The sequence below is a fragment of the Lactuca virosa genome, chromosome 5, assembly GCF_052849685.1.
Source record: "Lactuca virosa cultivar CGN04683 chromosome 5, Lactuca_virosa_CGN04683_v6, whole genome shotgun sequence".
Taxonomy (NCBI): Eukaryota; Viridiplantae; Streptophyta; class Magnoliopsida; order Asterales; family Asteraceae; genus Lactuca; species Lactuca virosa.
This window is the reverse complement of record NC_136430.1, coordinates 426,652,151-426,796,329: the sequence shown is the minus strand read 5'-3', so window position 1 is coordinate 426,796,329 and position 144,179 is coordinate 426,652,151. Positions and strand designations below refer to the sequence as shown.

At 39.5% G+C, this 144,179-nt stretch overlaps 3 protein-coding genes, 1 non-coding gene and 1 pseudogene across 4 annotated transcripts; 1 reads left to right on the top strand and 4 right to left on the bottom strand.

The window, feature by feature from the left end:
- Positions 1-9,292: 9,292 nt before the first annotated feature.
- Positions 9,293-10,357, bottom strand: LOC145114117 (uncharacterized). Its single transcript, XM_079050123.1, has one exon. It carries the CDS (start codon positions 10,355-10,357, stop codon positions 9,293-9,295), a length of 1,065 nt encoding a protein of 354 aa, XP_078906249.1.
- Positions 10,358-10,441: 84 nt separating this feature from the next.
- LOC145114116 (uncharacterized) lies at positions 10,442-10,888 on the bottom strand. The gene has a single exon (XM_079050122.1). The coding sequence runs from the start codon at positions 10,886-10,888 to the stop codon at positions 10,442-10,444; it is 447 nt and encodes a 148-aa protein (XP_078906248.1).
- Positions 10,889-20,318: 9,430 nt separating this feature from the next.
- LOC145112893 (uncharacterized) lies at positions 20,319-21,005 on the bottom strand. The gene has a single exon (XM_079049007.1). The coding sequence runs from the start codon at positions 20,918-20,920 to the stop codon at positions 20,363-20,365; it is 558 nt and encodes a 185-aa protein (XP_078905133.1). The 5' UTR covers positions 20,921-21,005; the 3' UTR covers positions 20,319-20,362.
- Positions 21,006-21,131: 126 nt separating this feature from the next.
- Positions 21,132-21,203, bottom strand: TRNAD-GUC (transfer RNA aspartic acid (anticodon GUC)). The gene has a single exon. It is a non-coding gene; the product is annotated as a tRNA-Asp (tRNA).
- Positions 21,204-61,847: 40,644 nt separating this feature from the next.
- LOC145114115 (uncharacterized) lies at positions 61,848-99,465 on the top strand (annotated as a pseudogene).
- The last annotated feature ends 44,714 nt before the right edge of the window (positions 99,466-144,179 follow it).

Genomic DNA, 144,179 nt, shown 5'->3' with positions numbered 1-144,179 from the left:
GAAAATCCATCCAAGCAGTAGTAGTGGGATTTTCCAGCAAGCCTCTCTAGCATCTGATCTATAAATGGGAGAGGAAAATGATCTTTCCGGGTGGCTGCGTTTAATTTTCTGTAGTCAATACAAACGCACCATCCGTTCTGAACCCGAGTTGGAACCAGCTCTCCTTCTTTGTTCTCTACCACTGTCACTCCAGCCTTCTTGGGAACAACTTGAACTGGGCTTACCCACTTGCTGTCAAAAATTGGGTATATCATCCCATCATCCAGTAACTTCATAACTTCTTTTTTAACCACCTCCATCATTGGTGGGTTTAATCTGCGTTGGGCTTCTCATGATGGCTTATAATCTTCTTCCATCAAAATTTTGTGCATGCAAAGAGATGGGCTGAGTCCTTTAATGTCTGCAATAGTCCACCCAATTGCGCTTTTATACTCCTTCAAAATTCTGATCAACTCCAACTCTTCTTTTTCTGACAGCTTGTTGGATATGATAACTGGTAATGTTTCTTTTTCTCCAAGATATGCATATTTCAGGTGTTCTGGAAGTGTCTTCAGCTCCATGATGGGGGCTTGCACTACAGAAGGAAAAAGCTTGGAGTTAGAAATTGGTAATTTAAGAGTTTGGGTACCATACCTCAACTTTCTATGCTGGTCCATATGAGCTACCATCTCTTGAACTTCTCTATCAACCCATAATTTTCTGATATAACCTGAGCTGCATTAATAGACAAATTTCTGTGGAGCACTAATGCTAGTGACTCACGGTTAGCAATCTCAAAATATTCTGCAGTTAGTGGTTCAATTACATCAATAAAATTAAGGGCTGAAACTGTTGGATATAGTGTCTAAGTCCATAACTTTATTTGGTATGTACTTGACCCGACCCGGCATGGTCCATTTGGGTTGCATGACATTGCAATACTTGGATAGACTAAATGAGAGAATTAGGCACTTATGATTGTTAATATATTATAAGTTCTAATATATTAATAATAGTATTATTTAATTAGTATTGATCAAGTATTAATCTAGTATTAATTTGGTGATCAAAGTGAGACTAATTAAATATATAGGGTTGATTATGACAATCATCAATTCTTTTATGGTGGATTAATGATCCATGGTTTATGGGTTTGGTTATAACCATATGGAGCTCCATGGATAGTCCATGGGAGTTACAAACCCATGGGTCATGGGAAATCAAGAGTCATGACAATTAAGGGCATTCATGTGTAAACCCTAATTGTGACAACACTATAAAAGGAACCCTATGGCTAGCAAAATGGGGACCTAGTTGACCTAGTGTTACTAGAGAGGGCATAACCGATTTTGAGGCTAAGTGACATTCTCTCAAGTTATTCCAAGTCTTGTGGTGTTGTGTGAAGCATTTGAGGCACAACATTTGGGGTGCTAGGCTCACAAAGTCTTGAAGGAATCCAAGCAACAACAAGGTATGTATTTCTACTAGTTTTTATGTTTTATGTAATCCCCATGCCATGCTAGTTAGGAAATAACCTTGAAAAAGAAATTTGCATGTATATAGAGAAAACATAGATCCAAGGTTATTAGGGTTGCATGTACACTTAGGAAGTGTTAGAATGCTCAAAACCCATCAGTGGTATCAGAGCCTAGGATTGTTTTCTGTATACTTGATGCAAAACTGCTTAAAAATCGAAAATTCTGCATTCTGACGACTGAACTCGCCGAGTCCATGGGGAGGACTTGCCGAGTCCATGAACAAATTCATTCTACTCGCCGAGTAGAATAGTGCACTCGGCGAGTAGGAGCGTGCTGGGCAGTTTTTTCGAGTTTTGTTGCTGGAAATGGATTAAGATCATTATCCCAATCTGTTTTGGACTTGTAAAATATGTTTTTCAAAATGATAATGATTATGTTAACCCATTTTTGCATGACTTTTATCAATTTTCAAGTATTGTATATAGTTATATGATTTTCTTGAAATTGCTTGACATGAATTTGTGTTCTTATGAGTTTTTAGAAGATCATAGGAATTATATGTAACCTCCATGTATGTTTAATTCATGATCTTAATGGCTATGATGGTGTCCATAACTTGTCATCAAGTTATGGATAACCAAAAGTCACTTCTTTTAATTATGATTAAAGAACTAAAGAGGTTTCATAAAATGAAGAGTCTTCATTTTTATGAACCATTAAAACTCATAAGTTACAAATTGAAGAGATTGAAGAGACTTGGAATAGTTTCAAATCTTGCCCTCAAGTTTTGGAATTTGAAAAGTCTTACACTTTAATACTTTAATTCCAAATTAAACCTTAGATTTTTAATAAGTTTAAAAATCAACACTTATACTATTATTATAATTTTATTATATAGATATGTATAAGAATATGTCATTCTTACCGTTAGTAGGCCTCATTCACGAAGCCGGTCTATAAGGGGGGGTATAAGGTTGTTGCCTATAAAATGGTGACTTAATGGGTGTCCACTCTCACCCACCGCTTCCTTGATCGGTGGAGGGTCGTTAGCCGAACGGGTAGGATACGACTTTAAATACTCGTTAAAAGTATAATGAATTATAAAGTAACTATACATGATAAATTCCCAATCTTAGTTACTTTAGGAAAATGTGAAATTGGTGCTAGCCCATAAAATTACACTTTGTACCTTACCAAGTCGTTAGTGGAGCGTGTGTGGTTAACCGGCACACTAACATGGACTAGTAAGAGTGGCAAAGGGTAACTTGACTTTATTATAGATCGGTGGAGCGTGTGTGGTTAACCGGCACATCGATTAGGTAATATTGTTGAGGGTACCAAGTCAATTTGTATGGTTATTCACACCTTGTTTGTGATCCTCGGCATCCCAGTCACAAACTTGAGAGGGCACAATCGAGATTCAAACATGCCATTGAAAAGTTCAATGTATCTCAAAAGATCTAGGAGTTTCAAAACCAATAAAACCTAATAATAAAATATTTCGTTCTTATGGTGGAAATTGGTAAATCGTCATTTACCTACCTTCAAATATTTTATAGTATGGATTATGGCATCCCTCTTCCAACTATAAATAGTTTGTTGGATCCTAGCCTTAATATTTCATTTGGGTGAATTATTAAGGATTCCTAATCTAATGAAACTTGTCTTTCTTTCCTTTCAGATGTCTTCCAACAATGCTTCTGGCTCAAACCCAACAGGCTCCTTTTCCCTTATGAACTTGTGTGGTAAGGTCATCTTTGATGGATCCAATTTCAATGAGTGGATCAGAAACATCAGAATGATTACCCGCTATGAGGACAAAGAATATGTCCTCGATAGGGAGCTTAAGGTTGTGAGTGAAGCCACTGCTACTCCTGAAGAGTTTGCGGAGTTTGTTGCACATGAAAAGGATGCTACTAAAGTAGCATGCATCATGATGGCCACCATGACTCCTGAACTTCAAAAATCCTATGAAGATTTCTACCCCTATGAGATGCACCTGGATCTGATGGAAAGGTACCATCAGAGCGCGCGTCAGGAGAGGTATGAAATCATCTCCTCCATGATAACCGCAAGGATGAAGGATGGTGAACCCATCACCGGTCACTTGCAGAAGATGCAAAGGTTCGTTGACCGGTTGCTGAAGCTAAATGTTGACTTTCCTGAGGAAATGGCGATTGACATCATTCTCCATTCCTTACCTCCAAGTTATGATCAGTTTCGTATGACTTATCATATGAACAAGGAGGAAGTCACACTTAGCAAACTTCAAGGACTCTTAAGGACAACTGAAAATGGCCTTAAGGGTAAAGCGGTTGCTACTTTTACTCCTTTAACAGCCCCTGTTCTGGCTATTGGGCAGGGAAAGGGTAAGAAGAGGAAAAACCCTTCGAAGGGTACCAAGGGTAAGACTCTTGATGGTTCCTCTTCAAGTGGGACGAAGAAAGGTCCCATTACTCCTTCTTCAAACCCAAAGGAAGCACAGTGCTTCTATTGCCAGGATAAGGGACACTTCAAGCGAAGCTGCCCTAAATATCTGCAAGATGTAAAGGATGGGAAGGTTAAACCCACCCATGCAGGTATTTACACAATATTGTCTAATAACTCATCTAATGCTAATTCTTGGGTGCTTGATACAGGTTGTGGTATTCACATCTGTACTGATTTGCAGGCACTAAGAAGAAGTGAGCAAGTGGAGCACGGGAAGATGAACTTAGTCATGGGCAACAGGAAAGTATCACCTGTTACCAAGATAGGAGTTTATTCTTTATTGCTTAATAATGGGTTAATGTTAGATTTGAATAAGTGTTGTTACTCGCCCGAAATGGCGAGAAATATTATTTCTTTTCATGGCTTGTACAAACAAGGTTTTTCATTTTCATTTGATAATAAAAATGGTGCTATTAATGTTTATTACAATGATGTATTTTACTTTAAAGCATTACCTTGTGATGGTGTATATGAAGCCGTGAATGTTGTAGACAATCTAGGAAATAATGTGTTGTATATTGATTCTTCAGATAGCTTGGATAAAGCATCCTTGTGGCATTGTCGTCTCGGACATGTTAACAAGAAGCGCATAGGCCAACTCCAAAAGGCTGGAGTCTTGGAATCATTTGACCTCAAGTCAGATGATAGTTGCGAGTCTTGTTTACTTGGAAAAATGACAAAGTCACCCTTCACAGGTACTTGTGATAGGGGTGAAGGTTTGTTGGACCTTGTACACACGGATGTGTGTGGGCCCTTCAGAGTTGCTACAAGGGATGCTAATCACTATTATGTGACTTTTACTGATGATTACAGTAGATATGGATATATTTACTTAATCAAGCATAAGTCAGAAACCTTTGAAAAGTTCAAAGAGTTTAAGCAGGAAGTTGAGAATCAATTGGGCAGGAACATCAAGATGCTCCGATCCGATCGAGGAGAAGAGTATCTTAGCATTGAGTTCCTTGACTATCTTAAGGAATGTGGGATTGTCTCACAATTGACACCTCCCAGAACACCACAGTTGAATGGTGTAGCTGAGAGGCGCAATCGAACCTTGTTGGATATGGTTCGTTCCATGATGAGTCGAGCTTCGTTACCAATCTCTTTCTGGGGGTATGCCTTAGAGACTGCCGCCCATATCCTTAATCTAGTCCCTACTAAAAAGGTTGCCAAAACACCTCACGAGATGTGGACTGGGAAAGTTCCCAATTTGGACCACATCAAGATTTGGGGTTGTGAAGCTTTCGTGAGGCGTGAGACTCATGATAAGCTTGAACCTCGAAGTGAGAGGTGTATTTTCATCGGCTACCCACAGAGATCCTTTGGTTACCTCTTCTACAGACCCAGTGATAATGTGGTTTTTGTAGCAAGAAGAGGAGTCTTTCGTGAGAGAGAATTCATAAGCCAAGGGGATAGTGGGAGGCAAATTGAGCTTGAAGAGCTTCAAGAGTCAAGTGGTGAAGGAACCTCAAATGCTATCGACCAACCTGAGGAGGAAACTCCTGTTGATACGATAGATGAGTCTGTACCTCCAAGACGTTCCACTAGGGTGAGGAACACACCTGATTTTTATTATGGTTATCACATCACCACTGAAGGTGATACATTTATTAGTGATAGTACACTAATAGATTTGGATGAACCTAATAACTACAGGGAAGCCATGGCAGGCCCTGAGTCTGCTAAATGGAAGGAGGCTATGGACAGCGAGATTCAGTCCATGTATGACAATCAAGTTTGGAACTTGGTTGACAATGTACCAGGTCGTAAGACAGTTGGGTGCAAATGGATCTTCAAGAAGAAGACCGACATGGATGGGAAGGTACACACTTATAAAGCGCGACTGGTTGCAAAGGTCTTTACTCAAACTCCGGGAGTTAACTATGATGATACCTTCTCACCAGTAGCTAAGATTAAGTCTATTAGAGTATTGTTAGCCATAGCTGCATTTCATGATTATGAAATATGGCAAATGGATGTCAAAACCGCTTTCCTTAATGGAAAGTTGGCTGAGGATGTTTACATGGCTCAACCAGAGGGTTTTGTCGATGCAAGATACCCTAATAGAGTGTGTAAGCTTGATAAATCCATTTATGGATTGAAACAAGCATCTCGCAGATGGAATCTTTGCTTTGATGAGAAAGTCAAAGAGTTTGGCTTTTCTAGGAGTGAGGATGAGTCTTGTGTGTATGTCAGGGCTAGTGGGAGCATAGTTAGCTTCTTGGTGTTGTATGTGGATGACATACTTCTCATAGGAAACGACGTCCCAACCTTGCAGGAGGTTAAGTCCTGGCTTGGGAAGTGTTTCGCTATGAAGGACCTTGGGGAAGCTGCCTATATCCTAGGGATAAGGATATTGAGAGATAGGAGTAAGAGACTAATTGGACTTAGTCAAAGTACTTACTTGGATAAGGTGTTGAAGAGGTTCAGCATGCAAGAATCCAAGAAAGGAGAATTACCAATCCAGAGTAATGCCAAGCTGAGTAAAACTCAGAGTCCGAGTACAGAGGCTGAGATAGCTGAAATGAGTCATATACCATATGCTTCCGCTGTGGGCTCGATCATGTATGCTATGACTTGTACTCGCCCTGATGTGGCCTTTGCTTTGAGCATGGTCAGCAGATATCAAGGGAACCCTGGCAAGGCACACTGGACAGCGGTAAAGAACATTCTCAAGTATCTGCGGAGGACTAAGGATTGGGTCCTTACCCTCGGAGGCAGTGATGACTTGAGAGTGGAAGGATATAGCGATGCTAGCTTCCAGACTGATAGGGATAATTTCCGCTCTCAGTCAGGCTGGGTCTTTATCCTAAATGGAGGGGCAATTACTTGGAAAAGTTCCAAGCAGGAGACAGTAGCTGATTCTACTTGTGAATCAGAGTACATAGCAGCAAGTGAAGCAGCTAAGGAGGCGATATGGCTAAAGAACTTCATCGGAGACCTTGGAGTTGTACCAGCTATAAAGGAGCCAATGGAAATTTTCTGTGACAGCGAAAGTGCGGTTGCTTTGGCTAAGGAACCAAGAGATCACGGGAGATCTAGGCACATTGACAGAAAATACCATTTCATCAGACATCGAATAGAAGAAGGACTCCTCGTGGCTAAGAGGGTATCATCAGATGAGAACCCGGCAGATCCCCTCACGAAGGGACTGAGCAGGGTTAAGCATTTACAGCATGCGAGGTGCATTGGGCTGAAGGATGATATTAGTTTCAATAATTAGATTCCTGAAACTTGTAAAATGTAATTGACATTTGATGATAAATAAAAGTTGTTATTTATTTATGAGTAAGGTGTTACTATCTTGTGTTGATTGTTTACTATGTTTCAATTTTGCATGTTTTTACTTCCAGAATAATTATGTTATTATTCAAACCATCCACAGTCAGTCAAACTTTGGAAGTAAGTATTGATTTAAGACTGTCATGAATTTGGCTTGTATGATTTGTCTAAAAGTGCTTTGGACAATGCAATGGTTGCTACAACATTCATGAGTACTCATAAGGGCTGAGTATTGGATCCAACCCACGCTCACTTGCATCACTTCATGGAATTTATCTCGAGTGATCGTGAGACGGTAATATCATATAAATCTTCAAACCTAGAGATATGAGTTGTTGACTATGAGTTGGTTATTCATTGATTGTACGAAAACGCATTGGTAACTCGATGTTATAAAACGTGCCTTTGTGAATAATTCAACAAGTAGTTAGTACAAGCATATCAGTCGAAGTTTATCTGTTCCTTCTAGAAATAGAAGCGATATCTGGGCCCCTCGATGATTTGGTTTTGACCTATGTACCGGGCCCGGTCAGAACCTAATTGATGTGTTCAATTTAGTTCTATGTCGAAACAAATCAGAGATCGAGAAACAAATGCTGGACAATAAGTAAGACCATGTTCCATGTGTTTGTCCGGCTGATATCATGAGAACAGAGGATTATATGATCACTTATCTTAAATGGCGTATCATCATCATCTCAGTTCCGAGAGACTTTGAAAGAGCTACGATTGCTAGTCGGATTTTGAAGTCATATTTGAAAATATAGTTATTAGACTTATCCAAGTGGGAGACTGTTGGATATAGTGTCTAAGTCCATAACTTTATTTGGTATGTACTTGACCCGACCCGGCATGGTCCATTTGGGTTGCATGGCATTGCAATACTTGGATAGACTAAATGAGAGAATTAGGCACTTATGATTGTTAATATATTATAAGTTCTAATATATTAATAATAGTATTATTTAATTAGTATTGATCAAGTATTAATCTAGTATTAATTTGGTGATCAAAGTGAGACTAATTAAATATATAGGGTTGATTATGACAATCATCAATTCTTTTATGGTGGATTAATGATCCATGGTTTATGGGTTTGGTTATAACCATATGGAGCTCCATGGATAGTCCATGGGAGTTACAAACCCATGGGTCATGGGAAATCAAGAGTCATGACAATTAAGGGCATTCATGTGTAAACCCTAATTGTGACAACACTATAAAAGGAACCCTATGGCTAGCAAAATGGGGACCTAGTTGACCTAGTGTTACTAGAGAGGGCATAACCGATTTTGAGGCTAAGTGACATTCTCTCAAGTTATTCCAAGTCTTGTGGTGTTGTGTGAAGCATTTGAGGCACAACATTTGGGGTGCTAGGCTCACAAAGTCTTGAAGGAATCCAAGCAACAACAAGGTATGTATTTCTACTAGTTTTTATGTTTTATGTAATCCCCATGCCATGCTAGTTAGGAAATAACCTTGAAAAAGAAATTTGCATGTATATAGAGAAAACATAGATCCAAGGTTATTAGGGTTGCATGTACACTTAGGAAGTGTTAGAATGCTCAAAACCCATCAGAAACGTCATCAGGATAACGCATGGCATCATAAATATTGAAGTTGATAACTTCACCATCAAATTCCATTGAAAGGGTACCATCATAAACATCTATTTTGGTTCTGGCAGTTTTTAAAAATGGTCTCCCCAAAAGAATGGAACCTGAGTTTGGTGAGTCGTCATCTCCCATATCCGAAACATAGAAATCAGCTGGGAATATGAGTTCATTCACTTAAACCAAAATGTCTTCCAGCACACCTTTTGGGTGCACCAGAGAACGATCAGCTAACTAAATGATGACTCCTGTTCTTTTTAAAGGCCCTACCCCGATAGTTTTAAAAAGTGAGTATGGCAAAACATTTATAGAAGCTCCTAAGTCCAACATAGCTCGCGGAACTGAAAGGTTACCCAACTTGCAAGGAACAGTAAATACTCCTGGATCCTTGCAGTTTGGGGGTAGCCTTTTCTGTAAAACAGCTGAAACATTCTCGCTTACTTTAATTGTTTAGTTTCCTTTTAATTTTCTTTTTGAAGTACATAACTCTTTTAAAAATTTAGCATATCGGGGTAGTTGTTTAATTGCATCTAGAAGGGGAATATTTACCTCAACCTTTCTGAAGAAATCCATAATCTCTTTATCTTCCTTTTCTTCTTTCGTGTTTTTCAGTCTTGAGGGAAAAGGAGGAGGGGTAATTTTCACTTCAGCTTCAACAGGTCTATCTTTTTTCTGCACCTCTTCAGTTGCCTTAGATTCTTGCTCAACCACGATCTCTTCTTCCTCGTCTTCTTGCTGATCTGGTCCTTTGTAGTTTTTACCACTTCTGAGGGTGACAGCACAAGCATTGTGCTTCAGGTTCTTCTCAGTCTGAGATGGGAATTTTCCTTGGGTTTGTGCTTCTAGTTTGCTCATGGAGTTCGCGAGTTGTGATACCTGCTGCTCCAGATTTTTGATGCTGGACTTTGTTTCATTCTGGAAAGCTTGGGTACTGGTAGCAAGACTTTTAACTATGTCTTCCAAAGACATGCTGGAACTACTAGCTTGTGACTGAACAGGTGGTTGCTGAAAATTGCTTTGGTGCTGATTCTGCTGAAAAGATTGCTGAAACCCAGGTGGAGCTTGGTATTGGTTTCTTTGCTGAAAGTTTTGTTGAGGTCTTGGCTGGAAATTTTTATTTTGAGGCCCTCCCCAATCTTGGTTGTTGCGATGTTGATCAAATGGCCTTTGCTGAAATCCTCCCATAGCTTGCACAACTTCAGTATCTTCTTGAAGTAGTGGGCACATATCAGTTGGGTGCCCGATTTTGCAGCAGATCCCACAAGGTTTGACCTTTGGTTCAATACCTTTTTCTTTTGTCAACAAAAGGACAACTTTAGTCAATTCTGAAATCTGGGATTCCAGGTGGGCGTTGCTCATCTCCTTAACTCCTCTTGTATGGTCTGGGTACCACTCTTCCTCAGTTGCTGAATGTTTTGATTCATTGGCCAATTTCTCTATTAATTCTCTGATCTCTGTTGGTGTCATGTCTGAAAGTGATCCTCCACTTGATGCATTTATAAGTCGCCTCTCCATAGGTATCAATCCTTCACAGAAACACTGATACAATTGATAATCACTAATGCCATGTTGTGGGCATCAGACTAACAGCTTCTTGAATCACTCCCAATAAGTATGGTAAACCTCTCTTTTGCCTTGCTTTATACTTAGAATCTCTCTGCGTAGATTTGACACCTTCTCCTCAGGAAAATATTTTTTTAGAAAAAGTTTGGCGAGTTCGTTCCAGCTTGTTATTGAACCAGACGGGAGGTCATATAGCCATTCTTTTGCTGCATCTTGAACTGAGACGGGGAATGCTCTTAATTTGATCTGATCTTCAGTAACCGTATGTGGCTTCATTCCAGAACAGACGACATGGAATTCCTTGAGAAATTTGTGAGGATCTTCATTCTCAAGGCCTCGGAATGGGGGCAGCAAATGGATTAAACCGGATTTGAGCTCAAAGTTTTGAGCCTCTGGAAAGGTGATACACAAAGGTTGCTGGGTAACCTCTTGTGTTGCCCATTCTCGTAGAGTCTTTTTAGCATCGTCTCCGTTGTCACTCATGGTGAATTCTGTTTCAGTTTCAGAAGAGTCTGTGAGTTCGGGTTTGTCTGAAGATGATGAGGAGTAGGTTTTGAACGGGCTGTTAAATGGTGAGGTAGGTGGTGCTTTTGGAAAATGTTGAAATGAGGTTTCAGATTCGTTCCACAAGGGAGTGCCTTGTGGTGTGGGTGTTTTGGAATGTGAGGGGGGGGGGGGGAGGCTGAGGTTCCTGCTTGTTGCTTCCGGAGTTTTGCCTCCTTCTTTAGCTTCCTAGCAGTCTTCTCAATGTCTGGATCAAAAATCAGATCACTTGTACGTGAAGATCTTGGCATAAAACTATTAGTGTTTTACCGTGTCCCCGGCAACGGCGCCAATTTGTTAAGACCGCTGTCGTACACGATTTAAACAAATAAAAATATAGAAAAACTGCTTTATTGCACTAACAGGTAGTACAGGTAAGCAGGGTCGGATCCTCAGGGACACTTCCTAATGTTTACACCTCTTTGCGTAAGGTGTGATCTAATTCTTGATGAATGCAATAAACATAAAAGGGGGGGGGGGGAGTTTATTTCTGAAAATTAAACTAATAGAAATCGAAAATGACAAAAGAATAACTAAATTTAAAGTGATGAAAATTCAAATAAGAGAAAGCAATTCCAGTTTCGGGGTGACTCCCCTAATCATATAATTAACCTCCAACACAATATTTGACTATGAACTTGTTTAAACTGGTACTAAAGTTCATTAACAAGCTCTAATGACCTTTATTACAAAAATCATTTAATCAAAATAAGTTCTTTGAATTAAACCTAACTTTTTACTAAATTAATCAAACAAACTCTTGATTAACAAAGAAAAGTTGCATTAGACACAGTGTAATTCCCAGTAAAGTTCAATACCTCTCATAAGCTCGGAGGCGTTAAAACTTGTTTGATCATTTCATATAGAGTTAACCCTAAACTCAGAATTAATCTAATACTCTACTAATTAATCTAGACAATTACGGATTTAAACAACCAGATGACTAGAATGATTCACAAACAATTTAAGTTGCCAACAGAAACTGAAATCAAAATCAAACACTCAATTTAACACAGAATTGATCAAACTAAACAGTAATCATAGTGAAACATAGTACCTAATGATTAATCATATGAAAAGGTTACGTCTTGCGAAACTGAAATCTGAGTTTTTAGCCTGACATGGCTAAAAACGGATTACAAACAGTGGAAATAGAATCTAAACGATAAATCTTACTAAACTACGAATAGAAATTGAATCGTCTCCTTTAGATCTGCGTTCTTCACTTGAAAACCTCTAAAAATCGCCTCTGAATCGCCAGGAATCGCCAATTAGGGTTACTGGAAGAGTATCAGGCTGTATTTATACGTCTAGCTGTCAAAACGCCGTACCTGCGATTGCAAAGGGCATACCTGCGATCACATGTATCACCCAAAACGTGTCACGAGATTTTTTTAATGAAGTACGTTGCCATTTCGATGCAAATTGACCAACCTGCGATCGCAAAGGCACAACCTGCGATCGCATGTTTCTTTTTTACTCAGCTGATGAATTTTTTGGCTCGACAAAACCTCGAAGACAACCTGCGACCCAACCAGCGATCGCAAAGGCAAACCTGCGATCGCAAGGAGACAAGGTGCGATCGCATGTTACTTTTTTTAGCTCTTTTGGTCGTCGTTCCTCCTTCCAAGCAGTTCTTGATCATTTCCCGGCATCCCTCCTTGGTTTAGACTCCAATTAAGCTCCAAAGCATCCACAAACGCATCCCGAACTTGCGTAATCATCCATGTGCTCCAAATGGACCTGAAAAGTCATAACAAATGTGAGCAGTACGAGCATTCTTCAAAATAATCATGAAACACAATATACATAATAATAATCGGGAATTAGTTAGCTTTTTATAATGAAATACGTAGGAAATTGTGCTAAAAGATGCATATAAAATGCATCTAACAAAGGCCTAGTGTCCAAGTCTGGCAGCGACAGGATAGGTGGCGGCACCCACTCCTTCTAAATTGAGGATTACAGATGACCGTCAGGGCTGGGCGGAGGCTCCCACAGCGAGGAGCAGGGCTTTTCAGCTTACAGCTGAGGAGGAACGTACGGCTCCCGATGTTGTGACTGGTATGTATTCTCTCCTTATCTCTTTATTTATATTGATTGTCGCTCATGTTTATGTGTTTTATTATAGGATCGTTCCTAGTGAACGGTATATCTGCTTTGGTACTGTTTGATTCGGGGGCTACCCGATCTTTTGTGTCGCTCGCTCTTAGAAAGCGATTCGTTTGAGCTCCGGGGGAGATAGAGTGTCCATTGGACGTCGAGATAGCAGATGATAGGATGGTATGGGTCGCAAGGGTTTACCACGGATGTACGCTACAATTGTTTGATGAGCAGTTTTTAGTGGACCTGGTTCCTATTCCCCAGAGAGGGAATAAGGTTATAGTTGTTATGGACTGGTTGAGCCCCAATGGGGCAGTGATTGACTGCGAGCAGCAGCTAGTAGGGGAGGGTTAGTGATTCAGGGCGAGAGGCCGCAACATGGGTTGACTCTATGCTCAACAACGAGAGTTAGGCGTTACTTTTAGCAGGGGTGTGCAGGTTATATCGCTTATGATATGGATACCCGGGATAAGGGTAAGGTGACAGTGGATGATGTACCAGTAGTGCGAGAGTACCCAGACGTATTCCCGGAGGATCTGCCTGGGGTACCTCCGGAGAGGCATATCGAGTTCAGGATTGACCTAGTCCCAGGTGCGGCTCCGATAGCCAAGGCACCGTATCGGTTGGCTCCTCTTGAGATGCAGGAGTTGTCTACGCAGCTACAGGAGCTGCTAGACAAGTGATTCATCAGACCGAGCAGTTCGTCATGGGGAGCCCCGATCCTATTTGTGAAGAAGAAGGACGGGTCACATCACATGTGTATTGACTACCGGGAGCTGAACAAGGTAACAGTGAAGAACCGTTACCCACTCCCTAGGATAGATGATTTGTTTGATCAGCTACAGGGAGCATCTTGGTTCTCCAAGATTGATCTACGGTCAGGTTATCACCAGATGCGAGTCAGGGACGAGGATGTCCAGAAGACGGCTTTTAGGACTCGCTATGGTCATTATGAGTTTGTGGTGATGCCTTTTGGGCTCACTAATGCTCCAGCCGCGTTCATGGATCTTATAAACCGAGTGTGAAGACCGATGCCGGATCGGTCTGTGATAGTTTTCATCGATGATATCTTGGTCTATTCCAAGACTCAGGAGCAGCATGAGGAGCACCTGAGGGAGGTGCTGGAGACACTGAGGAGGGAGAGACTTTTCGCAAAGTTATCCAAATGTGAGTTTTGGTTGCGCGAGGTGCAGTTTCTATGGCATCTCATCAACCAGAAGGGTATTTTGGTCGATCCGGCCAAGATAGAGGCCGTGATGCAGTGGGAGGTTTCGAGGTCTCCAACTGAGATTCGGAGTTTTCTTGGTCTAGCTGGTTATTACAGGAGATTCATCCAGGATTTCTCCAAGATCTCCGTTCCCTTGACCCGAATGACCAAGAAGTCGGTGACATTCCGCTGGGGGCCGGAGCAGCAGGCGACCTTCGAGACTCTCAGACAACTGTTGTGTGAGGCACCGATTTTGACTCTGTCATAGGGAGTAGATGACTTCATGGTGTACTGTGACGCGTCGATCACGAGCATGGGTGCAGTTCTGATGCAGAGGGGTCATGTGATAGCCTACGCGTCGAGGCAGCTGAAGCCTCACGAGGCTAACTATCCGACGCATAATTTGGAGCTGGGGGCAGTGGTTTTCGCCCTCATGATTTGGCGGCATTACCTCTACGGGGTCCGTTGTACCATTTACACGGACCACAAGAGTTTGAGGTACCTCATGGATCAGCCGAATCTGAACATGAGGCAGCGTCAGTGGTTAGATGTGGTAAAGGATTATGATTGTGAGATCCTTTATCACCCGGGCAAGGCCAATGTAGTGGCCGACGCCCTGAGCCGCAAGGTAGTAGCGGCTCCGATTAGAGACATATGTATGAGGATGACAGTGATTACTCCAATGTTGGATCAGATTAGAGAGGCGCATGTTGAGGGCCTGAAGGAAGAGCACCATAAGTGTGAGAGAATTGTAGGCCTGGTGGCCTCATTCGATTATGATAGCCGATGATTGCTGACCCTGCATGGGAGGATCTGGGTTCTGTACTAGGGCGGAGTATGGCAGGTTCTGATGGATGAGGCCCAGAAGTCGAGGTTCTCCATCCATCCTGGGGCGACGAAGATGTATCGAGATCTTCGCCTTGATTATTGGTGGCCCTGCATGAAGTGGGACGTAGCATGGTAGCATGGTATGTGGAGAGGTTCTTGACCTGTAGAAAGGTCAAGGCCGAGCACCAGAGACCACATGGCAAGATGCAGCCGTTAGACATTCCCGTGTGGAAATGGGAGGATATCACCATGGATTTCATTACCAAGCTTCCCAGGACCGCACATGGAGTAGATTCAATATGGGTAATTGTGGATCGGTTGACCAAGAGCGCTCATTTTATTCCGATCCAGGAGAGCATATCGGCCGAGAAATTGGCCGAAATATATGTGCGTGAGATAGTGGCACGACATGGGGTGCCTGTCTCGGTGGTTTCAGACCGAGATGTCCGTTTCACTTCCATATTTTGGAAGCGGTTTCACGAGGAGATGGGTACTCGTTTTCACTTCAGTACCGCTTTCCACCCTCATACAGACGGATAAAGCGAGAGGACGATACAGACTCTCGAGGACATGCTACGCGCATGTGTGTTAGATTTCGGTAGTAGTTGGGATACACATATTCTGTTAGCGGAATTTTCATATAACAACAGTTACCATGCCAGCATAGACCAACCTCCCTTCGAGATGCTTTATGGGAGAAAGTGTAGGACCCCAATCTGTTGGGGTGAGGTCGGTCAGAGAGTTATGGGGAGTACTGAAGTAGTATTCAAGATTACTGAGAGGATCCAGCAGGTCCGGAGCAGGCTCCAGACTGCTCAGAGTCGGCAGAAGAGCTACGCCGACAAGAGGCGTTCAGACTTAGAGTTCCAGGTGGGCGACATGGTCCTCCTGATGGTGTCATCCTGGAAGGGTGTCATTCGTTTCCGGAAACGGGGCAAGTTGGGCCCCAGGTACGTCGGTCCGTTTAGGGTTTTGGCCCGGGTAGGTCGGGTTGGTTACCGGTTAGACCTTCCAGCAGAGCTCAGCCAGATCCACAGCACCTTCCATGTTTCTCAGTTGCGGAAGTGCTTAATGGATGATTCAGCAGTGGTAACCTTTGAGGATATTCAGGTTGATGATAGCCTGAACTACATCGAGCGAACTGTAGCTATCCTTGACAGGAAGTCGAAGGAATTGAGGAACAAGAGGGTGGAGTTGGTAAAGGTGCAATGGCAGCACCGCAAGGGTTCAAAGTGGACTTGGGAGCCCGAGGAGGAGATGAGGGAGCACTACTCCGAGTTGTTTTCAGAGGTAGCAGACTTCGAGGACGAAGTCTAAGACAAGTGGGGGAGAATTGTAACGTTTGGTTCCTGGTACGCATTTTAACCTTATTATTTATTTATTTTGGAAGGGCTACTCGACGAGTTGGTCACCCTAACTCGTCGAGTAGAAGGCAGAAAAGGCGCGAGTTTTAAGTGAGCTACTCGACGAGTCGAAGTCCTGACTCGACGAGTAGGACAGGCTGGATGAAACCCTAATATTTAGGGTTTACACCCTATTTAAGCATCATATCTGGCCTCCATCCCAGCCTCCATCACCTCCAAACCCTAATCTTGAAACCCTAATCAACCTTGAGTGATCTTGAGCTATTCTTGCCATTTTTGTGATTAAAGCTAGAATAAGGAAGCAAAAGGATTGGAGTTGCAGAAGGAAGGTCAAAGATCCAGAGCTAAGGACTCATTTCTGTCTTCATAGAGGTATAAAGCTTATATCTTGGCTGTTATTCACTTAGATCTCCTTCTTAGCTTGTATGTTGTCATTTTTGGGTCATTTCCAAGGTCATTCCGAGTTTTGGACCTTTGGGGATGTAAGGACTTCAGATCTGGGCACTCTTAAGCTTTGGAAGCTCAAAGTTGACACCTTTATTCAGCCATGGCTCCATTCTATGACTTAGACCTTCATTTTGGTATGGATTGGGTGTTTTAGCTTCATAACACCATGCATGCATTTAAAGTTAGCAACTTTACGTGTAATGCTAGTCTAAGGAGTCCAAATCTATGAGTTAGAAGCACTGGAATGGATTAGAATCGGCTGAATGGATATGTCACATGGAGGACTCGACGAGTTGTTCTTGGACTCGGCGAGTCGGGTCGTGAACCCTAACTCCTTTTCTGGTTGTGAGTGAAACCATTGAGTTTTGGGAGATGACTCAGTGAGTTGGACAAGATTAGGACTCGGAAGCTGAAGAACTCGACGAGTCCAAGGAGGGACTCGACGAGTTGAAGTCGATATGTCCCAATGTTATGACAGGAAGAACTCAACGAGTCTGGGAAGGGACTCGACGAGTTGACTTAGTTGATCACGGGTCTGAATTGTTCATGAACTCGCCGAGTTGGGAGATGACTCGACGAGTTGGGGTTGACTAGGAGTTGACCTTGACTTTGACTTTGACCAGGATGTTGACTTTGACCAGGGGTAAAATGGTCATTTTACCCTGAGATGGATTATCAGGTTTTGACTAAGTATTATTGTGATATTGATAGCCGGGGAGTCGTTGGAGCAGCCATAAGATATTCCTCACCGTGATTTTTTGCGGACAGCTTTGCGAGGTGAGTTTTCTCCAGTAGGAACGGGTCTAAGGCACCGAGGCCGGCCCGTTTAGATAGGAGTAGTTCCGGACCACGGTCCGATGCCGAGCGGGGCCCGAAGTAGGTTTATGTGTTTTCCGGATTCCGATCCGATGCCGGGGTGGTCCTGAGGAATGCTTGTATGCTTGTATGCTTGATGTCTTTGTGATACTTGCATGTGTTCCGGGCTTAGGTCCGATGCCGGGGCGGTTCCCGAGGAATGTTAGTATGTTTCCGGATCTCGGTCCGATGTCGGGCGGGGCCCGAGGAATGATTTCATGCTAGGGTATATGCTTATGTTATATGTTGTTGATATGTATATGTATGCCGAGATCTGCTCGATGCCGGGCGGGGCCCGATGCTGAATACGGTTCGATGTCGGGCGGGGCCCGATGCCGGGAAAGCCATGCCGAGCTTGACTCGATGTAGCAGGGGCGGGGCCCAAGATATGTTATGTGATATGTGTATGATATGTGGTAGTTGGGGAGACTCACTAAGCTTCGTGCTTAGTTTTCAGTTTTGGTTTCAGGTAGTTCCACTAGTAAGGGGAAGGGCTCAGGATGATCGCAAGGCACACACCACAGTTTCAGCCTGGGATGTTTAGACTATGATATTTTTCTCATATGATTTTGATACGGTATTTGGCACAATGTTCTGAGATACATGATTCATGGCTTTCTTTATGATGATGGATGACTTATGGTTTTATTATAAATGATTTTGAAAAGAAATTTTTGGTCTGTATTTTTGGGATGTTTCAATGTATGAGTAGGGTATTGGTGGAAAACCGGATTACTGATGGATCGTGTAAGTTCACTTTCCGAACTGATAATTCCACTATATGCTTGGGTATTTCTTGGTTACAAGAAATCCAGTCTAGGATAATGCAAATGGACGCTTGTGTATCTAGGCATAGAAACACAAGCCAAATCGCCAGAGAATTCTTAGTTTGTTCAAGAAGAATGAGAGTTAAAAATGGTTCCCTTACGACTCAAAAGAAGAGCCGTATATATGCATGACAAATTAGGGTTTAATCTTCTAAATTAGTTACACAAATCTCGGAATTAATGGCATAATCAATGGTTTCCAAAACTGACAAGATTTGTCAATCTTACCATAATCACCCACTAGAATTCAAATTTTTCATAATGAAACTAATTCAAATTTTTGAAGACCTTTTGGGGCGCTGCCCACACCACCGCCAGGGGCTCTGCCCTTTGGACCCCGCTAGGGGCGTTGCCCCTAGGACCACTTGACCCCCACATTTTTGTCGTACCGACTTATAATTCAATCTTATATATACATGCACTCCGCATTCACCAAACATATAATATAAAGTGCAAACGATAAAACCTTTAGCTCACATGTCAGTTTCAATTACACAGAATGTCAAGTGACACTAAAATTATCAACAAGGGTGTGCAACATACTTTTGTGTTTTAGCATATCGTCTAAAAGACGAGCCCAATCTATCCCCTATCCTTGCAAAAAGAGGGAGCCACAGTAGACGACTGGGAACCCATTTATACATATTAAAATTATAAAAAGGTTTTAGTAGATGAAAAATAATTCTTGGTCGCTACTTTCTGTCTATGGTTCCTCTATCAACATAATATTAGTTTGAAGTTTTTTCATTATGATCTTTTTTTTAACAACTAAATTTTATAAAAAAAACTACACTAGCAAGAAGTTAGCGAGAAAAAACAATAACAAAGAGTCTTACATAAAAGGTTTTTTAATCCACTGGAACCAATAAATTTTACATTTACTACTCCTATCAGAGAACCAATTAAAAGCATGAGTAATAATACTTTCAAAATATGACTCTTACGGATCTTGAACGTTTGAAACACGACACTGTTCCAATATTACCACAACACCCAAATAACCGTGATACAAATAACCTGTACCATCATCAAGTGTTTAATGTTCCATTTTCTTGAAGTTGTACTTAAAAAAAATTTTAGATGCTTAATTGACCTTAAAAAGTTACATTAGATGCATAATTGTACAATTTCTAGTCTCCATCATCAATGGTTTAATGTTCCATTTTCTTGAAAGATTATTCTTTTATTTTTCAGTGGTTTCAAGAATGCAAAAACGTTATCTGCAATGGCCGCTTGACCGAAACTTAAAGGAACAAGGGGGATAAAATGTAATTTGTCAACATATAACTCACTAACATCTACCCTAATAAATGAGAATGATTTTGCCACATGTTCTTCTCTCATGCACTTGGCCACATGTCATTTTGTCATAAATTTGAGATATATTTATTTTCCACTTGTCATTTATTTCAATTTTTATTTCCAATATATCATTAATTTAGTTTCCATAAATTAACCCTACCATAATGACTATTAATTTCAAATTTTAAATTTTAAATTTCAAATTCAACTTCAAATAAATTTACAATTTAAACCTTTGTGTTTACCATTTTTCTATAATTAACCAGTTTAGTAGTCTGATAACTAAACTCATAATTTTAATTTATTTATTTTTTGCATGTTTTTTTCTCATAATTTAAACGTTCGTACTTAGCATTTTGTTTTAATCAACCCGTATAATATACGGGTCTCACAACTAGTTCTAACAATAAAATAAAAAAATTTAACAATGCGTTTTCTTGATTTGACTTATAAATATTTGTAGAATACAATTATGAAGCTACTAAGTAGCGAATGCATGCAACACAATGCATATATAAAAAACAAGAGCCAAAGGCACCAACACTACCAACGGCACAACCGCAGCCACACCATACCAATCGGAACAACCCAATTTCCCGAGCTTAATCTCAACCAAATCAACCAGCGCAGCAGTCAAAAACAAACATCCAGACACCGATCCAGCAGCCGACGCCAAAATCCCAGCTCGTAGGACCCTCAAATTAACATGTGCGATGGTGTCATCACTCACCTGAATCCGCGTATCCCCATCTTTGGCTGTTCTAATGGCTTGTTTGAGCCCGAAAGCAATAAGGCTCGAGAACAGGAAGGAACTGAAAGAGTAGACATGGAAGGCGACCAGGTTCTCTGCGGTGGAAGAGGACATGAGGCATGTGGTGGCGGAGGAGGAGTCCACGAGGGTGTAATTTGGGTCGGCGGGGTTAACGGCAAGACCAAGGAAGAGACCGAGTGTGAAAAGGGAATTGACGTTCACGATTCCGTCTAATGCCATGACGTGGATGGTGGTGCTCTTTAGGTTACGGTGGTCGGCGGTGGTCATTTGGTTGATTAGTGGTGGCGGATTGTGGATATTGGATCGAGAATGAGGTGGTGGTGTTGGTGGGTTGAAGCTGAAATTTGGAATGTTTGCGTCTCTTTATCGGCAAGAAACTGAGGAGTGGAAGGCAGGGCAAGATTCAATTACAGAAAATATCCGTAGAGGAAAACGACGTCTTTGGAAAATACAACGTTGGAAGAAAAAAGGTCAAAAACGCCGTTGCCGGGGATCGAACCCGGGTCACCCGCGTGACAGGCGGGAATACTTACCACTATACTACAACGACCAGATGTTTACTTTCATAAACTGATTTAATTAATATTTTTGTTTTAGGATTCCTTTTTGAATCTCGTTTATTGATTTTCGATTTGATGTAAATGTTGAAATTTAGTATACTATATTTATTCTATTAAAATATCTTAACGTGGCATGAATGTTTTTGTAGTGTTTGTATGAAGTTGTTTTCCTTCAATAGCAAGTAAACTTTGTTCATTTTGATTTTAGACCAACCAACCAAATTTGAAATCCGGTTTATTTATGTTAAAACCTAAAAGTTGATTCGTAAATTCTGTATGTTTCAAGTACGAACTGAATAAGAAAACTCAAAATAAAATAAACCAGGTTAGGCCACAAAAATGATTTTCCTAAAATTTAGCGATAATTTGAGTTAATTGTATCAGATAATGTTCATGTTTGGTACAAGTGTTCAATAGATATTATAATAAGCAAATAACGACATTACAATGAAACCGATGGAACATGTGTCACATGCCCATTTATATTTATTAGAAAATGATAAATAGCAACTATAGGTTTTGGTCACCAATTTCAAATACCTAAGTTATTTATGCCTACGTTATTGATATTATCAATAAATAAATTAGTTTGTAGAAGCTGTTATATGTAAAAGGATGAGATGAATACTAAGTAAAAGATTAAATTGACACATGGATTAAATTATGAATTTGAATTAAATGATTGATGGGTATAATCAAATACATGGAGAAATTTCTAAAACGTAATCAAACTACAAAACAAATGTGAAGATATTAACTTCACAAAGGCATAAATGATAAAACTTAAAGCTCTCTATGTTGATATTCATACACACAAAATTCAGCTATGCACTGTTATATCATTATATGTGTACTTTAGGATATAAAGAAGTTAATCCTCACACTAAAGATCATGGAAAGTGTTGAGAGAGTTACTTATGTTTGACGGTCATCAAATTGATAAATATCAATCGATGTTTATATACAAGAGTTTCTTTTTTTAAACAACCAGAGAGAACCATGAACTGATAATACCCGGTTTAATGGTTAAAAAATTTTAAATGACACCCCTAAAGCAAAATCAAATTACAAAATATATGTGAAGAGTTAATTTCACAAATTCATAAAACTTAAAGCTCTTTAGTTTGAATTTCATACACATAAAATCCAGTTACACTCGATTGTTATGATCTATGTGTACTTTTGGATATAAGGTAGTTAATCCTTACTGTGAAGATCATGGGAAGAGTTGATGGAGTAACTTATGTTCGACAACTATCAAATTAATAACTATCAGTCCATGTTTATATGATTTCCTCTTTTGTTAACCACTAAGAGAACCATAAACTGATAAGTGCTCCGGTTTGACAGTTACAACTTCCTCTTATTTTTAATAACTGAGAGAACAGTGAACCGATAATGCCTCCAATTTGATATTTAATAAATTTGAACCGACAAGTCCTTAGAATATTAACTTTGATTTTCTTTGGCTAACGTAGTCTTCAAACATTTTTACGAATTTGTTTTCTTAAATTGAGATTGGCTAGTTACTAAAACTTAATCCATCATTTAATCGGTTCAAGTTAACAGAAAACTTAACTTTCTAATACATTACAAAGATCAATATTGTCTGCTTGGGCCACTCGACACGAAAACTTCTCAAGGGTCACCAATATTGAAATTGCTCTCCCCATGACATGCTTAACTTTAGAGTTCTTATGATATTTGTTGTCCCGCTTGAATTTAAAACACATTGTGATAGGTAGGTATCCATACCTCTTATAAGATAATGCTCAGTTCTCTTACCCGGTTAGTGTGTGATAACTAAACATTACATCTCTGTGAAGTTTCCATCTTGGGTAGATCAAAGCGGGCAATATTATGGTACGTGCCTTTGGGGATGTTACAAAGGGTATTGGAGTTAGGCATACGAGGTCTATGCATTTGACAGGGATGTCAGACCATGTAGAAGGAGAGAGAAGAGAAGGAGATCCTTGATCTCACATCGGTCGGATAGGAGAACTAAGCATTGTCTTATAATGGGTGTGTATATTGTTTTGGTCAAAAATCAATCAGATGAAAATCAACCAAGTTGTATGAGAGGTTGTGGTGTTGTAGCTATTACAAGAATCGAATTGAAATTAAGATGACAAGAGTGGTTTACAAGGAAAGCCCTTGATCCTTGATGGGATCTTCGACATAAAACCTTTGTTGGTGATAATGATCACCTGCCTCGTTCTCGTTTGATTTTATTGACTAGAAAACAAATTACAGAAATGATGATCAAAGTACAAACTATTTATGCATAAGTAAGGAATAAACAAGAAATATAGCCATTAATATTGTTAGGAAATAATAATCATGATAGTCAGGATTCTGACATATATTTCGGGATGCTTAGATTTCTTTGAGATCCGGGATCCTGGATAGGATTGAAGATCTTGCCCCAAATTAATTGCCCCCAAATTATACCTGCAAAATGTTTTGGATTAATTCCTAATATTTGAAAGAGTATAATGGGTTTGACACTATTCAATACTAAATATCTACTCGTGGAGGGAGGGGAGGCAATAGATTTTCATTATATAATTGAAACAAAAATGAAAATGAAAATAAGGATTCCGGAATCCTAACAGATCGAAAGATTTAAATTCTAACGGATAGAATTCTAGCCGTTAATGTAGGCATAATTATCTGTGAAATAGTTTCTCTTTCTTATGTAATCTTTGCATAAATAGGGTGCTTGGGTTCCTGATTTTTCTTTACTTGTTCCAGCTTTCTTTCAAACGTTATCAGTTGTCTTTAAAGGTACTCTTTGCTGATCTTTTCTTCTTAATTTTCTTAGTCTTTGATCATGGGAAAGAAGATGCTCCATTTTTGTGCTAGCATTATCGTTCCTTCCGACGAAGACTTTGTTGATCAAAAGATACTGTCTTACGATGAGACTTGTTCTTTTGATGACAACGATATCGAGTCTTTGAAATCGGTTCGCGCTTTTCCATCTGATGTCGTCTTCAAGCCTTTTGATGTCAAAGCTCAACCATACTTTGTCTCTCCTTCCTGAGTTTGCTTTCCTGAATACCCATTTTCTTTGAGTTTGTCATACCCCTTTTCTGGTATCGTTTCTGAGTTTTTCAAAGTCACAAAAATTTCATACATCCAAGCCATGCCTGTAATTTGGAGGATCCTGTCCTGCGTTGATTGATTGAATTGATCAAATGATCTAGACATAGGTTTAGCTGAGTTGGCCTATGTCTAGAATCTTTCAACTTTTGGGAATTCTCGTTTCCTGATCAAAGTCAAAATTAATAAATCACCTCTTATCCTGAAATTGAAACACAATGACGACACTTGGAAAGAAAAATATTTTTTTGTGAGGCGTGACTCTATCCTCGGCAGGGATCTCCTGCCAAAAACCTGGATAAACAAGGGTAGGATCTTATTTTGTTATATTAAGGGTCCTGGAATTCATGCTTTCTTATTTTATTTGTTTTGATGTAGCTTTCAATTTTGATGATCTCGATCCCGCCGCTGAGGATACCGAGGAGAAGATTGGGAATTTCCTTGATTTTCTCGAGACCGAGAGATCCTTCTGGTTTGAGCCACCCAACTTCCAAGAGAGTTCATATGCGACTTATGTCGACATGTGAGGATCCTTCAATCGTCTATTTTATTTGAAGGATCTTGATCTGATTAAGTTTCTTTGCGCAAGATCCAAGGCTACATGTTCTAGCACTTGGTTCACCCTTGCTTACATCGACTCCGCCATATCCACTGGCCAACTCGTTGTTAAGAAGGAAAAGGCCTCATCCTCTCTCCCTCCAAAGAGGAAATCGATAGAACTGGTCGTCATGAATCCAGGATCTAAGAAGAGGAAGTTGACAGGAACCGCATACCTTGGCCTAAAGAACCTTGGAGTGGAGGATGCACTGTTGTAGCTAATCTCCTTCTTGCAATCTGTAAGTATTTTCAAGCTTATTTATACTCTACTACCGTTTACTTATCATGATCTTCCACAAGTTGCTGATCATGTCTCTCGATCTACTGAGGATCTAAGGCTCATGGCTGAACGGGCAGAGCATGCGTTAAAGGAGCAAGATGGGATCAACAAGGATCTTGTGTAGAAGGTGGAGAAGTTGAGCAAGGAGAAATCACAAAGAGGAAGAGCACGCCCTGGAGATCAAGGAGGTGATTTTCGAACTCAGAAGAAGTGCCATTGAGGCCATCTGGGAGGCAAAGATCAAGTTGATGGAGGACGTGGAGAACGTAGGATCCTAGAATGTGGAAGCTTGGCATGAAACCCTAACTGAAATCACTGGCAAGCCTTTTAATGCTGATCAGGATCCTGCAGAGATGAAGAAGAAGGAAGAGGAAGAGAAGAAGAAGAAGAAGGACGAAGAGAAGAAAAAGAAGACATAGAAGACCCCAACTAGGGTGATCAAGCCTAGGATTAAGTTTGATTAGTTTAAAAACATTTTGAAATTTTGGTATGTAAAACAATATTTTTTGTGGGGTTAGTGGGGAACCCCTTTTATTTTAATGATTTGGTTTATCTCTTTTTTCTTGCTAGGTTGATGTCGTTGCAACAGGTTTTTCTAAAGCTTCTTAGACGATTTGGATTCTAAGAATTTTAGAGTTTGCAAAAATTCTTTGGGATCCTAAAGATCCGAGCTATTTGATCAGGATCTTGAGATAGTTAGGGTCATGAGATTTGAAAAGATAAATTTTGATCAAAAGGGTAGGGAAGTCTTTTCATCAAAAGATAAGGATGAATAGAACCTGATGCAAACTTCTTCTTTAGATTTTCATTAGACCTATAACTACTTTTTTGAACTTCTTCTTTAGGATTCCGATCCAATTATTAGGAGAATTTTTCTTGACATGCCCTTAGATTTAGAATTCAGGTAATATTGGGATAGTTCCAACATAGTAATTCATTGGTTGGAGACCCAACCTAGAGTTTTACTAGGAAAAATCCCAATTTAAGACATTCTTTGGAATATCCCAACTTAATGTATCCTGGGGAATATCCTGACTTAAGATATTTTAGGAAAAATCCTAACTTAGGATATTCTGGGGGAGATCCCAACTTAAGATATTCTGGGGAAGATCCCAACTTAAGATATTGTAACACCCCGTTTAATTAATAAATAAACAAATAAATTAATAAATGTAACTCCCGAACTAAATTGTGAAGAATTTTGATAGTTGAGGGCTGTTTAGTAAATTACATAGTTGATTTGAGAAGAATTTTAGAAGCGGGGGTATGTTCGGTAATTACTAGGACTTATTATGAAAGAAAATTATGGAATAAGGGGCAAAAGGATAAATATTGGATTTAATTTGAAAAGATCCCATGGGGAGGGACCAGAACTATAATTATGGGAAAGTTGTTAAATGGACGGGGTATATAATACCCATAACCCTAACCATAGCTCAAGAGTTAGCAGCCGTCATCTTCTTTCCCCCCTTATGCCTTCCTCACCGGCGCCACATCTCCACCCTTGCCTCTCCACCACCGTTCCCTCCCTAGCCGCCGCTGCAAACCGCTGCATCTTCTTCGCCGACGACGACCAAGCGGGTGACAAAGTTTGTGTCATACGCCATTCCATCTTCTTCTTCTGTTACAGCCGCCACCTTAGAAGCTTTCATGACGCCGCCGCTACTGTTACATTGCCGCTGTCGTCGCCGGAGGACTCGTTTCCGTTGCTCCGGTCAGCGATTGCCATCTCGAAGGACTACTGTGTCGTGTCGCTGCCCCAGCCACCGTAAGAACCGTCGTAGCGCTGCTGTTCTTCCCCTCCGAGTCGTTGCTGTCTTCCCGACTGCCATCCTATCCCGTCGCTGCAACGCCGCCACCGTCGGTCAAGAGCGACGTTGTTGCCGTTTGATGAGCGGCACCAGGTGGGTGGCTGCCTCCGGATCTCGAGAGTGGTGTGTGTGTGGTCGCTGTCTCGCTGCCGCCGCTATCTTCTGCCGCTACGCCGCCGTGGCTGCCTTATTCCGCCGCCACTAGCCACCGTGAGAGGTGGCTGTGGGTGTATTTATGGGTGTGTGTTCATGTGTTATTACTGTTTCCGGTTGTTATGAGATTGTATGTGTGTTTTGTTTAGCCGAGGTTCACGGAAAAGCCACCGCCACCACCGTGAGGTGGTGGCTGCCGCCACATGCCACCGCCGGCCACCACAAGGGTGGTTGTGTGTGTGTGTGTTTACCTCTTAGTGTGTGTGTTTATTTTTGGTTGTAATATGTAATTAAAAGAAGAGTAATGAAATGAAACTCAAACCACCACCGTGAGGTGGTGGCTGCCGCCACCAGCCGCCTTGTTGGGTGGCGGTGTGCTTTGATTGCGTTTGGACCTCGTTTGAGATGCATGAAACCCTAATGGGCCTAGTGAAACCCTAATGGGCTTAAGGATTTAGCTTTTGGGCCTAATTGGGTTGTGAGGGGTTAGAAACCCTAATTTTGGATATATGGGCTTTGGATCAATCGGGACCCACACTAGAATTGTTTATTAAATTAAAATATTAATTAATAACCATTTGCAATTAACCTAAGGCCATGTGGGACTTAATGGGTTAAGTAGGGACACTTAACCCTAATCGTCATTTTATGTGAAACCCTAATTTCACTTGGACTTTGAGTTGGGCCTTCTTATTGGGCCTTGGTGATTGGGATAATATTGGGCCATCCAAGAGCAAGCAAATGGACTTAGGGTAAAGCCCATGTAAGGGGTTTGGCCCAATTTGGAAAATTGGGCCATAGATGGGCCATAGTTTGGGCCTTGATGATTACGAGATTTTAGGCCATCAGAATGTCAAGTGTGGGACCAAGAATAAATGGTTGGGCCTTAAGGCAAGACCATGTAAGGGTTTGGGCCCAATTTGGATAATTGGGCCATAGATGGGCCATAGTTGGGCCTTGGTTCATTATTAGACTTTTGGGCCTTTTGATTGGGCCTTGAGCTTGAATGGGGTAAAGCAGTCTTTTACCCCAAACATGGACTTATGGGTATATGTGTTGGAACCCAATTATTAATTGGGTGTTATTTTGATGTTGACAGATTCGAGAAGCTGTCATCCAGCAGCTAGGGTTTTGTCAGCGGGACTTCAGCAGTGAGAGGTGAGTTTTCCTCCAGTAGGAACGGGTCTAAGGCACCAATACCGGCCCGTTTAAGTAGTAGAGTATGTCGGGGTGAGCCCGATGCCGGGGTTAGCCCGATGCAGTTTATATGTTTCCGGACTTCGGTCCAAGGCCGGGGAGGTCCCGAGAAGTAGTTATGTATGCTTGATGTCTTTGTGATTCATGCATATTTATGTGTTATGTGTTATGTATTCCGGACTCCGGTCCGATGCCGGGCAAGCCTGATGCAGTATATGTCATTATGTTATATGTTATGTGTTCCGGGGAAAGCTCGATGCCGGGGCAAGCCCGATGTATGTTAGTCATTATGTCATGTATTATGTATTTCGGGGCAAGCCCGATGTATGCTAGTTTATGTGTTATATGTTGTTGTTCCGGGCTTCGGTCCGATGCCGGGGCAAGCTCGATGCAGATTATGTGATTATGTTATGTAAGTGCCGGGGTAACCCCGATGCTGGGGCAAGCCCGATGCCGGGGTGAACCCAATGCCCGATGCGGTCGGATGTCGGGGTGAGACCGATGTCGGACAGGAGTCCGATGTCGGGTAAGCTGATGCCGAGATTCGTCCCGATGCAGTTGGGAGTAGTCCCAGAGTTATGTTATTTGTTATATGTGCTTTGTATGGTATGTGGTAGTATGAGGAGACTCACTAAGCTTCGTGCTTACAGTTTTCAGTTTTGGTTTCAGGTACTTCAGTTTTCAAAAGAGGAGCTCAGGAAGGTTGCAGTGCACCCACCATTTGTTCAGCCTGGGATGTTTATACTCTGATATACATGACAGTTGTTATAGTATTTTGAGCTACACTGTTTATGATTTTTATATGACGTATGATGACTATGGTTTTTATTGTTAAATTAAAACGAAATTTTTAGACTGTGTTTTTGGGATGTTTCAGATATTCTGGGGGAGATCCCAACTTAAGATATTCTGGGGAAGATCCTAACTTAAGATATTATGGGGAATACCCCAACTTAAGATATTATGGGGAGGATCCCAACTTAAGATAACATGACAATGTTATAAACCGTAGATTAAACTTTAAGATCTTAACATATCTTAAGAAATAAGAGGGTTGCCTAGTCACTAAGGCATGAAATGATCCTTTTATTCACATCCCATAGTTAGATATCGTGCGTCCAAGAGAGGTGTAGAAACCTAAACACATATGAAAGAGGTTATTAACTCTTTAAACCTTAGAGAGGATTAAGTACCCTTGATCGGAGGAGAGATGATCAGTCTCTATTAGTAGCGGCTAGGTTCCTTGAATTTCTGCATGTTAAAAATAAATATTAGCATGGGGCGAGCGTTATCCTGGCTAACGCCCCTCCGATACTTAAGTCAATAATGATCTTAAAGAGAGAAATTTAATAAAAAGGGAAAGGTGAAGGTAGGGAGTGGTTGCGTACCTTGTCCTTTCCATAATGAAATATCATGACTTTGACTTACATGAAATATGCCTTGAGATATATTGCATTCCATGACCCTGGTAAGCGGTTTCCTTCTATAGTAGCCAACCAATATGCCCCCTCTCCTGCTTCTGAATCAATGAGATAGGGGCCTTCCTATTTAGGTGCTAGCTTACCATCTTTAAGATCCTTGGTGTTTTGGAATGTTTTTCCTACAACCAATTCACCTACTTGGAATCTTTAGATCTTAATATTCCTATTGTAGGCTTTAACAATCCTTTGCTGATGAGTTGCAATATAGATCTTGGCCAGGTCCCTTATTTGATCAATGGTGTTAAGATCCTCAACTAGGATCCTATCGCTATTGTCTTGAGTTTGGAGTTGGTATCTTGCCGTTGGGATCACTACTTCTGTGGGGATCATGGATTCCGATCCAAACACCAAGGAGTATGGGGTTTGTCCTGTTTCCGTTTTAGCAGTGGTTCTATCTGATGGGTTTTGAGCATTCTAACACTCCTATGGTGTACATGCAACCCTAGAAACCTTGGATCTATGTTTTATCTATTATACATGCAAATATTCATTTTCCGAGGTTTTCATCCTAACTAGCTTATCATGGGGTACTTGTAATATAAAAACTAGTAGAATGACATTCCTTTTCTTATGGTTGATTACTTGGAGCTTCAAGAGCCTAGCACCAATAATGTGAATGCCTCAAGTGGAATCACAAATCACCAAAACAACTTGGAAGACTTTGAAAGAATATGAAGCACTCTAGAAATCGGCCTACTCTTGTTAACTCACACACTAGTGCCAATTTCAAATGCCAAGGACTCTTTTATATAATATGGTGGATTAGGGTTACATCCATGTAAACCCTAATACCCATGACCTTTCATTTCCATAGGATCCATGGGTTAAAAGCTCCATGGACTTCCATGCAAGCTTAACCCATCTTAAATAATCCATTGGCCCATACTATTAGAATCCATATTTAACTAGCCTCTTTTGATCACTAAATTAATTCCAAATTAATTCTTGATCAATACTAATTAAATAATATGATTTCATATTAATATATTATAACTTATAATATATTAATAAATCATAAATATACTATTCTCAAAAGACTATCCATACAAATTGTTCTGGTGAAGTGCAACCCAAATGGACCATGCCGGGTCGGTCAAGAACATACCAAATATAGTTATGGACTTAGACACCTTATCCAATAGTCTCCCACTTGGATAAGTCTGATAACTATAGTTGCAAGTATGACTTCAGGAACCGACCAGCAATGTAGCTCTTAAAACTCTGTTGAACTATGAAGTGCCATCTTAGATAAGTGATCATATAATCCTCTGTTCTAGATATCAGCCGGAAAAATACATGGAACAACGTCGTACTTATTGTCCAGCAGTTTGTTTCCCGATTTCCGATTTGTTTGACATAGAACTAAACTGAACACATCAATTTGGTTCTGACCGGGCCTGACACATAGCTCAAAACAAAATCATCGAAGGGCCCAGATATCGCTTTTAATCCTCCAAGGACTAAAAGGAACAAATAAACTTCGACTCATATGCTTGTACTAACTACTTATTGAATCATACACAAAGGCATGTTTTATAACATCAAGTTACTGATGCGTTTTCGTACAATCAATGTACAACCAACTCATAATCAACAACTCATATCTCTAGGTTTGAAGACTTATATTATATTATCATCTCACGATCACTCGAGATAAATTCCATGAAGTGATACCAGTGAGCGTGGGTTTAATCCAATACTCAGAACTTATGAGCACTCATGAATGTTGCAGCAACTTTTGCTATGTCTAACCACCTTAGACATCTACAAGCCCAATTCATGACAGTCTTGATTCATACCTACTTCCAAAGTATGATTGACTGTGGAGAGTTTGAATAAAGTAATTATTCTGGAAGTCAAAACATGCAAAGTTGAAACAATAGTAAACAATTGACACAAGATAGCAACACTTTACTCATAAATAAACAACAACTTTTATCTAATCATCAAATGTCAATTACATTTTACAAGTTTCAGAAATAGCTATCTAATCAGTAAAACTAATATCGTCCTTCAACCCGATGCGCCTCGTATGCTGCGAATGCCTAACCCTAGTCAGTCCCTTCGTGAGGGGATATGTTGGGTTCTCTTCTGACGATACCCTCTTTGCCACGAGGAATCCTTCTTCTATCTTGTGTCTTATGAAGTGATATTTTCTGTCAATGTGTCTGGATCTGCCATGATCTCTCGGTTCCTTGGCTAAGGCAACCGTACTATTGCTGTCACAGAAAATCTCCATAGGCTCCTTTATAGCTGGTACAACTCCAAGGTCTCCAATGAAGTTCCTGTTGGATTAGTGTCTAAGTCCATAACTATAATTGGTATGCACTTGACCCGACTCGGCATGGTTCATTTGGGTTGCATGGCATCGGAACATTTGGATAGACCGTTTATGAGGAGAGTGATGGGTTTTAGGTAAAACAAATAAACCAGAAAACAATTCGTAAGTTCACATGCAACCTACTTTGGATCTATGTTTTAACTATTGAACATACAACTTTGAATTGCAAAACAAGAACCCTAGAGGAGGAGGCTATTTTCGAAAATAGTAAACTAGGGTTTAGGAGTTACATACTTTTCAATTGTTATAGCAAACAATTGACAATTCCCTTGATCTTGATCTTGATCTTCTTGGAAGCTTAGCACCACAAGTGTAATGCCTCTAATGGAATCACACCCAAGAGCTAGCAAGAAAGAAACTAGAAGGAGAGAGGATGGAGAGAGTATGCAATTTCGGCCTAGATATCTTCCAAAGAATAGAGTGGCCTAAAATGTGAGCCAGGAGGCTCCTTAAATAGCTGAGGGATCTAGGGTTTAGGGAAAACCCTAATTATCCTTTGCTTAGGGCCTAAGCAAAACCCAAGGGCCTTATCTGGACCCCTTGGACGAAATCTCTAGGGTTTCCCCTATGGATTTCGTCCACCTCCTTCCAAGGGGGTTCTGGATCCTTCTACTCAACTATTAGTTAATTGCAAACTAGTCCCTGCACTTTATAATTAATTCTTTTAACCCCAAAATTAATTCTGATTAATTTATGGCTAACTATTAATTAAACATAATGATTTCTAATTAATATATTAATATTTTAACATATTAATAAATCATTTATATATATGAATTTATTAATCTTATAAATTAATATCTCTCCTTTCATAATTTCCTTGTCCAGTTGCTAGGTTGAGGGCAACCCAAAAGGACTGTGCTGCTATCAATTCAAGTACATACCAATTATAGTTATGGGCTTAGACACCTAATCCAACAGAGAGGACATTTGTGACATATTAATATATTATAAGTTCTAATATATTAATATGAAATCATGTTATTTAATTAGTATTGATCAAGAATTAATTTGGACTTAATTTAGTGATCAAAAAGAGACTAATTAAATATATGAGGATTGATTGTGTAAATCATTCATTCTTATATATGTGGGCTTATGATCCAAGATTCCTTATGTTGGGTTTAACCCATGTGGTGATCCATGGAGGTTAAAACCCATGGAGCATAAGGAATGGGTAAAGTCATGAGTTACATGGTGTAACCCTAATAGCCACACTATATAAGAACCCCTTTAGTTCAAGAAATTGGCACAAGTGATACATATATGAGGGCTAGTCAATTTGAGCTTGGAGTGTCTTCTTCTCATGGTTATTCCAAGAGTTCATGATGTTGTGTGAACCATTTGAGGTGTCACACTTGGGGCACTAGGCTCTCGAGCTTCATGGAGTCAAGCAACAACAACATGGTATGTATTCTATCTATTTTATTACCCTAGTATCAATGTTTTGGTATGCTAGTTAGGATAATACCTTGGATATTCATATTTGCATGTATAATAGAGAAAACATAGATCCAAGGTATTTATAGGCAGTTTCCTTATACCCCCCTTATAGACTAGCTTCGTGAATGAGGCATACTAGCGATTTGACTGACCATATTCTTATACATATATAATATTAAACATTTAATCATAATACATATATAAGGTGTGTTTTAAAACTTTTTAAAACTTCAAGGTTTATATAAATTTCGAAATTCAAACTATTAAATTTAAATTTAAATAAACCAATTAACTAGATTTAATATTTATCTATTAATTAACTTTTAATCAATTTATTAAATCTTGTAAGGATTATCTAATTAAATTAATCAATTAATTTAATCCTAATCCTTATCCCTCTAAATTTCGAAAATTAGGGTAAGGATAATTATCCAATTAATCTAATCAAGTAACAATTATCCAAAACAAGAAACCCTAAAACTTCTAGCATATTTCGAAATTTACAAGGGAGGAGGCTAGGGTTTTCAAAACCCTAACCCTAATTTCGATTAGGGTTCTTTGGAGGCTAGGGTTTTCGAAAACCCTTTTATCCAAAACCCTAATTTCGAAAATTTGGCCTTTAGGGTTTAATAGCTATAAACCCTAATTTGCAATTCAACAATTATAGCAATTCAATTTAAAACAAACAATGGCTCTAATACCACTGATGGGTCTTAGGTAAAACAAATAAACCAGAAAACAATTCCTAAGTTCACATGCAACCTACTTTGGATCTATGTTTTAACTATTGAACATACAACTTTGAATTGCAAAACAAGAACCCTAGAGGAGGAGGCTGATTTCGAAAATAGTAAACTAGGGTTTAGGAGTTACATACCTTTCAATTGTTATAGCAAACAATTGACAATTCCCTTGATCTTGATCTTGATCTTCTTGGAAGCTTAGCACCACAAGTGTAATGCCTCTAATGGAATCACACCCAAGAGCTAGCAAGAAAGAAACTAGAAGGAGAGAGGATGGAGAGAGTATGCAATTTCAGCCTAGATATCTTCCAAAGAATAGAGTGGCCTAAAATGTGAGCCAGGAGGCTCCTTAAATAGCTGAGGGATCTAGGGTTTAGGGAAAACCCTAATTATCCTTTGCTTAGGGCCTAAGCAAAACCCAAGGGCCTTATATGGACCCCTTGGACGAAATCTCTAGGGTTTCCCCTATGGATTTCGTCCACCTCCTTCCAAGGGGGTTCTGGATCCTTCCACTCAACTATTAGTTAATTGCAAACTAGTCCCTGCACTTTATAATTAATTCTTTTAACCCCAAAATTAATTCTGATTAATTTCTGGCTAACTATTAATTAAACATAATGATTTATAATTAATATATTAATATTTTAACATATTAATAAATCATTTATATATATGAATTTATTAATCTTATAAATTAATATCTCTCCTTTCATAATTTCCTTGTCCAGTTGCTAGGTTGAGGGCAACCCAAAAGGACTGTGCTGCTATCAATTCAAGTACATATACCAATTATAGTTATGGGCTTAGACACCTAATCCAACAGTCTCCCACTTGGATAAGTCTGTAACTATAATTGCTAGTATGCCTTCTAAATTTGACCAGCAAATTGTAGCTTCCAAAAGCTGCTGCCGAACTCTGACCCAGTCAGTTACGTGTCCTAAGATAAGTGATCATATAATCCTTCGTTCTGCTAGATATCCCTAGACATAAGACATGGAATGTAATCAATCTCTTTGTCCAGAATCTATGTTTCCCGATTTCTGATTTGTGATGATGTAGGACTTCTAGTTGAACACATCAATTTAGTCCTGGCTTGGCCCAACACATAAGTCAACACCAAATCATCGAGGGGCCCACAAATATCTCTTTTCCCGTTAGGGCAAAAGGAACGAATAAACGTTGACTCATATGCTTGTATCTTTTACTCATCAAATTATACATGACAATGCGTTTTATAACACCAAGTTACTGATGCGTTTTCGTATCACCAATGTATAACCGACTTTGTAAAATACAACTCATATATCTTCATTTCAAGATTATAAGATATTATCGTCTCAGTATTACTCGTGATGAATTCCATGAAGTGATACTCTGAGCGAGGGTTTATCCAATACTCAAATCTCAATTTCTGAGTACTCATGAATGTTGCAGCAATTCTATTGCCATGTCTATCCTTTAGACAATCTACAATCCAGTTCATGACAGTCTTGATTCACTACTTACTTCCAAAAGTACGAGCGACTGTGGAGTTTGAATAATCTTATTATTCGGGAAGTAAAACATGCAAAAATGAAACACAATAATAAACAATTGACAAAAGGCAGAAACCAAACTTATAAATAATACTTTATTATTTAATCACCAAAAGTCAATTACATTTACTTTGTTACAAGTTTCAGAACAAAACTAATCTAACTACTAAAACTAATATCATCTTTCAGTCCTATGCTCCGAGCATGCTGAATATGCTTAGCCCTACTCAGACCCTTTGTGAGGGGATCTGCTGGGTTATCTTCAGATGACACCCTATTTACTACAAGATGGCCTTCTTATACTCTATGTCTGATGAAATGGTACTTTCTGTCGATATGTCTGGTTTTACCATGATCTCCCGGTTCCTTTGTCAAGGCAACCGCTCCTTCATTATCGCAGAACAGTTCCATAGGCTCCTGGATGGTTGGAACAACTCCGATATCTCCGATGAAGTTCCTCAACCAAGCTGCTTCTTTCGACGATTCACTCGCTGCTATGTACTCTGATTCACCAGTAGAATCAGCCACCGTATCTTGCTTGGAACTTTTCCAAGTAACTGCTCCTCCATTCAGTAAAAATACCCAGCCTGATTGAGAACGGAAGTTATCTCTATCCGTTTGAAAGCTGGCATCACTGTAACCATCTACTCGCAAAGTATCATTGCCACCAAGTACAAGGACCCAGTCCTTTGTCCTTCGCAAATACTTGAGTATATTCTTAACCGCTATCCAATGAGCTCTACCTGGGTTTCCCTGATAACGACTGACCATGCTCAAAGCAAATGCCACATCAGGGCGAGTACATGTCATAGCGTACATGATCGATCCGACAGTGGAAGCATAAGGTACACGACTCATGTCATCTATTTCCTCATCTGTACTCGGGCATTGAGTCTTACTCAATTTGGTATTGCTCTGGATAGGTAGCTCTCCCTTCTTGGAATTTTCCATACTAAACCTCTTTAGTACTTTATCCAAGTATGTGCTCTGACTAAGTCCAATTAGTCTCTTCTTTCTATCTCTCAATATTCTAATCCCAAGAATATAGGCAGCTTCTCCAAGGTCTTTCATGGCAAAACACTTTCCAAGCCAAGACTTAACATCTCTCAAGGTTGGAACGTCGTTACCAATGAGTAATATGTCATCGACATATAACACCAGAAAAGTTACTATACTCCTACTAGCCTTGATATACACACAAAACTCATCTTCACTTCTAGAGAAGCCAAACTCTTTGACTTTCTCATGGAAGAAAAGATTCCAACTGCGAGATGCCTGTTTCAATCCATAAATGGATTTCTCAAGCTTGCACACTCTATTGGGAAACTTTGCATCAACAAAACCCTCTGGCTGATTCATGTAAACATCCTCAGCCAACTTCCCATTAAGGAAAGCAGTCTTGACATCCATCTGCCAGATTTCATAGTCATGAAAGGCAGCTATGGTGAGCAATATCCTAATAGATTTAATCTTAGCTACTGGCGAGAAGGTCTCATCATAGTCAACCCCTGGGGTTTGAGTGAAACCTTTTGCAACCAGTCGAGCCTTGAATGTGTGCACATTTCCATCCATGTCTGTCTTCTTCTTGAAGATCCATTTGCACCCAACTGTCTTACGACCTGGTGCACTATCAACCAAATTCCAAACTTGGTTGTCATACATGGACTTAATCTCGCTGTCCATTGCCTCTTTCCACTTGGAAGCCTCTGGGCCTGCCATTGCTTCCTTATAAGTGACTGGTTCATCTAAATTTACTAGTGTCCTATCACTTATGAATGTGTCACCTTCTGAGGTAATATGAAAACCATATAACTCAGGTGGCACACTCACCCTAGTGGACCTTCGAAGAGGTAATGAGTTATCAACTGGTTCAATAGGAACTGTTTCCTCTGGTTGAGTGCTAGTGTCATCTAAGGTTCCTTCATTGGCTGACTCTCGAATTTCTTCAAGGTCAATGGTGCTCCAACTGTCCTCTTTGAATATGAGCTCTCTCTCCAGAAAGACTCCTCTTCGTGCTACAAAGACCACGTTTTCACTTGGTCTGTAGAACAAATATCCAAAAGACTGCTTTGGGTAACCAATGAAAACACATTTCTCACTTCTAGCTGCTAGCTTGTCGTGAGTCTCTCGTCTTACGAAAGCTTCACAACCCCAGACTTTAATATGTGCCAACGAGGGAACTTTCCTCGTCCACATTTCGTGAGGTGTTTTGGCAACCTTCTTTGTAGGGACAAGATTGAGGATGTGGGCGGCTGTCTCTAAGGCATACCCCCAGAAGTGAATAGGAAGCGAAGCACGACTCATCATAGAACGAACCATGTCTAACAAGGTTCGATTACGCCTCTCAGCTACACCATTTAACTGTGGTGTCCTAGGAGGAGTCAATTGTGAGACTATCCCACATTCTTTCAGATAGTCGTTGAACTCGATACTAAGATACTCACCGCCTCTATCGGATCTAAGTATCTTTATCTTTCTGCCCAATTGATTTTCGACCTCATGCTTAAACTCTTTGAACTTTTCAAAGGTTTCTGACTTATGTTTGATCAAGTAGATATAACCATATCTGCTATAATCGTCAGTAAAAGTCACATAAAATCGATTAGCATCCCTTGTGGTTGATCTGAAGGGCCCACACACATCTGTGTGTATGAGATCCAACAGACCTTCACCTCTTTCACAAGACCCTGTGAATGGTGATTTTGTCATCTTTCCCAAAAGAAAAGATTCACACATATCATCTGATTTTAGGTCAAATGATTCCAACACTCCATCCTTTTGGAGTTGGGCTATGCGTTTCTTGTTAATGTGTCCAAGACGACAATGCCACAAGCATGCCTTGTCTACACTATTAGACAAGTCAATATTAAGTACACTATTTCCTAAGCTATCAACACAAGTCACTGTTTCATACACACCATCACAAGGTAAAGCTTCAAACATAAAAACACCATTCTTATAAACAGAAATTGAACCATTCAAATCATTAAAAGAATATTTAAAACCTTGTCTGAACAATGCATGAAATGAAATAATGTTTCTCTTCATCTCAGACGAATAACAACAATTTATCAAATCTAATCTAACATCATTACTAAGCAAAAGCTGATAAACTCCGATCTTGGTTACTGGTGAAGACTTTCTGTTTCCCATGATCAAGTTTATCCTTCCTCGCTCTATCTCCTCACTTTCCTTTAGCCCCTGCATATCAGAACATATATGAAAACCACATCCTGTATCAAGGACCCATGAACGAGAAGATAATGAGTTATTAGCAGAAATAGTGTAAATATCTGCCGAAGATGGCTTCACTTTGTCATCCTTGATATCTTGCAGATATTGTGGGCAAGATCTCTTCCAGTGCCCCTTTTGATTGCAGTAAAAGCAAACGACCTCTTTTGGATCAGAAACATGGGGAGTGGAACCATTGGGCTTAGCCTTTGGGCCATTGCTAGATGACCCAGCTTGAGCCTTGCTCTTCCAGTTTTGCTTGGGAGGACCTTTCCTCTTTTTCCCCTTTCCCTGTCCAATAGCCAAGACAGGGGCACTTGCAGGTGTGGAGGGTATACTTTTACCCTTCATCCCTGCTTCAGCTGTCTGCAACAAGTTGTGCAATTGGGCCAAAGTCTGCTCAATATTGTTCAAATGGTAAGTTAGAATAAACTGACCATAACAATCAGGTAGTGAGTTCAAGACCATGTCAATGGCCAATTCCTCATCAAAGTGAATGTTGAGCTTGACCAAATGCTCTATGTAGCGTTGCATTCTTTGCACATGTGACACAAACGATTCCCCTTCTTTCATCTTGCAAGCCATGAGTGACTTGAATACTTCAAACTTTTCTTGACGAGCTCGCTTATGGTACTTTTCCATAAGGTCCTTGTTCATCTCGAAAGGCCAGTAGTCCTCATAGTACCTTTGCAGTTCTGGGGACATGGTTGCCACCATGATGCACGCCACTTTGGTAGCATCATTGTAATGTTTCTTGTAGGCAGCAAGATCTTCAGGAGTAGCTTCAGACTCATCAAGCTCTTTGAGCTCCTTTTCAAGAACATATTATTTGTTCTCAAAACGAAGCGCCATCTTGATGTTGCGCATCCAATCGTTATAGTTTGAGCCATCCATAACGACTTTGGAGCAGATATTGAGCAAAGAGAAGTTTTGGTTGGAGGAGGATGAAGCAGAAGTGTTTCCAGGAGTAGACATCTGAAAAGAAAGAAAGTTTTAGTTAGATTTCAAGATACCTCAATATAATAACCCAAAGATAAAATATCAAGGTTAGGATCCAACTATGAAGATTCACAACTTAGAAATGGGATGCCGAGATCCAAGTGTAAATTTCATAAAGGTAGGTGAATGACGATTCACCAATTCCACCATTAGACGAAACAAACGAAGTGAAATTCCTAATTCTTTTGAGATACATTGAAACTATTCAATGGCATGTTTTAATCTCAGATTATGCTCTTCTATTTGTGACTGGGATGCCGAGGATCACAAACAAGATGTGAATAACCATGCAAATGTGCTTGGTAACCTCATTGTCTTTATCATTAACTATTGATGTGCTGGTAAACCACACACGCTCCATCAAAATGACAATTATGAGATACCCATTACTACTCTTTTTTAGTGCCTTTTAGTGTGTTGGTTAACCACACACGCTCCACTAACGACCAATAAAGCATAATGTGCAATTTCATGGATTAGCATACTTTTCACATTTTTTCTAAAGTAACTAGAGTTGGGATTTTGTAAAATAATGTTCTAGTACTTTCTTTAATAGCATTATACTTTTAATGAGAAGTAGTTGTCCTATCAAATCCGTTCTGCTAACGACCCTCCACTAATCAAGGGAGCGGTGGGTGAGAGTGGACACCCATTCAACTACCATTTTATAGGCAGTTTCCTTATACCCCCCTTATAGACTAGCTTCGTGAATGAGGCATACTAGCGATTTGACTGACCATATTCTTATACATATATAATATTAAACATTTAATCATAATACATATATAAGGTGTGTTTTAAAACTTTTTAAAACTTCAAGGTTTATATAAATTTCGAAATTCAAACTATTAAATTTAAATTTAAATAAACCAATTAACTAGATTTAATATTTATCTATTAATTAACTTTTAATCAATTTATTAAATCTTGTAAGGATTATCTAATTAAATTAATCAATTAATTTAATCCTAATCCTTATCCCTCTAAATTTCGAAAATTAGGGTAAGGATAATTATCCAATTAATCTAATCAAGTAACAATTATCCAAAACAAGAAACCCTAAAACTTCTAGCATATTTCGAAATTTACAAGGGAGGAGGCTAGGGTTTTCAAAACCCTAACCCTAATTTCGATTAGGGTTCTTTGGAGGCTAGGGTTTTCGAAAACCCTTTTATCCAAAACCCTAATTTCGAAAATTTGGCCTTTAGGGTTTAATAGCTATAAACCCTAATTTGCAATTCAACAATTATAGCAATTCAATTTAAAACAAACAATGGCTCTAATACCACTGATGGGTCTTAGGTAAAACAAATAAACCAGAAAACAATTCCTAAGTTCACATGCAACCTACTTTGGATCTATGTTTTAACTATTGAACATACAACTTTGAATTGCAAAACAAGAACCCTAGAGGAGGAGGCTGATTTCGAAAATAGTAAACTAGGGTTTAGGAGTTACATACCTTTCAATTGTTATAGCAAACAATTGACAATTCCCTTGATCTTGATCTTGATCTTCTTGGAAGCTTAGCACCACAAGTGTAATGCCTCTAATGGAATCACACCCAAGAGCTAGCAAGAAAGAAACTAGAAGGAGAGAGGATGGAGAGAGTATGCAATTTCGGCCTAGATATCTTCCAAAGAATAGAGTGGCCTAAAATGTGAGCCAGGAGGCTCCTTAAATAGCTGAGGGATCTAGGGTTTAGGGAAAACCCTAATTATCCTTTGCTTAGGGCCTAAGCAAAACCCAAGGGCCTTATCTGGACCCCTTGGACGAAATCTCTAGGGTTTCCCCTATGGATTTCGTCCACCTCCTTCCAAGGGGGTTCTGGATCCTTCTACTCAACTATTAGTTAATTGCAAACTAGTCCCTGCACTTTATAATTAATTCTTTTAACCCCAAAATTAATTCTGATTAATTTATGGCTAACTATTAATTAAACATAATGATTTCTAATTAATATATTAATATTTTAACATATTAATAAATCATTTATATATATGAATTTATTAATCTTATAAATTAATATCTCTCCTTTCATAATTTCCTTGTCCAGTTGCTAGGTTGAGGGCAACCCAAAAGGACTGTGCTGCTATCAATTCAAGTACATACCAATTATAGTTATGGGCTTAGACACCTAATCCAACAGAGAGGACATTTGTGACATATTAATATATTATAAGTTCTAATATATTAATATGAAATCATGTTATTTAATTAGTATTGATCAAGAATTAATTTGGACTTAATTTAGTGATCAAAAAGAGACTAATTAAATATATGGGGATTGATTGTGTAAATCATTCATTCTTATATATGTGGGCTTATGATCCAAGATTCCTTATGTTGGGTTTAACCCATGTGGTGATCCATGGAGGTTAAAACCCATGGAGCATAAGGAATGGGTAAAGTCATGAGTTACATGGTGTAACCCTAATAGCCACACTATATAAGAACCCCTTTAGTTCAAGAAATTGGCACAAGTGATACATATATGAGGGCTAGTCAATTTGAGCTTGGAGTGTCTTCTTCTCATGGTTATTCCAAGAGTTCATGATGTTGTGTGAACCATTTGAGGTGTCACACTTGGGGCACTAGGCTCTCGAGCTTCATGGAGTCAAGCAACAACAACATGGTATGTATTCTATCTATTTTATTACCCTAGTATCAATGTTTTGGTATGCTAGTTAGGATAATACCTTGGATATTCATATTTGGATGTATAATAGAGAAAACATAGATCCAAGGTATTTAGGGTTGCATGTACACTTAGGAGTGTTAGAATGCTCAAAACCCAACAGTGGTATCAGAGCCTAGGCTTGTTTTCAATTATACTTGATGCAAAGTGCTGAAAAATGCTAAAAAAATCGATTTTCTGGCATTCTGGGCACTGGACTCGCCGAGTCCACTGATGAACTCGCCGAGTCCATGAAGAAAATCATCCTACTCGTCGAGTAGGTTCATACACTCGACGAGTAGGAGCCCCAGACAGCGTATTTTCGAGGTTTTTGGCTGGAATTGGACTAGGAACATTACCCTAAGCTGTTTTTGAATATATAAACCTGTTTTTGATGTGGTAATGTTCATTCTAATCCAATTTCAAAGATAATTGTCAATAGATTCATGTTTTGTATTAGTTTAAGGATTAGGCTAATTACATGAAAAAATTTGATTTGTATTATCTTGTTCTTATGAGTTGCTTAGATTAATAGAAAAGGTCATGTGAAAATGTGTTTTCAATCCAAATTAATATAAGAGTTGATTCTAAAATGTGTTTTTGTAACTTGTCCTCAAGTTATATGAAAAGTCACATTTAAGATTCATAAAACTCATAAAGATTTCCATAAGTTATGAATAAGGAAGAGTCACATTCTTTAATGGTTTAAAGTTTTCCATAACTTGTCCTCAAGTTATGGAACTTGAAGAGTTTTTTGAATTAAAACTACTTTAAATACATAACTTATGGATTTGAATAGTTTTGAATAGTTTCAAAACTTGCCCTCAAGTTTTGGAATTTGAAAAGTTTTCCCTTATGAATACTTTAATTCCAAATTAAGCCCTTAGGATTTTAAAAGTTAAAATTCAACCCTTATACTTTTAATATTATAAGTTAATATATATATATATATATATATATATATATATATATATATATATATATATATATATATATATATATATATATATATATAAGAGCAAGTCGTCTTACTATTAGTAGGCCTCATTCACGAAGCCGGTCTATAAGGGGTGTATAAGGTTACTGCCTATAAAATGGCAGTTTAATGGGTGTCCACTCTCATCCACCGCTTCCTTGACTGGTGGAGGGTCGTTAGCCGAACGGGTAGGACAAGGACTATAATTCTCCCTTCATTAAAAGTATTAATGATAAATACTAAGTAACTAAACACTTATAATTCCCAATCTTAGTTACTTAGGAAAATGTGAATAAGGTGCTAACCCATGAAATTACACTTTGCACTTTGCTTAAGTCGGTTAGTGGAGCGCGTGTGGTTTACCGGCACACTAGCTTGATTTAACAAGGTAGGCAAAGGGTTTCTTAAAGTTTATCATAGGCCGGTGGAGCGTGTGTGGTTTACCGGTACATCGGTTGGGTGATAAACATTTAAGAGTACCAAGTAATTTGTATGGTTACTTCACACCTTGTTTTGTGATCCTCGGCATCCCAGTCACAAAACCTGAAGGGCACACTCGAGATTGAAACATGCCATTGAAAAGTTCAATGAATCTCAAAAGATCTAGGAATTTCAAATCCAATTAAAACCTAATAAATTATTTCGTTTTTCATGGTGGAAATTAGTGAATCGTCATTCACCTACCTTCAAATATTCTATAGCTTGGATTACGGCATCTCTCTTCCAAGTTATAAAATATTGTGTTGGGTCCTAGCGTTAATATTTCATATTGGGTGTTATATTAAGGACTTTAAATCAACTATCTTGAATATCTCCCAAAAGATGTCTAGCTCAGACATCTATGATCTTCCCAAATCTCCTGGAACTTTACTTCCTCCACCTCCTCCAATTATTCTCCCTAACCCACAAGTTCAAGGTCACTCAAGCCCTATTGGCAAGCAAGGTCTATGTGTACTCACATCTTGGAGATGAAGTCACATATTGACAAGCCGGGAGAGTTGGGTGTCAAAGTCTTAAGAAAGTCGGATGTTCAATCACTTTCTAAGTCACATAGTTAGTTCCTTTGGGACTACTATGAAACAGACTATGACATGACCCTTAATGATCTTATCTATTTGCTTTGTGGTGCTGAATCAGAAATGATTTGAGGACTGATAGAGCAAATTTGATTAGAAGATCAACTTCCCAAACTTCCATGGATTTTGAAAAATGGTAACATTAGATATCCAGTAAAAGCTTTCTCTTCCCAATGGAAAGGGATCAGTCATAGTCAACTCGGTTGACCAAATGATAAAGAGAAAGACAAGTATGAGATAGTCCAGTGCACCATTCCCAAAGGGTCCATATGTTTCTGTTGCCAAAGGAATGGGCATTGATTGCGAAGCTGCCTATTTATCTGAAAGATCATAAGGTTGATCAAGTCAAGAAGTTTGACTCTATTTCAGGTAAAGTCCACTATCTAACTCTGTTAAGTTTCTATTCTGAGATTCTTATTACATGATGTGACTGGGTCACATGTTGATGTTTTAAGGATCAAAGAAAAGTGAAGAAACTTAAAGGAAGTATATGCTGATTCTGATCACGAAGATGGATCTCGATTGCATGGTTCAGTGATCAGAATTTTGAGCTGTTGCTTAGGAGTTATGATATATTGCTTAGGAATAGATAACAACAAGTTCTTCATACGCTTTTGCACTGTAAGGATAAGTTTTTCCGCAAAGTTTTTAAAATTAAAGGAAAATTTTGATTTTATTTATTCTAAGTATCCTTACAATGGCATTTGTGAAAAAAAAAAGAAAAAAAATTGTTGCTTATTTGATAGCAATAATGGAAAATGGATTTGTTTTTTTTTCATTTGTGGTAGTGTCTAAATTTACCAAATAAGGAAAGATTCTCATCACCCAAGGTTTCAGTTGGATAGAAACTTGGAAATCATGCAAGTTGTATAGTGTGATGAATGAGAATTTTCATCTTTGGAAAATTAAGACTAATTCCTTGTTCACATGTATATGTGAGTCAAGTGAAGGACTAATGGATCAAGTACACATTCTGGTTCACTGATCAAGTCCACCACAAAAGATCGATAAAACTATTCGTCATGATTTACTAAAGTTTAGTAAATATGATTATACTTACAAGTTTAAGTATAATTCTGGAAGATTGAAAAAAAGTTTTGATGTATGGCAGAACGAACTGAGAAGAATCAAATTAGGCAGAAAGATAAAAGTGTCTCAAATCTGAAAAGATGGGAGAGCACTTTAAGTATCATGTTTTATGATCATCTTAATGATTATGAGACCTTATCACAATTCATCCTCTAAGTGCATTCTGATGGCTAAGAAGAGGAGTCATGAATTATTGAAGTGGTTAAATCAAGAAGATGATTCATACTTCGTTCCAAAAACAAGTCTTAGAGTCATACTCCAAGACTATAAGTTGAGTGACATATCTTAAAGAAAGGTTTATAACACTTGTCAAATGTAAGAGTAAAAGTGTCATGCTCTTGTACATTTGAATTTGGTAAGTTGTGATGTTTTGGATAAAACAAAGACCAACTAAGGCCAATTGTGTGAAGTGTTTGTCCTGATAAAGAATTCGCACTATCTCTTGAATATTTAGCAAGATAGTTTTATATGTCAAGAGGACAGTGGGAGTCCAAAAGATTCCGAAGGTATTTCAAGATCTAATCAAGAATAAAACCTGTAGTTTATCTCTAGCTCACGACTTGAGGTTTATAACCTATCGTGTTGACATATTTCTATTTATGTGCTCATTCCAGTTGGCTTTGCATATGAGTTCTGAGAGTTCTCAATTGGGTGCATAACAACTTGGAAGCAATGGCAGGCTCTTGTGCTGCCAGGTGGCAAGAAATTAAGATTGAGTTCGGTCCATATGAGTTTGGATTTGTCACTAACATTGTATTGTGATTATGGTTTTGACAAATTCACGTGGATAAGAACACATACACCATAAAAATCTAAGGGTCATAAGGTTTCTCTCCGATTCATGAAAATGATGGTGAGGAAACACTTTCACCAAGTAGATTTTAAGTAAGATAGCAATTGTGATGTTTGCAATCTCAAAGTCGTTAGTGGAGCACGCGTGGTTAACCGGCACACTAACATGGACTTGTGAGGAATGGCAAAGGTCTGAACAATTGAGACTATGATTATGGCATCCCTTTTCATAGTTCTAAAATTGTTTAGACACACCTGTGAGCTATCTAAGATAAGGTGTATGTTTTTGATAAAGTCTTATCAAAGAAATCTTGTATCAGAAATCTGAACTTTGGTAAATAAGTCAATAAAGTATTGATTTCTAGAAGTCCAGCTGATTTCTGAGTACATGTCAAAGCTAGTTGGAGCATAAGTATTATGCTAATAATTTTCATGGGAGCATGATAATTATGATAAGTATTGCAAGTTAGCAATATTAATTATAGAAAAAAACAAAAGTTTCAATTCATGAAGTTGCTGGGGTTGGAAAAGTTGTTTTGCTATAATTAAGGGAGAGGAAATTATACTTCATTTCAATTCTAAAAGCTTAGATTCAGGTTTTAATCGTCTTTAGTCAAGGTTATATATATGAATTTTATGTTGGAGTGGCTCAACATAAGGAAATTCTATATATGGGTCCATTATTTGCGTTCTAAATTTCGATTATGATTACGACATCCCTTTTCATAATCTGAATTATGAGAACTTGGCAAATAGACATAGAAATATTATAGCAAAAGGACTGGTCTAGTATCATGTCTTTATGTGAGACATCATGAATCGTGTCCCATATGCTTCGGATATAGGATCGATTGCATGTGCTATAATATTCATCCTTTCTAAAATTTTCCAAATGCTCTTGACATTAAGGGGGAAAAATCTAGAATTGGATATGACTAAAATGATTAAGCAATTGTCGAGGACAATCTACGGTTTACCAAAGATTGGTTGCTCAAGGACAGTTGGAAGTATAGTGTTAAATTTTGGAAGGACCTTATTGGCATATTCTGAAAGGAGGAAACTCTTGTTCAGAAGTGATAGTCAAAATGGGAATATGGAAATGTTTCCATAGGTGGAAGTTATTCAATTTGTGTAAGGTTAGAAAAACTTAATGCAAGAAGGATGTTTCCATGGAGTTGATCTCCATTGGAATACTCTGTAATGTCTGTTGACAAGTCTTTGTGACTTTGTGCATAATCATTATAAGAGGATCAATGCATATAAGTTTAAAATCTAACAGATTTCGGTAAATGATAGGAATTTGGAATTCTTACATTTTCGATAAGGATTTGGGAGTGTGAAAAGAGGATCATTGAAATTATATTCAATCGATCTAGTTCACAAAGTGAAGATCATAGACAAACATAGAATGCTTACTTGGTGTATGGCAAAGCTATTGTTTAGAAAAACATAGTGTACATGCTTGGAGCATGGGACAACTAGTGTTTTTAATTCAAGTATAAAGTTGATAAAACCGAAACAATGAATAATGAGTAATCAGTATGGTGATAAATAAAAAGTGTTCTATTTATATTCATAGGTTTTGATACCATACTAGATTCAATTATTCTTGTGTTTCATTTTGCATGTTTTGACTTCCAGAATAAACTAGGTCATTCTTCCCGAATGACTAAGTTATTCAAACCATCCACAGTCGGTCATATGTTGGAAGTAGATATGAATCAAGACTGTCATGAATCGGGTTTGTAGATGTCTAAGGTAGTGGACATAGCCAAGAGGTGCTACAACATTCATGAGTGCTCATAAGTTCTGAGTATTGGATTCAACCCGCGCTCATTTGAATCACTTCATGGATTTTATCACGAGTGATCATGAGACGATAATATCTTATATTCTTCAAACCTAGAGATATGAGTTGTTACTATAAGTTGGTTGTACATTGATTGCGCGAAAACGCATTGGTAACTCGATGTTATAAAACGTGCTTTTGTGTATGATTCAACAAGTAGTAGAACAAGCCATATGAGTCGAATTTTATCCATTCCTTTTACCTTCGGGATAAAAGCGATATCTGTGGGCCCCTCGATGATTTAGTGATGACAAATGTAAGTGCTCGGCCGGGCCTGGACTGATTTGATTTGTTCAATTAGTCAGTCGTCATAAATCGGAAATCGGGAAACAACAAATGGACAGAGAGAATGATTTATAATCCATGTCTCAGTCCATATGATATCTAGAATGGAGGAATATATGATCCCTTATCTAATGGACAAGTCATTGACGAGATCAGAGTTCAGTTACAACGTCAGAGTTCAACAGCGGTTTTTGAGAGCTACGATTGCCAGTTGGTTCTTGAAGTCATACGCAATAATAGTTTTAGACTTATCCAAGTGGGAGACTGTTGGATTAGTGTCTAAGTCCATAACTATAATTGGTATGCACTTGACCCGACTTGGCATGGTCCATTTGGGTTGCATGGCATCGGAACATTTGGATAGACCGTTTATGATGAGAGGACATTTGTGACATATTAATATATTATAAGTTCTAATATATTAATATGAAATCATGTTATTTAATTAGTATTGATCAAGAATTAATTTGGACTTAATTTAGTGATCAAAAAGAGACTAATTAAATATATGGGGATTGATTGTGTAAATCATTCATTCTTATATATGTGGGCTTATGATCCAAGATTCCTTATGTTGGGTTTAACCCAGGTGGTGATCCATGGATACTCCATGGAGGTTAAAACCCATGGAGCATAAGGAATGGGTAAAGTCATGAGTTACATGGTGTAACCCTAATAGCCACACTATATAAGAACCCCTTTAGTTCATGAAATTGGCACAGGTGATACATATGTGATGGCTAGTCAATTTGAGCTTGGAGTGTCTTCTTCTCATGGTTATTCCAAGAGTTCATGATGTTGTGTGAACCATTTGAGGTGTCACACTTGGGGCACTAGGCTCTCGAGCTTCATGGAGTCAAGCAACAACAACAAGGTATGTATTCTATCTATTTTATTACCCTAATATCAATGTTTTGGTATGCTAGTTAGGATAATACCTTGGATATTCATATTTGCATGTATAATAGAGAAAACATAGATCCAAGGTATTTAGGGTTGCATGTACACTTAGGAGTTTTAGAATGCTCAAAACCCAACAGTTCCTCAGCCATATCGCCTCCTACGCCGCCTCACTCGCTGCTATGTACTCTGATTCACAAGTTGAATCAGCTACCGTCTCCTGCTTGGAACTTTTCCAAGTAATTGCTCCTCCATTTAGGGTAAAAACCCAGCCCGACTGAGAGCAGAAATTATTCCTATCAGTCTGAAAGCTATCGTCACTATACCCCACTACTCTCAAGTCATCACTCCCACCAAGGGTAAGGACCCAGTCCTTAGTCCTCCGCAGGTAGTTGAGAATGTTCTTCACCGCAGTCTAGTGAGCCTTTCCAGGATTCCCCTGATATCTGCTGACCATGCTCAAAGCAAAGGCCACATCAGGGTGGGTACAAGTCATAGCATACATGATCGAGCCAAACGCGGAAGCATATGGTAATCGACTCATCTCAGCTATCTCAGCCTCTGTACTCGGACTCTGAGCCTTGATCAGTTTGGCATTGCTTTGGATCGGTAAATCACCTTTCTTGGAATTCTGCATGTTGAACCTTTTCAACACCTTGTCCAAGTAAGTGTTCTGAGTAAGTCCAATTAGTCTTTTACTCCTATCTCTCAATATCCTTATCCCTAGGATATACGCAGGTTCTCCAAGGTCCTTCATAGCGAAACACTTCCCAAGCCAGGATTTAACCTTCTGCAAGATTAGGATGTCATTTCCTATGAGTAGTATGCCATCCACATACAGTACCAAAAAGCTAACTATACTCCCACTAGCTCTGACATATATACAAGACTCATCCTCGCTTCTCGAAAAATCCAAAGTCTTTGACTTTCTCATCAAAACAAAGATTTCAGCTGCGTGATGCTTGTTTCAATCCATAAATGGATTTCTCAAGCTTACACACTTTATCAGGGTACTCTGCATTGACAAAACCCTCTGGCTGACTCATGTTAACATCCTCAGCCAACTTTCCATTAAGGAAAGCAGTTTTGACATCCATTTGCCATATTTCATAATCATGAAATGCAACAATGGCTAGCATAACCCTAATATACTTAATTTTCGCTACTGGTGAGAAGGTTTCATCATAGTCAACTCCCTGAGTTTGGGTGAAGCCTTTCGCAACCAGTCGCGCCTTATTAGTGTGGACTTTCCCATCCATGTCGGTCTTTTTCTTGAAGATCCATTTGCACCCGACTGTCTTACGACCCGGTACATTGTCAAACAAGTTCCAAAATTGATTGTCATACATGGATTGGATCTCGCTGTCCATAGCCTCTTTCCATTTAGCAGACTCGGGGCCTGCCATGGATTCCCTATAGTTGTTAGGTTCCTCCAGATTTACCAGTGTACTATCACTGATAAATGTATCACCTTCCGCAGTAATATGGAAACCATAATAATGCTCAGGTGCATTCCTAGCTTTAGTGGACCGTCTTAGAGGTACGGGCTTGTCAATTGATTCAACAGGCGTTTCCTCCTCAGGTTGATTGCTAGGGTTTGAGGTTCCTTCACCACTTGAATCCTGAAGCTCTTCAAGGTCAATTTGCCTCCCACTGTTTCCTTGGCTTATGAATTCTCTCTCACAAAATACTCCTCTCCTTGCCACAAAGACCACATTTTCACTGGGTCTGTAGAAGAGGTAACCAAAGGATTTCTATGGGTAGCCGATGAAAATACATCGCTCACTTCGAGGTTCGAGCTTGTCGTGAGTCTCGCGCCTCACGAAAGCCTCGCAACCCCAAATCTTGATGTGGTCTAAATTGGTAATTTTCCCAGTCCACATCTCGTGAGGTGTTTTGACAACCTTTTTAGTAGGGACTAGATTAAGGACATGGGTGGCAGTCTCTAAGGCATACCCCCAAAATGAGATTGGTAGCGAAGCTCGACTCATCATGGAACGAACCATGTCCAACAATGTTCGATTGCGCCTCTCATCCACACCATTAAGCTATGGTGTTCTGGGAGGTGTCAATTGTGAAACAATTCCACATTCCTTAAGATAGTCAAGGAACTCGATACTAAGATACTCACCACCTCGATCGGATCGGAGCATCTTAATGTTCCTGCCCAGCTGATTCTCCACTTCTTGTTTAAACTCTTTGAATTTCTCAAAGGTTTCTGACTTATGCTTGATTAAGTAGACATAACCATATCTACTATAATCATCAGTAAAAGTCACATAGAAGCGGCTAGCATCCCTTGTGGCGGTTCTGAATGGTCCACACATGTGTGTATGAGGTCCAACAAACCTTCACCCCTAGCACAAGTACCAGTGAAGGGTGACTTAGTCATTTTTCCAAGTAAACAAGATTCGCAACTGTCATCTGTCCTTAAGTCAAATGAATCCAAGACTCCAGCCTTTTGGAGTTGGCCTATGCGCTTCTTGTTGACATGTCCAAGACGACAATGCCACAAGGATGCCTTATCCAAACTAGTGGAAGAATCGATATGCAAAACATTATTTCCTAAGTTGTCTACAACCGACACAGTTTCATATACACCATCACAAGGTAATGCTTTAAAATAAAGAACACCATTATAAAACGCATTAATACCACCACATTCATTGTCAAATGAAAAAGTAAATCCTTGTTTGTACAAACCGTAAAAAGAAATAATATTTCTCGCCATTTCAGACGAGTAGCAAACATTTATTCAAATCTAACATTAACCCACTACCCAGCAATAAAGAATAAACTCCAATCTTGGTGATAGGTGAAGCTTTCCTATTCCCCATGATTAAGTTTATCTTCCCATGCTCCACATCCTCACTTCTTCTTAGGCCCTGCAAATCAGAACAAATGTGAATTCCACACCCTGTATCAAGGACCCAAGAGTTAGTATGTGGTGAGTTATTAGACAATATAGTGTAAATACCTGCATGGGTGGGTTTTACTTTCCCATCCTTAACATCCTGCAAGTACTTTGGGCAGTTTCGCTTTCAGTGCCCCTTATCATGACAATAAAAGCATTCGGCCTCTTTAGGGTTGGAAGAATGAGCGGCAGAACCACCTTTGGTTCCACTTGAAGAGGAGACATCAAGAGACTTTCCCTTGGTACCCTTCGAAGGGGCCTTCCTCTTCTTCCCTTTACCTTGCCCGATTTCCAGAACAGGGGCAATGGTAGGTGTAGGAGTGGTAACAACTGACTTACCTTTGAGACCACCTTCAGCGGTATTCAAAAGTCCTTGAAACTTGCTGAGTGTGACCTCCTCCTTGTTCATATGATAGGTCATTCGGAACTGATCATAACAAGTAGGTAAGGAGTGCAGTATGAAGTCAATAGCCAACTCCTCGGGGAAGTTCACATTCAACTTCAGCAAATGGTCCACAAACCTTTGCATTTTATGCATGTGGCCCGTGATGGGTTCACCATCCTTCATTCGGGTTGTTATCATGGAAGAGATGATTTCATACCTCTCTTGACGAGCACTCTGATGGTATCTATCCATCATGTCCATGTGCATCTCAAAAGGGTAAAAGTCCTCATAGGACTTTTGGAGTTCAGCTGTCATTGTGGCCAACATGATACATGCCACCTTGGTGGCATCTCTCTCATGAGTCCTAAAGTCAGTGATCTCCTGTGGAGTAGCAGAAGACTCATCAATTTCCTTCAGCTCCTTGTCGAGAACATATTCCTTGTCCTCGTAACGTGTGACCATCCTGATGTTCCTGATCCAATCATTAAAATTTGAACCATCAAAGATGACTCTCCTACAAAGATTCATGAGAGAGAAGGAGCCGGTAGGGTTCGAGCCAGAAGCATTGTTGGAAGACATCTGAAAAGAAGAAAGACAAGTTTAGATTAGATAAAAAAATCCTTAATAAGACACCCAAATGTAATATTAAGGCTAGGACCCAACACAATAGTTTATAACTTGGAAGAGGGATGCCGTAATCCAAGCTATAAAATATTTGAAGGTAGGCGAATGACGATTCACCAATTTCCACCATGAAAAAAGAAATAAATTATCAGGTTTTAATTGGATTGAAACTCCTAGATCTTTTGAGATTCATTGAAGTTTTCAATGGCATGTTTAAATCTCGATTGTGCCCTTTCAAGTTTGTGACTGGGATGCCGAGGATCACAAACAAGCTGTGAATAACCATGCAAATTAACTTGGTACCCTTAATTTTATCACCTAATCGATGTGCCGGTTAACCACACGCGCTCCACCGATCTATGATAAACATTAAGTTACCCTTTGTCACACTTACTAGTCCATGTTAGTGTACCGGTTAACCACACACGCTCTACTAACGACTTGGTAAGGTACAAAGTATAATTTCATGGGTTAGCACCAAATTCACATTTTCCTAAAGTAACTAAGATTGGGAATTTATAAAAGGTTTAGTTACTTTATAATCATTATACTTTTAATGAGAGTTATAGTATTTGTCCTACCCGTTCGGCTAACGACCCTCCATCAGTCAAGGAAGCGGTGGGTGAGAGTGGACACCCATTAAGTTGCCATTTTATAGGAAACAATCTTATACCCCCCTTATAGACCGGCTTCGTGAATGAGGCCTACTAACGGTAAAACTGACTTGATCTTATATATATATATATATATATATATATATATATATATATATATATATATATTAACTTATAATATTATTAAGTATAAGGGTTGAATTTTAACTTTTAAAACTTTAGGGATTGAAATTAAAGTGTGTGTGAGACTTTACAAATTCCAAAACTTGAGGGCAAGTTTTGAAACTATTCAAAACTTTTCATTTCTATAACTTATGAGTTTTAATGGTTTTTAAGAAAAGACTTTTGGAATTCCATAACTTGAGGACAAGTTATGGAGTCCATTAATTGGCATTTAGATCAAGAATTACACTAACAAACAATTTGCAAATAATTCCTATGATCTACCAAAACTCATAAGCATGAACATTCATATCAACAATTTTCAAGAATCATATAAACATATATAAAACTTGAAACTTTGATCATAATCTTTGAAAACAGATTAGCATAATCATTACCATATCAAAAACAGATTTTATAAGACCAAAATAGTTTAGGGTAATGATTCTAGTCCATTTCCAGCAACAAAACTCGAAATTCTGCACTTTGGGCCTCCTACTCGCAGAGTGCAAGAACCTACTCAACGAGTAGGATGATATTTCACTTGGACTCGTCGAGTCCCCCCATGGACTCGGCGAGTTCACTGAACAGTGAGCACATTTTCGACATTTTTCAGCAATTTGCATCAAGTATAATGAAAACAAGCCTAGGCTCTGATACCACTGATGGGTTTTGAGCATTCTAACACTCCTATGGTGTACATGCAACCCTAGAAACCTTGGATCTATGTTTTCTCTATTATACATGCAAATATTCATTTTCCAAGGTTTTCATCCTAACTAGCATATCATGGGGTACTTGTAATATAAAAACTAGTAGAATGACATACCTTTTCTTGTGGTTGATTACTTGGAGCTTCAAGAGCCTAGCACCAATAATGTGAATGCCTCAAGTGGAATCACAAATCACCAAAACAACTTGGAAGACTTTGAGAGAATATGAAGCACTCTAGAAATTGGTCTACTCTTGTTAACTCACACACTAGTGCCAATTTCAAGTGCCAAGGACTCCTTTATATAGTATGGTGGATTAGGGTTACATCCATGTAAACCCTAATACCCATGACCTTTCATTTCCATAGGATCTATGGGTTAAAAGCTCCATGGACTATCCATGGACTTCCATGCAAGCTTAGCCCATCTTAAATAATCTATTGGCCCATACTATTAGAATCCATATTTAACTAGCCTCTTTTGATCACTAAATTAATTCCAAATTAATTCTTGATCAATACTAATTAAATAATATGATTTCATATTAATATATTATAACTTATAATATTTTAATAAATCATAAATATACTATTCTCAAAAGACTATCCATACAAATTGTTCCGGTGAAGTGCAACCCAAATGGACCATGCCGGGTCGGGTCAAGAACATACCAAATATAGTTATGGACTTAGACACCTTATGCAACACTATCTGCCCATAGAACGAATGGAAGTTCTTCAACCCATCTTCCCTTCTTTTCACCTAATTTCTTTTTCGGGTTATTGACTATGATCTTGTTGCTAGACTTTGCTTGTCCATTAGCTTGAGGATGAAATGGAGTGGACATTATCATTTTAATTCCCCAACTGGTGCAGAAGTCCTGTATTCTTTTGCTTATGAACGTTGTCGCATATGATTTCGACAGGGATCCTGAATCTGGTGAGGATGTTTCTCTTGATGAATGAGACTACCTCCTTATCTCTTATTTGAACAAAATCCTCAGCTTCTATCCATTTTGATAAATAGTCTGTCATTACTAGCATAAAAACCTTTCCTCCTGGTGCCTTAGGCAATTTACCAACTATGTCCATTCCTCACTTCATGAATGGCCAAGCTGAGATGATGGGATTTAGGGGTTCTTCCGGTTGGTGAAGGATGTTGTTATGTCTTTGACAACCATCACATTTATGAGCATGTAAGAAAACATCTTTCTTCATGGTTGGCTAGTAGTATCCCGTTCTTAACACTTTGGAACATAAGAGTCTGCCCCCAGTATGGTTGCCACAATCCCCTTCGTGTATGTCTTTCAAGACTTCCATAACTTCATGATCTTCTAGGCACCTTAGATATGGTCCTACAAAGTATTTCTTGTACAATGCTCCTTGGATCATGACTGTAACATCCCCCTCTGGCATGTATCATAATATTGTCCGCTTTGGGCTCCCGACATGAAAACTTCCCAGAGGGTCACCCACCCATGAATTGCTCTCGACCGGGCACACTTAACTGCAAATATCTTATGGGATCTTATGCCCTCATGACTTTAAAATGTGTTGTGATAGGGAAGGTATCCACACCCTTATAAGGAATGCTTCGTTCTCCTTCCCAGCCGATGTGAGATCAGGTGCAACCTACCTTCACCCCCCATTATAAGGTTCGATATCCCTGTCGAACACATCGAACCGTGCCCTAGATCTGATACCATTTGTAATATCCCCCTCTAGCATGTATTTAATATTGTCCGCTTAGGGCTCCCGCCACGAAACTTCCCAGGGGGTCACCCATCCCTTAATTGCTCTCGCCCGGGCACACTTAACTTCATAGTTCTTATGGGATCTGCTACCCTCACGACTTTAAAACGTGTTATGATATGGAAGGTATCCACACCCTTATAAGGAATGCTTAGTTCTCCTTCTCAGCTGATGTGAGATCAGGTGCAACCCACGTTAATTTTAACACTCGCAGATTCATGTTAGTCAATTAAATAGAATAAGCTATAAAAATGACATTTTTATATAAAGTTATTTAGGATAAACAATCTTAGACAAAGTCATAGTGTACATGACAAGGATTCCGTACATATAAAGATCGCTAAAATCCGACTTCGTATGAAGAAGTTATGCTTCTTCAAAGTTTCGCGATTAAACCGGCACAACTCCACGTATATGTAACATCCCATTTTAAAGGGATTGATTAAATAATAAATCAGGAACCTCGGGAAGTAATTATTATGATTATTTTATATTATTAGAGTCCAAAATTTTAATAACAATTATCAGAATGTTAGTTTCGGGGGTTAAAGAATAATTTTGGACTTAATTTGAAAGGATCTTGAATGGCTGGGGCTCAAATGGGAAATTACGGACCTATGTTGAATTAATTGGTCATGGAGGGGCCATATGGTAATTACTTGGGGTCAATATGCAAGGATTTCAGAAGGGAGGGTTTAGATTGTAAATTTAGGATTCGTTTTGGAAGAAAATAGAGGAGGAGGGACCATTCTTGTTATTATGGGATTTTGTTTAAAGAACCGGGTATATAACCCCTCTATTCCCCCCCCCCCCCCCCGTAACCCTAACCCTAGTGACCATATGTGCAGCCGCCCCTATCACATACCCTCCAGCCGTCACCTTCTTCACTCCCACTCCCTCCGCCGCCCTCTCATTCCGTTTTTCCGATCAGCAAGGCTGCTAGCGACGTTTTCTACGACCGGACTTCGAGGGCTGCCGGAACACCAACGAAGCATGACTGTTGCAACCTCGCTGCTGTGACTCCGACGAACGAACGAGACCGAAGCTGCGGCGGTCGTGCTGTCCTAAGCCACCTCCCTCCATCCTTCTTCTTCTTCTTCTGTTCGTCGGTACCCTGCCGCCAAGAGGCCGCCGCCATGGTTCCTTCCGTGCCATTGAAGACCCAGCCGAGTCCAGCTCGCTATAGCCGGCTGATAGCGCCGCTGCCACTCTCTCTCTCCTTCTTCCTTCGTTCTACCGCTGCTGTTGTTGCCCGTTTCTTGTGTTGCTGCTGTTGCAACCCACCTCAGTGGGTGTTGGGTTCATTATCCGGGCATATGGATGTGTGTTCGTGTACTGTGATGGGACAAGGCCGCCAAAGTGTCCCTTGGCCGGAGATCCGAAGAACAAAACCCCAACGCCACCACCGTAGGGTGGTGGCTTCCACCGTGTATAGCCGCCTGCCGCCACAAGGTGGCTATGTGTGTGTGTGTGTTATTTTATGAGTGTGTGTGGGTTATTGGATGTTATTGTAAAATTGTACTGTAATAGAGTAGGAATAATGAAAAGAAAAGCTCAAACCACCACCGTAGGGTGGTGGCTGCCGCCTCCTACCGCCACCGGCCGCCGTGTCGGGTGGCGGTGTGCCTTGTTTGGTTTGTGACTCGTTTGGATGTCTGGACAAGGGACTACTAAACCCTAATGGGCCAAAAGAAACCCTAGTGGGCCCAATGAGAGCTTAATGGGCCCAATGAAGCCATAATGGACCTAAAAGCCCAACAAATTGATAAATGGGCTAGTAATTGGGTTCGAAACCCTAATTAGGGTTTGGAAAACCCTAATGCCAATAAAACCCTAATTTTGAGAATTAATCGAGACACACACTCGGGGATTATTTAATAGTTTGAAATATTAAATAATAATCATTTGGAAAATTAACCTAAGTCAATATTGGACTTAATGGATTGAGTCCTTGATGGGTTAAGTAAGAAACACTTAACCCTAATCATCATTTCATATGAAAACCCTAATTTTGGGATTATGGGCTTCGACTTATCGGGGCCCACATTTGGACCATTGGAATGGAATTGTGTATTAAGCCCAAGCACACCATATGACTTATTTAGTAAAGTGAGGGACTTAAGGGATTAAGTCCTTAATGGGTTAAGTGAGAAACACTTAACCCTAATTGTCATTTTATGTGAAACCCTAATTTCACATGGGCCTTGAGTTGGTCCTTCCTAGTGGGTTTTGGTGATTGGACTATTGATGAGTTGTCCAAGAACAAGTTAATGGACCAAAATAAGTAAATGGGCTTTAGGATAAGGCCCATGTGAGGACTTGGGCCCAATTTGGAAGATTGGACCATAATTGAGACTTTATGACTATGTGATAATGGGCCATGGGGATTGGATTGGAATAATCGAATGGGCCTTAAGGAAAGACCATTTAGAGGTCTGGGCCCAATTTGGAAAATTGGGCCATATGTTGGGCTTTGGCCCATTATTTGACTTTTGGGCTTTTGTAGTGTGAGTTGGACCTTGGGCTTGGAACCCAATTATTAATTGGGTATTGTTTGATGTTGACAGTTTGAGAATCTGTCAACCAACAGTTGGAGTTGTATCTGGTGGACTTCAGCAGTTCCATGTGAGTTATCCTCACTATACACAAGGGTCTAAGGCACCAAGGCCGGCCCTTTGAATTGTTATATGGTTACCTTATGCTAGTATGATCTGTTAGGTCGATATCCTAGAGGGTAGGATAATATTATATGATATGTAGTATGATCTGTTAGATCGGTATCCTAGAGGGTAGGATAATATTATATGATATGTAGTATGATCTGTTAGATCGGTATCCTGGTAGATGGGATGGTGTTATGTGCTATGTGGTATGATGCGTTAGATCAAGTATTGTCTATAGACTGTTATGTGATTATCTGTTATACGTGCACATGTTTGTTTGGCGGTTGAGGCTTATCTGCTTCGTGCGAAAGCCAATAGACCTGGGCATTCCAACCTGTTGGTTGAGGACCGTGAGTATTCCATCCCGAGGATGATTGGACTCATAGTGTGTTGGCATTCCAACCTGTTGGTTGAGGGCCTGGGGTATTCCAACCTGATGGTTGATTGGACCCATAGTGTGTTGGCATTCCAACCTGTTGGTTGAGGGCCTGGGGTATTCCAACCTGATGGTTGATTGGACCCATAGTGTGTTGGCATTCCAACCTGTTGGTTGAGGGCCTGGGGTATTCCAACCCGATGGTTGATTGGACACATAGTATGCTGTTATGATTATATGTATGTTGTTGTGGGTATGGGTATTTTGGGGGAACTCACTAAGCTTTCGGGCTTACAGTTTCATTTTATTGTTTCAGGTACATCAGGGGATTGTGGCAAGGCAAAGGCGTGATCGTACAGCTCCTCACTTTTGATGACTTTGTTTCTGGGATACTCTGATGTTAAACTATATTGAAAACATTTTGTAATAACTAATGACTTTTGGGTGTTGAAAAAGTTTTAAATTGGCTTGATTTTTATGGGTGTTAGAGTATCATAAAAAGTGAATTTTTGATAAATTACTTTTTAGACTAAGTGGTCTAAATGAAGTTGTAATAGTCGTTAAACCGAGAGTGGGCATATAGAGAATCTCTAAATCTGACATCATTAGAGGAAGTTATGATTTTTCTAAGATTTAGCATATCAATATATAGCATTGTTTTGAAAACCGGACCGGGCCGTCCGGTTCAACCGGGAAACGGTGCTGGTTCCGGTTCTTTAGCCTCTGAAAACCGGTAGTGCATCAAACCATAAAAAACCGACGGTTTTTTGTGAACCGCGGTCGGACCGGGGTGGTTGAACCGGCTTCAGAACCAGTTTTTACTTCTTTTTTTGTTTTCTTTAAACTAATATCGGACAAATCATTCCCAATTCCCAAATCGCAAAACGCACAGTCGTACACCCAAAGTCCAAACTCCAAATACTAAACCTAATGTCGAATGTCGATTGATTACAATCATTCCATTTCCTTTTGTTTTCTAGTTCTGCGATCACAATTCACAACTCTCCATCGTCACCTTCGTCCTGCGATCACAGCTCTCCATCGTCTCCATCAGCTCCGATTTCTGCTACACCACCGACGAGGCGACAAGCAATCCAATGAGTAGAGAAATTAGAAGCTTGAATTTCTTGGTTAGTGGATTCCATTCTTTTTTTTTTCTAGGATTCTATTCACCGTTTCTTACTTTCTTACCCTTTATGCAACTTAGCATCTTAATGTGGAAATTCTACAGCAACAAGAGATATTCTTATATATTACATGTTAAGGAATACACAAAACACATATATTACGTTGATTTTGGTTGCTCACTTAATGTAATTTCTGTTGGGAATTAAATCAATGACAGTCATGATCTTTTGAAATATCAAATCTGTCAAAGTAATTGGAAGTTGAAAGAATTAAAAACTGTGTTTGTACACTTATCAGACTGTAGATCAGATTTTTGATTGTCTGTTTCTTAATGTTAGATTGTTAGTATTACATTTCCATTGCTTTGTTTCTTAATGTTAGTATCACTATAGCATTCAATTTAGGATTTTTTAGATTGTGCACTTATCAGATTTTAGATTAGACTGTGCACTTATCAGATTTTAGATTAGATTTTAGATTAGATTGTGCTCAACTATAACATTAGTTGTTTGTGTTTGTGTTTTAGATTATGAGTACTCCTGGCTCAAGTTCCAATCCAAGTTCTAATCCATCCGAAGCACAATCGAATATTGTACCATCTGGTTCACAAGCTTCTACTCAACCAAATCTTTGATCAAAAAAGGATCTTGCTTGGAGGCATATTACTGAACTACGAGATGGAGCAGGAAAAAGTCATATTTTTGTACCTTTTGTAAAAACACATACAATGGTGGAAGTATCAATAGAATGAAACAACACCTTTTTGGAGTGCCATGTAGTATTGTAGCATGTCCGAGTTGTCCCGGAGATATAAAGTTTCTCATAAAAAGTTCATTGGATGAAAATACCAAAAAAGCAAAAGAGAAACATGCTGGTGTGCTCGGTGATACTTCGGGGATGAATGTACATAACCTGTATGATGTTGATGATGATGATGACGAGGTTCTAGTACTCACCCAACAAACAACTCAAAAAAAAGATGGAAAAAGAAAATCTCCTCCTACCTCCCAAACACAAACTGTGCCGCCTTTTTTCAAACGAGGTATGCATGAACCATCTCAACCGTCAATTAAAGCAGCATTGCAAAGTAAGGAAAGATGGCATGAAACGGATTTAGCTCTTGCTATGTGGTTTTATGATTCTTGCATACCTATGAATGCCGTGAATTCTCCCATTTTCCAAATAGCAATGAGTAAAGTCGCTAGTATGGGTCATGGATACATAGGGCCTTCATATCATGCTATGCGTGTGACGTTGTTGAAAGATGCGAAACAATCTGTACAACTTATAGTTGATTCTTATAGACGTTCTTGGGCAGAAAATGGTTGTACAATTATGGGTGATGGGTGGCGGGATACAAGACAATGACCCCTTATCAATTTTATGGTGTATTGTGCAAAAGGTATTTCCTTCAGCAAATCAGTTGATGCATCGGATATTGAGAGTAATGCCTAAACTCTATGCAGCTAATTTAGTGAGATTGTTGAGATTGTTGGTCGTCAGAATGTAGTTCATTTAGTCATTGATAATGTTTCAAACTATAAGGTTGCAGGAAGATTGTTATGTGAGAAATATTCGTCTATTGTTTGGTCTCCTTGTGCAGCTCACTGTATGAACTTGATTATGAAGGATATGCCGGAGATGCCTCAAGTTGCTGATTTGGTTACACTTGCATTGAGGGTTACAATTTTTGTTTATAACCATAAATGGCCATTAAATTGGTTAAGAAAAATACCAGGTTGGACTGAGATTATTCGTCCGGGTGCCACTCGTTTTGGTACTGCATTTATTGCATTGAAGAGTTTGTGTGATCACAAACATGATTTGCAAGCTATGGTTACCTCCCTGGATTATAAAAAAGTGATTAGATTGGAAAAAACAAAAGAAGTTAAGCTATCATATTGAATGAAAACTTTTGGAATAATTGTGCTATCATAGTAAAAGTGATAACTCCAATGTTGATACTTTTACGGATTTGTGATTCGGATGAGAAGCCGACTTTAGGTATAAATTTTTTTGTAACAACCCAAATTTTACAAAGAAAATTTTCATTTATAATTAGTCAACCACATTTCGTAAAACATGAAGATTCCAATAATTGTTTTCAAAACCACCAACATTACAACATTATTATTTTCAAAACATCAGAGTGTCCCCCAAACCATATCGGAAAAGAGAGATAGAGTGCACGCTGCGTCATCACGCCTTGCCTTTGCCCTTGGGCTCCGATGTACCTGAAACAAACCCACAAACAGTAAGCTGAAAGCTTAGTGAGTCCCCCTCAGAGCATACCCCACACAAACCACATATCACATTAGCTATAAAGCTACCTCTACCACATATCACATGTCAATTAGCCATGAAGCTATCTCTACCGTTAGCCACAAAGGATATCTCTACCATCAGCCATAAAGGTTGTCTCTACCATTGGCCATAAGGCCACCTCTACCATTAGCCATAAGGCTATCTCTACCGTTAGACAAAAAGGCTATCTCTACCACATATCATGCACACATACATATTACACCTCTACATAACAAGTAAGCCAACTATCACAAAATGGGCCGACCTTGGTGCCTTAGAACCGTTGGTATGGTGAGAAAACTCACCTCACAAAGCTGAATCGACAACTGAATTCTGGTATGTCCTGTGCTGCTCTTCCCAAACTGTCTATAATCAATGAGTAAATAACTCAGCACAATCCCATAAATACCCCCAGGGTCAACCCTGGTCAAAGTCAAGGTCTATAGTCAAGGTCAATAGTCCATATTGACCTTGACTCGAGTACAATCGTTCACACGTCCGGTTCCTAGCTTAACTCATCGACTCGCTGAGTCACCCGAGGGACTCGTCGAGTTCCCTGATGTTCACGGCCGTAAACCACCAACCGCACACCCTTGACCGTGAACCCCTGGCCGTAAACCTTTGGCCGTGAACAAGGAAACCCTCTCGACTCGCCGAGTCTCTTGCACGACTCGTCGAGTCCCTATCAGTCCATTATGTTTACGACCTCTTCCAGTGGGACTCAAGGTCCCAAACTTCAGATCTATACTCTAATAGTGAAGATAACACGTAAAGTTGCAAACTTTACGTGCATGCAAGGCCTCTCATGGCCATAATACTCAAAACTAACCCTTAAAAAGGTTTTCATGCATGGAGAGGGAATGAGCTCATAAAAATATGTGACTTTATGACTTCTGGGACCTAAGAAGGTTCAGATCTGGAACTATATCCTTGTGATAGGTCCAGATCCAACCTTGATTCCCTTTCCTTCTATGATGGCCATAATCTTCCAAAAGAAATTTAAGGATCTTAAACTGAAAGTGACAGACTGATACCTCAAACGAATGCCCAACATGAAATAGACGCTTGATCTAGTGCTTTTCCCCTTGGTACTTCCTCTTCAAGCTTGGAATTCTCCCTAAAATCCCAAAGATAGCCCCCAAATGCACTCACTTCACACCTTTGAGAGTTCGCAGACGTAAACAGTCTTTTATCGTGATAAGGGAGGCCACAAGGGTTTATAATGATGTTTATATATGGGGCAAAACCCCAAAATTAGGGTTTTCTCTAAACAGCTCTAACTCGCCGAGTCAGTTTCGACCCGCGTCCAACATGTCTCGACTCTACTCGACGAGTTGTTCTCCCAACTCGTTGAGTCCATGCATAAAACCTCCCCAATTTGGTAACTTTCCAACCAACACCTGAACCAGGTGTTACAAGTCTCCCCCACTTGAACTAGACTTCGTCCTCGAAGTCTGCCAACCCAAACAAATCGGGGTAATGCTCTCGCATCTCGTCTTCCGGTTCCCAAGTCCACTCGGAACCCTTCCGATGCTGCCATTGCACTTTCACCAGTCTTACCTCGTTATTCCGAAGAACCTTCATCTTCCTATCTAGAATGGCAACGGGCTTCTCAATGTAGTTCAAGCTCTTGTCCACCTGGATATCACCCAACGAGACAACCGCAGCCTCGTCTGTGACACTTCCGAAATTGCGACAGATGGAATGTGTTGTGAATCTGGCTAAGCTCCTCTGGCAGATCCAAGCGATATGCCACTTTGCTCACCCGGGCCGTTATCCCGAACGGGCCTATATACCGACGCCCCAACTTGCCCCTCTTCCAAAACCTGATGATCCCTTTCCAGGGCGACACCTTCAGCAACACGAAATCCCCCACCTGAAACTCAAGATCGGATCGCCGTCGGTCGGCATAGCTTTTCTGACGGCTCTGCGCGACCCGCAACCGGTCGCGCACCTGCTGAATCAACCCATTAGTCTTGAGCACTACTTCAATGCTTCCCATGACCCGGTGTCCAACCTCATCCCAACAAATTGGGGTCTGGCACCTCTGTCGATATAGCATCTCGAATAGAGCTCGGTCGATACTGGCATGGTAACTGTTATTGTACGAAAACTCAGCCAGTGAAAGATACGTATCCCAACTCCCTCCAAAATCCAATACGCATGCCCGTAGCATATCCTCCAGTGTCTGGATCGTTCTATCACTCTGACCGTCGGTTTGGGGGTGGTACGCCGTGCTAAAATGTAGCTGAGTGCCCAGCTCCTCGTGGAATTTCTTCCAGAACCTAGATGTAAACCGAACATCACGGTCAGAAACTACCGACACAGGCACCCCGTGTCTAGCTACCACCTCACACACGTAAATATCTGCCAACTTTTCTGTGGATATACTTTCGGATATCGGAATGAAATGGGCACTCTTCGTCAGTCTATCCAATATCACCCATATGGCGTCCACACCCCTTTCCGTCCTTGGCAACTTCGTAATGAAGTCCATCGTGATCTCCTCCCACTTCCACATGAGAATGGGTAGCGGTTGGACCTTACCATGAGGCCGCTGATGCTCGGCCTTGACCTTCCTGCAGGTCAAGCACCGCTCTACAAACCAAGCAATTTCCCGCTTCATGCATGGCCACCAATAACTCAGCCTCAAGTCCCTATACATTTTCGTAGCTCCTGGATGTATAGAGAACCTGGACTTATGCGCTTCCTCCAATATCTTTTGTCTCACTCCCCCAGTCGTCGGTACCCACACCCGACCACACTACATCAATAGGCCTCGACTATCCTTAACAAACAAAGGATATTGTCCTCGGATCCTCTCTACCTTCCAATTCTCTTTCTTCACCACCTCAACCCGAGCCTCTTTGATCATCTCCAACAATGGGGAGATCACCGTCATCCTCAAACACACACTCCCAATCGGGGAACCTGCCGTCTTACGGCTCAAAGCGTCGACCACTACTTTGGCCTTCCCTGGGTGGTATAGAATCTCGCAATCATAGTCTTTTAGCACGTCCAACCACCTTCTCTGTCGCATGTTGAGGTTATGTTGACCCATGAAATACTTCAGACTCTTGTGGTCGGTGTAAATGGTACACCGTACTCCATACAAGTAATGCCTCCAAATCTTGAGGGCAAACACCACTGCCCCCATTTCCAGATCGTGAGTGAGGTAATTCATCTCATGTGGCTTTAACTGTCGCGAGGCGTACGCTATCACGTGCCCTCTTTGCATCAGTACCACACCTATCCCTGTAATCGATGCATCACAGTACACCACCAGATCGTCTAACCCCTCAATTAATACAAGGATCGGAGGTTCACACAATCTCCGTCTCAATGTCTCGAAAGCCAACTGTTGATCCGTACCCCACCGAAACGTCACATTCTTCTTAGTTAGTCGTGTCAATGGCACAACAATCTTGGAGAAGTCCTGAATAAATCTCCGATAATAACCTGCTAAACCCAAGAAGCTACGAATCTCAGATGAATTCTTCGGTACTTCCCACCGCATCACAGCCTCAACCTTGGCTGGATCAACCCCTCCTGGTTGATGATATGCCCCAAGAATTGTACCACTCGCAGCCATAAATCACACTTGGAGAACTTGGCATACAACTTCTCCGCCCTTAGGGTCTCCAACACCTCCCTTAAGTGTTGTTCGTGCTGCTCCCTGGTCTTCGAATAGACCAGGATATCATCAATGAAAACGATCACCGACCAATCCAACATCGGTCTACACACCCTAATCATAAGGTCCATGAACACTGCTGGGGCATTGGTAAGTCCAAACGGCATCACTACAAACTCATAATGCCCATACCGAGTCCTCAAAGCCGTCTTCGGTATATCCTCATCCCGAATCCTCATCTGATGGTATCCCGACCGAAGATCAATCTTGGAAAACCAAGACTCACCCTGAAGCTGATCGAAGAAATCATCGATCCTTGCCAACGGATAACGGTTCTTCACCGTTAGATTGTTTAGTTCCCTATAATCGATACACATTCTGTGGGATCCATCCTTCTTTTTCACGAAAAGAATTGGTGCTCCCCACGGGGAACTGCTCGGACGAATGAACCCTCAGTCTAACAGCTCCAGAAGCTGTGTAGATAACTCTTGCATCTCGGGTGGTGCCAACCGATATGGTGCCTTTGCTATCGGAGCAGCACCCGACACCAAATCGATGCGAAACTCCACCTGCCTCTCCGGAGGCACCCCTGGTAACTCTTCGGGGAAAACATCCAGAAAGTCCTTAACAACTGGCACACTGCCTACATCCTTCGTGATCTCTACCCTTGTATCCGAGATATATGCCAGAAATCCCGAACAACCCTGCTGCAGGAACCTCCTAGCCCTCGCAGCCGAACAGAGGGTCGGCCCCTGCGATTCCCTATCACCATGTATCACCAGTTCTCCCCCACTTGGGGTTCGAACCCTCACCAACTGATGCTTGCAGTCAATCATGGCCCCGTTGGCCCCCAACCAATCCATTCCGATAATCACTTTCAGCCCTCGCAATGGTATCGGAACTAGATCGACACAAAATCTCTCACCAAGCACATTCAAGACACAGTCCTGATACATCCTCGTAGCACTGACGGTGCGGTCATCCGCAATCTCCACCTCGAGCGGGGAATCCAAAGTTCCCGGCGCTTCCCGGAACTTCTTGCTAAGTGCAAGAGATACGAACGATTGGGTTGCACCCGAATCAAACAAGACATGAGCAGACATACCATTGACCAAAAAGGTCCCTATATAAGCATATAGTACACATAAGCGAAACAGATACATAGAGCAGGGAAGAATAATCACGTACCAGCCACAACGTCTGGCGCTGCGCGTGCCTCTTCAGTAGTCAGCTGAAATGCACGGCTCTTCACTATTAGAGCTTCCGCCTTAGCAGGGCGACCATCGATAATCCTCATTGTGGCGGGCGCAGGTGTGACATCCCCTGATTTCTCGGCCAAAAAAGACCGATTTAATTTATGCTTTTAAAATAAAGTCAAAGAAATCCTTTTAAAAGATGTTGCGGAATTGATCCCCAAAACAAAACATGATAAAAATTTATCAAAACCTTTCTTTAAGAAAGTGTATATTTTCCTTTTATATCAAAACGTCGGGATGTCATGTTCCGATACAGATCAAAAGCATAAACAAGACATTATAAGCCTTTCAACAGTTATTTACAACTACTGGCCTATAATCCAAAAATCTCTCATCATCCTCCGACTATGCTCGGGGTCCACTACCTGTAACATAAAAAGCTGAGTGGGTCAGGCTTGGGAGCCTGGTGAGCATATAGGGTTTTCAACCCACAATAATAATAAACTTATTACGTTCATCAATCAACAGTAACCCTGATTACCCATTCCCGTTATCCTCACTTTACGTCCCTAAACACCTATCACACAAGGGACCTAGCCTAAGGAATATCATCGGGATGGACACTACTGCTAAGGGGACTCCTCAGCCGTACATGTCCTAAACGCAACCATGATGGGGATGGAGTACAGCAAATGAACACCCAAGCTCATTAACACCTACAGGTTGCGAGCCTGCCAGCGTTCCACTGAACTGTCTAGAAAAGTCTGTGGTCGTCATCCATACTCCGCTAGATGACTGGATCACAAAAACATCAAGGCCTCTCATCATTTTATTTCATCACACATCAACTATCTACCCATGTTTTACCCAACATATTTGTAGATAAAAATACATATACAGTTTAAAACTTGTATAAAACATCTATTCAAGAGTCACTTCAATTAAACAATTAATATAATTACACATAGCACGTATTTTATAGAAAATACTTCATATCTAGGTGTAAGATGAAGGTGACTACACACTCACTTGATTTAATGATAATCGGGCAGCACTTCGTTTCCTAAAACGATCGTTTCTAATAAAACCGGAAGTTTTATTGAGAAACCTGGCTCTATGAGGGTTGGGCTTCAAAACCGAAAAGATAAACTTCTCGGGCTTCTCGTGCACTTTGGGGCGTGTTTCGGGTGTTTGGTATAATACCGGGGCTTTAGGGGAAGTTGGAATGAAACAAATATTGAAAGAGGGGTGTAAAATGGCAAATTTCCAAAATATACTCGGGAGGTCTCGCACCCTTCTATTTATAGGGGCGAGACTTCTGATCCAAGGGCTGAGAAGACTCCACGCGGCAGCAGATCCGACGCGAGGGTGATGGCTTCGCACGTGCGAGGGTCCAGGTGTGGCCTTCTGATTGGACCGAGGTCTATGGTCCGAGGGGGGGGGGGGTTCGTGGCGCACCATGCGAAGCTCGGACATGTCAGGAGAGGCACGCGTCAGATCGCGGTTGGACCAGCACTTCGGATGCGAGGGTTGCGACACGCCTCGCCAGCTGGCCTCGGTGACTCAGCAGTTTCGGACACGTGGCGCGCATGCAGCGAAGGTGACGTGGCCGAACTCCCACCATGCGAAATTTCTCGGATTTGGCATTTTTTTTCGATTTTTGTGCAAAAACTTCTAAAATCCATAACTTTCGCATACGGGCTCCGTTTTTGACGTTCTTTATATGCACGCGTAGGTAAAATTACGCTCTACAACTTTCGTTGAGACTTCGTCGGCTAATTTTGAATTTAATTTTTATATTATTATTTTTAACAGACCGGGACAAGAAATCCGTTAAAAATTCATAACTTCTTCATCTGACGTCCGTTTTCGTCTGTCTTTTTACCGTTGTACTACTATTGACGATACATTCGATTCTCGTTTAGGTTGTGTTGGTGTTAGGTGCATTTCATGTACCCATTTTGTAGCTTTATTTCATAAAAGTACATTGCATATAGGCTTAAACTCATGCATTTTGCATGTTTTTCGGGATTTTTCATGAGGCAATTTCATTCAAATACTTTTGTGATATTTCAGGAACTTTTGGAGGTAGGATATTGTTGGAGGAGGTAAATAAAAGTTGCGGACAAAATTTCGGGACTTGCGGAGCACCGAGGAGCAAGATATCAAAGAAATGAAGATTTTGGCTTTACAGAGATTTACACGGCCGTGTAAATTCAAGCCTTGCGTTTACACGGGCCGTGTAAACGTAGATTTCTGCACAGTATATTTTTGCGTTTACGCGGGCCGTGTAAATGACAGTGTTAATTTACGCGGGCCGTGTAAACGTAAATGCGGGTTTTAAAGCAGTTTTTCACCATTTTTAAAGGGGGGGGTCGACTTTTGGAGTAGAGAAGGCGATTTTCTTGAGGATTTTGAAGTTGATTAACACTTGGGAACATTTGATTTCATTTTGTAAGAACTTTAATTTCATTTTCTAGATTTGTGATCTTGTTCTAGTCATGAGTGGCTAGAACCCTAGATTCTCCAACTTTATGTCTTGACTTCTAGTTGTGATTTCAATCATATGACTTGATGTTTTCTTTCAATTTTCTATCTAGTGAATTTGATTTTGTCTCAATCGAATGTTTGATTCTAATTGTGATTCTTACTGGCCATTTGAATTAGGGTTAGATCATTCAAGTTATCTAATTGCAAAATCCGTAATTGTTTTGTAAATTGGACTAGGTAACAAGCACTAAACTGATTTCTATTGAATGAATTTAGTGTAAATCTTATTCACACATTCTTATGCTCCCGAGCTTATGAGGAGTATTGAGTGTTGTTGGGAACATTCACATAATGTTTAATGCAATCTTTCAACCTAATTCTAAGAGTTTGTTTAGATTAGATTGGTAAGGTTAGGATTAATCAAAGAGCTTGTTTTGGTTAATTATTGTGGTGAATGGGAAGTGTTAGAGCTTGTTAACACTTTCAAGTACCAACTTAGATAGAATTAAACAAATATCTTGTCATCCATGGAATCACATTGCTAATTTGTCTTGCATAGAGTTGGAGTACTTACAAATCTTGAACTTATTTCACTTAATCAATCATTTACTTATTGCTTTATTCTATAGTTTAAATCATTGCTTATAAATTCCCCCCATTCTGTGACCATTTTTGTACCTTACGCAAAAAGGTATAAACACTTGTCCCGTGTCTCTGTGGATCGACCCTACTTACCTTGTACTACGTTTTTAGTGCATAGTAGTAGTGTTTAAGGAGTCATTTGTACCCTTTATTTGTTGGGTTTGACACGCCTAACAAATTGGCGCCGTTACCGGGGACACGGTGTTACTAATTGTTTATGCCAAGCATTTTGTGAGCAGGTGCTTTAAAAAAAAAGAAAAAAAAAGTCAGGTAGAAGATAAGTTTTCAATTGAAGGAAGTGGCGAGAAGGTTAATGTGTTGTAAAGGCCCACTTACTTAGAACAAAGCACATTCAGGGGCCAAGTCGAGCCAACGACTTAAAACAAGGGCAGCTAACCGGGAGGCAACCCGGGGTTATTTGTTTCCTTTCTTTTAAAACTTTTTAGTCTTTGGTAAATTTCAATTTTTTTTAATGTCCCAAATGGTTTTAAACTTATTTTTTATGCCTAGAAAATGAATCTCCGGCTCCAAAAATACTTCACGGATAGCTTGGGGAGGATGAAGAGGAGGTTCTCACCATAATTGCAAGGCTCCAAGAACGATTTGGTAAATTCTTTCCATATCTTTAGTCGTTCATATTTTGCTTAAAAATTCAATTGGTATGCATCTGTGACTGTTTTGGACCCATTCCCATCCCAGCTACCATCCTCCACCATCCGACTCTTAATAGGCCGACTATGCCTCTGTCCAAGCATCGAGGTCGATGCTATATTTTAAGCTTGGGGAGGGGCATCCATCCATGCATAAATCCCGTTGCATGTAGGTTGCATGTAGTTTTGTACATATTGCATTAATTTTCATTTCATTTTCTTTTTCATTTTTTTTTCTGCATGGAAAATTCCATCCATGCATAAATCCCGTTGCATGTAGGTTGCATGTAGTTTTGTACATATTGCATTAATTTTCATTTCATTTTCTTTTTCATTTTTTTTTCTGCATGGAAAATTTTTCAAAAACCAAAACGATTTTCTTTCTATTCTAATTTTTATTATTTTCTTTGCATTTTGTTTGCATCTAAATTTTTGCATTGCATTCATTGCATAATTAAAAAAAAAACGATCCAATCCCAAGCAACCGAATCTTTTCAAAACAGTTGAGCTGGTAAGTGAGTCATGTGCCTTGAGATTAGACTTGCTCTTTTTATTGAAAATCTAAAAGCAAGTTAATCGCACACGAACACACCTCCCGAAGCTACTTATGCAAAACAGAAAGTGAGAAGCTTGTCAACATTGGAGCATAACAGCAGGTATGAGTTAATTCTTTGGGACATATGACTGGTCTTATGAGTAGTAAATGCTCAATTGAACTCAAAATGCCAAATTCAAAAATTCATAAAAAGAATACAAAATTTCAGTGTCCCGAGCCTTCCAGCGCTCTAAAAGGTCTTTTCTACTCATTCCCTTTTATATACCCTGCTTGGGGACATATTTCCAACTATACTTACGGGTCTTTGCATGTTAACCTTTAGTCCCCTGAAAAATGTCTTAGAAGTCCTCACGGTAATAGACCGTGAGATGTCCCACAATAGAAAAGTCAAGGACGAAAATATAAAGAAATTGGCCAAATAAATAAATAAATTAATAAGAGTGTTATGTGTTAACTTAGTTATTTGTATTTGTGATACTTAAAAAAAAAACTATTATTAAGTTAATCTGTGACCTTTGGGATTCGAACAAGTAAACTCTGAGGGGTGTTTTACATCTAATCGCCTAAAGCTAAATTGTTTGGGACTGATTGAGTTGAAAATTCGTTACATGGGTTCCATAGAAAGTCATGAACTTAATAATAGCAAATAAAACTAATCTGTGGCCTTTGAGGTTCGGGCAAGTAAACCCGAGGGATCTCTTTAAATCTAACACACTAAGGTCATTTGATTTGGATGTGTTGGTTGGAAGCCCGTTACACGGATTTCAAAGAAAGCCATGAGCTTTATTTGTAAAAAATATAATTAAGAAGTTTGTATATAATTGTGTTTATAGTTTAATTGAATATTGTGTTTAGGAAAAATACTTGGCTGTCAAAAGATTCCCTTGGACTTGGATTTGAACTTATGACATTGGACTGAATGTTAATTACTTTGACTGGTGTAAGTGGTTTGAAGTTTGTAACCAATCTGGGTAAATATTAGGGAATTTTTAGAAAAGATTTTTCAGAAAAAGATTGTTGTTGATCAACAAATAGCTGGGGTCGAGCATTGTTATATTTTATGAAACAAAGATGGTTGAGCATGTTTTGTTACATATAATTTCACGAGAGTAAGACCATAATTTGTACCAAGAATTGACTTGATGATATTGAAAGGGAATTAGTGTTGTGATCTTTGATTCTGTTAAGTTGTATTAGGGAGTGGCCAAAGTCTTATTTCTATTATCATATAATATTTTGAGACTAAAGCCAAGTTGACTCAAGGCATGACAGGTACATTCTCAACTATGGTACAAAACATGGTTAATTGGGTTGGATATATTTTTTCATGTTTGTTTTGATTTCTTGCATCAAGTTTCAAAAAAAAAAAAAAAAAGTTTAACTTTGATTTTCTTTTCTTCTCTTTTATTTTATTTTCACCGGTTTAAATTTTCTTGTTCTTTCTTGAGGACAAGAAAGGTTTAAGCTTGGGGAGATTTGTTAGGTGCATTTCATGTACCCATTTTGTAGCTTTATTTCATAAAAGTACATTGCATATAGGCTTAAACTCATGCATTTTGCATGTTTTTCGGGATTTTTCATGAGGCAATTTCATTCAAATACTTTTGTGATATTTCAGGAACTTTTGGAGGTAGGATATTGTTGGAGGAGGTAAATAAAAGTTGCGGACAAAATTTCGGGACTTGCGGAGCACCGAGGAGCAAGATATCAAAGAAATGAAGATTTTGGCTTTACAGAGATTTACACGGCCGTGTAAATTCAAGCCTTGCGTTTACACGGGCCGTGTAAACGTAGATTTCTGCACAGTATATTTTTGCGTTTACGCGGGCCGTGTAAATGACAGTGTTAATTTACGCGGGCCGTGTAAACGTAAATGCGGGTTTTAAAGCAGTTTTTCACCATTTTTAAAGGGGGGGGGGTCGACTTTTGGAGTAGAGAAGGCGATTTTCTTGAGGATTTTGAAGTTGATTAACACTTGGGAACATTTGATTTCATTTTGTAAGAACTTTAATTTCATTTTCTAGATTTGTGATCTTGTTCTAGTCATGAGTGGCTAGAACCCTAGATTCTCCAACTTTATGTCTTGACTTCTAGTTGTGATTTCAATCATATGACTTGATGTTTTCTTTCAATTTTCTATCTAGTGAATTTGATTTTGTCTCAATCGAATGTTTGATTCTAATTGTGATTCTTACTGGCCATTTGAATTAGGGTTAGATCATTCAAGTTATCTAATTGCAAAATCCGTAATTGTTTTGTAAATTGGACTAGGTAACAAGCACTAAACTGATTTCTATTGAATGAATTTAGTGTAAATCTTATTCACACATTCTTATGCTCCCGAGCTTATGAGGAGTATTGAGTGTTGTTGGGAACATTCACATAATGTTTAATGCAATCTTTCAACCTAATTCTAAGAGTTTGTTTAGATTAGATTGGTAAGGTTAGGATTAATCAAAGAGCTTGTTTTGGTTAATTATTGTGGTGAATGGGAAGTGTTAGAGCTTGTTAACACTTTCAAGTACCAACTTAGATAGAATTAAACAAATATCTTGTCATCCATGGAATCACATTGCTAATTTGTCTTGCATAGAGTTGGAGTACTTACAAATCTTGAACTTATTTCACTTAATCAATCATTTACTTATTGCTTTATTCTATAGTTTAAATCATTGCTTATAAATTCCCCCCATTCTGTGACCATTTTTGTACCTTACGCAAAAAGGTATAAACACTTGTCCCGTGTCTCTGTGGATCGACCCTACTTACCTTGTACTACGTTTTTAGTGCATAGTAGTAGTGTTTAAGGAGTCATTTGTACCCTTTATTTGTTGGGTTTGACACGCCTAACAAATTGGCGCCGTTACCGGGGACACGGTGTTACTAATTGTTTATGCCAAGCATTTTGTGAGCAGGTGCTTTAAAAAAAAAGAAAAAAAAAGTCAGGTAGAAGATAAGTTTTCAATTGAAGGAAGTGGCGAGAAGGTTAATGTGTTGTAAAGGCCCACTTACTTAGAACAAAGCACATTCAGGGGCCAAGTCGAGCCAACGACTTAAAACAAGGGCAGCTAACCGGGAGGCAACCCGGGGTTATTTGTTTCCTTTCTTTTAAAACTTTTTAGTCTTTGGTAAATTTCAATTTTTTTTAATGTCCCAAATGGTTTTAAACTTATTTTTTATGCCTAGAAAATGAATCTCCGGCTCCAAAAATACTTCACGGATAGCTTGGGGAGGATGAAGAGGAGGTTCTCACCATAATTGCAAGGCTCCAAGAACGATTTGGTAAATTCTTTCCATATCTTTAGTCGTTCATATTTTGCTTAAAAATTCAATTGGTATGCATCTGTGACTGTTTTGGACCCATTCCCATCCCAGCTACCATCCTCCACCATCCGACTCTTAATAGGCCGACTATGCCTCTGTCCAAGCATCGAGGTCGATGCTATATTTTAAGCTTGGGGAGGGGCATCCATCCATGCATAAATCCCGTTGCATGTAGGTTGCATGTAGTTTTGTACATATTGCATTAATTTTCATTTCATTTTCTTTTTCATTTTTTTTTCTGCATGGAAAATTCCATCCATGCATAAATCCCGTTGCATGTAGGTTGCATGTAGTTTTGTACATATTGCATTAATTTTCATTTCATTTTCTTTTTCATTTTTTTTTCTGCATGGAAAATTTTTCAAAAACCAAAACGATTTTCTTTCTATTCTAATTTTTATTATTTTCTTTGCATTTTGTTTGCATCTAAATTTTTGCATTGCATTCATTGCATAATTAAAAAAAAAACGATCCAATCCCAAGCAACCGAATCTTTTCAAAACAGTTGAGCTGGTAAGTGAGTCATGTGCCTTGAGATTAGACTTGCTCTTTTTATTGAAAATCTAAAAGCAAGTTAATCGCACACGAACACACCTCCCGAAGCTACTTATGCAAAACAGAAAGTGAGAAGCTTGTCAACATTGGAGCATAACAGCAGGTATGAGTTAATTCTTTGGGACATATGACTGGTCTTATGAGTAGTAAATGCTCAATTGAACTCAAAATGCCAAATTCAAAAATTCATAAAAAGAATACAAAATTTCAGTGTCCCGAGCCTTCCAGCGCTCTAAAAGGTCTTTTCTACTCATTCCCTTTTATATACCCTGCTTGGGGACATATTTCCAACTATACTTACGGGTCTTTGCATGTTAACCTTTAGTCCCCTGAAAAATGTCTTAGAAGTCCTCACGGTAATAGACCGTGAGATGTCCCACAATAGAAAAGTCAAGGACGAAAATATAAAGAAATTGGCCAAATAAATAAATAAATTAATAAGAGTGTTATGTGTTAACTTAGTTATTTGTATTTGTGATACTTAAAAAAAAAACTATTATTAAGTTAATCTGTGACCTTTGGGATTCGAACAAGTAAACTCTGAGGGGTGTTTTACATCTAATCGCCTAAAGCTAAATTGTTTGGGACTGATTGAGTTGAAAATTCGTTACATGGGTTCCATAGAAAGTCATGAACTTAATAATAGCAAATAAAACTAATCTGTGGCCTTTGAGGTTCGGGCAAGTAAACCCGAGGGATCTCTTTAAATCTAACACACTAAGGTCATTTGATTTGGATGTGTTGGTTGGAAGCCCGTTACACGGATTTCAAAGAAAGCCATGAGCTTTATTTGTAAAAAATATAATTAAGAAGTTTGTATATAATTGTGTTTATAGTTTAATTGAATATTGTGTTTAGGAAAAATACTTGGCTGTCAAAAGATTCCCTTGGACTTGGATTTGAACTTATGACATTGGACTGAATGTTAATTACTTTGACTGGTGTAAGTGGTTTGAAGTTTGTAACCAATCTGGGTAAATATTAGGGAATTTTTAGAAAAGATTTTTCAGAAAAAGATTGTTGTTGATCAACAAATAGCTGGGGTCGAGCATTGTTATATTTTATGAAACAAAGATGGTTGAGCATGTTTTGTTACATATAATTTCACGAGAGTAAGACCATAATTTGTACCAAGAATTGACTTGATGATATTGAAAGGGAATTAGTGTTGTGATCTTTGATTCTGTTAAGTTGTATTAGGGAGTGGCCAAAGTCTTATTTCTATTATCATATAATATTTTGAGACTAAAGCCAAGTTGACTCAAGGCATGACAGGTACATTCTCAACTATGGTACAAAACATGGTTAATTGGGTTGGATATATTTTTTCATGTTTGTTTTGATTTCTTGCATCAAGTTTCAAAAAAAAAAAAAAAAAAGTTTAACTTTGATTTTCTTTTCTTCTCTTTTATTTTATTTTCACCGGTTTAAATTTTCTTGTTCTTTCTTGAGGACAAGAAAGGTTTAAGCTTGGGGAGATTTGTTAGGTGCATTTCATGTACCCATTTTGTAGCTTTATTTCATAAAAGTACATTGCATATAGGCTTAAACTCATGCATTTTGCATGTTTTTCGGGATTTTTCATGAGGCAATTTCATTCAAATACTTTTGTGATATTTCAGGAACTTTTGGAGGTAGGATATTGTTGGAGGAGGTAAATAAAAGTTGCGGACAAAATTTCGGGACTTGCGGAGCACCGAGGAGCAAGATATCAAAGAAATGAAGATTTTGGCTTTACAGAGATTTACACGGCCGTGTAAATTCAAGCCTTGCGTTTACACGGGCCGTGTAAACGTAGATTTCTGCACAGTATATTTTTGCGTTTACGCGGGCCGTGTAAATGACAGTGTTAATTTACGCGGGCCGTGTAAACGTAAATGCGGGTTTTAAAGCAGTTTTTCACCATTTTTAAAGGGGGGGGGTCGACTTTTGGAGTAGAGAAGGCGATTTTCTTGAGGATTTTGAAGTTGATTAACACTTGGGAACATTTGATTTCATTTTGTAAGAACTTTAATTTCATTTTCTAGATTTGTGATCTTGTTCTAGTCATGAGTGGCTAGAACCCTAGATTCTCCAACTTTATGTCTTGACTTCTAGTTGTGATTTCAATCATATGACTTGATGTTTTCTTTCAATTTTCTATCTAGTGAATTTGATTTTGTCTCAATCGAATGTTTGATTCTAATTGTGATTCTTACTGGCCATTTGAATTAGGGTTAGATCATTCAAGTTATCTAATTGCAAAATTCGTAATTGTTTTGTAAATTGGACTAGGTAACAAGCACTAAACTGATTTCTATTGAATGAATTTAGTGTAAATCTTATTCACACATTCTTATGCTCCCGAGCTTATGAGGAGTATTGAGTGTTGTTGGGAACATTCACATAATGTTTAATGCAATCTTTCAACCTAATTCTAAGAGTTTGTTTAGATTAGATTGGTAAGGTTAGGATTAATCAAAGAGCTTGTTTTGGTTAATTATTGTGGTGAATGGGAAGTGTTAGAGCTTGTTAACACTTTCAAGTACCAACTTAGATAGAATTAAACAAATATCTTGTCATCCATGGAATCACATTGCTAATTTGTCTTGCATAGAGTTGGAGTACTTACAAATCTTGAACTTATTTCACTTAATCAATCATTTACTTATTGCTTTATTCTATAGTTTAAATCATTGCTTATAAATTCCCCCCATTCTGTGACCATTTTTGTACCTTACGCAAAAAGGTATAAACACTTGTCCCGTGTCTCTGTGGATCGACCCTACTTACCTTGTACTACGTTTTTAGTGCATAGTAGTAGTGTTTAAGGAGTCATTTGTACCCTTTATTTGTTGGGTTTGACACGCCTAACAGTTGGGTAAAAATCACTCGATCTAAAATTCGAGTTTTTAGCTGTCTAGTACTAAGCTGAAACTTAGAAAAATCATAACTTCCTCATACGAAGTCAGATTTGGACGTTCTTTTTATACATACTCTCGGTTTAACGAACACTGTGACTTTCATTTAGATCACTAAGGCTAAAAAGTATTTTATCAAAAACTCACTTTTTACTTCATTCGGCACCGTGCCGGTTTTGTTGCGAAACTTCGACAGGTCATTACTTCTTCGTTATAACTCGGATTTCGGTATTCTTTATATATCCGTAATCCTTGTCACGCCCACTACAAGTTTCTTAATAGATATCGACTTTATCTAATATTTATTTTCGTCGCTCATTTTTATTCTTAATAAATAAAATCCTAATAATTAAGCATAAAACACATAATTTACATAATATTCACATAATTCCTTTTCATTTCTTCAAAATAAGTTACAAAGGTTAACCTAGACTATTATGTCAATATTAATGCCTAGCCTAGAAACACGGGCGTTACAATTCTCTCCCCCTTAGGATGATTCCGTCCCCGGAATCACACATCAGCAAACAAATGCGGGTAGCGACTCATCATGTCACTCTCCGTTTCCCAGGTGAGATTTGGCCCATTCGTATGTTTCCATCGCACAAGCACTAAATCGACCATCTTGCGTCACAACTTCTTAGTCTTACGGTCAACGATTGCCTTAGGTTCTTCAATTAACCTCTTGTTTTCATCCAACCTTAATTCAGAAATTGGAATTATGTCGGGCACATCTCCCGTGAACTTTCTCAAATAACACACATGAAAGGTATTATGAATACCCTCCAGTTCTTCCGGTAATTCTAGCTTGTAAGCTTGATTCCCGATCCTCTGAAGAACTTTAAACGGTCCAATAAACCTTGGACTCAACTTTCCCCTCTTATCAAATCTTATAAGTCCCTTCCACGGCGAGACTTTAAGTAAAACCGAATCTCCAACTTCGAATGATATTGGTTGTCTTTTCTTGTCAGCATAGCTCTTTTGTCAATCTTGAGCTGCTAACATCCTTTCCCTAATCACTTTCAACTTTTCAGCAGTCTGATGGACTATTTCGGGTCCCATAAACTGCTTTTCCCCAGCTTCCAGCCAACATGACGGCGTTCGACACTTTTCCCCATACAAAGTGTGATAAGGTGCCATCTTGATGCTTGAGTGGAAACTATTATTATAGGAAAATTCTACTAGAGGTAAGTGTTCATCCCAGTTATCTTGGAATTCCAGGGTACATGCTCTCAGCATATCCTCCAACGTTTGAATTGTTCGTTCGCTCTGACCATCGGTTTGCGGATGGTAAGCTATACTCAAACACAACTTAGTACCCAATTCCTCTTGTAGACTCTTCCAAAACCTTGAGGTAAAACGGCTGTCACGATCGGATACAATCGTTAACGGAACACCGTGAAGCCTCACAATTTCCTTCACGTAAGAATTCGCAAGTTTATCCATAGACCATTTCTCGTTGGCTGCTATGAAATGCGCACTCTTAGTGAAGCGATCAACGACCACCCAAATCATGTCGTGACCGTTCCTTGTTCTGGGCAGTTTAGTCACAAAATCCATGGTGATGTCTTCCCATTTACCCATGGGTACATGTAAAGGTTCTAAACTCCCATACGGTTTCTGATGTTGTGCCTTAACCCTAGCACAAGTTACACACTCGGCCACATACTTAGCAACATCGAGCTTCATCGTCGGCCACCAGTAATAGGGTTTTAGATCCCTATACATTTTTTTACTGCCGGGATGAATCGAGTACATGGTCTTGTGAGTTTCTTCCATCAGAAGATCTCTTACTCCTCCCGTCTTAGGTACCCAAATCCTATATTTGAACACCTTCAGTCATTGACCATTTGTATCAAACACCAACGTTTTACCCAAACGTGCTTCCTTTCGGTCATTTTTCTCTAAAGCTTCCTCCTGAGCTTTCTTTATACTTTCCACAATTGTCGAGACAACTTCAATTCTCAACGCTCTTGGCCTTTTCTTTTCAAAATTTACCTTCCGACTGAGAGCATCAACAACAACATTTGCTTTACCAGGGTGGTAAAGTATCTCACAGTCGTAGTCCTTGAGTAATTCTAGCCAGCGCCGTTGCCTCATGTTCAATTCCTTCTGATTAAAGAGATATTGAAGACTCTTATGATCAGTGAAAAGTTTGCATTTAGTACCATAAAGATAGTGCCTCCATATCTTTAAGGCGAATACTACCGCTGCCAACTCCAGATCATGAGTAGGGTAGTTCTTTTCATGCTCTTTCAATTGCCTCGATGCATACACTATCACTTTATCCCTTTTGGTCAGAACACAACCTAACCCAACTCCAGAGGCATCACTATAAACTGCGAAGTCATCAACTCCTTCAGGTAACGAAAGAATCGGTGCTTCACACAATTTCTTCTTTAACTTTTCAAAGGCTTCCTTATGCTTCGCATTCCAAGTATAAGTAGCTCCTTTGTGGGTCAAAGTGTTGGATAAGGTGTATAAGTCCATAACTATTTCTGGTATGTACTTGACCCGACCCGGCATGGTCCATTTGGGTTGCATGGCACCATGCAATTGGATAAACTAAAATGAGAGAAATAACACTTATGGTTTATTAATATATTATAAGTTCTAATATATTAATAATATTATTTAATTAGTTTGATCAAGAATTAATTTAGAATTAATTAAGTGATCAAAAGATAACTAATTAAATATATGGGTAGATTATGTAAATCTTCCATATCTTATATAGTGGGCTAAGAGGCTCCATGGATTATCAAGTTGGGTTCCACCCATAGGATGCTCCATGGGAGTTACAAACCCATGGGTCATGGAAATGAAGAGTCATGACACATTAGGGTTTACATGGTGTAACCCTAGATGTGTCAACACTATATAAGAAACTCATTCTCCACCAAAATCGGAGACACATAAGAAACAAGAGGGCTAGAGCCGATTTGCAAGTGTAAGATTCTCTCAAAGTTTACTCCTTTTCATTTGGTGTTGTGTGAAGCATTTGAGGCATCACACTTGGGGTGCTAGGCTCACAAGGTTTCAAGGATCATAATCAACAACAAGGTAAGTTATTCTATCTTTCATTCAAGTTAAAAATGTTCCCCATGTATGCTAGATAGGAATATAACCTTGGAATTCAACTTTGCATGATTATTAGACAAACATAGATCCAAGGTTATTAGGGTTGCATGTACACTTAGGAAGTGTTAGAATGCTCAAAACCCATCAGTGGTATCAGAGCCTAGGTTTGTTTGTTGTTTTTTTTTGTGTGCAAACAGCTTGAAAAAAAAATCGTTTTTCTGTTTTCTGCTCGTATGAAAGTTTGCACATTTGTTGCTGGAAATGGACTAGAAACATTACCCTAAACTGTTTTGATGTTTTAAAGCTTGTTTTAGATGGTGTAATGTTTATGCTAATCCATTTACAATGGCAATTATTAAAATTACAAGTTTTTTTAAGTGTAATTTTTTTATTCTTGAAAGTGTTCATATTCATGTTCTTGAACTTATGAAGATTAGATGATCATAGGAATTGTTTGTAACCTTCATGGTAGTTTAATTCATGATCATAATGTGTTTTAATGGAGTCCATAACTTGTCCTCAAGTTATGGAAAACCAAAAGTCTCACTTTTATTAAAGCCATTAAAAGAACACAAGAGTTATAAAAATGAAGAGTCTTCATTTTTATTACTCAATTAATTCATAAGTTATAAGAAATGAAAAGTTTTGGAAGTTTACAAAACTTGCCCTCAAGTTTTGGAACATGTAAAGTCTTGATTAAAACTTTAGTTCCAACCCTTAGAATTTTAAAAGTTAAAATTCAACCCTTATACTTTATAATATTATAAGTTACTAATATATATATGTATAACGTCAAGTCGTCTTACCGCTAGTACGCCTCATTCACGAAGCCGGTCTATAAGGGGGGTATAAGGTTGTTGCCTATAAAATGGCAACTTAATGGGTGTCCACTCTCACCCACTGCTTCCTTGATCGGTGGAGGGTCGTTAGCCGAACGGGTAAGACAAGGACTTATAAATTCTCATTAAAAGTATGATGAATATTATAAAGTAACTAAATGCTTTTATTAAATTCCCAATCTTAGTTACTTTAGGAAAATGTGAATAAGGTGCTAATCCATGAAATTACACTTTACACTTTGTTTAAGTCGTTGGTGGAGCGTGTGTGGTTAACCGGCACACTAACTTGGACTTAACAAGGTAGGTAAAGGGTGACTTAAGGTTTACCATAGCATCGGTGGAGCGTGTGTGGTTTACCGGCACATCGATTGAGTGATAAACCTTGAGGGTACCAAGTGATTTGCATGGTTACTTCACACCTCGTTTTGTGATCCTCGGTATCCCAGTCACAAAACTTGGAAGGCACACTCGAGATTGAAACATGCCTTTGAAAAGTTCATTGAATCTCAAAAGAATTTAGGAATTTCTAAGAACCAATTAAAAACCTAATATTTATATTTCGTTTTTCATGGTGGAAATTGGTGAATCGTCATTCACCTACCTTTCAAATATGTTATAGCTTGGATTACGGCATACCTCTTCTAAGTTATAATATATTGTGATTGGATCCTAGCCTTAATATTACATTTGGGTGTTTTATTAAGGACTCTCTTAATATCTAAACTAATCTTGTTCTCTTCTTTCAGATGTCTTCAAACAATGCTGCTTCTGGCTCTAATCCTAATGTCTCCTTTACCCTTATGAACTTGTGTGGGAAAGTCACTTTTGATGGATCCAACTTCAATGAATGGATCAGAAACATCAGGATGATTACCCGCTACGAGGACAAAGAATATGTCCTTGACAAGGAGCTTAAGGAGATTGATGAGACCACTGGAACTCCCCAGGAGATCGCTGACTTCCGGGCACATGAAAGGGATGCTACAAAAGTGGCATGCATCATGTTGGCCACCATGACAGCGGAACTCCAAAAGTCCTATGAGGACTTCTACCCTTTTGAAATGCACCAAGATTTGATGGAAAGATACCATCAAAGTGCACGACAAGAGAGGTATGAAATCATATGCTCTATCATAACAACCATGATGAAGGACGGGGAATCCGTCACGAGCCACATGCAGAAAATGCAAAGGTATGTGGATCGGTTGTTGAAGCTTAATGTGAACTTCCCTGAGGAGCTTGCAATAGATATCATTTTGCACTCCTTACCATCGTGCTATGATCAATTCTGCATGACATATCACATGAATAAGGAAGAGGTCACACTCAGCAAACTTCAGGGACTCCTCAAGACCGCAGAAACAGGTCTTAAGGGTAAGTCGGTTGTTAACACTCCTACTCCAAACTCCGCCCCGGTTTTGGCAATCTGGAAAGGTAGAGGGAAGAAGAGGAAGAGCTCTTCGAAGGGTACCAAGGCTAGGACCCTTGATGGCTCTTCTTCAAGTGGAACCAAGAAAGGTTTTGTCACTCCTTCTTCTGACCCTAAAGAGGCTGAATGCTTCTATTGCCATGAAAAGTCACATTGGAAGCAGAACTGCCCAAAGTACCAGCAAGATGTGAAGGATGGGAAAGTTAAACCCAACCATGCAGGTATTTACACTATCTTATCTAATAACTCACCCCATTCTAACTCTTGGGTCCTTGATACCGGTTGTGGTATTCATATCTGTTCTGATTTGCAGGGACTAAGAAGAAGTGAGAATGTGGAGCATGGAAGAATAAACTTAATCATGGGGAATAGGAAAGCTTTACCTGTCACCAAGATTGGAGTTTATACTTTATCGCTAAGTAGTGGGTTTAGTTTAGATTTGAATAAATGTTGTTATTCGCCAGAAATGGCAAGAAATATTATTTCCTTTCATGCATTGTATAAACAAGGTTTCACCTTTTCATTTGATAATGAAGTTGGTTCGATTAATGCTTTCTTTAATAATGTTCTTTATTTTAAAGCATTACCTTGTGATGGTGTGTATGAAACTGTATCTGTGGTTGATAAATTAGGAAATAATGTATTGTGTATTGATTTTGTTAATGATAATAACTTGGATAAATCATCATTATGGCATTGTCGTCTTGGACATATAAGCAAGAAACGCATAGGCCAACTCCAAAAGGATGGAGTATTGGAGTCATTTGACCTAAAGTCAGATGATAGTTGCGAATCATGCTTACTTGGAAAAATGACAAAGTCACCCTTCACAGGTTCTTGTGAGAGGGGTGAAGGTTTGTTGGATCTTATACACACAGATGTGTGTGGGCCCTTCAAACATGCCACAAGGGATGCTAATCGTTATTATTTGACTTTTACTGTTGATTACAATAGATATGGATATGTCTACTTAATCAAGCATAATTCAGAGACTTTTGAGAGGTTTAAAGAGTTTAAACAGGAAGTCGAGAATCAATTGGGCAGGAACATTAAGATGCTTCGATCCGATCGAGGTGGTGAGTATCTTAGTTCAGAGTTCCTCGACTATCTTAGGGAATGTGGGATTGTCTCACAATTGACACCTCCCAGGACACCGCAGTTGAATGGTGTAGCTGAGAGGCGTAATCGAACCTTGTTAGATATGGTTCGTTCCATGATGAGTCGAGCTTCGCTACCAATCTCATTTTGGGGGTATGCCTTAGAGACTGCCGCCCATATCCTTAATCTAGTTCCCACAAAGAAAGTTGCCAAAACTCCTCATGAGATGTGGACTGGTAAAGTACCCAAACTAGATCGCATTAAGATTTGGGGTGTCGAGGCTATCGTGAGACGCGAGACTCATGATAAGCTCGAACCTCGAAGTGAGAGGTGTATTTTCATCGGCTACCCACAGAAATCCTTTGGTTACCTCTTCTACAGACCTAGTGAGAATGTGGTCTTTATAGCTAGGAGGGCTTTCTTTCGAGAGAGAGAGAGTTCATAAGCCAAGGAGACAGTGGGAGGCAAGTTGACCTTGAAGAAATTCAAGAGTCAAGTGGTGAAGGAACTTCAAACCCTAGCACTCAACTTGAGGAGGAAACTTCTGTTGAGCCAATTGACAAGTCTGTACCTCTGAGGCGTTCCACAAGGGTTAGGAATGCACCTGAGCATTACTATGGATTCCATATTACTGCGGAAGGTGATACACTTATCAGTGATGAGACACTGATAGGTCTGGATGAACCTAACAGTTAAGCGGAAGCCATGGCAGGCCCTGAGTCAGCCAAGTGGAAAGAGCCAATGGACAGCGAGATACAGTCCATGTATGACAATCAAGTTTGGAACTTGGTTGAGAATGTACCATGTCGTAAGACTGTAGGGTGCAAATGGATATTCAAGAAGAAGACCGACATGGATGGTAATGTACACACTTATAAGGCACGACTGGTTGCAAATGGTTTCTCACAAACTCCGGGAGTTGATTATGATGAGACCTTTTCTCCAGTGGCCAAGATTAAGTCTATTAGGGTTCTGTTAGCCATAGCCGCATTTCAGGACTATGAAATATGGCAAACGGATGTCAAAACCGCTTTCCTTAATGGAAAGTTGGCTGAGGATGTTTATATGAGTCAGCCAGAGGGTTTTGTCAATACAGAGTACCCTAATAAAGTGTGTAAGCTTGAGAAATCCATTTATGGGTTAAAGCAAGCACCTCGCAGATGGAATCTTTGCTTTGATGAGAAAGTCAAGGAATTTGGCTTTTCTAGGAGTGAAGATGAATCTTGTGTATATGTCAAGGCTAGTGGGAGTATAGTTAGCTTTTTGGTATTGTATGTGGATGACATACTACTCATAGGAAATGACATCCCAAATATGCAGGAAGTTAAGTCCTGGCTTGGGAAGTGTTTCTCTATGAAGGACCTAGGAGAAGCTGCCTATATTCTAGGGATAAGGATCTTGAGAGACCGGAGTAAAAGACTAATTGGACTTAGTCAGAGTACTTACTTGGATAAGGTGTTGAAGAGATTCGGCATGCAGGACTCCAAGAAAGGAGAGTTACCCATCCAGAGTAACGCCAGATTGAGTAAGACACAAAGCCCTAGTACTGAGGCTGAGATAGCAGAAATGAGTCGAATACCTTATGCTTCGGCTGTAGGATCGATCATGTATGCTATGACGTGTACTCGACCTGATGTAGCCTTTTCTTTGAGCATGGTTAGCAGGTATCAGGGGAACCCTAGCAAGGCACACTGGACTGCGGTAAAGAATATCCTCAAGTACCTACGGAGGACTAAGGACTGGGTCCTTACCCTCGGTGGGAGTGAAGACTTGAGAGTTGTAGGGTATAGTGATGCTAGCTTTCAGACTGATAGGGATAATTTCCGCTCTCAGTCAGGCTAGGTCTTTACCTTAAATGGAGGAGCAATTTCTTGGAAGAGTTACAAGCAAGAGACAGTGGCTGATTCAACTTGCGAATCAGAGTATATAGCAGCTAGCGAGGCAGCAAAGGAGGCGATATGGCTGAAGAACTTCATTGGAGACCTTGGAGTTGTACCAGCTATTAAAGATCCAATGGAAATTTTCTGTGATAGTGAAAGTGCAGTTGCCTTAGCCAAGGAACCAAGGGATCACGGGAGATCCAGACACATCGACAGAAAATACCATTTCATCAGACATCGAATAGAAGAAGGACTCCTCGTGGCAAAGAGGGTATCATCGGATGAGAGTCCAGCAGATCCCCTCACGAAGGGACTGACTCGGGTTAAGCATCTCCAGCATGCTCGGAGCATAGGGCTGAAGGATGATATTAGATTTAGTAGTTAGATAACCTTGAAATTTGTAAAGTGTAATTGACATTAGATGATGAATAAAAGGTGTTTTATTTATGAGTAAAGTGTTGCTATCTCTTGTCGATCGTTTACTATATTTCTTTTGCATGTTTTGACTTCCAGAATAATTATGTTTGGTATATCATATTATTCGAACCTCCACAGTCGGTCATATGTCGGAAGTAGGTATGAATCAAGACTGTCATGATTGGTTGCAGAGGTCTAAGTTGTTGGACATGGCTACAACACTCATGAGTGCTCATAAGTTCTGAGCATTGGACTCAACCCACGCTCACTGGAATCAGTTCATGGAATTTATCTCGAGTGATCGTGAGACGGTAATATCATATAAGTCTTCAAACCTAGAGATATGATTTGTTACTTATGAGTTGGTTATGCATTGATTGTACGTTAACGCATTGGTAACTCGATGTTATAAAACGTGCTTTTGTGTATAATTCAATGAGTGGTAGAACAAACATATGAGTCGAAGTTTATCTGTTCCTTCTTGGATTAGAAGCTGATATATGGGCCCCTCGATGATTTTGTTTTGACCTATGTACCGGGCCCGGTCAGAACTAAGTTGATGTGTTCAATTAAGTTCTTTGTCAAACAAATCGGAAATCGGGAAACAAACTGCTGGACAATAAGTAAGACATTGTTCCATGTATTTGTCCGGCTGATATCTAGAACAGAGGATTATATGACCACTTATCTTAAATGGCGTATCATCATCTTCTCAGTTCCGAGAGACCTTGAAAGAGCTACGATTGCCGATCGGTTCCTGAAGTATTGCAGTTATAGTTATTAGACTTATCCAATTGGGAGACTGTTGGATAAGATGTATAAGTCCATAACTATTTATGGTATGTACTTGACCCGACCCGGCATGGTCCATTTGGGTTGCATGGCACCATGCAATTGGATAAACTAAAATGAGAGAAATAACACTTATGGTTTATTAATATATTATAAGTTCTAATATATTAATAATATTATTTAATTAGTTTGATCAAGATTTAATTTAGAATTAATTAAGTGATCAAAAGATAACTAATTAAATATATGGGTAGATTATGTAAATCTTCCATATCTTATATAGTGGGCTAAGAGGCTCCATGGATTATCAAGTTGGGTTCCACCCATAGGATGCTCCATGGGAGTTACAAACCCATGGGTCATGGAAATGAAGAGTCATGACACATTAGGGTTTACATGGTGTAACCCTAGATGTGTCAACACTATATAAGAAACCCATTCTCCACCAAAATCGGAGACACATAAGAAACAAGAGGGCTAGAGCCGATTTTGCAAGTGTAAGATTCTCTCAAAGTTTACTCCTTTGCATTTGGTGTTGTGTGAAGCATTTGAGGCATCACACTTGGGGTGCTAGGCTCACAAGGTTTCAAGGATCATAATCAACAACAAGGTAAGTTATTCTATCTTTCATTCAAGTTAAAAATGTTCCCCATGTATGCTAGATAGGAATATAACCTTGGAATTCAACTTTGCATGATTATTAGACAAACATAGATCCAAGGTTATTAGGGTTGCATGTACACTTAGGAAGTGTTAGAATGCTCAAAACCCATCACAAAGCTGTTAACGGAGTAGCAATCGAAGAAAAGCCTTGGATAAATCTTCGATAATATCCGGCTAATCCTAAAAAGCTTCGGATCTCTGTAGGACTTTTTGGTTGTTACCACTTCATAACAGCTTCAATCTTTGCTGGGTCAACCATGATTCCTTCTTGGTTAACCACATGACCTGCTTGATTTTTGAATACAGCTTCTCCTTTTTCAGAATTTATAGCACTTCACGCAGATGCTTGTCATGCTCCTGCTTGATTTTTGAATAAATCAAGATATCATCTATGAATACTATCACGGATTTATCAAGGTATGGTTTACAAACCCTGTTCATCAAATCCATGAAAGCTGCTGGAGCATTGGTTAGTCCGAATGACATAACCAAAAATTCATAGTGTCCATATCTTTTTCTGAACGCAGTCTTCTCGATATCCTGCTCCCTCACCTTTAGTTGATGGTATCCTGACCTAAGATCGATCTTCGAGAAATAGCTCGAACCTTGCAACTGTTCGAACAGGTCGTCGATCCTCGGCAACGGGTACTTGTTCTTTATTGTCGCTTTATTCAGCTCTCTGTAATCGATGCACATTCTCATGCTCCCGTCCTTTTTCTTTACAAATAACACAGGGGCTCCCCAGGGTGATGAACTAGGTCGAATAAAACCTTTGTCCAATAACTCCTGAAGTTGTGTCATGAGTTCTTTCATCTCTGTTGGTGCTAATCGATACGGTGCTTTTGCTATCGGCATCGTTCCTAGTAACAAGTCGATACAGAATTCTACTTGTCGATCAGGGGGCAATCTGGGAAGATCTTCGGGAAAGACTTCTGGATAGTCACACACCACCGGAATATTCTGCACCTCCTTCTTTTCCTTCTTAGCATCGATCACGAACGCTAGATATGATGTACATCCCTTGACCAAACACTTTCTGGCTTTCATTAGGGAAATGATTCCAGAGTTTACTCTGCGTTTGTCTCCATACACCATAAACGACTCTTTCCCTGGTGGGTTTACTTTTACTATCTTCTTCCTACACAATATTTCGGCATCATTGGCACTAAGCCAATCCATTCCTAAAACTATGTCGAAACCATTTAACTCGATAGGTAATAATTCCTCGTGGAACTTATTCCCATTCAAGTCAATGAGGATGTTTTTCATACGATGGCTAACAGGTACAAACTTGCCACTAGCAATCTCGACTAATAAAGCATTAACTAGTCTATCAACAGGCAAAGCTAGTTTTATACCAAATTCATGCGAAATAAAGGAGTAATTGGCTCCAGAATCAAACAAAATTTGGGCAGGCAATTCGTTTACGAGAAAGGTACCTGAAGCGACATCGGCTTCTTCTTTCGCAGTTTCAAGTGTCATCTTAAAGGCTCTCGCCTTCGGTTTTGGTGGAAGATTGGGCTTTGCTGCATCCTTCTTCTTCGGACAGTCTTTCAAAACGTGCCCTTCTTCGTTACATCCAAAGCATACCCTCTTGTTGGACGGACACTCGTTGGCATAAGGCCCAACTTTTCCACATTTATAGCAAGTCACCACCTCACTACATTTCCCAGTGTGCTTTTTCTTGCACTTCTCACACCATTTCACTTCGCCTCCTCCTCCTCCAAACTTCTTAGACTTTGAAAATTTGCTTTTCTTGTTGGAACCTGAAGTTCCTTCAAACATTCTCTTTTCGCCAACTTCTGCCCTCTCCAGACCCTTCTCTCTGATCTGAGTCTCAACATTCTTAGCAGCCCAGATGGAGGCTTTCAAAGTGGTTGCTTGCTTGACCATCGGACCAAAGTCCGCTGGTAATCCAAGGGCAAACTTGTTGACCTTGGAGAGTTCAGTTGGAACTAGGTAAGGAACAAGCTTCATCTTTTCCGTAAAACTAGCAGTGTATTCAGTAACGCTCATCTTTCCCTTCTTCAAATTCTGGAACTCATTGTTGATTTCCAGAAGATCCTGCTCAGAGCAGTATTGCAATTTCAGTTGTACCACAAAGTCTTCCCAAGACATCTTGCTAGCTTCTCCCTTGGGCATCGAATAAGCTAGTAACTTCCACCAACTCAATACACCAGATTTTAACAGAGGAATTGCAAGTGCGGTCTTCTGTTTGTTGCTGCACTCACAACTTTCAAACATTGTCTCCATTTCGGAGATCCAATTCATGACTTCCACCGGCGTCGGACTTCCAGATAGACACGGTGGTTTGGATGCCATGAAATCTTTGTATTTGCATCCACGTCCATTAACTCCTCCATCCTAGTTGTTTTGTCTAACTATCGGTGGGTTGGCTTGACCAAGAGTCCCACTGTAGTTCCCTCCTACTGATTTCCCTTCATTCAATTCGGGCTGTTCAACAGGTATCGTAGTTTCTTCCCTATTCTGTTGTAGTAATCGCCTTGTCTCCTGCATTTGGCGATCTAACATCATCTGCATCATTGCTTGTACCCCAACCATCGTCATTGGCTCAGGTGTAGCTCCTACAACAGGTACTTGCTCAAGTACTTGGGGTTGAGGTTGTTGATTCCTGTTTCCGTTTGCATTTCCAACTCCACTGCGAGTTCTTGCCATTATAATCTATATACTAAATAAGGCGAATTTAGGTCTTTATCCTCGATAGATATTTCAATTCCCTTATCACTCCGAAACGTTTACATGTTAGTTCTAATATCGTAATCCTACACACATAAGGTTTCCAGATCCGGTCGGCAACATACCATAGATCCGAACAAATAATGGCATATATGGAAAACATATAACATTTAGCACATAAAAGCATTTTAGGCATCTTTCCTAAAATAAACTAGTGCTCGTGTCTAAAATATGGTAGACACTCATCTCACAATCGTCACTTAGCATTATAAGTTTAAGTTTAGAAATCCTACAAATTCCTAGTTCGCTTAAACTAATGCTCTGATACCAACTGTGACATCCCCTAATTTCTCGGCCAGAAAAGACCGATTTAATTTATGCTTTTAAAATAAAGTCAAAGAAATCCTTTTAAAAGATGTTGCGGAATTGGTCCCCAAAACAAAACATGATAAAAATTTATCAAAACCTTTCTTTAAGAAAGTGTATATTTCCTTTTATATCAAAACCTCGGGATGTCATGTTCCGATACAGATCAAAAGCATAAACAAGACATTATAAGCCTTTCAACAGTTATTTACAACTACTGGCCTATAATCCAAAAATCTCTCATCATCCTCCGACTATGCTCGGGGTCCACTACCTGTAACATAAAAAGCTGAGTGGGTCAGGCTTGGGAGCCTGGTGAGCATATAGGGTTTTCAACCCACAATAATAATAAACTTATTAAGTTCATCAATCAACAATAACCCTGATTACCCATTCCCGTTATCCTCAATTTACGTCCCTAAACACCTATCACAAGGAACCTAGCCTAAGGAATATCATTGGGATGGACACTACTGCTAAGGGGACTCCTCAGCCATACATGTCCTAAAGGCAACCATGACGGGGATGGACTACAGCAAATGAACACCTAAGCTCATTAACACCTACAGGTTGCGAGCCTGCCAGCGTTCCACTAGACTGTCTAGAAAAGTCTGTGGTCGTCATCCATACTCCGCTAGATGACTGGATCACAAAAACATCGAGGCCTCTCATCATTTTATTTCATCACACATCAACTATCTACCCATGTTTTACCCAATATATTTGTAGATAAAAATACATATGCAGTTTAAAACTTGTATAAAACATCTATTCAACAGTCACCTCAATTAAAAAATTAATATAATTACACATACCACATATTTTATAGAAAATACTTCATATCTAGGTGTAAGATGAAGGTGACTACACAATCACTTGATTTAATGATAATCGGGCAGCACTTCGTTTCGTAAAACGATCGTTTATAATAAAACCGAGAGTTTTATTGAGAAACCGGGCTCTGCGAGGGTTGGGCTTCAAAACCGAAAAGATAACTTTCCCGGGCTTCTCAGGCACTTCGGGGTGTGTTTCAGGTGTTTGGTATAATATCGGGGCTTTGGGGGAAGTTGGAATGAAAGAAATATTGAAAGAGGTGTGTAAAATGGCAAATTTCCAAAATATACCCGGAAGGTCTCGCACCCTTCTATTTATAGGGGCGAGGCTTCTGATCCAAGGGCTGAGAAGACTCCACGCGGCCGCAGATTCGAAGCGAGGGTGATGGCTTCGCACGTGTGAGGGTCCAGGTGTGGCCTTCTGATTGGACCGAGGTCTAAGGTCCGAGGGGGGGGGGGGTTCGTGGCGCACCATGCGAAGCTCGGACACGTCAGGAGAGGCACGCGTCGGACCGCGGTTGGACCAGCACTTCGGATGCGAGGGTTGCGACACGCCTCGCCAGCTGGCCTCGGTGACTCAGCAGTTTCGGACACGTGGCGCGCATGCAACGAAGGTGACGTGGCCGAAGTCCCACCATGCGAAATTTCTCAGATTTGGCATTTTTTTTCAACTTTTGTGCAAAAACTTCTAAAATCCATAACTTTCGCATACGGGCTCCGTTTTTGACGTTCTAAAATCCACAACTTTCGTTTAGACTTCGTCGGCTAATTTTGAATTTAATTTTTATATTATTATTTTTAACAGACCGGGACATGAAATCCGTTAAAAATTCATAACTTCTTCATCCGACGTCCGTTTTCGTCTGTCTTTTTACCGTTGTACTACTATTGACGAGACCTTCGATTCTCGTTTAGGTTGTGTCGGCTAAAAATCACTCGATCTAAAATTCGAGTTTTTAGCTATCTACTACTAAGCTGAAACTTAGAAAAATCATAACTTCCTCATACGAAGTCAGATTTGGACGTTCTAGTTATACATACTCTCGGTTTAACGAACACTACGACTTTCATTTAGATCACTAAGGCTAAAAAGTAGTTTATCAAAAACTCACTTTTTACGTCATTCGGCACCGTGATGGTTTTGTCGCGAAACTTCCACATGTCATAACTTCTTCGTTATAACTCGGATTTCGGTATTCTTTATATATCCGTAATCCTTGTCACGCCCACTACAAGTTTCTTAATAGATATTGGATTTATCTAATATTTATTTTCGACGCTCATTTTTATTCTTAATTAATTAAATCCTAATAATTAAGCATAAAACACATAATTCACATAATATTCACATAATTCCTTTTCATTTCTTCAAAATGAGTTACAAAGGTTAACCTAGACTATTATGTCAATATTAATGCCTAGCCTAGAAACACGGGCGTTACAGCAGGCGCCGCCACTGCTCCTCCTCCTCCCTACAACTTCAGACAGTTGACCTGCTTATGGCCGGTCTGATTGCAGTGAAAACAAATTAAGCCCTTCGCGGGGCAGTCCTTGCTCATATGGCCAAGCTGGCCACATGCATAACATCCCGAGCCTGCGATACGGCAAGCTCCACTGTGTACCCGACTACACTTGGAACATCGACCCCGACCCTGCTGACTCTTGTTGGGAGTGTCTGACGTCTTAGGCTTCTTAGCCTGTCCTACTGCTGCCTGAGCCTGCTCGGGCTTCCGCTTCGTGCGGGATTCCAGCTCCATTTCCCGTTCCTGGGCCTTCTCCACCATTTCATTCAGGGTCTTGCACCCCGTAAAGCTCACAAATTCCCGAATATCGTCCCTCGGCATGGAATGATATCGGGTCCGCCTCATTTCCTCATCGGTAGCGTATTGCGGAATCAACAAAGCTCGTTCCCAAAACTTGGTGGTGATCTCTGCCACAGTCTCGGTGGTCTGCTGCAAATCATGGAACTCTCGCACTAATCGTTGCACCTCAATGGGTGGTGAAAACTCCAAATCAAATCGCCGAACAAACTCAACCCTTGTCATCTCATCCACCCCGGCTGGTCCCAGCTGTCTAGTAACCTCGCCCTACCAATCCCGGGCTCTGTCTCTCAGCATGCAAGAAGCAAACCTAACCTTTGCCACATCCGGGCAAGAGCTCGTGCACTGGGCGTTTTCGATATCCGCCACCCAACGTCGGCTGACAATGGGGTCCCTGACCCCGAAAAACTCTGGCGCCCCACACACCTTGAACTCCCAGAACGAGGGAGTTCGGGCTCCCAACTGGCCCACAACAATCTCAGTCCTGAATGATCTGAGTCTCTCCTCCATGATCTCCATTATGCCCTCCTTGACCGTCCCAAAAATCACTGGGGTAACGTCAAGGATACCCTTCGTAACCTCGGCTGCAATGATCTCGCGCAGCCTCTCATCTATGCCGTCCGTAGTGTCACCCGAATCATTACCGGATCCAGATCCTGATCTTGATCCTCCCGCCCCGAAACGTGTCACTACCATGCTGAACTGGAATGTCATAGATCATAACGATCAGGATTTTCATAAAACGGATCTCTCCACACCGGTCCTCCTTGAAGTCGTCAGAACTACCCTTGGCTCGGGTACAGGTCCTGTGCTTCCAGTAGCACGGGCCCAATACTACCTTCCACACCTACTTGTACCTTTCCCCAAGACTAGACCTGCTAACTCCAAGTCGTCCAAATAAACCATATACCACCAACCACCGCATAACCCAAATCCTAGACTGTTCTAAGATTTTCTCTACCCACATCAAACAGACCAATCATAATAGGTTGCCTTTATGCATGCAAATTATACACAAAAGAGGATCAAATAGACTTTCGAATAAAAGATTCTACCCTAGGACCACAACCAGACAAGGAACAGGAAATAAGGCCAAATCGATCATTTTAAGGCTATAAGCTCCTAACCATATATAATTTTAAAAGCATACACATAGCAAATTCCATATGATCATCCAAATATCAGAATAACATGGCTAGCACATTGGGGAACTACTTACTTGGCTCGGCTGATCACGCGCGTTGCACTCTCATCTTTTCCTTCTTTCAAAAGCTTTTTATGCCATTTTGAAAACAAATTTACCATTTCCTTAGCTTGAGTCCTGACACACCCGAGAATATGCCTGAATCCCTTAAAACAAGGCTCTGATACCATCTTGTAACAACCCAAATTTTACAAAGAAAGTTTTCATTTATAATTAGTCAACCACATTTCGTAAAACCTGAAGATTCCAATAATTGTTTTCAAAACCACCAACATTACAACATTATTATTTTCAAAACATCAGAGTGTCCCCCAAACCATATCGGAAAAGAGAGATAGAGTGCATGCCGCGTAATCATGCCTTGCCTTTGCCCTTGGGCTCCGATGTACCTGAAACAAACCCACAAACGGTAAGCTGAAAGCTTAGTGAGTCCCCCCCAGAGCATACCCCACACAAACCACATATCACATTAGCTATAAAGCTACCTCTACCACATATCACATGTCAATTAGCCATGAAGCTATCTCTACTGTTAGCCACAAAGGCTATCTCTACCGTCAACCATAAAGGCTGTCTCTACCATTGGCCATAAGGCCATCTCTACCATTATCCATAAGGCTATCTCTACCGTTAGCCAAAAAGGCTATCTCTACCACATATCATCCACACATACATATCACACCTCTACATAACAAGTAAACCAACTATCATAAAATGGGCTGGCCTTGGCGCCTTAGACCCGTTGGTATGGAGAGAAAATTCACCTCACAAAGCTGAATCGGCAACTAAATTCCGGTATGTCCTGTGCTGCTCTTCCCAAACTGCCTATAATCAATGAGTAAATAACTCAGCATAATCCTATAAATACCCCCAGGGTCAACCCTGGTCAAAGTCAAGGTCAACAATCCATATTGACCGTGACTCGTCGAGTACAATCGTTCACACGTCGGGTTCCTAGCTTAATTCATCGACTCGCCGAGTCACCCGAGGGACTCGTCGAGTTCCCTGATGTTCACGGCCGTAAACCACCAACCGCACACCCTTGACTGTGAACCCCTGGCCGTAAACCTTTGGCCGTGAACGAGGAAACCCTCTCGACTCGCCGAGTCTCTTGCACGACTTGTCGAGTCCCTATCAGTCCATTATGTTTACGACCTATTCCAGTGGGACTAAAGGTCCCAAACTTCAGATCTATACTCTACTAGTGTAGATAACACGTAAAGTTGCAAACTTTACGTGCATGCAAGGCCTCTCATGGCCATAATACTCAAAACTAACCCTTAACAAGGTTTTCATGCATGGAGAGGGAATGAGCTCATAAAAAGATGTAACTTTATGACTTCTGGGACCTAAGAAGGTTCAGATCTGGAACCATATCCTTGTGATAGGTCCAGATCCAACCTTGATTCCCTTTCCTTCTATGATGGCCATAATCTTCCAAAAGAAATTTAAGGATCTTAAACTGAAAGTGACAGATTGATACCTCAAACGAATGCCCAACACGAGATAGACGCTTGATCTAGTGCTTTTCCCCTTGGTACTTCCTCTTCAAGCTTGGAATTCTCCCCAAAATCCCAAAGATAGCCCCCAAATGCACTCACTTCACACCTTTGAGAGTTCGCGGCCGTAAACGGTCTTTTATCGTGATAAGGGAGGCCTTAAGGGTTTATAATGATGTTTATATATGGGGAAAAACCCCAAAATTACGGTTTTCTCTAAACAGCTCTGACTCGCCGAGTCGGGCCTTCCGACTCGCCGAGTCAGTTTCGACCCGCGTCCAAAATGTCTCGACTCTACTCGACGAGTTGTTCTCCCAACTCGCCGAGTCCATGCATAAAACCTCCCCAATTTGGCAACTTTCCAATCAACACATGAACCATGTGTTACATTTTTATATTCTTTAATGATGTTTACAAATATATTATCATTTTTATTAGTTTTAATGATGTTTTTTATAGGTTATGTATACGAAGGGATGTATAGGGCAAAAAAAAGGAATTAAAAAATTGTTTCGCAACAACAAAGAGTTGTACGACCCTTACACTAACATCATTAAAAATCATTGGGATAGAATGTTGCGTAAGAGTCTTCATGCTGCGGCTTATTGGTTGAATCCGGTCTTTCAATATGATCAAGAAAGTTTTTGTAAGAAACCAGAGGTGGTTGCGGAGGTTATAGATATGATTGAGCGTTACAGTAGTGCTGGTAGTGTCAATGGTCTAAATCCCATGGACCAACTAAAGTTGTTTCGTGAGCATGAAGGTAGTTTTGGTAGAACACTTGCTTTTGCTTCTCGTAATACTACTCATCCAGGTAACATTTTTTAAAATTTTTATTAATGGTGAATTTTTGTAAAAAGATTATAATATTATTTTGTTATTTTTCCATTAGATGAATGGTGGAAATTACATGGTGGAGATGCTCCGGAATTGCAAAAATTTGCAATTCGAATTTTAAGCCAAACAACTTCTTCTTCCGGGTGTGAGCGGAATTAGAGTGTCTTTGAGAGAATCCACACTAAAAGAAGGAATCGGTTGGAGCATCAAAGGCTTAATGACCTTGTTTATGTTCACTATAACTTGCGTCTACAAAATAGGTAACTTATACTTTCAAACTTTTTTTCCCTTTCTTTATTTATGTTTAAAAGTATATTTATATTTTTTTCTAGGCTCAAGGATCACAAAAAGTCTTATGACCCGATTGATTATAAAAGCATTGATAAATTTGAGTTTTGGGTGGTTGATGAAACACCGAAAGGTGAACTAAGTTATACCGAATTGGAGAATATGGTTGAAGATGAGCCACCAAACTACAATGAATCGACAAGGTTTGAATCCCAAGTTTCTCAAGGTTATTATTATTTTTATTTATTCTATCAATATTATTGTTATTCTTGTCTTTGAGTTTAAGTTTTGCTAAAATTGAATTTCTATTTGATATTGAAGATGATGATGGAGTTGCTTTAGAACAAATTGACATGGATTCATTTAGATGAAGATTAGAAAGTGATTGAAGTTTGGATTTTGATACATTTCATGGTATTTTGATGTTGTGAACTTTGTTTTTTTAAAACTTGAATCAAGATGTGGTCGATTATTTTTATGATACTTTGTATGTTTGATATTTTTACTTAATGTTGAACTGAACACACTTATTATTATTGGTAATTTTGTTTTGTAGTTTATTTTTGTATTTTTTTATTTTTTAATTTAAAATACAATAATGATGTAATAATGACGTCATCCGGTTCGTCCTGTTTTTTGGACCGGTCTGACCGGTTGACCCATCGAACCGGTATGGCGGCCGGTTCAATGTCCGGTCCGGTTTTCAAAACATTGATATATAGCTCAGAAATCGAATTTTAGATCGTTCGATTTTTATCCAAAAGAATCTAAATGAAAGTCTAAGATCTTATTAATAGGAGTTCAATGATATAAAGACAGTAAAAAACGGAGTCCGTATGTAAAAGTCATGAATTTTACACGGTTGTTAACAGTGTAATCTTCGTAGACTGTTAAAATTAAGATCGATCAATAATTAGCCGAGAACATCTAAATGAAAGTTATAGATCTTTTCGATAGCTACGCGTGGATATAAAGAATGTCAAAAACAAAGTTTGTATGCGAAACTTATAAATTTTTGAAGATATGCAGTTTTACCCACGTCTGATGCCACGAGTCAGCACCAAAGGTGAAGGCTTTCTACCTACGCAATGTCAAATCGTGAGCAGCATGTCTCATGATGTGAGAGGCTCCTGAACAGCCTATAAATAGGTGAGTTTACCTCATTTCTTCATCACCAATCACTCCCAAACATTCCTCTTGTAACACCCATAAAAATCATGCCAATTTTAAACTTTTAAAAACATTTCAAATACTAAAAGTTATTACAAAAAGGTTTCCAAAATAGTTTCATATCAGAGTATCCCAGAAATCCAAATCAAAATGAGGGAGTGTACGGTCACGCCTTCGCCTTCTCGCGGTCAATTCGCTATACCTGAAACAATAATCGATAAATGTAAGCTCGAAGGCTTAGTGAGTTACCCCCATTATACCAACCTCATACAACCATAAACATATCACATATCAAACACAGAACAACCATGCATCTCGAGTCCACAGTGTGACTGGTCCGCCCGCACCGGGCCTTCAGTCCACCTGGTCCACTCTCTGAATCTACAGTATGACTGGACAGCCCGCACCGGGCCTTCAGTCTATCTGGCCCACTCTCCGAGCCTCGACACGTCTGGACCGCCTTCTCGGGGCCTTCAACATATCCGGACCGCTCGTTGGGCCTTCGGCCTGACTATGTGCCCTCCTGGGTCTGCAGTCTATTCGGTCCGCCCTGGGTATGTTGGCCTACAGCACAAAGCAGGACCCGCCTCAACCCAACCCCCATACCAGTCAAACAATCATGTACACATAAATATCATATGCTAGCATGTATATAACAAATAATCATACCGATCTAACAGATCACTAACACAACAACTATCCTATAACCAGGATACCGACCTAACCGGTCACTAACATAACATCATCCTATATACCATGATATCGACCTAAACCAGGTCACTATCAATATACCATCCTAACTACTAGGATGCAGATCTAGCAGGTCAATAAGCGTATCAAGCAAATATCCGGATACAAATCCGATAAAGGGCCAGCCTTGGTGCCTTAGACCCTGTTGATATAGTGAGGATAACTCACCTCACAATACCGGTCTGAACTGAAGTATCGACTCCCGAAGTGCGTCTCACCGAAAATCCCGAACTATCCAAAATAACGAATGCCGAGTCAACATATGGGCTATCAATCCTGACTAAAGGGTCCATATAGTCCATTTTGTCTTTTCTCTAATTTGGGCTAAGGCCCAATACCAAAACAAAACCCATACTAGGTAGGCTTTCCAAGCCCACTAGTGGCCCACTAATGGCCCAAACATCTTATTGGCCCACATTATCTAACTTCTGATGGCCCACTAAGGCCCAAGAACCAAAATCCCCTACATGGCCCAAACCGAGGCCCAAAACTCGCAAGGCCCATATCTCATGAGTACGTTGGGCGTACTCCTATGTACGTTGGGCGTACTAGCTAAATGGTGAGTACGCTGGGCGTACCTGCATGTAGGCTCAGCGTACTCCCCTATTAAGTCACTTTCCCATTAAATGCTTAATACTCCAATCCAGAAGCTACAATCACATATCCAAGTCCTTTTCAATGTCTTAATCCATAAAGTCACTGACTTGGTGACTTTGCATGACCCTAAACTCCAAAATAGCATTCCATTCTCATAGAAAGGATCTTAACTCATGCATGAATCCAATAAGACATTCAAGATGGCAACTTTCTGCCTTAGGGACTCATTTTGAACTGAGAGTGGCAACTCTAAGTCCAGAAATCGGATTTGAACCATAAAGTTCTATACTTGGGACCAAAATGACTTCAAAATCAAACTACACTAGATCCAAGCATTCTTGAGGAAAGTTATGAACTTTATACCTCCAAAGAGTCTCAAATGATGATGCTATTCCAGATCTATGAGCTCAAACTTCCCAAGTTTAGAACAAATTGACATGGATTCATTTAGATGAAGATTAGAAAGTGATTGAAGTTTGGATTTTGATACATTTCATGGTATTTTGATGTTGTGAACTTTGTTTTTTTAAAACTTGAATCAAGATGTGGTCGATTATTTTTATGATACTTTGTATGTTTGATATTTTTACTTAATGTTGAACTGAACACACTTATTATTATTGGTAATTTTGTTTTGTAGTTTATTTTTGTATTTTTTTATTTTTTAATTTAAAATACAATAATGATGTAATAATGACGTCATCCGGTTCGTCCTGTTTTTTGGACCGGTCTGACCGGTTGACCCATCGAACCGGTATGGCGGCCGGTTCAATGTCCGGTCCGGTTTTCAAAACATTGATATATAGCTCAGAAATCGAATTTTAGATCGTTCGATTTTTATCCAAAAGAATCTAAATGAAAGTCTAAGATCTTATTAATAGGAGTTCAATGATATAAAGACAGTAAAAAACGGAGTCCGTATGTAAAAGTCATGAATTTTACACGGTTGTTAACAGTGTAATCTTCGTAGACTGTTAAAATTAAGATCGATCAATAACTAGCCGACAACATCTAAATGAAAGTTATAGATCTTTTCGATAGCTACGCGTGGATATAAAGAATGTCAAAAACAAAGTTTGTATGCGAAACTTATGAATTTTTGAAGATATGCAGTTTTACCCACGTCTGATGCCACGAGTCAGCACCAAAGGTGAAGGCTTTCTACCTACGCAAGGTCAAATCGTGAGCAGCATGTCTCATGATGTGAGAGGCTCCTGAACAGCCTATAAATAGGTGAGTTTACCTCATTTCTTCATCACCAATCACTCCCAAACATTCCTCTTGTAACACCCATAAAAATCATGCCAATTTTAAACTTTTAAAAACATTTCAAATACTAAAAGTTATTACAAAAAGGTTTCCAAAATAGTTTCATATCAGAGTATCCCAGAAATCCAAATCAAAATGAGGGAGTGTACGGTCACGCCTTCGCCTTCTCGCGGTCAATTCGCTATACCTGAAACAATAATCGATAAATGTAAGCTCGAAGGCTTAGTGAGTTACCCCCATTATACCAACCTCATACAACCATAAACATATCACATATCAAACACAGAACAACCATGCATCTCGAGTCCACAGTGTGACTGGTCCGCCCGCACCGGGCCTTCAGTCCACCTGGTCCACTCTCTGAATCTACAGTATGACTGGACAGCCCGCACCGGGCCTTCAGTCTATCTGGCCCACTCTCCGAGCCTCGACACGTCTGGACCGCCCTCTCGGGGCCTTCAACATATCCGGACCGCTCGTTGGGCCTTCGGCCTGACTATGTGCCCTCCTGGGTCTGCAGTCTATTCGGTCCGCCCTGGGTATGTTGGCCTACAGCACAAAGCAGGACCCGCCTCAACCCAACCCCCATACCAGTCAAACAATCATGTACACATAAATATCATATGCTAGCATGTATATAACAAATAATCATACCGATCTAACAGATCACTAACACAACAACTATCCTATAACCAGGATACCGACCTAACCGGTCACTAACATAACATCATCCTATATACCATGATACCGACCTAAACCAGGTCACTATCAATATACCATCCTAACTACTAGGATGCAGATCTAGCAGGTCAATAACCGTATCAAGCAAATATCCGGATACAAATCCGATAAAGGGCCAGCCTTGGTGCCTTAGACCCTGTTGATATAGTGAGGATAACTCACCTCACAATACCGGTCTGAACTGAAGTATCGACTCCCGAAGTGCGTCTCACCGAAAATCCCGAACTATCCAAAATAACGAATGCCGAGTCAACATATGGGCTATCAATCCTGACTAAAGGGTCCATATAGTCCATTTTGTCTTTTCTCTAATTTGGGCTAAGGCCCAATACCAAAACAAAACCCATACTAGGTAGGCTTTCCAAGCCCACTAGTGGCCCACTAATGGCCCAAACATCTTATTGGCCCACATTATCTAACTTCTGATGGCCCACTAAGGCCCAAGAACCAAAATCCCCTACATGGCCCAAACCGAGGCCCAAAACTCGCAAGGCCCATATCTCATGAGTACGCTGGGCGTACTCCTATGTACGTTGGGCGTACTAGCTAAATGGTGAGTACGCTGGGCGTACCTGCATGTAGGCTCAGCGTACTCCCCTATTAAGTCACTTTCCCATTAAATGCTTAATACTCCAATCCAGAAGCTACAATCACATATCCAAGTCCTTTTCAATGTCTTAATCCATAAAGTCACTGACTTGGTGACTTTGCATGACCCTAAACTCCAAAATAGCATTCAATTCTCATAGAAAGGATCTTAACTCATGCATGAATCCAATAAGACATTCAAGATGGCAACTTTCTGCCTTAGGGACTCATTTTGAACTGAGAGTGGCAACTCTAAGTCCAGAAATCGGATTTGAACCATAAAGTTCTATACTTGGGACCAAAATGACTTCAAAATCAAACTACACTAGATCCAAGCATTCTTGAGGAAAGTTATGAACTTTATACCTCCAAAGAGTCTCAAATGATGATGCTATTCCAGATCTATGAGCTCAAACTTCCCAAGTCCTTCCTTGCCAACTTCTTCTTTCCTCTTCCAAGCTTAAAGACACCAAGATGGCATCTCAAGATCAAGATCACACAAGAATGAAGGGATGATAGTGATAAGGAGGCTAGGGTTTGATCCATAATGTTCCTTATATAGTGGTTAGCCCCCAAATTAGGGTTTAGGATCTCTGAGAGTACGTTGGGCGTACTCCTCCCACACCCGCGATCATTTAACCTTCTACGCTGGGCGTACCCCAGCTTACACTGGGCGTACTCACCCAGTTGCCACCTTTTCATGCTTGATCCTTTCTTGCCACTTCCTTTCAAACCAAGGGCTAAAAGTGACATAATTCAAATCCGAGGGATGAATTTGAAGCTACTTGAAAAATGGGATGTTACACCCCCCTCTCTCTCTCTCTCTCTCTCTCTCTCTCTCTCTCTCTATTTCTATATAGATCCCATTTTCCCTTAGTTTTAAGTATCTTGTGAAGCTCTAAGGTCCCGGAGAGCCCGACATCTAGTAGCTAGCAGGCCAGAGTTTTTCCAGTGTAATTTCCGGACTTTTGTCTAGGAAATCTCTATAAGTTAAATTACACTCAACCCTATTTTAGTGTAATTTATATTTATAGTCATAATTCATTATTATGAACCTATAAATAAGATTTATCAATAATTACAATTATAATACTGATTGATCTACTTACGGGAGAGGTATCTAGAATGGTAACATTGGCTTGGTTGTTGGATTTCAGAAAGGATATACGCCAAAATGGTCCTGCCTCCCAACTGTCCTGCCTGGCTGATCCTTACTAGATAGATCTTGATGTTGACATTGGGATTAGTAAGGAACTTAGACTATCATTATTATACTCGTCGGGATTACGAAACTAGACCAAGGCTTAGTACTTTATGTGTCTAGGTGTTTTCAAAGTACGAAGTGAAGCGCTGCCAAACTCGTCAGTCATCCACTTTATCAAGTGAGTGCATAGTTACATTCATCTTACACATATATATGAAGTATATAGATAATTACATGCTTTATGTGCTTATTATATGTGTCAAAAATGTTATGTGTTAGATAAAATAATATGAGATAACATTTAAATTGATTGAATCATATAAGTATTATACACTTATAAATATGTATTGGGTAGTGATAAATTATGAGTTCAGGCATATAAGAGAGTAGAACTTGTATACTTCATTTGAAAATACTAATATATGTAAATATACTCTCATAACTAGGATATAGTCTTGTATAATGTAGTATTATCCAAAGGTTAAGAGTTTTATCCAACATATATTAGATCCAGGACCGTTGTGTAAAGTCATTTTCCAAAATTTAGTTTGTTAGCATGGCATGTAACCTCCGTCAAAAGTGTAAAATGAGTGAAAACTAGTAGAAAATGGGGTATGAACTCACCTTGATGATTTTTCCTTAGAAGATGATACAAGTATCAAGTATTGAAAGATAAAACCTTCTTGAACTTTAAGATCTTGCCTAGGGTTTTTGGTTCAAGATTATGAATAAGATAACCAAAAGATGAGGATAGAGGGATGATAGAATCTCGAAGATATGAAGAAAACTTACCCTAAATCCTTGCTAAACACTTGCCAAAAAGCCTTGAATTAACTAGGGTGTTCTTGGAGAGATTAAAGAGAATGAGAGTGAGTTCGAAGGTGGAAGGAGGATGGGAGGGCCTTTTGGACGCAAATAAGAGAGAGGGAGGGAGGGTGGCGAGTGTCTTGCATTGGGAAGGGGAAAGGTAAGCCCTTTCCATTTGTTTATTAAAGTTAAGGCTTTTTTATTATAAAAATCAAGGTATGGTTTCTTGATTATTTATATATAAAGAGATCATGATGATGTTGGGAAGATATGAAATGGTTGGGATAGAGGGGACAAGATTTGTCTCTTATTAGTTTTACAAACAAACTAGACTCTTTTATAAAAGCTTGGTATTTTTATAAAAGTGTGGTAAAAGTGTTGTGTAAACTGAGTAATTTGTAAGGTATAATAACTACTAAAAATCATGTTATTTAATATTAATAATAGTAATATTAAAACCTTATAATTTAATTGTTTTCCCCAATCCGTTGTGTAAAATATGAGCGTTAAAACGTGATAACTTTCGTTTTCTCGATGTATGACCTTTTTCCGGAAAAAATAACCAGAGTATAAAACTAAATACTAGGTCATATTATGTTCCATACGTTTATGGATTTGTGAACACATATACATCGTTTTATGAATATTATTTATATCAAATAATATTTGTGTGATTTATCGAATTTCTACACTGTCGTAGGCTATTATTCAGAATTCAAGCGTTTACTCGATAATTGATTCAAAATGGCATATGTAGTATTATAATATTCAATAATACATTAGGAAAGTTATGGAATTTACATTTCACTATTTTAACCTATTTTACACTTCAGTTGACTTTTGTTGACCAAAATTGATGGATGTCACACTAGGGTTTGTTGTGGCTCCGACGACCCCGAGCTTCAAGACGGCTAGGGTACCTTCTTCAGATTAGATTCCACTTCAAGAAATATGAATGTCGTTTATTTCAACCAAAAATTCAAAAAAATATTACTTTTAGTGAGAGAAAGTAAAGAGAGAAAGCTTCAAAAAAATATGAGAGAAAACGAGGAAATAAATGGAACACAGGGAAATATATGTAGGTTTTTTGTTTATTTTTAATTTATGAGTTGGAATTTCTGTAATACTAGCTAATCGGCTTTATTCTGAAGGAGTTAATGAAAGGGTAAATAACATTTTAATCCACCAAACTTATCGTGTTTGTTTTAAAATGTCACTAAACTATTGTTTTTGCACATTAAGGGAATAACCTTACATTTCTCTGTTTTAAAATACCCTTATGTTACCTGAAACCGGATTCAAAGGTAATATACATGCCAGGAAGGGTTTGACTGCCATGTCAACATCCACCTGGATTATTATTATTATTTTGTTCTTGAAACTTTCTTTGGTCATGTTCATTATGAAACCCAGTATTATTCATATTGTTTGTAGAACATTCAAACACCATCACCTTAAACCACTGCCTGCCACCTTATATCACCATCTACAACCACCATCATGATTTCCCTTTCATCTTCTTTAGATAAAAATTTACACAAAAATATCCTTTATCAACAAAAGTATTTACACAGAAAATATCCTTTACTAGCAAAACTAAACCCAAAGATAATCCATTAAAAACAAAGATTAAACTAGAAAAACCCATAGCTAGCAAAAAAATCTAGATTTGATACACCAAGAACACAAAAGCCCCACCATCCTATCTTCCCAAAAAAACCCAGATCAAAAGTGCCACCATCTGATGAAGATGAAAACCCCAAACGATCAAAATCGAAAAAATGGAGAAGTAATCAAATCCCATCCTATCTTCCCAAAAACCCAGATCAAAAGTGCCACCATCTGATGAAGATGAAAACCCCAAACGATCAAAATCGAAAAAATGGAGAAGTAATCGAATCTGTAAAACCCTATTGATCAAAAATGAAAAAATAGAGAAGAAATCGAATCTGTAAGACGGCGTCGTATTGACTGGCTTCACCGGGATCTTCGATTCTAAGCGTCCTCTGATTCAAAACTGAGTACTTTGGTTTCTTTAGATCATCTTCTGAATTGTAAGGATTAATCAACACATCTTGTCTTGAGTGTTTTCCCAAGATCGGCATCGGCTCACAGGGGTGTGAGGTTAGGGTTCTTGTAGGTGTTAATGGTGACAAAAACAAAATAGAGGTCCAGTAATTTGAAGGGTGGATTGGAATTGGAGGGCAGATGGAGTTGGGATCTTCGAATTTCAGCGACCGGAGATGGTGATGTGGTGTGGTATGTAGGGATGAGATGAGATGTTGCAAGATGTTAGGATGATTTCTTTTACTTGAGGGATGCGAAGTAGATACCCATGGTAGTTGGTTGTCGATGGAGATGGGTTGCCTATGATTAGGTTTAAGTTTTCATTTTTTTAAAATTTGTTTTGATTAATATTATTATCAAAACAATGACATATAAATAATAACAACTAAAATAATTAAGAAAAACCAAACAATGGTGACTACGCATCCACCTCACAACTTTTTGTACGACTTAGCATTGAAACCTCTTATAAGGGGTTAAAGGACCATTTCAACCGGTCACATTCAACTTCATTCCCTTAATGTGCAAAAAAAAATAGTTTAGTGACCTTTTAAAACAAACACGATAAGTTTGATGGGTTAAAATGATATTTACCCTTAATGAAACAAGTAGATTGTTTTCCTAATGCAATTATTGTATATAATCTTGCCGACTATTCTAGTAACAGTGACGTCTGCAGAAAGAAGTTTCTTAAAATTGAAGTTGTTAATGTCGTACTTAAGGTTCACAATGTCACAAAGAAAGACTTAATGGATTGGAAATTATAACTATTGAGAACGAATATGTTTGAGAATATTGACTACGAAGAGTTGGTGGCCAATTTGCTTCCAAAAATGTTAGGAGAGCATCATGATTCATGTAACCATGTAAGATTATATATAATATTATCGTTCTTTTGTTATGATTGTTTTTATAATATTTATTGACTTATCATAGTATTAACGAACTTTGCTTACATATAAAAAAATAATATATTTAAGGACCTGTTTTTATTTTTTACACAAGACCCTCAAAATCAAAGGATCTCCCTTGGATGGAAGATATGGATGTGGTTTGTTTTAGATCGAGCATATTCCCTTATACCCACTCTCTCATTGAACAAAAACAACCAAAACTAAATTAAATCATCATATCATATCATTATATCATATCTATATCATACTATCCTACTATACTTATAAAGTAGACATTTTTTCTATCACCTCAAGCATTTGAAACCCCCACACAAATTTCCAAGCACATCATGCATTTGAAACTCCCACACCTTTTCACCTTTAAAGTAATTAATCACACATCATGAAAGGTTTTATAACTAATATAATATATTTAATAATCAATTAATGGATAGTATGCTATAAAAATGTCATTGTATTTGAGTAGACACACAAATACAAATCACATACAAAATTCACAAAGAAAACAAGTTTAAAGGTTTTGTGTTGGTTTGAGGGCTTTGGACCATTTTTCGAGCCATGTTATTATGTTAAAGTTTTTAATTTGTAAGTTTGTTATATACTAATTCTTTTTTTTATTTATTTGTATTGGTTTAAGTATTCTTTTAAGACAATCATTGTATGTTGTGGTTGAAACTTTAATGTAAATTAGATTAGATTCATGTTATCGATCATATGTTATAGAAAGTGATATAGATAATATTTAATTAAATATTGTATATATGTTTGTATGTTTGTGTTGCTTCAAAGTAATAATTAATAAAAAATCATGGATATGCAATATTATCAATAGTATCTATGTAAATCTCTTTAAAATACAAATTGTCTATCTTATCACTTTATATTTTAGTATATGTTTAACATTTTAATTATAATAATAAGTGTCTTTGAAAAGTTTTCTTGCGTTTATTAATAATAATAAGTGGTTTTAAAACTAATGAACCATAGTTATAAATAATAAAATCAAATTATAAAAATCATGGATATGTCATATTATCTATGCAAGTCTCTTTTGAAATGCAAATTGCCTATCTTATCAGTTTATTATTTAGTGTATGTTTCACATTTTAATAGTAATATTAAGTGTTTCTTAAAAGTCTTCTTTAACTTAATAATAATAATAAGTGGTTTAAAACTAAAGAACAATAATTTTAAATAATAATAACATCAATTTATAAATTACATAACGTTAACAACAAATAAATTATAAGGTTTTATAACTTATATAATATGTTTAATAATCAATTAGTGGATAGTATATTATAAAAATGTCATTCTCTTTGAGTAGACACACAAATACAACTCACATACAAAATTCACAAAGAAAACAAGTTTAAAGGTTTTGTGTTGGTTTGAGGGCTTTGGACCATTTTTCAAGCCATGTTATTACGTTAAAGTTTTTAATTTGTAAGTTTGTTATATACTATTTTTTTATATTATTCTTGGTTTAAGTATTCTTTTAATACAATCATTGTATGTTGTGGTTGAAACTTTAATGTAAATTAGATTAGATTCATGTTATTGATCATATGTTATAGAAAGTAATACAGATAATATTTAATTACATATTATATATATGTTTGTATGTTTGTGTTGCTTCAAAGTAATAATTAATAAAAAATCATGGATAAGCAATATTATCCATAGTATCCATGTAAGTCTCTTTAAAATACAAATTGTCTATCTTATCACTTTATATTTTAGTATCTGTTTAACATTTTAATTATAATAATAAGTGAATTTTAAAAGTTTTCTTTTGTTTATTAATAATAATAAGTGGTTTTAAAACTAATGAACCATAGTTATAAATAATAAAATCAAATTATAAAAATCATGGATATGTCATATTATACATGCAAGTCTATTTTGGTAATCAAGTCTTCATCTTGGCTTATAGTTTCTTAGATCTATTTATGTCTCTTTCATGAGAGTTTTCGTCCATAGAGCTTGATCTATGGGACAAGGACATCCCAAGCAAGATCCTTTCAGATCTGGAATCCGTAAGGGTAGTTAAGGCATAAAGGTGCAAGCTTTATGCCATTAGAAAACCCCCATGCAAGCTTTAACGAGTGTTTTGGCCTTTTGAGCCATCTGCCCCATGCATGAACGTCAAGATTGTAACTTTACGTATATTATGGGCCCTAGGAGGCTAGATCTATGTTCTGAATGTGTTAAACCCAACTAAAATCAACTGTATGGACATGGACTTTGGGGGACTCGGCGAGTCGTTCATGGGACTCGACGAGTCGGGGTATGGTTCCTCAACCCTTTTCTGTTTTGATCGAACTGGTTGAGTCTAGAAGAGGACTCAATAAGTTAGATGTGAAACTGGACCTGGAAATCATGGAACTCGACGAGTTCATAAGGAACTCGGCGAGTCTAGGGCTAAATGTGCCTTCTTGCATGAAGGAGGACTCGACGAGTTCAAGGATGAACTCAGCGAGTCAGTTGAAGAATGTCCCGACTTTGTATGAAGGAGAACTCGGCGAGTGTGTGCAATACTCGGCGAGTAAGATCGGGGTTTTGGTGTTTTAAGGATTTGGGGACTCGGCGAGTTATTGGGTCAACTCGGTGAGTCGAGTCAACCAGACGTTGACTTTGACCCATAGTTGACTTTGACCAAGGTGTTGACCTTGACTTTGGCTTTGACCTGAGTAACCCTTGTAAGGGTTAAGAGTATGTAATGGTAAATTAAGTAAGGGTGTTATGTGTAGGAGTTGAGAGGGGTTGATCCCGGCATCGAGGAAAGTTCAGACTGCACGACATTGAGGTGAGTTACCTTCCAGTAGAAGTGGGTCTACGGCCACAATGCCGACCCACTAGTAGGGATTCTATATCGAGTAGTTGTCTTTGTGATAATTACTTGGGTTTGCCGCTATCTGATGTGTTTTACATGCTAGCATAATATGATGTTATGTGATAGTGGTAGTAAGGGGAATAGTCCCCGGTCACCGGTCGATAGGGCCGAAGGGGTAGTATAGTACCCCAGCTATGCTAGACAATATGATTATGATACGTTATTATGAAGTAGTAGTATGGGTGAAATAGTCCCCGTAACCGGTGAGATAACCGGAGGGGTAGGTCGGACACCCGGGTATGTCTGACAGGGGTAGGTTAGGCACCCCGGTATGCCTAGCAGGGTAGCTCGGGCACCCAGATATGACTGACAGTATGTGTATAGTATGGTATGTGGTATGATGGGGGAACTCACTAAGCTTCGTGCTTACAGTTTTCAGTTTTGTTTCAGGTACTTCTTCAACGAAGGGGAATAAGTCGGCACGGTAGCAGCGCATCGCACACACACAATTTTCCGCATATGGGATTTCTGGGATTTATACTCTGACATTATTATTATTCTATGACATGTTTTATGACATTTGACTTGTGGGTTATGAGTTGATATGATATGGATGTTGCTTTTCAGTAAATGATTTTAATAAACTACTTAATCAAAATGAAATTTTTGGTCATGATTTTTTGGATGTTACAAGTGTAACACTCATTCTCCCCTAATCCACTGTTCACATATATATTTTTTTAAGATTGGTCGCAATACATAACGATTACTGTAGTTTTAAAATCTAAATCATCATTTTATTTGGACCGTCCATTCTCTTCCAATATTTGATAGCTTTAAGGACAAAAATGAAAGTACAATACAGAAGTAGTTTTTTTTTAAATATAATAATGAAAAATTTTCAATAAGTAGGTTTTATTAAATAAAAAATAATAATTGTTTAAAATAATGTAAAACTAAAGAATAGATTATATTATATTAAAAAAATATTGTTATTTGAAATAATAATAATAATAATAATAATAATAATATAGAAAATACAAAATATTCAAATAAATTATTTATAATTTAGTTAAAAATACCTATAGTTTAAAATAATTTTAAATAAAAAACATAATTCAATTTGATTCAAACACAACTTTTTATATATTTCTTATCGTATACTTAAAATTATTATAATATTAGTTACAACTTAGTATAAAAATTATTATTTCAATGATAAGTGCTTATAATGGGGATAGAGAATATACATTACAGCCCCACCTAAGCGTAGGTACTATACCTATAAAATATGTTGTTTTAACTTTGTAAATATACCCGATTTGGTTTTCACTTGGTAAATATATCATCATTGATAACATTTCTTTCCTCCATTATCGTTTTACCATCCCTATTTTCTTTCCTCCATTATCGTTGATTACTTCACCCCAGTGAACATTACTTTTTTCCACTGTCACGAAGATTTTAGATAATCAATATTCTTGTTTCTTTATCAAAACTATTGCGTCGATCTTGAATCTACATTTTTAATTGTTAATCGTGAATCCCCTAAACATAATCTTTATATAGTAAAACATCGTATTTTAATGAGGTTTAGTACCTAAGCTTAGGTGGGGCTGTAATGTATATTCACTTTTCCCTTTTATAATATATAATTGTTAATATTTATATTACATTATTGGTCACAACTCAAGAATTTAAAACTCCCACTACAACTTAATAGTTTTTTTTAATTTAAATGTAATTATAATTTCAAATTTAATGTACATAGCGGTGCCTCTATATTTTCCACTACATTCAAAAGTTTTTAAATTTATGGCTATTAATGTGCAATGCCGTTTAATTTCCACTTATTTATTATATACATTGTAGCTATATTAGTAGTATATAAGTAAGTTTTGATTAAAAATCATATGTTTGAAAAGATTTATGATTCAAAATGAAAGAGTTGAAAAAAAATAAGTTTTGTCGCATCAATGGTTATTTCAACACAGATTTTTTATAACAATGTTTCTATATATCAAATGTATGTTGATTTCTGAATATTCATTTGAATGATTTATAAGTGTTTAATAAGTTTTGTTTGTTGTAAATGTTATAATAGATGTTGTAGTGTTTTTATTTTATTAAAAGCTATAGTGTTTTTCCATACTATTTGTTATTTGTTTTATATACAAATCGGCATATGTTTTATATATGATTTCCACAACTAAAACGTTCTATAAAATCATCAAAAGTTGTAGTATTTGTTTTTTCATACTACTTTGTATTTGTTATATATAGAAATCAATATATGTTTGATATATAATTTACACAACATAAAACAGTCTATAAAATTATGAATTAATAGTGGAAATAACTAATGATATAAATTTATTACAATTAATAAAACTAATATGTTAACTATAGAGTTTGTTTTGCTACTGACATTGATTTTTTATGTATAAATATTAAATCACAATTTGTTAAATCACGATTTGATCAAAAGCACGAAATATATACGCAGATTATATTTTATAAATGAATTCTTTTTATAATGAACTTTTGAATCTTGAAAATACATATAAACAAACTTTCTATATTGAGTACCTAACTGAATTTATGATTTTAGAATTGAACAAAAAGTTATTCAATAAAAACATACTTTTTTGGATAGCAACTTACGAGATTATAGAAAAATAGAACTATTGAACAATAAAGAAAGGGTAAACAAGAGAAAGAGTGTTTTACTAAATAAGTTGAATAATGTTTTATAAACAAAAAAGCGTGTTTTATTACAATGTCTTCATCCCACATCGATGGTGAGAGTAAACAAGAGAACGTTTCCTCTTCTATAAATAGGAAAGGTTGTGAAATGTTTCAAAGGGACCAAACCATGAGAACTTCCTTATGCCTACCTTTTTAGGATGTTGAGGGTATTCTTTGGTGAGATTGTCTTTATTGGCAACTGTCCATTTAAGTTTTAGAATCCCGAAAATGGTTTTGAACAAGATTTTTTTAGGTTCAAACAGAGTTCCAGTTGAAAAACCGTTATGTAGTTTGGTATATTGAGTTGAATCGGTCTGAGTTTGATCAATTTGGACCGATAAAGGAAACATTTTCCTTTCAGCACATACATTTGAAACTCTCATGATTTTTCAAATTGTTTCTAATAATATTATAAATAAGTTATCTAAACATGAAATTATAATTGTTTGAAAAATAAATTTGATTCAAAAACACAAAATATATAGAAATCGGGTTTCAATAGAAAAAACGTTATGTAGTTTGGTATATTAAGTTGAATCGGTCCGAGTTTGATCAATTTGGACCGATAAATGAAGCATTTTCCTTTCACCACATACATTTGAAACCCCCATGATTATTCAAATTATTTATAATAATATTATAAGTTATATAATGTTATATAAATATAAAAAAATCTACCTAAACATAAAATTATAATTGTTTGAAAAATCACTTTGATTCAAAAGCACGAAATATATACTCGATTATATTTTATAAATCAATTCATTTTATAATGACATTTTGAATCATGAAAATACATATAAACAAACTTTCTATATTAAGTACCTAACTGAATTTATAATTTTAGGATTTAACAAAAAGTTATTCAATAAAAACTTAATTTTTTATAGCAACTTACGAGATTACTGAAAAATGGAACTACTGAATAATAAATTTTCTGGATAACGTTTTATTTTTATTATTTAATATTTTATTTAACAAAATGAAATTATTGGCAAATAAAGAAATGAGTTTAATTAAAATGTCTTCATCCCACATTGATCGTAAGAGTAAACAAGAGAATGTATTCTCCTCTATAAATAGGAAAGGTTGTGAAATATTTCAAAGGGACTAAGCCATGAGATCTTCATTGCATCTAACTTTGTAGGACGTTGAGTGTATTCTTTGGTGAGATTGTCTTTGTCGACAAGTGACCAATTAAATTTCAGAATTTCGAAAATGATTTTGGACCGTATTTTTTAGATTTGGATCGAGTTTAATAAGGATCCGAGTGTCTTCTGGCTGAGTTAGGCAAACTCGCTTCCATTGGAGGCCGAGTTTAAGTAACATGTCGCGTATTTGGTTGTGTTAGCCAAGTTTTACAACCCTGTATGTAATACAATTTAAAGTTTTAACCTTATAAAAGACGTCACTATTATCATATGTTCTACATAATTATAGTAATATTTATGATACAAAACATTTTTTTTACTATTTAAGATAAAAAGTTGTCTCTATTATCATATGTTGTACAGAATGATAAAATTTAAGATAGATAAAAAGATGTCTCTATTATCGTATTTTCTACATAATGATAATTAATATAAACGTTTTAATTTAATATGAAATTATTATTTAATAGATAACAATAACGATTTATTTATTTAAATTTTTTTTTCTATTTTAATCATATAACTTTGTATATGCAAAACATTTCAAGTTCCAACCTTATCTCTTATAATATAGTTCAACATAATAACAATACTAAAAATCCTTTTTTATATTTTTTATGAAATTATTATTTAATTGTTAATAACAATGATTTAGTTATTTTTTATATAAAATATTTTTTTATATCCCACGCAACGCGCGGGGATTCGCCTAGTATACTTATAAATGAAGCATTTTTCCTTTCACCACATTCATTTGAAACTCCCTTTCATTTTTCCTTTCACCACATTCATTTGAAACTTCCATGACTGTAACATCCCAAAAATACCAGCTAAAAATTTCATTTTTAAATTAGGTTAATACATAAAAACATCGTTACAAAACATTCATAATATTAATTCATGTCTGAAAACCGGTAACATCATAGTAAAATATTCAGAGTACATCCCAGAAAATCCATAGTGCGGAAACAAGAGTATGTGTGATATGCCGCTACCGCGCCGGCTCCTTTCCCCTAGCTGAAGAGGTACCTGAAACAAAACTGTAAACTGTAAGCACGAAGCTTAGTGAGTTCCCCCATCGTACCACATACCATACTATCACATAACATACAGATACTGTCAGGCATATCTGGGTGCCCGACCTACCCCTTTGGTCCTTTCGACCGGATACTGCCCAGCATATCTGGGTGCTGGCCTCCCCTTCGGTCCTTTCGACCGGATACTGCCTAGCATATCTGGGTGCTGGCCTCCCCTTCGGTCCTTTCGACCGGGTACTGGGGACTATTTCACCCCTCTACTACTACCACATAACATATATCACATAACCATAATCTGTCTAACATGACTGGGTATGACTACCCCTTTCGGCCCTATCGACCGGAAATCCTAGAGACTATCTCCCATACTGCTACTAGCATATAACATCATATCATACTAGCACATAACATATCAGGTAGTAGCAAACCTAGATGATATCACAAAGACAATCATCCAACATACAACTCCTACTGGTGGGCCGGCATTGTGGCCGTAGACCCACCGCTACTGGAAGGTAACTCACCTCGAGGGTAGCTGCTGAAAACCCGCTCAACCTACGCCTGGCTGCCGCACCGGTAACCCTCCGGCTATAAATCTGTAATCATGGATTAGGTACTCATAAATACCCCTTAGGTCAAATGACTGGTCAAAGTCAACTTCTTGGTCAAAGTTAACTCTCTGATTGACTGGACTCGCCGAGTCCATATAGCGACTCGCCGAGTCCTTCTACGTCTAGCCCGACTCTGACTCATCGGGTCCCTGTTCCCACTCACTGAGTCAGCCTGACTCGCTAAACGGGGACAACTAACAAACCCGCGACTGGACTCGCCGAGTCCAAGGGGGGACTCGTCGAGTCCGACGAACAGATCTCACAATTCGCTCCAATCTTCCATCAGAACATCAACCTTGGAGATTTGGAGATTCTGGGACTATAGCTACACGTTAAATTGCTAATTCCACGTGCGACTACAAAGGGTTGGACCTCCTACACTTAAACCCTTCTTATCCTAGTGACAGTTCATATGACTCGCCGAGTTTGAAGAACACTCGCCGAGTTCAAGGCTATATTCAAGGGACTCGCCGAGTTTGAAGAACGGCTCGCCAAGTACCAGGCAATCTTCATAGGACTCGCCGAGTTGTTCATCCAACTCATCGAGTCTAAGGCCATCTTCATGGAACTCGCCGAGTGCACTTTGGCACTCGCCGAGTTCCCTTCGACTCTTCACCCAATCTAGCCAAATCTGAGACATGCAACTGATCCAACTCATGGGTCTCAGTTCCTAGGGTCTGGTTATCACATATACACACGAAATCTGGGGGTTTTAAGGCTTGAAGATCAACCATTGGGGACAAAAAGGAACCTAAGAGCTAATGAGCAAAGTGAGGGTTTTATTACCTGATTTGATGCCTTCCCCAGAGTAGATTTCGGATCTACCTTCACTTCTGGAACACTCCAACTTCCTCCTTCTTCTTCTAAGCTCCAAAACCTTCTTTGGAAGATCAAAATCACTCAAGAACACTAAAGGAGCTAGGGTTGTTCTCTACTGCTCTCTGGGAGGAAAATGGGACGAAATGGGTGTTTTAGAATGGGTAAAATAGGGTGCAATGTCTGAAAATAGAGTTTCATCCAGACAGGTGGACTCGCCGAGTCCATATGTCGACTCGCCGAGTTCCCAGCTTAAATCCCGTGTCCACCTCGCTGCTACTCGGCGAGTCGGGACGCAGACTCGCCGAGTTCAAGGCAAAAATTTAAGAAAAAAAAACTTAAATAAAATCGTACCATGAATCCGGTGTTACAAATCTCCCCCACTTATTTTAGACTTGGTCCTCGAAGTCTGCCGCTCCCTCCCGGAACAGCTCCGGATAATGCTCCACCATCTCATCCGCGGGCTCCCAAGTCCATTCCGAGCCCTTCCGGTGCTGCCATTGCACCTTCACCAGCTCCACCCTCTTGTTCCTCAGTTCCTTCGACTTCCGGTCTAGGATAGCCACAGGCTGCTCGATATAATTCAGGCTGTCATCAACCTGGATGTCCTCCAAAGGTACCACCGCTGAGTCGTCCACCAGGCACTTCCGCAGCTGGGAGACGTGGAAAGTGTTGTGGATCTGACTGAGTTCGGCTGGCAGATCCAGCCGGTATGCCACCTTGCCCACTCGGGCTGCAACCCTAAACGGTCCAATATACCTGGGACCCAACTTGCCCCTCTTCCTGAATTGGATGACGCCCTTCCAAGGCGACACTTTCAGGAGAACCATATCCCCAACCTGGAACTCCAAGTCTGATCGGCGCCTATCGGCATAACTCTTCTGCCGACTCTGAGCAGTCTGAAGCCTGCTCCGGACCTGCTGAATCTTCTCCGTCGTCTTGAGCACTACTTCGGTGCTCCCCAGAACTCTCTGTCCAACCTCGCCCCAACATATCGGGGTCCTGCACTTCCTCCCGTACAACATCTCGAAGGGAGGACAGTCAATACCCGCGTGATAGTTGTTATTGTATGAAAACTCGGCTAAAGGAAGATAGGTATCCCAGCTACCACCGAAGTCTAAAACACACGCCCGCAGCATGTCCTCCAGAGTCTGGATGGTCCGCTCGCTCTGGCCATCCGTCTGCGGGTGGAAGGCTGTACTAAAATGCAGACGAGTACCCAGCTCGTCATGAAACTTCTTCCAGAACCTGGAAGTGAACCGCACATCCCTATCCGAAATCACTGAAACTGGCACCCCATGCCGTGCCACTACCTCTCTGATGTAGATATCGGCCAATTTCTCGGCCGAGATGCTCTCCTGAATCGGGATAAAGTGGGCGTTCTTGGTCAATCGGTCGACAATGACCCAGATTGAATCCATTCCCCGCGCGGTCTTGGGAAGATTGGTGATAAAATCCATCGTGATGTCTTCCCATTTCCACAGCGGGATATCCAACGGTTGCATCTTGCCGTGCGGTCTCTGGTGTTCGGCCTTGACCTTCCTGCAGGTCAGGCACCGCTCAACGTACCATGCTACATCCCGCTTCATGCAGGGCCACCAATAGTCCAGACGAAGATCCCTATACATCTTCGTTGCCCCTGGATGAATGGAGAATCGGGATTTGTGCGCCTCCTCCATCAGAACCTGGCGCACGCCTCCGAGGTATGGAACCCACACCCTGCGGTGTAATGTCAATAATCCCCTGCTGTCATGGTCGAAGGAGGAAACCTGTCCCACAATCCGCTCACTCTTCCGATGTTCCTCCTTCATAGCCTCCTGCTGAGCATCCCGGATCCGCTCCAGAAGCGGAGTCACCACCGTCATCCTCAAACAGATATTCCTGGTCGGTGCTGCCTTGCGGCTAAGCGCATCGGCCACGACATTGGCCTTCCCTGGGTGGTAGAGGATCTCACAATCGTAATCCTTTGCCACATCAAGCCACCGACGCTGTCTCATATTCAGATTTGGCTGGTCCATGAGGTACCTCAAACTCTTGTGGTCCGTGTAAATCGTACAGTGAACCCCATAGAGGTAATGGCGCCAAATCTTGAGGGCGAACACAACGGCCCCCAACTCCAAATCATGCGTCGGGTAGTTCGCCTCGTGAGGCTTCAGCTGCCTCGACGCGTAGGCGATGACATGCCCTCTCTGCATCAATACTGCGCCCAAACCTGAGGTGGACGCATCGCAGTATACAACAAAATCCTCCATGCCCTCTGGCAAGGCTAAGATTGGCGCCTCGCACAATCTCTGTCTCAGTGTCTCGAATGTTGCCTGCTGCTCAGGCCCCCAACGAAAGACCACGGCCTTCCTCGCTAACCTGGTCAGGGGTAATGCTATCTTGGAGAAATCCTGGATGAATCTCCCATAGTAGCCAGCCAATCCCAGGAAACTCCGAATCTCAGATGGAGATTTCGGAACCTCCCATCTCATCACGGCCTCCACCTTGGCCGGATCCACCGAAATCCCGTTCTGGTTGACAAGGTGCCCAAGAAACTGCACCTCGCGCAACCAGAACTCACACTTGGAGAACTTGGCATACAAGTTCTCCCTCCTCAAGGTCTCTAGAACCTCTCGCAAATGCTCCTCATGCTGCTCTCGCGTCTTGGAGTAAACCAAGATATCATCAATAAATACTATCACCGACCGGTCTAACATCGGTCTACACACGCGGTTCATGAGGTCCATGAACGCGGCAGGAGCATTGGTGAGCCCGAAAGGCATCACCACGAACTCATAGTGGCCATAACGTGTCCGAAATGCCGTCTTCTGCACATCCTCCTCTCTGACCCTCACCTGGTGATACCCTGAACGCAAATCTATCTTGGAGAACCAAGATGCTCCCTGAAGCTGGTCAAAGAGGTCGTCAATCCTCGGGAGTGGGTAGCGGTTCTTCACCATTACCTTATTCAGCTCCCTATAATCGATACACATCCGATGCGACCCGTCCTTCTTCTTCACAAACAGAATCGGGGCTCCCCAGGGTGAACTGCTCGGTCGAATGAAACCTCTGTCTAACAGCTCCTGAAGCTGTGTAGACAACTCCTGCATCTCAGGAGGAGCCAACTGATACGGTGCCTTGGCTATCGGAGCCGCACCAGGGACTAGGTCGATCCTGAATTCCACCTGTCGCTCCGGAGGTATCCCAGGCAGCTCCTCGGGGAATACATCCGCGAACTCTCATACTACGGGCACGTCGCCCACCGTCGCCTTACCCGCCTCCCGGGTGTCCATGACATATGCGACATATCCTGCGCAACCCTGCTGAAGGTAACGCCTTGCCCTCGCTGCCGAACAAAAGGCTGGCCCTCGCTGTGTTCTCTCACCCTGAATTACTAACTCTCCCCCACTTGGGGCTCTGACTCGTACTAACTGCTGCGCGCAATCTATCACTGCCCCATTGGGACTCAGCCAATCCATACCAATAATGACCTTGTTTCCCCGCAATGGAATGGGAACTAGGTCAACCAAATACCGCTCTTCGAACAACCTCAATACACAACCTCGGAAGACCTCTGATGCTCGCACTGACCGGTCGTCCGCAATCTCGACCTCTAAAGGGCAATCCAACATGCCCGAGGACTCAGGAAACTTCTTGCTAAGTGTAAGAGAAACAAAGGATCGGGTAGCCCCTGAATCAAACAACACCTGGACTGGAATACCGTTCACATGGAACGATCCTAAACGTATATACACAGAGCACATATCAATATCATAAATCTCATATAAATAGGTCAGAGGGAAAGAATCATACCCGTCACCACATCGGGTGCAGCGCGTGCCTCCTCGGCTGTCAGCTGTGCCCGACTCCTCACCACCGGAGCCTCTGCCTTGCCCTGCCGGTCATCCGTAATCCGCAGGGTCGCTGGAGCTGGCACCTGCACTGGCGCTGCTGCTGTCAACTGAGGGTAATTGGCCCTCTTGTGGCCCCTCTGGTTGCAGTGGAAACACAGCAACTCGGACGTCTGAAATACCGGAGTAGGAGCAGTACAATCCCTGCTAAAGTGCCCCGTCTTGCCGCACTTGTAGCAGCCTGACGATCCTAACCTGCATGGTCCCTCATGCGACTTGCCGCATTTCCTGCAGCGGCTACGACTCGGTGGGCCTCTTGGGCCCGGATCTGATCCCTTGGGCTTCTTCCCCGAAGCCCCAGTCATCTGTCCCTCCTCAGCCTTTCTCTTCAGAATGTGACCCAAATCAATCTCCCTCTCCCTTGCCCTGGCAATCATGGACTCCAGGGTAGGGCAAGCTGAAAAACTGACATGCTCCCGGATGTCGGCTCGGAGCATGTCGTGGTAGCGGGTCCTCCTCATGTCCTCATCACCCGCGTACTGAGGTACCAGTAACGCCCTCTCCCGGAACTTGGCGGTGATCTCCGCCACTGTCTCTGTCGTCTGCCTCATATCCAAGAACTCCTGTGTCAACTGCTGGAGCTCCACCGCAGGCGCGAACTCCGTCCTGAATCGTGTCACAAAGTCCGGCCATGTCATAGCCTCAATGGCCGCGGCTCCCAAAGAGTCACAAACCGACTCCCACCAATCTCTAGCTCTGTCACGTAGACACCCTGCTGCAAATCGTACCTTCGACCCCTCGGGGCAGAAGCTGATCAGCTGTGCAGACTCAAGGTCTGCAATCCATCGTCTGGCAGCAATGGGGTCCTTCGCCCCATGGAAATCTGGTGCACCACTGCCCCTGAAGTCCTTAAAGGACAGTGTGTGTGGTCCTGACTGGCTAGCCGCCATATCACTCCTGAACGCCCTGAGACGATCCTCCATCAACTCTATAATACCCTCCTTGATCGACCCGAATATGATGGGAGTCGACTCAAGGATGCCCCTGGTAATCTCTGACGCGATGAACTCGCGTAGACCCTCATCAACTGGTTCGGACCCTGAACCCGAACCCGATCTTGATCCTGAGCCTCCCGCTCCCTGTCGTGTGGTCACCATACTGCAAAACATAGCTTAACCACTATCAAACTATATTCCACTAACGAGGCTCACATACATATCACAAGTCCCCGGTCTCGTCTCGGCCCTTTTTGAATTGAGTATGGATACTCCGCTTTCAGTAGTACGGGCCCATACTACCTTCCACGTCTATCCGTACTTTCCTCAAGAATTGCCTCAACTCAACCAAGTCCTTTCTACTAATACTGCGGTTCTCGTGCTACTCTCGCCCTAGGCTTGCCCTAAGTAATCGCCATCCCACTCTCTGCCATCAGCTGCACAAGAAGTCCCTGCTTTCTTTCCCTAACTAGCTCGCGAATACTATTACATATTACTCAGACTAGATAATTCTTCGAATGAGAGGTCCTACCCTACAACGGTTGGACTCAGACAAGAGCTGCGAAGCAGGGCTAGACCCAACCTTCTGAAATTATTTAGTCCTTGCAATATGTAACGTAACATATTCGTTTACTAGTTAGTGAGAGACAAGTAGAACTCCTAAAAGCACATAGCAAGCAACATTCGTGCATTGAGTACACATAATCAAGTATATACTATTCTGGCTATCATACTGATTGATCTGTACTAGCATGCAATTCTCATAAAGCTGGAACACATAAAGCAGGCACATAAGGCATCATTCCTAGATCCTTAGTCCTATTCTAGCATGCTGTTCTACTGAAACTGGAACTGATAATCATAACAATAACTTGTATGGGTACTTTAGGGAAAACTTACTTGAGCTCGGCCGGTCGCGCACATCACACACCTTGTTCTTTCTTTCTCAAAACTCTTTTACATAGTCTTTAGAAAAATCATTTCTTTATAAAAATCTTTTAATCCCCTCGATTTGAGTCCAGACACCCCCGAAGGTGTGTCCGAATCCCTCAAACCAGGGCTCTGATACCAACTTGTAACATCCCAAAAATACCAGCTAAAAATTTCATTTTTAAATTAGGTTAATACATAAAAACATCGTTACAAAACATTCATAATATTAATTCATGTCTGAAAACCGGTAACATCATAGTAAAATATTCAGAGTACATCCCAGAAAATCCATAGTGCGGAAACAAGAGTGTGTGTGATATGCCGCTACCGCGCCGGCTCCTTTCCCCTAGCTGAAGAGGTACCTGAAACAAAACTGTAAACTATAAGCACGAAGCTTAGTGAGTTCCCCCATCGTACCACATACCATACTATCACATAACATACAGATACTGTCAGGCATATCTGGGTGCCCGACCTACCCCTTTGGTCCTTTCGACCGGATACTGCCCAGCATATCTGGGTGCTGGCCTCCCCTTCGGTCCTTTCGACCGGATACTGCCTAGCATATCTGGGTGCTGGCCTCCCCTTCGGTCCTTTCGACCGGGTACTGGGGACTATTTCACCCCTCTACTACTACCACATAACATATATCACATAACCATAATCTGTCTAACATGACTGGGTATGACTACCCCTTTCGGCCCTATCGACCGGAAATCATGGGGACTATCTCCCCTACTGCTACTAGCATATAACATCATATCATACTAGCACATAACATATCAGGTAGTAGCAAACCTAGATGATATCACAAAGACAATCATCCAACATACAACTCCTACTGGTGGGCCGGCATTGTGGCCGTAGACCCACCGCTACTGGAAGGTAACTCACCTCGAGGGTAGCTGCTGAAAACCCGCTCAACCTACGCCTGGCTGCCGCACCGGAAACCCTCCGACTATAAATCTGTAATCATGGATTAGGTACTCATAAATACCCCTTAGGTCAAATGACTGGTCAAAGTCAACTTCTTGCTCAAAGTCAACTCTCTGATTGACTGGACTCGCCGAGTCCATATAGCGACTCGCCGAGTCCTTCTACGTCTAGCCCGACTCTGACTCATCGGGTCCCTGTTCCCACTCACTGAGTCAGCCTGACTCGCTAAACGGGGACAACTAACAAACCCACGACTGGACTCGCCGAGTCCAAGGGGGGACTCGCCGAGTCCGACGAACAGATCTCACAATTCGCTCCAATCTTCCATCAGAACATCAACCTTGGAGATTTGGAGATTCTGGGACTATAGCTACACGTTAAATTGCTAATTCCACGTGCGACTACGAAGGGTTGGACCTCCTACACTTAAACCCTTCTTATCCTAGTGACAGTTCATATGACTCGCCGAGTTTGAAGAACACTCGCCGAGTTCAAGGCTATATTCAAGGGACTCGACGAGTTTGAAGAACGGCTCGCCGAGTACCAGGCAATCTTCATAGGACTCGCCGAGTTGTTCATCCAACTCGTCGAGTCTAAGGCCATCTTCATGGAACTCGCCGAGTGCACTTTGGCACTCGCCGAGTTCCCTTCGACTCTTCACCCAATCTAGCCAAATCTGAGACATGCAACTGATCCAACTCATGGGTCTCAGTTCCTAGGGTCTGGTTATCACATATACACACGAAATCTGGGGGTTTTAAGGCTTGAAGATCAACCATTGGGGACAAAAAGGAACCTAAGAGCTAATGAGCAAAGTGAGGGTTTTATTACCTGATTTGATGCCTTCCCCAGAGTAGATTTCGGATCTACCTTCACTTCTGGAACACTCCAACTTCCTCCTTCTTCTTCTAAGCTCCAAAACCTTCTTTGGAAGATCAAAATCACTCAAGAACACTAAAGGAGCTAGGGTTGTTCTCTACTGCTCTCTGGGAGGAAAATGGGACGAAATGGGTGTTTTAGAATGGGTAAAATAGGGTGCAATGTCTGAAAATAGAGTTTCATCCAGACAGGTGGACTCGCCGAGTCCATATGTCGACTCGCCGAGTTCCCAGCTTAAATCCCGTGTCCACCTCGCTGCTACTCGGCGAGTCGGGACGCAGACTCGCCGAGTTCATGGCAAAAATTTAAGAAAAAAAAACTTAAATAAAATCGTACCATGAATCCGGTGTTACAATGACTTTTCAATTTCTTTCTAATAATAATTATAATTTGGTTAATTAGGTTAAATAAATATCAAACCTAAAGTGTAATCATATATAAACTAAACTTCAATATTAAAATAATATCTTTACTTCTACTTATAAAGTTATGTTTTTTAACTTTTAAAAAATTATACTTAATTTATTAGTTTTAATATATTGTTTGATGTAAACCATCATCATTTTAAAGATACAATTTTGGAACAATTTGTTTAAAATACTTAAATTATTAATTTAAATATAACATTATAGGGTCAACTTAAATATAAATTTTAGTTTAACTTAAACAACCCAAAAAATATTTTGTAAATAGCTAAAAATGATAAATTATAGTCTCTTTCTAATAATAATTATAAGTTGGTTAATAAGGTTAAATAAATATCAAACCTAAAGTGTAATTATAAATAAACTAAATTTCAATTTTAAAATAATATCTTTACTTCTACCCTTGCTTGTGGAAGTACCTGAAACCAAAACTGAAAACTGTAAGCACGAAGCTTAGTGAGTTCCCCAAACTACCACATACCATACAAATATCATGCAACTAGGAGATACAGACCCCGCCCACACTCCTCTGTCTAGGAGATTCGGTCCCCGGCCACACTCCGCTACTAACATGCATACAAGTATCACACAGACAACAAGTATATCTACCAAACAATCACATATCTATACTCAAATAATACTACGAGAATCGGGCCCCGCCCACTCTAGGCTGCTACGAGATTCGGGCCCCGCCCACACTCAGCTCTAACATATCACATATACGGGCCAACCTTGGTACGTAGACCCGTTCCTACTGAAGGAAACTCACCTCACAAAACTGACTACTGAAAACTCGAGTGAGGAATCCCTTTCTGCTGCTCCGGCGACTCTCCGACTATCAATTCCATAATAACACTTAATCAGAATATGCTAATCCTCCTTAGGGTAAACTGACCATTTTACCCCTGGTCAAAGTCAAAGTCAAAGTCAAGGTCAACTCCCAGTCAACCCAACTCGTCGAGTTATCTCCCAACTCGACGAGTCCATGAATGCTTAAACTCGTGGTCAACTGAGTCAACTCGACGAGTCCCTTAACAGACTCGTCGAGTTCCAGCTATCATAATAATCGGGACAACCCGCTTCAACTCGTCGAGTCTTTCCCTGTACTCGCCGAGTTCCCCTGTCTGATGGAGCCATCTCAACGGATTAAGCTCCTACTATTCAGATCTATGTTCCAAACTTCATCTACATACTGGAAATACACTCTTAAGGGTAAAACTTTACCTGTCCTTAGCCCTTCCTAATGGGTTTAACCCAAACCCTAACTTCTTTAAGACATAAATCTTGGTCCACAAGCCATAATACCCTAAACCAACGCACAATATACTAGATCTAGGCTCCTATCATCTGTGAGACACGTAAAGTCACGAGCTTTCCTCCCATGTATGGTCTTTTAGGGCTAAAAAGGTCATGTTCTTGCATATAAGCTTGCATGGGGTCTCTATGGTCATAAAGTTTGCACCTTTATGCCATTGAACCCTTCCTAGACCCCATATCTGAGATGTACATCACTTGGGACGTCCCAATCCCAAAGCTAAGGTTCTTGAACCAAATCCTTCATAAAATGCAAACAAATAGATCTAAGAGAAGAAAGATCAAGTTAGGGACCTGATTACCAGAATATGCAGTAAATGGAGTGTAGCTCCTGGATCTAATTCTTCCCCTTTGAGTCTTCTATCTTCTTGATCTTCCACAAGCTTCAAAAGGCACAAATAACACTCAAAATGGCAAGGAATAGCTCAAAATCACTCAAGGTGGATTAGGGTTTCGATATTAGGGTTTGGAGGTGATAGAGGTTGGGGTGGAGGCTAGATATGATGTTTAAATAGGGTGCAAACCCTAAAGATTAGGGTTTCCTCCTGATAGACCTACTCGTCGAGTCCAGGCTTCGACTCGTCGAGTAGATGACTTAAACCCCGCGACCAAGCTGGCATCTATGTGACATCCCCATTTTCACGGCCAGAAAAGACCGATTTTGTTTATGCTTGTTTGAAAATCAGAGTAACATTTTACATAAAAGTGTTGCGGAATTTGTTCCCAAAATAAAAATATGATAAAGATTTATCAAAGCATTTCCGTAGAAATGTATTTCATTAAAACGACTCGGGATGTCATGTTCGATATAGATCAAAAGCATAAACAGTATAATATAAGCCTTACTACATTATTTCATATCTACACGCCTATATCCGTAATCCTTCATCCAAAACATCACATCTATGCCCGAGCGCCACTACCTGTAATACATGAAACTGAGTGGGTCAGGCTTGGGAGCCTGGTGAGCACATAGGGTTTTCAACCCACAATAAATAAATTATTTAATTTCATCAACCAACAATAACCCGATTACCCGTTCCCGCTATCCTCACTTTACGTCCCTAAACACCTATCATAAGGGACCTAGCCTAAGGATCATCATCGGGATGGACACTACTGCTAAGGGGATTCCTCAGCAATAAATGTTCTTAAGGCAACCATGAGGGGGATGGAGTACACCGGTGAACACATCGTTCACAAACACCTACAGGTTGCGAGCCTGCTAGCGTTCCACTGGACTGTCTAAAAGAGTCTGTGGTCGTCATCCATACTCCGCTAGATGACAGAATCAACAACAACAACATCGAGGTCTCTCATCCTTTTATCACACATCGTCTATTACATCTACCCATGTTTTACCCTAACATTTTTGTAGATATAAAATACATATACAGTTTAAATCATTTAAAACATGTATAAAAATCTTTCATCAGCATAGACAGCAAGTATTCAGACAATATGCACACATAGCACGTAATTTATATTAAATACTTCATATCTATGTGTAAGATGAAAGTGACTATGTACTCACTTGTTAGGGTGGTGACTCGGTACTCGGACAACGCTTCGTTATCTCAAAACAATTTTTCCCTTGACCAAACCTAGTATCAATATCACTAGGGTTTAGTCTAACGTTAACTGCCACTAATTAATAGTCTAGCTATTATTACTATTATATAAGCGTTAAGCAATACTTATATAACCCATAATAATAGCCTAAGTACTTATTATAAGTTCCTAATAACGTTACTATAATTAAATAAAAGCTATATTAAAAATAGCGTAGGCGTAGCTTACTTACAACGGGTTTTATAGAAAATCGGGCTTCGCTTGGAGCAGCGTTTCCGAACCAAAAGACCTTTTTTCTCGGGACTCCGGGAGCCTCGGGGCTTCCTTCGGGTGCTAGGGGGTTCCCTAGGGTTTATGGGGGTTGGAATGGGTTAGAGAGAGAAAGAAGTTAGAGAGAGAAGTGGAAATGTGCAAGAAATCTGGCTGCCTTCGCCTGCCTTTTATAGGCACGAGCCCTCTCGGAACGCTGGGCGTTCAGAACTGCTACGCGGGGCTTAGCTTCGGATAAGGTGCCATGTGGCGAAGTCTCGGTGGGGCGACGTGGACGAAGCTAGGCCAATGAGTGCGAGGCGTACACTGGGCGTACCGAGTTCAGACGCAGGGCATAATGCGAAGGGTGGCGTGTCGCAATCCGAAGCGGGCTCATCGAACGGCTGTGGTTTGGCCACGTCATCATTTCATGCATCAGCTTCGCAAATTGCACACTTAACTTCTAAATATCATAACTTTCGCATACGAGCTCCGTTTTTGACGTTATTTATATCCACGCGTAGGCGGGAACGTACTCTACAACTTTCGTTTAGACTTCGTCGGCTAATTTTGACTTTATTTTAAAAGTTATATTTTTAACAGGCCGGGACAGGATTGGTCCGTTAAAAATTCATAACTTCTTCATCCGACGCCCGTTCTCGTCTGTCTTTTTATCATTACGCTACTATTAACGAGATCTTCGATTCTCGTTTAGGTTGTGTCGGCTATAAATCGCTCGATCTAATATTCGAACTTCGGGATGTACACTGTTAAGCCGAAACTTCGAAAAATCATAACTTCCTCATACGCAGTCAGATTTGGGCGTTCTTTTTATGGACGCTCTCAGTTTAACATTTTCTACGACTTTCGTTTAGATCGCTAAGGCTAAAAGTTGCTCTATCGTAAATTCACTATTTACCCTTCCCGGTGCCGTGCCGGTTCCGTCGCGAAACTTCGACGGGTCATAACTTCTTCGTTATAACTCGGATTTCGGCGTTCTTTATATCCCCGAAATCCTTGTATCAACCACTACAACTTTATGTAGAGATATAGGGTTTATCTCACACTTTAATTATGATGCTTATTTTTATCCTTTATTTATTATACATTTATAAATAAATAATAAGCATATAAATTCACATAATTCACATAATACTCAAATATTTCATCTTTATTACATCAAAAAGAGTTACAATAGTTGACCTAGACTATTACATCATCTACTACTGCTTAGCCCTGAAACACGGGCGTTACAATTCTCTCCCCCTTAGGATGATTCCGTCCCGGAATCATGCATCAGCAAACAGATGCGGATAGCGACTCATCATGTCACTCTCTGTTTCCCAAGTGAGATTCGGCCCATTTGTATGTTTCCAACAGACTAGCACTAAGTCGACCATCTTGCGTCGTAACTTCTTAGTCTTACGGTCAACAATTGCCTCGGGCTCTTCAATTAGCCACTTGTTTTCATCCATTCTTAACTCTGAGATCGGAATTATGTCGGGAACTTCTACCATGAACTTCCTCAAATAACACACATAGAAGGTGTTATGAATTCCATCCAGTTCTTCGGGTAATTCGAGCTTGTAAGCTTGGTTCCCAATCTTCTGAAGAACTTTGAACGGTCTAATAAACCTTGGATTCAACTTTCCTCGTTTCCCGAATCTTATAAGTCCCTTCCACGGTGAGACTTTAAGAAAAACCGAATCCCCAACTTCGAAGGTCATAGGTCGTCTTTTCTTGTCAGCATAGCTCTTCGGACGATCCTGAGCTGCTAACATTCTTTCCCTAATTACTTTCAGCTTCTCAGCAGTCTCATGGACTATCTCGGGGCCCATAAACTGCTTCTCTCCAGCCTCAATCCAACAAGACGGCGTACGACACTTCTGTCCGTACAAGGCTTGATAGGGTGCCATCTTGATGCTCGAGTGGAAACTGTTATTGTAGGAAAATTCTACCAAAGGTAAGTGCTCATCCCAGTTACCTTGGAACTCGAGGGTACATGCTCTCAGCATATCTTCCAGTGTTTGAATCGTTCTTTCGCTCTGACCATCAGTCTGCGGATGGTAAGCTGTACTCAAACACAATTTCGTACCCAATTCCTCTTGTAGACTTCTCCAAAACCTCGACGTGAAACGAATATCACGATCTGATACAATCGTTAGCGGAACACCGTGAAGTCTTACCACTTCCTTCACGTAATCATTTGCAAGTTTATCCATAGACCACTTCTCGTTGGTTGCTATGAAGTCTGCACTCCTGGTGAAACGATCCACGACTACCCAAATCATGTCGTGACCATTCTTCGTCCTGGGTAGTTTAGTCACAAAATCCATGGTGATGTCTTCCCATTTACCCATGGGTACAGGTAAAGGTTCTAAACTCCCATACGGTTTCTGATGTTGTGCCTTAACTCTTGCACAAGTTACGCACTCGACCACATACTTTGCAACATCGAGCTTCATCGTCGGCCACCAGTAGTAGGGTTTTAGGTCCCTATACATTTTTGTGCTACCGGGATGAATCGAGTACATGGTTTTGTGCGCTTCTTCCATCAGAAGTTCTCTTATTCCTCCCGTCTTAGGTACCCAAATCCGATCTTGGAATACCTTCAGTCCTTGACTGTTTGTACCGAGCACTAACGTTCTGCCCAAACGTTCTTCCTTTCGGTCATTCTTCTCTGAGGCTTCTTCTTGAGCTTTCCTGATACTTTCCACAATCGTTGAGACAACTTCTATTCTCAACGCTCTTGGCCTTTTCCTTTCAAGGTTTACTTTCCGACTGAGAGCATCAGCGACAACATTTGCTTTACCGGGGTGGTAAAGTATCTCACAGTCGTAGTCCTTGAGTAACTCTAGCCATCATCGTTGTCTCATGCTCAATTCCTTCTAATTAAAGAGATACTGGAGACTCTTATGATCAGTGAAAAGCTTGCACTTCGTGCCATAGAAGTAATGCCTCCATATCTTCAAGGCAAAAACAACCGCTGCCAACTCCAGATCATGAATGGGGTAGTTTTTTCATGCTCCTTCAATTGTCGAGATGCATATGCTATCACCTTTTCTCTTTGGGTCAGAACACAACCCAACCCGACTCCAGATGCGTAACTATAGACTGCAAAGTCTTCAACTCCATCGGGTAGAGAAAGAATCGGTGCTTCACATAATTTCTTCTTTAGCTTCTCGAATGCTTCTTCGTGATTCTCACTCCATGTATAAGTAGCTCCTTTGTGGGTCAAAGCTGTCAATGGAGCAGCTATCGAAGAAAAGCCTTGGATAAATCGTCGGTAGTATCCGACTAATCCCATAAAGCTTTGAATCTCCGTGGGACTTTTCGGTCGTTCCCACTTCATCACCGCTTCGATTTTTGCTGGGTCAACCATTATCCCTTCTTGGTTAACCACATGACCCAAGAATTGGACTTCTCGGATCCAAAAATCATACTTGGAGAACTTTGCAAACAACTTCTCCTTCTTCAAGACTTCCAACACTTCTCGTAGATGTTGTCCATGCTCCTCCTGGCTTTTCGAGTAGATAAGAATGTCATCTATGAACACTATCACGGATTTATCGAGGAATGGTTTACAAACCCTGTTCATCAAATCCATGAATGCTGCTGGAGCATTGGTTAGTCCAAACGACATAACCAAGAACTCATAGTGTCCATATCTTGTTCTGAATGCAGTCTTCTCAATATCCTGATCTCTCACTTTCAGCTGATGATATCCTGACCTAAGATCGATCTTTGAGAAATAGCTCGAACCTTGCAGCTGATCGAATAGGTCATCAATCCTTGGCAATGGATACTTGTTCTTCACCGTTGCCTTGTTCAGCTCTCGGTAGTCTATACACATTCTTATGCTTCCGTCTTTCTTCTTCACGAATAGCACCGGAGCTCCCCATGGTGATGAACTAGGTCGAATGAAACCGTTATCCAACAACTCCTGAAGTTGCGTCATAAGCTCCTTCATCTCCGTCGGTGCTAATCAGTACGGTGCCTTCGCTATCGGTGTTGTTCCTGGTAACAAGTCTATTCTGAACTCTACTTGTCTATCAGGTGGTAATCCGGGAAGATCTTCGGGAAAGACTTCCGGATAATCACACACCACTGGTATACTCTGCACCTCCTTTTTCTCCTTCTTTGCATCGATCACGAATGCCAAGTACGATGCACATCCCTTGGACAAACATTTCCTGGCTTTCATCAGGGAGATGATTCCAGAATCTACTCTGTGTTTGTCCCCGTACACCATAAATGACTCTTTTCCGGGTGGGTTCACCCTTACTATCTTCTTCCTGCAAAGAATCTCAACATCGTTGGCGCTAAGCCAATCCATTCCCAGAACGATGTAAAAACCGTTCAACTCTATGGGCAACAACTCTTCGTGGAATTTGTTTCCATTTAGGTCGATGACGATGTTCCTAATACGATTACTAACAGGTACGAATTTGCCACTGGCAATTCCACAATTAGGGCATTATCAAGTTTTTCTACGGGCAATGCTAGTTTCCCACCAAACTTATGTGACACAAAGGAGTAGTTTGCTCCGGAATCAAATAGTATATTGGCAGGCAAACCATTTACAAGGAAGGTACCTGAAGCGACATCTGCTGCCTCCTTTGCAGCTTCAAGCGTCATCTGGAAGGCTCTGGCCTTCGGCTTTGGTGAAATGTTGGGTCTTCCTGCCTCCTTCTTCTTCGGGCAGTCCCTCGAAATGTGTCCTTCCTCGTTGCACTCATAACAGACCTTCTTAGTGAACGTGCACTCGTTGGCATAGTGCCCGGGCTTTCCACACTTGAAACAGGCGACCCCTCCGTCACATTTTCCTTGGTGCTTCTTCTTGCATTTGTCGCACTATTTCGCTTCGGCTCCTCCTCCTCTCAAACCAGACTTCGAGAATTTACCCTTCTTGCTGGACCTCGAGGATCCATTGAATTTCCTTTTCTCACCAACCTCGACCCTCTCCTGACCCCTTTCCTTCTGCTGGATCTCCACATTCTTAGCTGCTCGAACAGCTGATTTCAGAGTGGTTGCCATCTTGACCGTCGGGCCAAAGTCAGCTGGCAGTCCATTTGCGAACCTCTCAATTTTGGAGAGTTCGATTGGCACCAGGTATGGAAATAACTTCATCTTCTGAGTGAATGCGGTAGCATAGTCGTCAATGCTCATTCTCCCCTTCTTCAAGTTTTGGAACTCATTGTTCAAATCAATCAGATCTATCTCTGAACAGTACTGCATCTTCAGTTGTTCCAAGAACTCTTCCCATGACATCTTCAGGGCTTCTCCTCGTGGCATCGTATCTGCCAATAGCTTCCGCCAGCTCAAGACTCCAGTTTTCAGTTGTCTTACTGCAAAGACGGTCTTCTGTTTCTCGCTACAGATGCAGCTCTCGAACACCATCTCCATTTCGGAAATCCAATCCATAATCTCAACAGGCTTTGGGCTTCCTGAGAGACTTGGTGGCTTCGCTGTTGGATTAATGTCTAAGTCCATAACTATATTTGGTATGCACTTGACCCGACCCGGCATGGTCCATTTGGGTTGCACTTCACCGGCACAATTTATATGGATAGTCTTTTGAGAATAGTATATTTATGATTTATATTAATATATTATAAGTTCTAATATATTAATATGGAATCATATTATTTAATTAGTATTGATCAAGAATTAATTTAGAATTAATTAAGTGATCAAAAAGAACTAATTAAATATGGACTCTTATATATATGGAATGGGCCAAGTTCATTTAGGTTGGGCTAAGCTTTCATGGATGGTCCATAGAGCTTTTAACCTATGGATCCTATGTAAATGAAAGGTCATGGGTATTAGGGTTTACATGGATGTAACCCTAATCCTCCATAATATATAAAGGGGTCCTTGGCTCACAAAATTGGCACAAGGTGTGTGAAAATAAGAGTGGGCCGATTTTAGTGTGCATACATATTCTCTCAAGTTCTTCCAAGGTGTTTTGGTGATTTGTGATTCCATTTGAGGCTTCCACACTATTGGGGCTAAGCTCTTAAAGCTTGAAGACATCAAGCTACATCAAAAGGTATGTCATCTAACTAGAACTTTGTAGTATAGGTGCTTCATAATATGCTAGTTAGGATAAAACCTTGGAATAGTTAATATTTGCATGTATAATAGAGAAAACATAGATCCAAGGTTTATAGGGTTGCATGTACACCATAAGAGTGTTAGAATGCTCAAAACCCAACAGTGGTATCAGAGCCATGGGTTGTTTTCTGTTATATTGATGCAAATGTTTTATTTTCAAGTTGAAAAAAAAAGGAAAAAAAAAACATGACGTTTGTCAAATTTTAAGATAATTACTTGTTTTGTGAAAAACGAATTATTTGTAAAATTTGAATCATTTGTTATATGAGTTGAATTAGGTCAAATTTAGTAAAAGATAAAATGATATGATTATTTTATTAGTTTTAAAATTTTGATCTAAATGTTTTAAGGAGTTACATATTTTGTCATAAAATTTTGGAGCTCAAAAGTTTTTTTTTAAGTTGTGATCTTAAGGGTTTTTGAAACTTCCATAAGTTATGGATATGAAAGTTTTTTTTAAAAAAAAAAATTGATTCAAAGTTTTTATGGAGTTACAAAAGTTGGTGTTAATGTTTTAAAGAATTCCATAACTTGTTCTTAAGTTATGGAACATGGAAAGTTTCATCATAAAACACCATTAATTCCATAAGTTATGGAATCCAAAGGTTTTCAAGAATTACAAAACTTGCCCTCAAGTTTTGGAATTTGAAAAAAGTTTTTTATGAAAAAAAGAATTGAATTCTAAAACTCTTGGGTTCATAACTTAAACAATTAATTAAATGGTTTTAATTTTGAGTTTAATAATTGGAATTATGATGTTTTGTTGAATAGTTCAAATTAACTCTTATGGACTTTATTAATAGTTAATTAAAGCGTTTAATTAAAAGAGTATTATTAAATCCATAAATATATGGTTTGAGTTTAATTAAATTAAAAGTCTAGTTTAATTAATAGATTAAACCACCAAGTATTTTAAATGTCTAAAATACACCCTTATACTATTATAATATTAAAAGTTTAATATATTATATGTATAAGAGCAAGTCGTCTTACCATTAGTAGGCTTCATTCACGAAGCCGGTCTATAAGGGGGGTATAAGGTTACTGCCTATAAAATGACAGTTTAATGGGTGTCCACTCTCACTCACCGCTTCCTTGACCGGTGGAGGGTCATTAGCCGAACAGGTAGGACAAGGACTATAATTCTCCCTTCATTATAAGTATAATGATAAATACTAAGTAACTAAACACTTATAAATTCCCAATCTTAGTTACTTAGGAAAATGTGAATAAGGTGCTAATCCATCAAATTACACTTTGCACTTTGTTTAAGCTGTTAGTGGAGCGTGTGTGGTTAACCGGCACACTAACCTGGACTTAACAAGGTAGGCAAAGGGTAACTTAATGTTTATCATAGTATCGTTGCAGCGTGTGTGGTTAACCGGCACATCGATTGAGGGGTAAATATTAAGGGTACCAAGTATATTTGCATGGTTACTTCACACCTTGTTTTGTGATCCTCGGCATCCCAGTCACAAAACCTGAAGGGCACACTCGAGATTGAAACATACCATTGAAAAGTTCAATGAATCTCAAAAGAATCTAGGAGTTTCAAAACCAATTAAAACCTAATAATACATTTCGTTTATCTTGGTGGAAATTGGTGAATCGTCATTCACCTACCTTAAAATTTTTTATAGCTTGGATTACGGCATCCCTCTTCCAAGTTATAAAATAGTTTGTTGGGTCCTAGCCTTAATATATCATATTGGGTGTTATATTAAGGACTTAAATCAACTTTACGTGAATTTCTCCCATTGTTGATGTCTGGTTTAGACAAAAATGATCTTCCCAAACCAAGCTTTCCTAATGAATATGACTTCCCGAGTTTGGCTCATGGAAGTCATACTTCTCTTCCTCCACCTCCTCCAATTATTCTCCCTGACCCACAAGCTTAAAGACTTGAAAAGTTCAAGATCACTCAATCCCTACTCACAATAAAACATCAAATTGGAAGTCCTGTGTGCACTCATGTCTTAGGACTGAAGTCACACAGTGACAGGTTAAGAATGTTGGGTGTCGTTGTCCCAAGGAAGTTGGCTATTGACTGGGTGTTTCAGTCACTTCCTGAGTCATATAGAAAGACTACTATGTGACAGATCATGACATGACCCTAATGGATCTTTCTTATTTTCTTATTGCTGCTGAATCAGAAATGATTTGGTGCAATAGTCAAGCAAATATGGATGGAAGGTCTATTTCTCAAACTTCCATGGACATGGACAATGGTAACATTGGAAGTCCAGAAAAGCTTTCTCTTCCCAATGGAAAGGGCTCGGCCTTGGTCAACCCGGTTGACCGGAAGGTAAAGTGAAAGTCTAAGTCTGGAATAGCCTTTTGTACCATTCCCAAAAAGTCTATATGTTTTCAGTGTGAAGAAAAGGGGCATTGGAAGCGAAGCTGCCCAAGCTACCTGAAAGAAAGAAGAATCAACAGTGTGACTCTGCTTCAGGTAGGTCCACTATCTAACTCTATTAAGTTACCAGTTGATGATTCTTAATACAAAATGTGACTCGGTTGCATTTTGATATTTAGTAGGATCAAGCAAAGGGAAGGAAACTTAAAGAAAAGAGTATGCTGAATCTGATCGCGAATATGGATTTCTATCGCTTGGTTTAAGATCGGATTCTTGAGCTACTTCTTAGGAGTTATGATAGATTGCTAGGAAACATGTAATAGCATAGTTTTCATTTCAAGTTGCATTATAAGGAAAATTTTTTCCGCATTTTTATAAATAAATAAAAGTTTTACTTTATTTTATATCTCCTTGCAATGGCATTTATGAAAACTTGATGTTTGTATGTTTCTAGCAACATTGGAAAAATGAATTTGATTCTTTCATTTGTGGTAGTGTCTAAATTTACCAAGTAAGGAAAGATTCTCATCACCCAAGTTTCAATTGGACCGAAACTTGGAATCATGCAAGTTGTATAGTATGATGAATGAGAAGTTTCATTTTTGGAAAAATTTAAGACTAGTTCCTTGTTCACATGTATATGTGAGTCAAGTGAAGGACTAAGGGATCAAGTACACATCCTTGTGCACTGATCAGAGTCCACCACAAAAGATCGATAAGACTACTCGTCATGATTTACTAAATTTTAGTAAATATGGTTATACTTACAAGTTTAAGTATAAGTCTGAGACATTGGAAAAGTTCCAATGTATAGCAGAACGAATAAGAAGAATCAAGTTAGGCAGAAGGATAAAAGTTTCTCAAATCTGAAAAGATGGGAGAATACTTTAGTATCATGTTTAATGGTCATCTTAAAGATTATGAGACCATATCACAATTCATCCTCTAAGTGCATTCTGATAGCTAAGAAGAAAAGTCACGAATTGTTGAAGTGGTCAGATCAAGAAGATGAGTCATACTTCGTTCCAAAACAAATCTTAGAGACATACTCCAAGATTGTAATTTGAGTGACACATCTTAAAGAAGGTTTATAACACTTGTCAAATGTAAGAGTAAAAGTTTTCTACTCTTGTACATTTGAAATTGGTAAGTTGTGATGTTTTGGATAAAACAAAGACCAACTAAGTCCAATTGTGCGAAGTGTTTGTCTTGATTAAGAATCCACACTACTTCTTGAATATTTGGCAAGAAAATCTTATTGGTCAAGAAGACAGTGGGAGTCTAAAAGATCCTGAAATGGTTTCAAGAACTAATCAAGAATAAAACCTGTATTTCATCACTAGCACACAACTAGAGGTTTATAACCTATCGTGTTGACATTTCTGTGCCCATTCCATTTAAGTTGGCTATAACATTTGAGTTCTACATGTTCTCAATTGTTTGCATAACTACTTGGAAGCAATGGCAGGCCCTTGTGCTGCCAGGTGGCAAGAGGTTAAGATTGCACAAGTTCAATCCATATGAGTTAGGATTTGTCACTAGCCTAGTCTTGTGATTATGGTTTTGACAAATTCACGTGGATAAGAACACATACACCATAAAATCTAAGGGTCATAAGGTTTCTCTCCGATTCATGAAAATGATGGTGAGGAAACACTTCCACCAAGTAGATTTTAAGTAAGATAGCAATTGTAATCTTTGCATTCTCAAAGTCGTTAAGTGGAGCGTGCATGGTTATCCGGCACACTAACATGGACTTATGAGAAATGGCAAAAATATAAAAAATTGAGACTATGATTACGGCATCCCTTTTCATAGTTCTGAAATTGTTTAGACACACCTGTGAGCTGTCTAAAATAAGGTTTATGATTTTGATAAAGTCTTATCAAAGCAATCTAGTATCAGAAATCTGAACTTTGGTAAGAAAGTCAATAAAGTATTGACTTCTAGAAGTCCAGCTGTTTTCTGGATACATGTCAAAGCTAGTGGGAGCATGAGTGTTATGCTAATAATCATCATGTTAGTGGGAGCATGATAATTATGATAAGTATTGCAAGTTAGCAATGTTAATTATAGAAAACAAAAGTTTCAATTCGTGAGGTTGCAGGGGTTGAAAAAGTTGTTTTGCTATAATTAAGGGAGAGGATATTATACTTCATGTCAATTCTAAAAGGCTTAGAGTGAGATTTTAAGCTTAGATTGAGATTTTAATCATCTTTAGTCAAGAATATAAATATGAATTTCATGTTGGATTGGTTCAACTTAAGGAAATTCAATATATTGCGTTCTCAAAATTCGATTATGATTACGGCATCCCTGTTCATAGTCAAATCTTGAGAACATGGCAAATAAAAAATATTGTAGCAAAAGACTGGTCTAGAATCATGTCTTTCTGTGAGACATCATGAATCGTGTCCCATTTGCTTTGGGTACAGGAACGATTGCATGTGCTATAATATTCATCCTTTCTAAATTTTCCAAATGCCCGGGGGAATTAAGAGGAAAATATCTAGAATTGGATATGACTAAAGTGATTAAGCAATTGTCGAGGACAATCTAAGGCTTTACCAAAGATTGGTTGCTCAAGGACAGTTGGAAGTATAGTGTTAACTTTGGAAGGACCATATTGACCTAATCTGAAAAGAGGCAACTCTTGTTCAGAAGGGGTAGTCAAAATGGGAATATGGAGTTTTCTCCATAGGTGGAAGTTATCTGTGTAAGATTAGAAAAACTTAATGCAAGAAGCATGTTCAAAGCTATGTACTTTGAATATGAGACTTAACTTCCATGAAGTTGATCTTCATTGGAATGCCCTGTAATGACTGTTGACAAGTTTTGTGACTTTGTACACATTCATTACAAGAGGGCCAGTGCATATAAGTTTAAAATCAAAACAAATTTCGATAAATGATAGGAATTTGGAATTCTTACATTTTTTCGATAACGATTTGGGAGTGTGAAAAGAGAATCATTGAAATTATGTTCAATCGATCTAGTTCACAAAGTAAGGATCATAGACAAACATAGAGTGCATACTTGGTGTATGGCAAAGCTATTGTTTAAGAAAAACATAGTGTACATGCTTGGAGCATGGGACAACTAGTGTTTTTAATTCAAGTATAAAGTTGATAAAACCGAAACAATGAATAATGAGTAATCAGTATGGTGATAAATAAAGGTGTTTATTTATATTCATAGGGTTTGATACCATATTTGATTCATTTATTCTTGTGTTTCACTTTGCATGTTTTGACTTCCAGAATAACTAAGTCGCTCTTCCTGAATGATTAAGTTATTCAAACCATCCACAGTCGGTCATATGTTGGAAGTAGATATGAATCAAGACTGTCATGGGTTGGTTTGTAGAGGTCCAAGTTGGTGGACAAAGTGGTGCTACAACACTCATGAGTGCTCGTAAGTTCTGAGTATTGGATTCAACCCGCACTCATTTGAATCACTTCATGGATTTTATCACGAGTGATCATGAGACGATAAGATCTTATATTCTTCAAACCTAGAGATATGAGTTGTTACTATGAGTTGGTTATACATTGATTGCACGAAAACGCATTTGGTAACTCGATGTTATAAAACGTGCCTTTGTGTATGATTCAACAAGTAGTAGAACAAGTCATATGAGTCGAAGTTTATCCATTCCTTTTACCTTCGGGATAAAAGCGATATATGTGGGCCCCTCGATGATTTAGCGATGACACATGTGAGTGCTTGGCCAAGCCAGGACTGATTTGATTTGTTCAATCAGTCAGTCATCATAAATCGAAAATCGGGAAACAACAAATGGACAGAGAGAATGATTATAATCCATGTCTCGGTCCATATGATATCTAGAATGGAGGAATATATGATCCCTTATCTAATGGACAAGTCATTGACAAGGTCAGAGTTCGACAGCGGCTTTAAGAGCTACGATTGCCAGTTAGGTTTTGAAGTCATACTCAATAATAGTTTTAGACTTATCAAAGTGGGAGACTGTTGGATTAATGTCTAAGTCCATAACTATATTTGGTATGTACTTGACCCGACCCGGCATGGTCCATTTGGGTTGCACTTCACCGGCACAATTTATATGGATAGTCTTTTGAGAATAGTATATTTATGATTTATATTAATATATTATAAGTTCTAATATATTAATATGGAATCATATTATTTAATTAGTATTGATCAAGAATTAATTTAGAATTAATTAAGTGATCAAAAAGAACTAATTAAATATGGACTCTTATATATATGGAATGGGCCAAGTTCATTTAGGTTGGGCTAAGCTTTCATGGATGGTCCATGGAGCTTTTAACCCATGGATCCTATGTAAATGAAAGGTCATGGGTATTAGGGTTTACATGGATGTAACCCTAATCCTCCATAATATATAAAGGGGTCCTTGGCTCACAAAATTGGCACAAGTGTGTGAAAATAAGAGTGGGCCGATTTTAGTGTGCATACATATTCTCTCAAGTTCTTCCAAGGTGTTTTGGTGATTTGTGATTCCATTTGAGGCTTCCACACTATTGGGGCTAAGCTCTTAAAGCTTGAAGACATCAAGCTACATCAAAAGGTATGTCATCTAACTAGAACTTTGTAGTATAGGTGCTTCATAATATGCTAGTTAGGATGAAACCTTGGAATAGTTAATATTTTCATGTATAATAGAGAAAACATAGATCCAAGGTTTATAGGGTTGCATGTACACCATAGGAGTGTTAGAATGCTCAAAACCCAACATTCGCACCCAAGAAATTCTTATACATCCGCCCATCCTTGTCGTTTCCCATCTCCGGGTCATTCCTTCGTTCTCCTTGAGTCCCAACTTGACTCACATGGCGGCTATAGTTCCCTTCCTCCGATTGCTCGGGAATCAGCTCGGGTTGCTCAATGGGCATGGTAGATTCGTCCCTATTTGTGTGCAACATCTGCCTCATTTCCTCCCTTTGTTCTGCTAACATAGCACGAATCATGGCTTGTACTCCAGCCATGGTGATTGGCTCGGGTGCAACTTCTACTACAACAGGTATTTGCTGAATCACTGGGGGTTGATTCCTATTCCCATTTGCATTCCCAGCTCCACTGCGGGTTCTTGCCATTTTGATATATACACCGAATAAGGTGAATTTAGATCTTTATTTAGGATAGACGTTTAAATCATCCTTATCGCTCCGAAACGTTTACATGCTAGTTCTAATATCGTAGTCGTACGTTTAGAATCCTAAACACATAAGGTTTCCAGATCCGGTCGGCAACAGACCATAGATCCGAACAAATAACAGCATGTGAGGCATAAATCATTTGGCACGTAAAATCATTTTAGGCACAATTCCTAAAATAATCTAGTACTCACACCTCACAATCATCGCTTAGCATTCTAAGTTTAAGTCTAGAAATCCTACAAATTCCTAGTTCGCTTAAACTAATGCTCTGATACCAACTGTGACATCCCCATTTTCACGGCCAGAAAAGACCGATTTTGTTTATGCTTGTTTGAAAATCAGAGTAACATTTTACATAAAAGTGTTGCGGAATTTGTTCCCAAAATAAAAATATGATAAAGATTTATCAAAGCATTTCCGTAGAAATGTATTTCATTAAAAAGACTCGGGATGTCATGTTCGATATAGATCAAAAGCATACACAGTACAATATAAGCCTTACTACATTATTTCATATCTACAGGCCTATATCCGTAATCCCTCATCCAAAACATCACATCTATGCTCGAGCGCCACTACCTGTAATACATGAAACTGAGTGGGTCAGGCTTGGGAGCCTGGTGAGCACATAGGGTTTTCAACCCACAATAAATAAGTTATTAATTTCATCAACCAACAATAACTCGATTACCCGTTCCCGTTATCCTCACTTTACGTCCCTAAACACCTATCATAAGGGATCTAGCCTAAGGATCATCATCGGGATGGACACTACTACTAAGGGGATTCCTCATCAATAAATGTCCTTAAGGCAACCATGAGGGGGATGGAGTACACCGGTGAACACATCGTTCACACACACCTACAGGTTGCGAGCCTGCTACCGTTCCACTGGACTGTCTAGAAGAGTCCGTGGTCGTCATCCATACTCCGCTAGATGACAGAATCAACAACAACAACAACATCGAGGCCTCTCATCATTTTATCACACATCGTCTATTA

What these genes read in the sequence shown, in the direction of transcription:
- LOC145112893 (XM_079049007.1), bottom strand. Translation starts at nt 20,920, where the DNA reads ATGACCACCGCCGACCACCGTAACCTAAAGAGCACCACCATCCACGTC.
- LOC145114117 (XM_079050123.1), bottom strand. Translation starts at nt 10,357, where the DNA reads ATGGAGAGGCGACTTATAAATGCATCAAGTGGAGGATCACTTTCAGAC.
- LOC145114116 (XM_079050122.1), bottom strand. Translation starts at nt 10,888, where the DNA reads ATGAGTGACAACGGAGACGATGCTAAAAAGACTCTACGAGAATGGGCA.